This window comes from Salmo salar, chromosome ssa18, assembly GCF_905237065.1.
Source record: "Salmo salar chromosome ssa18, Ssal_v3.1, whole genome shotgun sequence".
NCBI classification, from domain to species: domain Eukaryota; kingdom Metazoa; phylum Chordata; class Actinopteri; order Salmoniformes; family Salmonidae; genus Salmo; species Salmo salar.
The window spans coordinates 58,025,712-58,128,074 of record NC_059459.1 but is presented as its reverse complement, the minus strand read 5'-3'; the positions used below and the strand labels follow the sequence as shown (position 1 = coordinate 58,128,074).

At 45.0% G+C, this 102,363-nt stretch overlaps 5 protein-coding genes and 1 non-coding gene across 7 annotated transcripts in view; 3 read left to right on the top strand and 3 right to left on the bottom strand.

Annotated features, from left to right (window-relative positions):
- Window positions 1–16,232: 16,232 nt before the first annotated feature.
- LOC106577553 (nuclear factor 7, brain) lies at window positions 16,233–27,748 on the bottom strand. Its single transcript, XM_014155681.2, has 9 exons — window positions 27,661–27,748; window positions 27,257–27,304; window positions 21,745–21,896; window positions 21,427–21,525; window positions 20,817–20,945; window positions 19,962–20,105; window positions 19,553–19,681; window positions 17,814–17,919; window positions 16,233–17,547 (listed from the first exon to the last, which is right to left on the bottom strand). The coding sequence occupies exons 2-9, from the start codon at window positions 27,294–27,296 to the stop codon at window positions 17,015–17,017; spliced, it is 1,332 nt and encodes a 443-aa protein (XP_014011156.1). The 5' UTR covers window positions 27,297–27,304; window positions 27,661–27,748; the 3' UTR covers window positions 16,233–17,014.
- A 7,131-nt stretch (window positions 27,749–34,879) lies between these two features.
- Window positions 34,880–45,385, bottom strand: LOC106577552 (macrophage-capping protein). Of its 2 annotated transcripts, none has more exons than XM_014155680.2 (9): window positions 45,232–45,385; window positions 40,332–40,525; window positions 37,915–38,069; window positions 37,239–37,400; window positions 36,859–37,008; window positions 36,463–36,549; window positions 36,107–36,239; window positions 35,790–35,881; window positions 34,880–35,448 (listed from the first exon to the last, which is right to left on the bottom strand). In XM_014155680.2, exons 2-9 carry the CDS (start codon window positions 40,522–40,524, stop codon window positions 35,383–35,385), a joined length of 1,038 nt encoding a protein of 345 aa, XP_014011155.1. In that variant the 5' UTR covers window position 40,525; window positions 45,232–45,385; the 3' UTR covers window positions 34,880–35,382. The 2 variants fall into 2 exon arrangements, with proteins under 2 accessions (XP_014011155.1, XP_014011154.1); XM_014155679.2 differs by lacking the exon at window positions 45,232–45,385 and adding an exon at window positions 43,854–43,988.
- A 5,102-nt stretch (window positions 45,386–50,487) lies between these two features.
- On the bottom strand, window positions 50,488–67,263 carry LOC106577550 (DNA-directed RNA polymerase II subunit RPB1). The gene is given in 31 exon segments (XM_014155668.2): window positions 50,488–54,081; window positions 54,083–54,411; window positions 54,414–54,501; window positions 54,503–54,867; window positions 54,965–55,114; window positions 55,226–55,339; window positions 55,615–55,801; window positions 56,145–56,348; window positions 56,807–56,989; window positions 57,193–57,398; window positions 57,518–57,725; window positions 57,980–58,243; window positions 58,508–58,713; window positions 59,030–59,135; window positions 59,641–59,812; window positions 60,300–60,483; window positions 60,915–61,137; window positions 61,403–61,606; window positions 61,797–61,891; window positions 62,066–62,234; window positions 62,534–62,743; window positions 62,834–63,044; window positions 63,356–63,480; window positions 63,593–63,725; window positions 63,811–64,031; window positions 64,347–64,508; window positions 64,627–64,908; window positions 65,056–65,223; window positions 65,677–65,813; window positions 65,909–66,041; window positions 66,913–67,263. Coding segments are annotated over 31 exon segments (5,901 nt in total). The 5' UTR covers window positions 67,000–67,263; the 3' UTR covers window positions 50,488–53,706.
- A 4,181-nt stretch (window positions 67,264–71,444) lies between these two features.
- Window positions 71,445–77,464, top strand: zbtb4 (zinc finger and BTB domain containing 4). Its single transcript, XR_001322167.2, has 3 exons — window positions 71,445–72,038; window positions 76,311–76,418; window positions 76,923–77,464. It is a non-coding gene; the product is annotated as a zinc finger and BTB domain containing 4 (transcript).
- Window positions 77,465–86,359: 8,895 nt separating this feature from the next.
- LOC123723834 (zinc finger and BTB domain-containing protein 38) lies at window positions 86,360–95,186 on the top strand. Its single transcript, XM_045700578.1, has 3 exons — window positions 86,360–86,560; window positions 86,631–87,165; window positions 87,306–95,186. Exons 1-3 carry the CDS (start codon window positions 86,360–86,362, stop codon window positions 91,886–91,888), a joined length of 5,319 nt encoding a protein of 1,772 aa, XP_045556534.1. The 3' UTR covers window positions 91,889–95,186.
- A 1,756-nt stretch (window positions 95,187–96,942) lies between these two features.
- shbg (sex hormone-binding globulin) overlaps window positions 96,943–102,363 on the top strand; it is a 5,531-nt gene continuing 110 nt past the window's right edge. The window contains exons 1-8 of the mRNA XM_014155667.2: window positions 96,943–97,385; window positions 98,250–98,350; window positions 98,786–98,975; window positions 99,297–99,458; window positions 99,712–99,871; window positions 100,483–100,628; window positions 100,784–100,976; window positions 101,356–102,363. The exon at window positions 101,356–102,363 is cut by the window's right edge and continues 110 nt beyond it. Coding sequence (XP_014011142.1) covers window positions 97,287–97,385; window positions 98,250–98,350; window positions 98,786–98,975; window positions 99,297–99,458; window positions 99,712–99,871; window positions 100,483–100,628; window positions 100,784–100,976; window positions 101,356–101,498 — 1,194 coding nt within the window. The 5' untranslated portion in view covers window positions 96,943–97,286 and the 3' untranslated portion in view covers window positions 101,499–102,363. The remainder of the gene's footprint in view (window positions 97,386–98,249; window positions 98,351–98,785; window positions 98,976–99,296; window positions 99,459–99,711; window positions 99,872–100,482; window positions 100,629–100,783; window positions 100,977–101,355) is intronic.

The window sequence follows — 102,363 nt, the reverse complement described above, 5'->3', positions numbered from 1 at the left end:
GGGAAATGTTACCCAGAATAATGAGGCATTAGTTGATTGATTGGATGTTTGATTTGTTGATGGGTTGCTTGATTGGTATGTTGGATAGTATCTTTATGAATGATGTATAATAACTGTATATTATCGTAGGAATAGCCTAATACTTTCTTGCTACCATTATTATGCACTCAATTTGTTACTGTAATGTATTTTCCCTTGTCTCACATTAATCTCTACCTCCCCCTCCCCTCTTCCCTCTCACCCCCATAGGTCCAGGTGACGTTACTGACTTAGAGTTGGTCCCTGCTGCGCACACCATCAGTGTGACCTGGACAGCTCCTGGGGGCAACTACGAGACTTTCAGCGTTCAGCTCAATCTAACCGCCTTGGAACAGGAAGTCGGGAAAAAAGGAGCAAAACGCCAGTCCTCTCTCCTTCACGGGACTGAAGGCAGGAGCCGAATATACAGTGACAGTCACCACTCTGAATGGGTATCTCAAGAGCCAACCAAGGAACAAAACAGTTTTCACTCGTGAGTTATTAGTTTAACTCCCTTTCGCTCTCTCACTTTGAATAGATGAACACAGTCAGGTCCAAAATGATTGGCACCGTTGATAAAGATGAGCAAAAAATACTGTACAAATACTGAGCTATAATGTATGCTCAACATTTTGGGGAAATTATATTATTTCATACTATTTTTTGCTTTACAAGTAATATAGATTTTTTCTTTAAAAGATGGGGGTCAAAATTATTGCCACCTGTTTTCAATACCTCATCTTGTGAGGATAATGGCACTGAGCCTTTTTCTAAAATGTTTTATGAGATTGGAGAACATATTGGGAGGGATCTTAGACCCTACCTCCATACAGAAACCTTCCATATCCTTGATATCCTTCGTATGTGCCTATGGACTGCCCTCTTCAAGTCAAACCACAGGTTTTCAATGGGGTTCAAGTCCGGAGACTGAGATGGTCATTGCAAAATGTTGATTTTGTGGTCAATTAACAATTTCTTTGTGGATTTTAATGTGTGTATGGGGTTATTGTCTTGCTGGAAGAACCACCCCTGGCAGAGGCAACCAAATTTTGGGCTAAAATATCCTAGGACTGGGTAAGGTTCATGCCAATGAACTTAACAAGGCCCTTAGGACCAGTGGAAGCAAAATAGCCCCATAACATCAAAGATCCACCACCATATTACAGTAGGAATGTTTTTTTTCTTCTGCATATGCATCTTTCTTTCATCGCGAAACCAACCACTGGTGTGCGTGGCCAAAGAGCTCTATTTTCATGTCATCCAACAAATGTAAACGCTTGGAGTTTGTTAAATGCCATTGGCACTTGGATTGGAACTGGTGCTATGGTCAGATGACATGAAAATAGAGTTCCCTCGACCATGCACACAGTGGTGGGTTTTGCGTCGAAAGAAAGATGCATGTGCAGAAAAGAACCCCATTCCTATTTTAAAATGTGGTAGTGGATCTCTGATGTTATGGAGATATTTTGCTTCCACTGGCCTTCGGGCCCTTGTTAGCAGACGCTCCTATCCAGGACCTAAGTGTATATACTGGTAGAATAAAAAAGCCAAGGGGATAGAAATTTTGACTTTTTAATGTTGACGTTTAGTCAATATTTTTCTCACCCATGTGCACATAGTTCCTGTCCCACCGGAACCAGCCAAAATCGACTCCTTCAGTGAGAGTCATGTCACCCTGTCATGGGGAGCCCCCAAGGCATCCCAAGGCGTAGAACTGACATACCTGGTCAAATACACCACTGAATTCTGGAATTTGACAAAGAATGAGACTGTGAAGAATGCCACCACCTATATATTTAATGGGTTGTATGCTGGGACCAACTACGACTTCGAAGTACGAGTGAAGGCGGGAACCCAGGAAAGCAGTCCGGTCATAGTATCACAGATGACAAGTAAATTATTTACCATGTCAGACATATTTACATTTTTCTGAAACAATATCTTGTTTACAAATGTAATAATAATAGTGACTATGTTTGTCTTTGTTTTTTGCTAATAATCACTCCCTTACATCTCTATATTGCCCTTTCTCTCCTCTCTCTGTCTCTCTTCCTGCCTGCCTGTCTGTCTCTGCCAGTTGCTAAGGAGAGGGTTCTGACTATTACCATGAAGTGTTCCTCCAGCGAACCCCTCTACTGTAAGGACATCCGCACACGGACAGAGGTCATGTCAAAGGTGAGGTCATCATCATCAAATCCTCCAATCACATGGCATTCATCACCACACCTTTTAATCGCATTACGTATGTACATTGTAGTCATTTTTTAGCAGACTCTCCTATCCAGAGCCACTTACAATGAATTGGTGGGACAACCACATACTGTATCAGGATCATTGCAAGAACAATCTTTGATTTAAAAAAAATAATAATCAGCAACAGGGATGCTAGTTAGAGTAAATAGAAAAAAAGTTACCGAAGTTCAGTGTCATATGTTTTCCCCATCACATACACAATACAAAGACTATACAGAGTAAATCAAATGGAATGTTTTCCTATAACACACTGAATACAAAACTGAGTCTGTCCATATTTCTATTACAGTTGCATGAGCATTTCCGCAAGGAGTTCTACAAGAAGAGAGATATTGTGTTCTGGGAACTGGACTGGACAGAGGCATAATATCTCACACAAGCTTGACCAAATACTACTACTTTCACTGTATCATTTCAAATCCTAAGTGCTGGATTACAGACCCAAAACAAAAAAACTACTGTCCCAATACTTTGGGACCTCACTGTATGTGTGTTGAATTCCTTGTCTTAGCCATCCTTGTCTTGCTTGTTTTCAAGATGTCATGTTTTTCTTTTGGAAATACATTTTAGTAACATATTGTCTCTTACCAATTGTCAAATGAATCAATGAAAATGTACTTCATCTGACTGTGGTGTGAATAAAACTACATTATGTAATCAAGTATTTTCTAGTAAGTCTCTGTGCATCTCAATCAAGAAGGCACCTGATGTTGAAGATGATTGGTTTTTCGATTCAAACATTTTTGCTTGTTTGAACGCTATACTGTTTCTTTTTTTTTACAACTTGGTCGGCCATGTTACGTGGGGTAGTGGATAACTATTGGACTATTTGTAGCAAATAGCAATCGATAACTACTGTATTGAACGATGCAATGTCAAACGTGTAATTAATTGGTGCTCGAACCGGAAATGTAGCAATGTAGGATTTTGCTCCATTCCAGTAGTTAAACACAAGTGAAAACTAAGTGCTTAGTGAGCGGAGACGATGCCTGTGGCTGTCCAACATTTCCATTCTCTGAAACCAACCACGAAGCACAGCAGTTGTTCAAAGTAACTAGATAGCTAGGGAGCTAAATGGCTTCTCATATCTGTGAAAACCAAGGCTATCTAATGAGTTATCTTGTTGACCTCAGAATTGAAGCAAGATATGAGTACTACTAGCTAGCTAGTTAAAGGGACATTCCACTCCAAAATCTACCGTTGTCAGATTATGTTTTAGACCTATGTCAAGATCCACATCCCATACCATCAATTCCAAATGAATGGAATTGGACATTTCCGAACAATCTCTCTTTGAAGATGTGTTGCAACTCCCCTGTTGCGAGAAGTCCTCCACTATAGCCTACAAAAGCATATCCTTTCACCAGTAATTATGACACTCTTTTGTTTGCAGGATGAGCAAAGATGAAAGACGTGTTTTATCATCACAATTTCCTAAAACTAGAAACATTATGAGCCAGTTTCCTGGATACAGCATAAGCCTTTTCCTAGTCTAAAAAACATTCTCAATGGAGAAACTCTATTTAAATAGCTTTTTTAGTCCTGGTCAGGACTAATCTGTGTCCGGGAAACCGTCCCTTAGTGTATAATCACCATGCACAGTTATTCTCTCATTTCTTCATTGCATAGAATACTTGTGCCCTATACCAAAACCAACCCCTACCCCATGGCACTTATACCTTGTCCCCTGTGTCTTCTCCATAGGTTTCCTAGGAACATAGAGCGACGGTTCCAGTGGTGTTCTGCCCCCATCTGACAAAGTCCTGACCAGCAGTGGATCCCTAGCACCAAACGTTTGCTTTGCAGCAAGCACTTCACCCACAACATGTTTGACCTCACGGGCCAGATGGTCAGATTGAGGGACCACACCGTACCCTCAGTCTTCAACTTCCGCCAGAGGAGGAAGGTAGGTATACAATCCAAAAACATCCCCATGACACTAAACACTAGACAGTACACAAACAATATAGCCTAGAGACACTTTCCTACCACAATGTAGTCCCTAGTCCATAGGGTAGAGTGGGATAAGTTGAGCCTTTTTTTAACATTCAGCATCATTCCATTAATGGAATTATACTATTCTTTCTAACAAAGATATCTACATATATTTCAGGATGTTGTGTATCCCTGGATATACTCGAAATTCATGAAAACATTGCCGTTTTGAAAATATAGCTTGCTCCCGGAAATGGGGTAAGTTGAGCCGCAGGACACACAAATGTATATACTGAATGAAATATTACAACTACCTTTTTAAAACCACGTCCATCTTTATTTCCCAAACACTATTTGGGCCAGTCATTATGTCATTTAAGCTTCTTTTAAAACAGGCTTAACACCTAACAAACACTTTCCAGTTTTTAACACATATCCCAGCGATAATGCCTTGCATTACGCCTAGGAAGAAAACACTTTAATTTGCTCATCTTGCCATTGGCTCTATTAGCCCACACAGCCTCAAGGATGCACTTTCATTCTATGTTTAGGACTTCATATTGAAGCTTATATAGACCCCAACGCACCTATAGAACAATCTTAAAGCTGCAATATGTAACTTTTTGGGTGACAAAATGTACATAGAAATGTGAGTTATAGATCTGTCGTTCTCATTAAAAGCGAGTTTAAGAAGCGATGGATCTGTTCTATGGTGTTATTTCAATGCTTCCCGTTCTTTCGGTTTGGTACACCAGCTTCAAATAGCTGAAAATACAATATTTTAGGTTATGGAAAATATATTTCACAGCGGTTTAGATGGTACAATGATTCTCTACACTATACTTGCTTGTTAGGGGAACTATTATAATTTGAGTAACTAGGAATTGGTGGAGCGATTTCAGCATAGTGCACCTTGAAATTATCTACATTGGTTTAGAATTTTAATTTTCATTGTATTTTTACCTAACTTGCTTACGACTTTTCCATGTGGTTTCTTCCTTCACGGACTTCATGAAATGATGACCTCTTCCTAAATATTTTGTAAAATTATACATTTTGTGTATGGTTTCCCAGAAACAAGGGTGGCTCAACTTACCCCACTCTCCCCTAATCAACCCCTAGTCCCTACCTCTAGAGCAGGGTTTCCCAACCTCGGTCCTGGGGCCCCCTTGGGTGTTTGTCTTGGTGTTTGCCTAAGCACTACACAGCTGATTCAAATAAACAACTCATAATCAAGCTTTGATTATTTGAATCAGCTCTGTAGTGCTAGGGCAAAAAACTAAATGTGCACCCAGGTGGGGCCCCAAGACCCAGTTTGGGAAACCCTGCTTTAGACAGTAGACACTTTTGGCTAATACATATGAAAAAGACGGCAGTGCTTTAAAAATACTTTTTCATAACCGAATTTGTTCAATAGGGTTTGTCAAATGGTAATAAAAAAACTCTGGTGCATATATTTGTGTCCGCCCTGCCTCATAGAAAAAGAGAATGGGAGAGGAGGAGAAGGGAGTGCAGGTAAAGAAGAAGAAACCAAAGAAAGTCTGGAGACCAAATAGGCAAGAGAGGGAAGGGAGGATAGCGAAGAAGAAGTGTACAGTGTAATTACAAATTATGACCGATTTGTCCATTTGGACAATATACAGTAGCAATGTACACCAGGGGTTCTTAAACTTTTTCAGCCTGGGATCCAAATTAGGAATTCGGTGTTTTCCTGGGACCCAAGCTTAGGAAAATATGTAACTATACGTAAATATCGGTACATTTCATTGACCTTATGCCCCCCAAAAAATGCAATATAGACAAAAACAAATAACAATGAAATACCCATAAATATCTATTCATGTTTATTTTTCCCCATTAAAAACACTCTTACATATCTGTCTAGGTTGGAACTGTTGCTGTTAAAATACACTGCTCAAAAAAATAAAGGGAACACTAAAATAACACATCCTAGATCTGAATGAATGAAATAATCTTATTAAATACTTTTTTCTTTACATAGTTGAATGTGCTGTCAACAAAATCACACAAAAATAATCAATGGAAATCCAATTTATCAACCCATGGAGGTCTGGATTTGGAGTCACACTCAAAATTAAAGTGGAAAACCATACTACAGGCTGATCCAACTTTGATGTAATGTCCTTAAAACAAGTCAAAATGAGGCTCAGTAGTGTGTGTGGCCTCCACGTGCCTGTATGACCTCCCTACAACGCCTGGGCATGCTCCTGATGAGGTGGCGGATGGTCTCCTGAGGGATCTCCTCCCAGACCTGGACTAAAGCATCCGCCAACTCCTGGACAGTCTGTGGTGCAACGTGGCGTTGGTGGATGGAGCGAGACATGATGTCCCAGATGTGCTCAATTGGATTCGGGTCTGGGGAACGGGCGGGCCAGTCCATAGCATCAATGCCTTCCTCTTGCAGGAACTGCTGACACACTCCAGCCACATGAGGTCTAGCATTGTCTTGCATTAGGAGGAACCCAGGGCCAACCGCACCAGCATATGGTCTCACAAGGGGTCTGAGGATCTCATCTCGGTACCCAATGGCAGTCAGGCTACCTCTGACGAGCACATGGAGGGCTGTGCGGCCCCCCAAAGAAATGCCACCCCACACCATGACTGACCCATCGCCAAACCGGTCATGCTGGAGGATGTTGCAGGCAGCAGAACGTTCTCCACGGCGTCTCCAGACTCTGTCACGTCTGTCACATGTGCTCAGTGTGAACCTGCTTTCATCTGTGAAGAGCACAGGGCGCCAGTGGCGAATTTGCCAATCTTGGTGTTCTCTGGCAAATGCCAAATGTCCTGCACGGTGTTGGGCTGTAAGCACAATCCCCACCTGTGGACGTCGGGCCCTCATACCACCCTCATGGAGTCTGTTTCTGACCGTTTGAGCAGACACATGCACATTTGTGGCCTGCTGGAGGTCATTTTGCAGGGCTCTGGCAGTGCTCCTCCTGCTCCTCCTTGCACAAAGGCGGAGGTAGCGGTCCTGCTGCTGGGTTGTTGCCCTCCTACGGCCTCCTCTACGTCTCCTGATGTACTGACCTGTCTCCTGGTAGTGCCTCCATGCTCTGGACACTACGCTGACAAACACAGCAAACCTTCTTGCCACAGCTCGCATTGATGTGCCATCCTGGATGAGATGCACTACCTGAGCCACTTGTGTGGATTGTAGACTCCGTCTCATGCTACCACTAGAGTGAAAGCACCGCCAGCATTCAAAAGTGACCAAAACATCAGCCAGGAAGCATAGGAACTGAGAAGTGGTCTGTGGTTACCACCTGCAGAACCACTCCTTTATTGGGGGTGTCTTGCTAATTGCCTATAATTTCCACTAGTTGTCTATTCCATTTGCACAACAGCATGTGAAATTTATTGTCAATCAGTGTTGCTTCCTAAGTGGGCAGTTTGATTTCACAGAAGTGTGATTGACTTGGAGTTACATTGTGTTGTTTAAGTGTTCCCTTTATTTTTTTGAGCAGTATACAATAAATAATTTCATTCTGAACTGGAATAAATTGATTGATCACATCACACAGATGAATAACAGAACACACACACACTCACAGGCTTTTTGATAGTGCAACCCTAAGTAACAGTACAGATTTAAAAAAATCAGGCCTACTGTACATCTTACTGTATAGATTATTGTTGACAGAAAGTCTAAGTTGGAACTGTTGTTGTTAAAATGCATATTTTTTTATTCTGAACTGGAATAAACTGATTGATCACATCACACAGATGTAGACCAGAAAACACACACATACACACAGTCCTAATGAGAAATGTGTGAGTGTTTGCCTCAAAAAGCATCTTGCTTCAATCAGTTTATTCCAGTTCTGAATAAAAATTATTAGTTGTATTTTAACAGCAACAGTTCCAACCTAGACTTGTTTTCAACAATAATTTATACAGTAAAATGTACAGGAGACCTGATCATTTTTCATCTTCATCTGTAGTTTCTTAGGGTCGCACTATCAGTAGCTAGTTAGCTTGCTTTGGCAAATGTTAGCTATTAGCTGTGTAACGTTAGAAGGCAATTGGATTGTTTGAAAGAGAAACTCACATCTAACGTTACTACCATGAGAGATAGTACTCCCTTATTTCTGCTCATCATCACCTGTTATAAAATGACAACAATGCCTTGCTAGTTGACTTACTCTTCCACGTTGAAGCACTGTTTCCTGAAGCATTCTGCCCAGTTCTGAAAGAACTCCCTGGGTTTACCGTCATGTTGTGCCTGGATGTTTGGTCAGGACGTGTCGTTTTATTAATTTGTTCGTTTTGAGAGACTCATTACTAAGCACTTCCCCACACAAAACACATTGTGGGGACTCCTTGTTTTTTCTGAGTTTGTATGAAAGAGACAAAAAGTCATCACTGTAATTGCGTTTCATGACGATTGAGCTCAGTCAGAACTTGTGGCTAGCATGTATCCATTTCATGATGGCGAGTAGGAATGACAATTCAGCGACTTGAACGACAGCGCTGCAGCGTGTGGGTCGCGGAGTGATCTTCAACAAAACTGCAGAAAAAAAGATCCAGTAAACCGCGACGCACACGGGCATCTACCTCTCGCGCAGCTGCCAAACAGCAGAGAGCGCTGATAAGCAGAGAGCGCACCGAACCGACAGCGCAGTTGCACTTGGCCAAATCAATTCCGGTAATTAATGAAATAACTATCCATTTACGTCGCGACCCACTTTGGATCGCGACCCTTACTTTAAGAAACGCGGAGTAGACAATGGCATGTGTAATCTCTCTCTCTCTCTCTCTCTCTCTCTCTCTCTCTCTCTCTCTCTCTCTCTCTCTCTCTCTCTCTCTCTCTCTCCACTCCCATCCCCCCTTGCCCCTGATATACTCCTACCTTCTCTCCCTTCTTCCAGCTCCTCTCCCCCTTCCCTCCCTGCCTCCACTCTCCTTTCTCCCCCATACCCATAACCCTCTACCCCAGATTCCCCAATTGGACTTGGTGATCCTGCCTTGGGTGGGAAGCTGATGGCAGGAATGCATGTTGACCACAGTCCCCGGAGATGCTTCCAACAGGACCACGGGCGCCTGGTCATCCCCAGCAGCCCGGCCCAGCTGGGTGCCCTGGTCAATGGCACGGCTAAGGACCAGCACCGGCAGGAGCAGGCCCTCCACAACCTCCGCAAGACCATGGAGGACAAGGAGCGGCAGCTGGACGAGAAGGAGGTGAGGTGGGGAAGAGGGAAGGAGAGTAAGTTGCTAGCTGGCAAAAGACCGTGACAAATCTCTCTGTGATCATTCTCTGTTCTCACGCTTCATTTCTCTAATTTTCTACCTCCTCTCTCCTTTTCTCTTCTCCCTCTCCTCTCCTCCCCCTCCCATCCCCCCACTTAAAGGCAGTGGACGTGTGAGCGCCAGGCCCTAAAAGCGGGCCATGAGGCCAGGGTGTGGGCCCAGGAGGAGAAGCTCCTGGCCCTGCGTGTGGAGATGGCTGCCCTGCGTGACTAGGTGGACAAGTACAAACGCCCCACCTCCTCTTCCAGGCCTCCCTCCACCACCTTCACTCAACCCCCACCTCAACCCCACCCACCTCAGTATCCGCTCCTTGGTCTCTGGGCCCTGCAACTGGCTGAGGTTCTATACAGTGTTTGGATCCTACGGCCACTTCAAAGCTCTACTCCGGTTATAAACTGTGGCTTTTGTTGTTTGGTTTTTCCTGATTTTAATGATGTCTGTTTTGTGTGTGTCGGTTTCTATGTGTATGTGTGTGTCTCGGTATGTCTGTTTCCTCTGACTTTGTGTGTTGTGTTGACTATGGCCTTTTGGGTTCCGACAAGGGGCAGAGAGGACAGAGCTGTTTGACTGAAGAGAGGGAGGGAGGACACAGCTGGGGACGATGGTGGAGGAGAGGACAATGGTATGAAAGAGGAAGAGAGACTGGGTGACAGCTTGGCTAAAAAAAAAAAAAACGGAGGTCATTAAATCTAACTGAATATACACTGAGTATACCAAACATTAGGAACACCTTCCTAATATTGAGTTGTATCCCCTTTTGCCCTCAGAACAGCCTCAATTTGTCGGAGCATGGAGTCTACAAGGTGTCGAAAGCGCTTCACAGGGATGCTGGCCCATGTTGACTGGATGTCCTTTGGGTGGTGGGCCATTCTTGATACACACGGGAAACTGATGAGCGTGAAAAACCCAGCAGCGTTGCAGTTCTTGACACAAACCGGTGCGCCTGGCACCTACTACCATACCCCGTTCAAAGGCACTTAAATATTGTATCTTCTCCATTCACCCTCTGAATGGCACACATACACAATCCATGTCTGAATTGTCTCAAGGCTGAACACTTCTTTAACCTGTCTCCTCTACTTCATCTACACTGATTGAAGAGGATTTAACAAGTGACATCAATAAGGGATCATAACTTTCACCTTGATTCATCTGGTCAGTCTATGTCATGGAAAGAGCAGATGTTCTTAATGTTTTGTACACTCAGTGTATATGTCCTACATAATCAATGTTATTGGCCTTTATAAGTCATATATTTATCCTTTAATGAGGCATAGAGTTGTAATGAATCACATTGCTGATAGTCAACCTGCTGTGTGCCTGCTCAAGCACAAAACTGCCACTAGGTGTCCCCCTATTTATTTACCTAGATTCACTTATAAAGGATGGTAAAAAACATTTGTTGTGGTTGAAGTCAATCCAGTTCTCCATTCAGGAATCGTAAAGTCCATATAGAAAACAATGGGGAATTTTCAATGCATGAAGTGAATTTCAGATCACCACCTGAATTGAAAACTGAATTGACCCCATCCTGATTGTTACATCAATTGAGCACTTATTTTTGATACCCCGTTTCCCTCTCTTGTTTCCCATCCAGAACCCTCCCTTCATCATCCAGGCCTTCCGCTTCAGGGTGTCAGAGTCCACCGTGTCCCACGTCTGGAGCACCTGGATGGAGCTGCTGCAGAGACGGATGAGACAGGGAGAGGGTTGAAAAGGGAGTATGCGGTGGGGAGAGTAGGGAGGGTAACCTCTTGGTGGAAGGAGGGGGGCATAGAGAGGTAGAGGTGTGGAGAGAGTGGGGCCAAAAATAAATACAAAATACAAAGAAAGTTTGAATGAAACCTAGGTAACATCAGATTACATACTGTACCTGCCCCATAGCATGACCTTGACTCTTATCAGTGAATAATAATTAGAATGTCGGTAGAATCGTGAGATAATGCTGGTTTTAGGTTGTATTTTGTAGTCCACCAAAACAAAGCCATTGTTTTGACTACTCAGGATCTCAGACTTAACGAACCACGTGATTGTTAGAGATAACTGTTATCGGTAGGAGTTTTATATTTCCTGTGCTTTTCACCTATACTGTTATTGTGACCTATAAGCCTTGAGCACCCTCATTCCCTCTCCCCACCAGATCCCCAGCCAGCGTTACATCACTCTTTCCAGCCCCACCTAGCCAACGGCTCTAGGTTCTCGAGTGTGCCGACACCCTCTCCGACGTCCACTCCAGCCTCCGCAAGCGAGGGGACACACCCAACCCCTCCTACCAGGCCCTACCACTACCTCTGCAGCGAACGTGTCTGCTGTCTGATGGACAAGGGGATGGCGTTCCATTACCTGAGGGTGGTGCACCCTGCCCGGATCGGTGTGCTGCTTCCTGGCCTGCCTCCTGCACCGTCCTCAGGGAATCAAATAGGTCCAAGACCAAGGGCCTCTGTGACAACTATCTCTGCGAGCAGGCCCAGACTAACTACCTCCACGAGGAGGCCCAAGCTAACCACCTACATGTGAGGAGGCCCAGACTTCTATCTCCACATGGAGACCTTTGTCAACAACCTCCTTGAGGAGAACCATGTTGACCTCGTCGAGGAGGCCCCTGTTTACAACTTCAGTGAGAAAGCCTGTCTACTACCTCTGCGAGGAGGCCCATGTCAACAACGTTCTACATTGGGGAGTAGTTTGGGACTCTTGATTGAGAAAGGACAACTAAAAGTTGCATGGGCCTCCTGAAAGATGTTTGAGTTATTTTTATTGTTTATCTTTTCTGAATTGTGTACAATGAATTGTTTATTACTACTGTTAAGACAAAATGGAATTGACTTAATAACAAGACACCTTGTTCCAAAGTTCATAATAAAACTTTTTGGGGGACAAAGACAATGTTGTTTTTTTCATTCCTTTTCAATTTCCTAATGCTGACATAAATTAATACAATATCATTGATGAACAATTTAATTGTCAACAGTCTTCTAACAGGTAGATTTAAACAAACCTGATTTTATACAACTAATTGTATAATTAATTCTTAAAATGAGTCCCTTAGAATCAGAGGAAGGGAAGGAGTGTACACTGAAAGCCCTTGAGAGCTCAGAAGTTTTTGAGACTATGTATGAGTAAAAACAATGAAAAGATAGCCAGAGTTCCAATGAGTGGAATGGAAACTTCACTAAGAAGCCCAGAGAATGTCAGCACAAAATCAATCTGTAGAATACAAATATATGTTATAGCAAATATACACCTCCTTATTCTACATGTCAAACAACAGATGTATGGAGTGGGTCACAAGGTTAGAATTTGTATGAAAGATATTAATTATTCACAGCAGACAGTATCTGCTGTGAAGACTGTTTTCATTGTGTGGAAACCAGGGTCTGGCCCCCAAAAACAAGGTTCCCCTCATTATCCTTACCCGAGCCATCTCTTCCTGGTACCTCATAATACACAAACACCAACTCATGCTATGGAATGCCGTTTTTAGGTTTTTATCACCAAGCCATTCAGAAATCAATTGTCAGCATTGAGCCTCAAAGACTCCTCTCAGGTCACACAGACACAGATAAGCGAGTACTAATAGAACCCTATTCCATTGCATAAAACAACCCTTTGATGCAATAACAGTATTATAACATAATCTCTTAATATTTCCACCATACATGACAATGATAATGGTTTGGCTAAGCAGAAACTGCATCTAATTAAAATTCTCAACCAAATAAATGTATTTTTTTGTAGTGTGGATATTAATGATGAATCCTGTACTGAGATAAATTGGATGATTTATGTGACTATTTGCTGGTCTTTGCAGGTAGACAGTGCTGCCAAAGAAACCGACTGGGTTTTCAAATAGCCATTATGTTGGTCACGGTTCTTCTTGTCAAAGCACTTCTATTGGCTCTAGCCTTTCTCAGTATTCAGACAATTTACCCATGTATCTTTTACATAGCCTACTACACTAAAGCCTAGACTACAACCTGTATATACACTTTTAATATGACTTCCCTATCTGTCATTTCCTTCACTTGTTGTCATGCATCAATAATTACAACCACAACAAAAACATTTAGTACAGTTGCTATCACAGTGCCTAAATCAAAAAGCATTGTTTAGATGTTAAACTCCTATAATAACACAATTTCATCTTGTAATTTGTTTGTATTTCTAATATTCCCTCATTAGTTCTAAAAGCTACGGCACTCGGAACAGAGCCAGTGGAGCAACAGCATCAGCGCCAAGCGAACATCCACAGAGTCACCACCATGCTTCACATTGTCACTCACGGTGCTTATCACTATCACTGTCCCATTTTATGACTCTTCATGAGTAGGTCTCTTCATGTATGAGAACACTCATTCTGTACTTTACAGGCCCGCTCCACCCTAAACAAACAGATTCACATGCACTCAATCTATTTCAGATAAGTCAGTTGACTATATTATGATCTATTGACTCTTAAAGTCAAAATACATTGTAAATATAGGAGTAGCCAACAGGTTTTGATGACTGCGACCTGTTGGTTCTTCTAGTGATTCCTATAAACCTTTCAATCCTAAACCAACATGCTTCTATGTGGCATCCTATGCTTTAGCTATCTTGTCCCTGCCCTGTCTGCCTTACATACCATCCTCTCCCCCTATCGTGTAGACTCCAGATGCAGGCTGTGTCCAGAACGGTGGCTGTGGTGGTGGGGGCGTTGCTACTTCTTCTCTGTGGGCCTGGAGGAGAACAGGAAGTGGAGGGAGAGCTCTGAGTTACGTCAGCAGTGCAACGCCAGCCTGCCTGCCATAGAGGAGCACACTAAGATGGTATAATGAGGAGAGGGAGGGATACAAAAAGAGAGCGTTTGTGTGAGAGAGCAAACGATGTAACGTAGATTGAGGTATGTCTTTTTGTGATAACTCAATCTGAGGAGAGGAGAGTGGGAAAGAATAAGATGAGCCAACAGGGTTGTTGGACTCGGAGCGTAGGGTCTGTGCAGACCTGAGGGGGGGTGTGAGTCTATTTGCTGTGGACTGTGAGACATATGGACCCTGGGTGTGTGTGAGAGAGGCGTTGGCCTGGATGCCAGGTAACAAATAACCCCAGTATCTGTCCACTTGTGTGAAACCCATTCAAGATCATAAACCACTACTAAGGACTTCACAGTGAATGAAAATAAACATACTGTACTTATGTCCCTTGTAGATATTGTAGGGTTGTATTACCGTATGCATAACAGTATTATGTTTTTGACCTCTCCTGTATATGTTATTATCTCTTTCAATCATTTGTCACGTCTTATGTTTAACTTTCCTCCTGTTCAGCATTTGTTTATTGGTATCCACGGTGTTGTTTTCAATGTTTGTTATTTCACATGAGCCTGGAGGGATGGGTGATCACACCATCATTGCTATGGGTGGGGTTGTACAGTGATACTGTAGGTGTCAGAGCACATCTACAACATGATAGAGCTGTTTATGTACAGTATTCTAACAACCACACTTGCGCTATGCAGCACTCTCACTTAGAGTTCACATATGCAGAGTGATACGCATAGAAAATGTCATGTGACCTTCATATGCTCCCTAGACAATTATAAACTGAGTGTTATTTTTGTAAAATGCAGAACTGTCAAGAAATGTGTGCTTCTTTCACAATCAGAGTTTTAGCACGTTAAAGAGGCTGCCTCTTATTTAGGAAGAATAATTCTTAATCATAAGGTTATGATGTCAATGTAATTCAATTAAATACATTTCCCTCTTACAAGCAGTTAAATGCTGATAATTGGATCATTTTCCAATAGATTTAAGTCAAAACGGTAACTCGACCACTCATTCACAGTCTTCTTGGTAAGCAACTCCAGTGAAGATTTGGCCTTGTTTTAGGTTATTGTCCTGCTAAAAGGTGAATTAATCTCCCTGTGTCTAGTGGAAAGCTAGACTGAACCAGATTTTCCTCTAGGATTTTGCCTGTGCTTAGCACCATTCCGTTTCTTTTTTATCCTTTTTGTCCTTAACGATTACTAGCATACCCATATTATGATGCAGCCACAACTATGCTTGAAAATATGGAGAGTGCTACTCAGTTATGTGCTGTATTGGATTTGCCCCAAAAATAACACTTTGTATTCAGTGCAAAAGTTAATTGCTTTGCCACATTCTTTGCAGTATTGCTTTAGTGCCTTGTTGCAAAGAGAATGCATGTTTTGGAATATTTTTATTCTGTACAGACTTCCTTCTTTTTACTCTGTCAATTATGTTATTATTATGAAGAAACTACAATGTTGTTGATCCATCCTCAGTTTTCACCTATCACAGCAATTCAACTCTGTAACTGTTTTAAAGTAATCATTGGCCTCATGGTGAAATCCCTGAGCGGTTTCCTTCCTCTCCGGCAACTGAGATAGGAAGGACACCTGTATCTTTGTAGTGACTGGGTGTATTGATACACCATCCAAAGTTGAATTAATAACTTCACCATGCTCAAAGGGATATTAAATGTCTGCCTGTTTTTTACCCATCTACCAATAGGTGCCCTTCTTTGCTAGACATTGGAAAACCTCCCTCGTCTTTGTGGGTAAATATGTTTGAAATTCACTGCTCGACTGAGGGACCTGACAGATAATTGTATGTGTGGGGTAGAGAGATGAGGTAGTCATTCAAAAAACATTATTATTGCACACAGAGTCCATGCAACTTATTATGTGAGTTGTTAAGCAAATTCTTACTCCTGAACTTATTTAGGCTTGCCATAACAAAGGAGTTGAATACATATTGACTCAAGCTTTTCATTTTTTATTAATTTGTAAACATTTCTAAAAGCATAATTCCATTTTGACATTGTGTTGTATTGAGTGTAGGCCAGTGACAAATCGAAATTTAATCAATTTCAAATTCAGGCTATAACACAACAAAATGTGGAAAAAGTCAAGGGGTGTAAATACTTTCTGTAGGCACTGTATACATATTATGAAAGTGCATAAATATATAAAGACATAAGGTATAGATACTGTATATAGGTAAATAGATACACTGCAATATATAGATATATTGTAGTTAGATTTCCTCAGTATACATTTCCCATCTTCCATTTAGCAAGCTGTTTCAGTATTATAATGCAATTTATATACAGTATTTAGATACATTTTTTTACGTATTAAAATGGGGGGGCTTTTCAGACATGTACTGTTTAAATCTAGCTTGTCAAATTCATTTGTTTTATTTTAGGGTATGACGTTGCCTATTTGCTTCTTCCCATACAGCTCTTAAGATCCATACAGAAGTGTCTAGGCCAACTGTTGTCGAAACAGGGCAAACCCAAGCTCAACCCAAGTCTTTGCGGGTCAAAGTGTCTTTGCGGGTCAAACTCTTCTCCAATGGTTTTCTCTTATTCTTGGTACTTCATTGATCAATGAATCTTATTGATTAACCAGAGTCCACTCCACACACCTGGTTTTCCAAGTCCAAATAAGCCAGTGATTGAAAGGCAAAGGAAAACCAGGTCTGTAGTCAGCATATGTTGGGGAGAATCTCTGAACCAAAGACCCATGATGTCTTCAAAGTGTAGAGACCTTGTGTGGCGAGATGATGGTGATGAGTGCGCGTCCGTCCAGCGGGGCAAACACCGGGTATAGCTTCTCCTTGAACGTGCCTGTGAATGTATAGATGTGCGTCTTGGTCTCTGCGTTGTAGAAGGAGATCTGTCCTTCCTCGTAATCTAGATAGATCCCCATCCGGCGGGCCACAAGACCCAGGGGCAGGGGCGTCTCAGGCTTGGTACAGGCGTAGAACTGGTGCATGCTGCGCCACAGGGTCCAGTAGCCCGTCTGGGGGCTCATGGGGAAGCGGCCGTGGCGTTTGGCACTCGCCGTGGTCAGGCCGACCCGCCAGTAGCCGTTGTTGGCTATGTCTACTTCCCAGTAGTGCCGTCCGGAGGCGTATCCCTCCCAGCCCAGCACGCCAGGCCAGGCGTCGAAGCGCTGGGGACTGAATGGCAGATTGGACTCAGACATGCCCTCCTGGACCTTGCGGTGGTCATCTGAGAGCTGGAGCCACAGGTGGTTGGTCATGGGGTCAAAGGTCACATCGGCTACAGGGAGGAGAGAATTGACAACTTTTTGAAAATGTGCGACACATGTTTTACTTTCACCATTTTAAATAACATTCTGTCATCCATTTTCCACTCTTCCTCTTTTCTATCCTAGTAGTACCAATATTTTGTTGTAGTTTAAGGTTTGGGCAAAATGTATGAAAATGCTTTAAATGTATACTTTTATTCATTCAAATTTTCTGTGATTCTTTTTTTTAAATTAATAGTTCATATTAAAGCATGTGTCCAAATAGACGGATAGATACCTGATGCACTGATCATCCAGTTCCACACTGAGTTAGGGATGTATCTTGGAGTGCCTGCCTTCCAGGTGCGCTGCTTTGCTGACAGCCACAGCTGAGAAATGCCACCCTGAAAATAGGAACACAGACAAAGTGTATGAATGTAGGTAAAGAATTGTCTTTAATAGTTTCATTTCCATCATATTACTGTGAGCTCAAATGGTATACAGCGCATTCGGAAAGTATTCAGATCCCTTCCCTTTTCCCACATTTTGTTACGTTACAGCCGTATTCTTAAATTGATTAAATACATTTTTTCCCTCGTTAATCTACACACAATAACCCATAATGACAAAGCGAAAACTGTTTTTTTGCTAATTAAAAAAGTATTCGGACCCTTTGCTATGAGACTTGAAATTGAGCTCGAAGTGCATCCTGTTTCCATTGATCAGCCTTCAGACGTTTCTACAACTTTACCTGTGGTAAATTTAATTGATTGGACATGATTTGGAAAGGCACACACTTGACAGTGCATGTCAGAGCAAAAGCCAAGCCATGAGGTCGAAGGAATTGTCCGTAGAGCTCTGAGAGAGGATTGTGTCGAGGCACAGATCTGGGGATGTGTACCAAAACATTTCTGCAACATTGAATTTCCCCAAGAACACAGTGGCCTCCATCATTCTTAAATGGAAGAAGTTTGAAACCACCAAGACTCTTCCTAGAGCCGGCCAAACTGAGCAATCAGGGGAGAAGGGCCTTGGTCAGGGAGGTGACCAAGAACCCGGTGGTCACTCTGACAGAGCTCCAGAGTTCCTCTGTAGAGATGTGAGAACCTTCCAGAAGGACAACCATCTCTGCAGCACTCCACCAATCAGGCATTTTATGGTAGAGTGGCCAGACGGAAACCACTCTTCAGTAAAATGCACGACAGCCCGATTGGAGTTTGCCAAAAGGCACCAAAAGGACATGAGAAACAAGATTCTTTGGTCTGATGAAACCAAGATTGCACTCTTTGGCCTGAATGCCAAGCGTCACTTCTGGAGGAAACCGGGCACCATCTCTATGGTGAAACATGGTGGTGGCAGCATCATGTTGTGGGGATGTTTTTCAGCTTGCAGGGACTTGAAGACTAATCAGGATCGAGGGAAAGATGAACGGAACAAAGTACAGAGAGATCCTTGATGAAAACCTGCTCCAGAGCGCTCAGGACCTCAGACTGGGGCGAAGATTCACCTTCCAACAGGACAACAACCCTAAGCACACAGCTAAGACAATGCAGGAGTGACTTCGGGACAAGTTTCTGAATGTCCTTGAGTTGCCCAGCCAGAGCCCGGACTTGAACCCGATCGAACATCTCTGGAGAGACCTGCAAATAGCTGTGTGGTGACCTGACAAAGCTTGAGAGGATCTGCAGAGAAGAATGGGAGAAACTCCCCAAATCAGGTGTACCTCGAGTCTAAAGGCACTGTATGCATATTTGATTATGTAGACTACATAACTGTATAGCTGATTCTCAATCTACATTTAAGAGGGAATATTGCTAATTACAATGGATTCAGGCAAGTGTACGACTTCAGAAAAGAAGAAGTTGTACATAACATTCTGAGTTATGTTTTATGAGAAGAGCTCTAATAAACTACTAATCTGACCGCTTTTACAGCTTTTTTCCTCCTTTTTTGGGGAGGTGTGTATGTTTTTGTGTTTGCTTGTGTGTTTTTGTGTGTTTTTTTGTTTTGTGTGTGTGTGTGTGTGTGTCGTCTCACCTTGCAGTCCTCTTTGAGCAGTGACCAAGTAATGAACTCTAGTAAGGGCAGGAGGTTGATCAGTCTCTTCTTCCTCAGACCCAGCAGACGCAGAACATTGCCTAGCTCATTGCTCTGCACCCCACAACTCTGTGTAGACAGACACATAGCCAGACAGACGTTAATACCAAGTCATCTCTATCAGTCTCCTATCACATTTTTTCAACTTTTTAGCCCTTATGCTAAATGGTATCTATTTGGTAGCAAATCTGCAGATAGCAGTTAACCCAGGCTATTTGAAAGCTAGGTTATACAAATTGCTATCAGTTTGGAACACAGTTTTTCCCCCATTTCCATCCTCGTTAGTGTCCCTTTGTTTCTCATATACATTTGTACCCTTGACCTTGACCTGTCACCCCTGACCTCTCACCTCTGAGGCTCTTTGCAGCTCCTTGGCCCACTCCATGATCCTCTGCTGCACTTCCTCATCGGGGTCTTTCTCACCATCCTTGTTTTCTTCTTCTTCCTCCTCCTTCTCACATCTCTCCTGCACCCAGGGCCTAGCCTTCGCCAGCTGAGGAGGCACAGAGGAATACAGTTGAAGGTTTTCAGTCAAATTCAACATAATTTACTTATGAATCAATTGACTTAAAATAGCTGGTTATGGTGTCCTGTGTGAATTGAAGCATGCTCCCTCTTATTTTCTCTCTCCATCCCCTTCCGGACGATCTGAGCACTAGGACCATGCCTCAGGACTACCTGGCCTGATGACTCCTGGCTGTCCCCAGTCCACCTGGTCGTGCTGCTACTCCAATTTCAACTGTTCTGCCTGCGACTATGGAACCCTAACCTGTTCACCGGACATGCTACCTTGTCCCGGGCCTACTGTTTTTGACTCTCTCTCTCTGCTGTCTCGACCTCTGAATGACCCTGCTCGTCAGCTATGAACGTTTGAACATCTTGAAGAACAATCTGACCTTAATGGCCATGTACTATCTCCCCCCGGCACAGCCAGAAGAGGACTGGCCAGCCTTCAGAGCCTGGTTCCTCTCTAGGTTTCTTCCTAGGTTCCTGCCTTTCTAGGGAGTTTGTCATAGCCACTGTGCTTCTACATCTGCGTTGCTTGCTGTTTGGGGTTTTAGGCTGGGTTTCTGTATAGCACTATGTGACATCCGCTGATGTAAAAAGGGCTTTATAAATACATTTGATTAATTGATAGTTATGATACTTCAAGCGAACATTTAAGAGTACACAAAAAAAAGTCAGTATTAGTTTTTTTCTCGACCTTGTCGACACTGTTGAGCTCATTGGCCCACAGCACAATGAGTTTCCTGCTCTCTTCCAGACTGCGTTCTGTTTTCAGTTCCACAGGGGTCTCTCCTTTACTGGTTCCCTTCCCCGCATCACTGCCACTCTGCAACAAGACAACACAGCAACCAGGTCAATACCATACTGTACATTGTCAATAGTGTGCATAGCTATCTCATCTCAATCATCTTAATGTCAAAGCAATGTTGTAGAAATTCTGTGGTCTCCATTGACAAAGTACAGCTTGGGATTTTGTGTGTAATATAGGTTTGATTCACACACAAAAAAAACTGCAAAAAGGCCAAAACAACTAGGCATCAAATAAATTCAAAATGGGAAGTTTCCTAGTGACCCGACACCAGCCCCTCTAAGCCGGGCCTACTATTTTTCCTTCACCGCACATTTTGCATTAATACAAATAAGGGACAAAATAACACTCACTAATACTATCATACTAACTTTGGAAATACATTTCTACCTCTGAACTTTCTCAGTTACTGCTTTTGTTCCCTCCTCCCTTGTTCTTTCTATAGATATATATCTTCCCCCCCCTCTCTCTCTCTCCCCCTTTCAGGGTCCTACTGTACCTTGCAGACTTGGGCCACCTGCTCCTTCCAGTGGTTGATGAAGCGGACACATTCCTGCAGACTGCGCAGGTTCTTCATGCCATTCTGATGAGGGTGTTGCTACAAGAGACACACACACACACACACACACACACACACACACACACACACACACACACATACAGTATGAACAGGTAGGCAGGTAAAGGTAGAAAAACAGTACAAAGGAACATATACAGGTAAAAGAGTAGACAATTTAACAGGAAGAGTTTGGGATGGACTGGATGCTGATGTGATGCTGTGAGTGGATGGAGGTGTGCGTGCATGTGTGTCGCCTACCGATGAGCGACGTGTGGAGGGGGTACTGCTCTTGCGGGGGCTGGTAGGGGCTGAGCTGTGGGCCTGGAGGTCCTCTTCAGGAAGGTTCCAGCGCACCGCCCCAATGGATTGACTCTGGGTAGAGCTCTCCAACTTCAGCTGGGAGTTAAGCTCTGGAGGTGGAATAGTGATAAAATTAGATTATAGTGGAAGAGGAGTCAGATTTAACTAAGCGAATACATTTAACTTTACGTCAGATTTAATTAAATCAAATGAGTTATTGCTTAAAGGCCCAGTGCAGTCAAAAATGTGATTTCCTGTGTTTTATATACACTGCTCCAAAAAATAAAGGGAACACTAAAATAACACATCCTAGATCTGAATTAATGAAATAATCTTATTAAATACTTTTTTCTTTACATAGTTGAATGTGCTGACAACAAAATCACACAAAAATAATAAATGGAAATCCAATTTATCAACCCATGGAGGTCTGGATTTGGAGTCACACTCAAAATTAAAGTGGAAAACCACACTACAGGCTGATCCAACTTTGATGTAATGTCCTTAAAACAAGTCAAAATGAGGCTCAGTAGTGTGTGTGGCCTCCGCGTGCCTGTATGACCTCCCTACAACGCCTGGGCATGCTCCTGATGAGTTGGCGGATGGTCTCCTGAGGGATCTCCTCCCAGACCTGGACTAAAGCATCCGCCAACTCCTGGACAGTCTGTGGTGCAACGTGGCGTTGGTGGATGGAGCGAGACATGATGTCCCAGATGTGCTCAATTGGATTCAGGTCTGGGGAACGGGCGGGTCAGTCCAGAGCATCAATGCCTTCCTCTTGCAGGAACTGCTGACACACTCCAGCCACATGAGGTCTAGCATTGTCTTGCATTAGGAGGAACCCAGGGCCAACCGCACCAGCATATGGTCTCACAAGGGGTCTGAGGATCTCATCTCGGTACCTAATGGCAGTCAGGCTACCTCTGGCGAGCACATGGAGGGCTGTGCGGCCCCCCCAAAGAAATGCCACCCCACACCATGACTGACCCACCGCCAAACCGGTCATGCTGGAGGATGTTGCAGGCAGCAGAACGTTCTCCACGGCGTCTCCAGACTCTGTCACGTCTGTCACATGTGCTCAGTGTGAACCTGCTTTCATCTGTGAAGAGCACAGGGCGCCAGTGGCGAATTTGCCAATCTTGGTGTTCTCTGGCAAATGCCAAACGTCCTGCACGGTGTTGGGCTGTAAGCACAACCCCCACCTGTGGACGTCGGGCCCTCATACCACCCTCATGGAGTCTGTTTCTGACCGTTTGAGCAGACACATGCACATTTGTGGCCTGCTGGATGTCATTTTGCAGGGCTCTGGCAGTGATTCTCCTGCTCCTCCTTGCTCAAAGGCGGAGGTAGCGGTCCTGCTGCTGGGTTGTTGCCCTCCTACGCCCTCCTCCACGTCTCCTGATGTACTGGCCTGTCTCCTGGTAGCGCCTCCATGCTCTGGACACTACGCTGACAGACACAGCAAACCTTCTTGCCACAGCTCGCATTGATGTGCCATCCTGGATGAGCTGCACTACCTGAGCCACTTGTGTGGGTTGTAGACTCCTTCTCATGCTACCACTAGAGTGAAAGCACCGCCAGCATTCAAAAGTGACCAAAACATCAGCCAGGAAGCATAGGAACTGAGAAGTGGTCTGTGGTCCCCACCTGCAGAACCACTCCTTTATTGGGGGTGTCTTGCTAATTGCCTATAATTTCCACCTGTTGTCTATTCCATTTGCACAACAGCATGTGAAATGTATTGTCAATCAGTGTTGCTTCCTAAGTGGACAGTTTGATTTCACAGAAGTGTGATTGACTTGGAGTTACATTGTGTTGTTTAAGTGTTCCCTTTATTTTTTTGAGCAGTATATATTTCCACACTATGAAGTTGGAATAATACTGTGAAATTGGGAAGATTGTGATAATGTCATTTTAGTGTAAGAGCTGTTTGAAAAGACCGCCTGAAATTTCAGCCTGTTGTGGTGGGATGGAGTTTTGGCCTGCTGGTGACATCACCAGGCCGTAAATTAGTTAATAGACCAATAAGAAAGAGAGCTAGTTTTAACAGCTAGTTTTCAGTTTTCCCCTTCCCACAGACCACTTCCAAACGGTCCTGTCAACATTTTTGCTTGAGAAATTGCTCTTTGTTAACCCACTGGACACAGAAGTCCATTCAATGTCTATTACATGTTGGTTCAACGTAATTCTGTGAAATGACGTGGAAAAAAACGTTGATTCAACTTGTGTGTACCCAGTGGGAAGAAGCTATTTATAAAAAAAATTGAGCATTTTAATGGAAAACAATCACAGTAATTGTTACCAGAAATGATTTGATATTGAGATAAAAACAAAAAACGTCTGCATTGGACTTAAAATAGTAACTATTCGCTCTATTGTGCATTGTTAATTATTACGAAGCGGCCAAGTCCTATGAATGGATAAGGTAGATAGATGGTAGTAGATAATGTTCAAAAAATCCATTGATCGATGCTTGTATTTGATGATTGCCTAACTTTTGGACGATTGTGATCTATCTGATTAGATAAAGATTTAATACCATTTTGGAATCCATTAATTATCCATATTAGAACAATAGATAATTATCCATGTAGTCACATTTAATATATTGGCATGCGATTCAAAATACTGTAGTTCTAAACAAAGGTTACATACACTACCGTTCAAAAGTTTGGGGTCACTTAGAAATGTCCTTGTTTTTGAAAGAAAAGCAATTTTTTGTCCATTAAAATAACATCAAATTGATCAGAAATAAAGTGTAGACATTGTTAATGTTGTAAATGACTATTGTAGCTGGAAACGGCAGATTTATTTTATGGAATATCTACATAGGCGTACAGAAGCCTATGTACAGAAGCCTATTATCAGCAACCATCACTCCTGTGTTCCAATGGCACGTTGTGTTAGCTGATCCAAGTTTATCATTTTAAAAGGCTAATTGACCATTAGAAAACCCTTTTGCAATTATGTTAGCACAGCTCAAAACTGTTGTCCTGATTAAAGAAGCAATAAAACTGGCCTTCTTTAGAATAGTTGAGTATCTGGAGCATCAGCATTTGTGTATTCGATTACAGGTTCAAAATGGCCAGAAACAAATAACTTTCTTCTGAAACTCGTCAGTCTATTCTTGTTCTGAGAAATGAAGGCTATTCCATGCGAGAGATTGCCAAAAAACTGAAGATCTCGTACAACGCTGTGTACTACTCCCTTCACAGAACAACACAAACTGGCTCTAACCAGAATAGAAAGAGGAGTGGGGGGCCACGGTGCACAACTGAGCAAGAGGACAAGTATATTAGAGTGTCTAGTTTGAGAAACAGACGCCTCACAAGTCCTCAACTGGCAGCTTCATTAAATAGTACCCGCAAAACACCAGTCTCAACGTCAACAATGAAGAGGCGACTCCGGGAGTTCCGAGAGTTCTCCTGTCCAGCGTCTGTTTGATTTTGCCCATCTTAATCTTTTATTTTTATTGGCCAGTCTGAGATATTGCTTTTTCTTTGCAAATCTGCCTAGAAGGCCAGCATCCCGATGTCGCCTCTTATGTGAAGATGTGTCGTGATGCATGAGGCAAATGGTGGTCACACAAGATACTGACTGGTTTTCTGATCCATGCCCCTACCTTTTTTTAAGGTATCTGGGACCAACAGATGCATATCTGTATTCCCAGTCATGTGAAATCCATAGATTTTGGCTTAATTTATTTATTTTAATTGACCAATTTCCTTATATGAACTGTAACTCAGTAAAATCTTTGAAACTGTTGCATGTTGCGTTTCTATTTTTGTTCAGTATAGATTCAGCTACGGGCTGATTTTTTCTTGAGTGGAAGGTCAGGGGGCTGGAACATAATTACCAATAATATGTAGATTGCAAACTGACCACAAGATGCCCAAAAATATATAATATTTGACTAAAACATAATAATTTCAAACCTTGCTTACATTTGTATATGATCACATATATTCAGTGCCTTTGGGAAAGTATTCAGACCCCTTGACTTTTTCCACATTTTGTTACGTTACAACCTTAATCTAAAATTGAATACATTTAAAAAGTCAACAACAATTTTTTTTTACCCTTTGCTATAAGACCCGAAATTGAGCTTAGGTGCATCCTGTTTCCATTGATCATCCTTGAAATGTATCTACAACTTGGAGTCCACTCATGGTAAATTCACTTGATTGGACATGATTTGGAAAGGCACACACCTGTCTATAAAAGGTCCCACAGTTGACAGTGCATGTCAGATCAAAAACTAAGCCATGAGGTCGAAGGAACTGTCCATTGAACTCCGAGACAGGATTGTGTCGAGGTACAGATCTGGGGAAGGGTACCAAAATATTTATGCAGCATTGACAGTCCCCAAGAACACAAGGGTCTGCATCATTCTTAAATGAAAGAAGTTTGTAACCACCAAGACTCTTCCTAGAGCTGGCCGCCCAGCCAAACTGAGCAATCGGGGGAGAAGGGCCTTGGTCAGGGAGGTGACCAAGTACCCGCTGGTCCTCTGTGGAGATAGGAGAACCTTCCAGAAGGACAGCCATCTCTGAAGCACTCCACCAATCAGGCCTTTATGGTAGAATTGCCAGACGGAAGCCACTCCTCAGTAAAAGGCACATGACAGTGCACTTGGAGTTTGCCAAAAGGCTCCTAAAGACTCTCAGACCATGACAAACAAGATTCTCTGATCTGATGAAACCAAGATAAACTATTTGGCCTGAATGCTAAGCGTCACATCTTTACGAAACCTGGCACCATCCCTACAGTGAAGCATGGTGGTGGGAACATCATGTTGTGGGGATGTTTTTCAGCAGCAAAGACTGGACTAGTCAGGATCGAGGCAAAGATGAACAAAGCAAAGTACAGAGAGATCCTTGATGAAAACTTCCAGAGCACTCACAACCTCAGACTGGGGCAAACGTTCACCTTCCAACAAGACAACGACCCTAAGCACACAGCCAAGACAATGCAGGAGTGGCCCAGCCAGAGCCTGGACTTAAACCTGATCGAACATGTCTGGAGAGACCTGAAAATAGCTGTGCAGCAAATGTCCAACCTGATGGAGCTTGAGAGGATCTGCAGAGAAGAATGGGAGAAACTCCCCAAATACAGGAGTGCCAAGCTTGTAGCGTTATACCCAAGAAGACTCAAGGCTGTAATCTCTGCAAAAGGTGGTTCGACAAAGTATTGAGTAAAGGGTCTGAATACTTGTGTAAACGTGATATATAATTAGCAAAAAGTCTAAAAACCTGTTTTTGCTTTGTCATTATGGGGTATTGTGTGCAGATTGATGAGGGGGAAAACATGATTTAATCAATTTTAGAATAAGGTGTAACCTAACAAAATGTGGGAAAAGTCAAGGGGTCTGAATACTTTCCGAAGGCTTTGTATATATGTATAAGACAATAATGTATAACATATATTATAATATATACATATAATACTGTTAATAGGGAAAAATACTTACTAGACACCTTCAGAATGCTCTTCATCTTGAAAGATTCCATCCTTAGTCCTGTATGGACAAATTAGACTCCTTACAAAATATTCCATTTGACAATGAGGCCACTGAGGATATTACTATGTATCCACATGTTGAATTTTACAAAATGGCACAACCTAATTAAAAACTGAAAGTCCACTAGCAAGCTTTGAATATACAGTACAATGGTATGAAATATCTACACAAAATCTAAACGCAGATCTAAGACCAATGCCAGATGCAGTTGTTGAAGCTATGAAAATTACTTCAATAGAGAAATATAATCTACATCATAATGAAAACTACAGCAATGGCTGTATCATTACGTTGGATGAAATTATAAAGAATAAAACATTTGAGATAAAAAATCCCCAAATTCAAAATTCTACCCTATGCGTGTAGGTCGGGCTGGTGCGCAGTCTTGGTGGTGGTGGTAAGACTGGACGGCAAACCCTGCTCAGCTACTGTTTTTGTTACATGCTGAGGTGGTTTGATCTTTGGACCTTTTATGGTGATTGGCAAAGCGAGGGGGGGGGGGGATCGTTCTGGAAGTATAATCAGTCTACCTTCCCAGAAATCCATATTGGCTTTACCATGAGGAGAGCGCGTGAGATTCTAGTCTAGCGATAAGGGGTCACACGTTGATTACATAAAGTGACACAGAATTACCATCTTTGGCTCCGTTTACACAGGCAGACCAATTCTGATCTTTTTTCCACTAATTGGTCTTTTGACCAATCAGATCAGCTCTGAAAACAGGAGTGAAAGTAGATGTCTTACCTTACGGGACACCCAAGCTCAAGCACACTTTTTTTTTTTATAGCCAAGGTGTCCAGTGGAGGTTGCTGAGGGGAGGACGCCTCCTAATAATGGTTGGAACGGAGCAAAAGGAATGGCATCAAACACATGTAAATCATGTGTTTGATGTATTTGATACCATTCCACTGATTCCGCTCCATCCTTTACCACGAGCCCACCCTCCCCAATTAAGGTGCCACCAACCTCCTGTGGTTTAATCATAGAATTACATAGGCCTACACAATCCATATTCAGTTCATATATGATCTCTGTGTGCCTAGTAGCCTAGGCCTAGTAAAGATTTGTCATATCACTTTAATCATGCATTACCTTTTAATGTGGCATAAACACAGCCAGTCACGATGTTAACATCTGATTGTCAAACATTCACTTCAAAAAGCTGCTCCTGTAGGCTACCCGCGCACATTCATCCTCTCACAAAATAATTCCAGCATCCAAACCACAACAGTGCACTGTGCACTTGCAATTTGATGAATGGAAAGAGACATCTGTTACAAAACACCTACGTGTATCGTAATGACATTCTGTAATTGACATTAGGCCTACACTTGTAGACTAAATTAATACGTCCACTGTTGTCTCGGCAACTAATCTCCGCCTTGGCAAATGTAAGTGTTCTCGTCGAACCACTACGCAATTTTGAGCATATACCACCATCCGGTTTCAAGTCAATTTGCTCATTTTTCATGTGGCTGACATGCGGTAATGTTAAATAATGCTGTAATAGCCTATAGTTCTCTTGGCATGTTGTGTTAATTGTGATAGGCTCACGTTTTAAGGTACTGGGCGTACCACCACTATTTATTTTGCCGGGACTTGTTTGTATCAGACCATACCTGCTTACTTTCACCTGTCTGAAAAATATCTGATGTACAAAGATCTGATGTGATTGGTCAAAAGACCAATTAGTGGAAAAACATTAGAATTGGGCCGCATGCAGGGCCGGTCCTGGCCATTCTGCCGCCGGTGTACGTGGAAATCAAGTCCAGACAGATTTACAGAATCATTTTATCGTTTGTTTTAGTACTGTCCATGTGTAGCTTGTTTTTGGTCGCAGGTTCAGGAATTGCTGAAGATGTGCAACATTTACCTGGAGCTAACTCTGCAAATAGCACTGCTGGGTGATTTGAAAAGTCATAGACAATCGATCAATAATATAATAATACTTTTAGAAAAACATTTTTATCTTTAATTGACAATCTGTAGAAACGAATAGAAAGGTTCAAACTTTTGTGAAACAGCACAATTGAAAAATACATGGCAAGTAGAAATCAAAACTGGATGGTGTTCAGAGAAAGATGGGAGGGGTTGAGTGGAGCTGAAGGGTGGCACTTAAAACAAGAAGATAACTAATGTAAAATATACTGTGTCCGTAATATGTACATAGGTTCAGAACTTTTGTGAACAGCAAAGTTGAAAATATATGGCAAATAGAAATCAAAACTGGATGGTGTTCAGAGATAGATGGGTGGGGTTGAGGGGAGCTGAAGGATGGGACTAAAAACAAACAAATGATAACTATTGTAAAATACACTGTGTCCATGAAATGTATATAGTATGTAGAAGCTGGAAGTAGAAGCCTAAGTGTTATTGCCCATTAGTGTACACCAATTTGGGGAGGCTTGATAGGGTTAGGGGAAAATAATAAAGGAAAATATAAAAAAATATATATGGGGGATTGGAAATTATGCAGACAATTACAGTGATGGAAGCCACAATCTATCTGCAATATTAAAGCTGATCGACCCCCTAAAATACATCCAAAAGGCGTAGGCGTTGGTCCGTGATTACTGAGGTATAGCCTACACTGTCGCCTGAAATGTAATTTTAGGAATGCCCATCTAAAACACCAAAACGTTTACATACACCTTAACCAAATACATTTAAACTCAGTTTTTCACAATTCCTGACATTTAATCATAGTAAAATTTCCCTGGCTTAGGTCAGTCAGGATCACCACTTTACTTTAAGAATGTGAAATGTCAGAATAATAGTTTAGATAATGATTTATTTCAGCTTTTATTTCTTTCATCACATTCCCAGTGGGTCAGAAGTTTACATACACTCAATTAGTATTTGGTAGCATTGCCTTTAAACTGCTTAACTTTGGTCAAACGTTCCGGGTAGCCTTCCACAAGCTTCCCACAATAAGTTGGGTGAATTTTGGACCATTCCTCCTGACAGAGCTGGTGTAACTGAGTTATTGTTGTCCTTAAGCCATTTTGCCACAACTTTGGAAGTATGCTTGGGGTCATTGTCCATTTGGAAGACCCATTTGCGACCAAGCTTTAACTTCCTGACGGACGTCTTGAGATGTTGCTTCAATATACCCACTTAATTTTCCTCCCCATCTATTTTGTGAAGTACACCAGTCCCTCCTGCAGCAAAGCACCCCCACAACATGATGCTGCCACCCCCGTGCTTCACGGTTGGGATGGTGTTCTTCGGCTTGTAAGCCTCCCCTTTTTCCTCCAAACATTACGATGGTCATTATGGCCAAACAGTTCCATTTTGTTTCATCAGACCAGAGGACATTTCTCCAAAAAGTACGATCCTCGTCCCCATGTGCAGTTGCAAACCGTAGTCTGGCTTTGTTATGGTGGTTTTGGAGCAGTGGCTTCTTCCTTGCTGAGCAGCCTTTCAGGTTATGTCGATTTAGGACTCATTTTACTGTGGATATAGATACTTTTGTACCTGTTTCCTCCAGCATCTTCACAAGGTCCTTTGCTGTTGTTCAAGGATTGATTTGCACTTTTCGCAACAAAGTACAGTGGGGGGAAAAAAGTATTTGAGAACGGTGAGGAATCAGCCCAGAACTACACGGGAGGATCTTGTCAATGATCTCAAGGCAGCTGGGACCATAGTCACCAAGAAAACAATTGGTAACACACTACGCCGTGAAGGACTGAAATCCTGCAGCGCCCGCAAGGTCCCCCTGCTCAAGAATACATATACATGCCCGTCTGAAGTTTGCCAATGAACATCTGAATGACTCAGAGGACAACTGGTGACAAGTGTTGTGGTCAGATGAGACCAAAATGGAGCTCTTTGACATCAACTCAACTCGCCGTGTTTGGAGGAGGAGGAGGAATGCTGCCTATGACCCCAAGAACACCATCCCCACTGTCAAACATGGAGGTGGAAACATTATGCTTTGGGGGTGTTTTTCTGCTAAGGGGACAGGACAACTTCACCGCATCAAAGGGATGATGGACGGGGCCATGTACCGTCAAATCTTGGGTGAGAACCTCCTTCCCTCAGCCAGGGCATTGAAAATGGGTCGTGGATGAGTATTCCAGCATGACAATGACCCAAAACACACGGCCAAGGCAACAAAGGAGTGGCTCAAGAAGAAGCACATTAAGGTCCTGGAGTGGCCTAGCCAGTCTCCAGACCTTAATCCCATAGAAAATGTGTGGAGGGAGCTGAAGGTTCGAGTTGCCAAACGTCAGCCTCGAAACCTTAATGACTTGGAGAAGATCTGCAAAGAGGAGTGGAACAAAATCCCTCCTGAGATGTGTGCAAACCTGGTGGCCAACTACAAGAAACGTCTGACCTCTGTGATTGCCAACAAGGGTTTTGCCACCAAGTACTAAGTCATGTTTTGCAGAGGGGTCAAATACTTATTTCCCTCATTAAAATGCAAATCATTTTATAACATTTTTGACATGCGTTTTCTGGATTTTTTTGTTGTTATTCTGTCTCTCACTGTTCAAATAAACCTACTATTAAAATTATAGATGGATAATTTCTTTGCAAGTGGGCAAACGTACAAAATCAGCAGGGGATCAAATACTTTTTTCCCCCACTGTACGTTCATCTCAACGAGACAGAACGTGTCTCCTTCCTGAGTGGCATGATGGCTGCGTGGTCCCATGGTGTTTATACTTGTGTACTAGTGTTTGTACAGATGAACGTGGTACCTTCAGGCGTTTGGAAATTGCTCCCAAGGATGAACCAGGCTTGTGGATGTCTACAATTTGTTTTCTGAGGTCTTGGCTGATTTCTTTTGATTTTGCCATGATGTCAAGCAAAGAGGCACCGAGTTTGAAGGTAGGCCTTTAAATACATCCACAGGTACACCTCCAATTGACTCAAATGATGTTAATTAGCCTATCAAAAGCTTCTAAAGCCATGACATAATTTTCTGGAATTTTCCAAGATGTTTAAAGGCACAGTAAAATTAGTGTATGTAAACTTCTAACCCAATGGAATTGTGATACAGTGAATTATAAGTGAAATAATCTGTCTGTAAACAATTGTTGGAAAAATTACTTGTGTCATGCGCAAAGTAGATGTCCTAACCGACTTGCCAAAACTATAGTTTGTTAACAAGAAATTTGTGGAGTGGTTGAAAAACAAGTTTTAATGACTCCAACCTAAGTGTATGTAAACTTCCGACTTCAACTGTATACTGTAGCTAAAAAAGTAATACTAAGGGTATGTTGTGTAGTAAGCTGTTAGTTGCCCATGTGCCTCACCCTAATAATTTGGTCCCTTTCCCCTCGTAAATGTGTCTACTTTTCAGAATTGGTGGTGCACATGTAGCCTATAGCTTGCTTTAGAGAAATGTAATCATCAAATATTGTAAGAGCTTTCATTGTCTGCATATAAGCATCCTTTGTTTATCCTACGGTTCTGACTTGCTGTACAGGGAGAATACTGTAAGAACCGTTCATCTTTTGAATTCTGTCTCTGTACATTTCAAAAGTGCTGAACAAATAGTTATATTGTCTATATCTGTCCTAGCTCGCTCATTAACGTCTTAATCGAAATTACGGATTGCCCCTTATCCGCTTGTCGTCCCCTTATGCCATAGTTTGTACATCTCAATTGTCAGTAGAAACCAAATTTGTTTAAGCAAGTCAGCCATATCAGCTATATTTTTTTTTAAAGGCAGTAATTTAGGCTGAATGAACAGTTTCGCTACCAGACAAGGCTCCGCTGATAGCCAGGTGTAGCGGTGGTAAGGATTCACTCCATGGTGCTGAAAAGAAAGCTCTGCTGTTGGGACAGCTTCATGTAGGCCCTAACAGTTTTGGTATCTCTCTTCTTCTGAATAAACAACCATAAATCTGCCTGGTTGGCAAACTCAATCTGAACTTTGTTGCTGCTTAGTATTGCCCTGCTGTTGCTAAGACAAAAGGCAATAGCGATCATAAATTTGATAGATATGAATGCAAAGGTGAGAGCTTGCATGGTTCTTTGCGTCATGCATCATCTTGACCTGTCATGATCACACCTGAATTACTTACCAATAGTTAGAACTGGGAATTAGTGTCTAATAGTTGGTTTGCCAGGTGAAATGTCGTAATGAATGGCCCAGAAAGGGGTTAAGGCCTTCCCACACTGTACGTCGGATTCAGTCTTTTACGATACAAACTGTACGTCGCATTCAGTCTTTTATGATACAAACTGTACGTCGGATTCAGTCTTTTACGATAATTACATGTCACACTGTGCGATGTTCCCAAATTAAACTCTTGAGATCAACCTGGACAGATTGTGCAATTTGCTTCAGTTTGGTCGTCACATTCTGTGGTTGGCTTGGGAACCTACGTCAGCCGATTTAGGCGGCTGCATCAACTGCAGCGGTGCATTTGATCTGCACATGTGCCAGCACCAGCAGCTCAAGCCTCCTCTATGCTTATGCACAAGTTAATTGAATTTGGAAAAACTAAAAGTATGCATTTTACTAACCTTATATGTCAGAATCAAATATGCTTACCAAAAATAACATGGTTGCTGTGGTAGAACATTAATTTGGATTAGCGATTTTGTGAATTTATCAAAGTCCCATCAGGTAACCTGATTTCAGATGTGTCATGTAAACAAGATTATTAGGAAATCGTTTTCTTGCAAAGCAAGTAAATGTTTAAATCAAACTATTTTAATAATCGGACTATTCACAACAATCGTATTATTGTGTGCATACTCAGTGCCGGAGGTGTTCCTATTTGTCACCGGGAAAGGCTCGTAACATCAGCCACACCACATGATAAAGGCTCAACATTTCAGACACTGACAGAACTTTGTTGGAGCCTACAATCACACGTAATGGTACTTAATTGTCAGACCTAGACCCTGTCACACTGAATGAGCCAAGATGTCCGACAATCGTTTACAACCTAAGAATTTGCCCACGACGTGGAAATGTTGTTTGGGGATGGCAAAATCGTACAGTCTGTGCGGGCCTTAAAGACCCGTAATAGTGTGAGTGTGTGGGTGCATGTATTGGAAGGGGGTCCTTTTACAGTTTTGAGTGTTGATCGCACACATCAAAGGAATAAAGGTCAATATTAGCTTAATAATCTCCAGGTTGCAACAGAAACCAACAGTCACCTCCACTTCAGGACAGACAATCAGTCCCCAGTCAAAGACAATAGTCATTAGCTAGATACACATTTTAAGAACATAAACATAGGCTATCTCTGTCGACCCCAACAGTAGCCCCTGGAGGTTAACGTTAATGGAAGGTTAAATCCCTCAGGTGTAGGTGGGGTTAACCCGTTAAGTGAAACAACCAAGGAACTTCTCACCATGCAGGTGAAAGGTCAAAATGGATTGATTATTCCAGTGAGGAAAACAAACAGGGGAGAATAGGCACAGTTAATAAAAACTTAGTCACTCAACGGTTGTGTCCCAAATGGCACCCTATTCCCTACATAGGGCACTACTTTTGACCTTTTGGACCCTGGTCAAAAGTAGTGCACTATATAGGGAATAGGGTGCCATTTGGAACGCAGACAATGTCATTGTGAGAGTTGACGAAGCCACGCTCTGTACGGGTTCTTTCAGTTTCCATTTATTTTCATAATCTACTACAGGTATTATTTGAATATGTCCCTGTAATTCTTAAACAAATGTAAAAAAAAAAAGCAAACAAATTCACTTTATAGGCTTTGTGGAATATCATCTTGGCTTTAAATAAGACCACTAACAGAGCCCAGTAAGACCAGTGAGCACATGTTTTCCTTCCCAGTCAGAACCAGTAGTAGTGACTTAGGGATCCATTTGGTGTGACATCATTATAAATGCTCTCATTATTTTGAGTTAATTTGACCTATGCATGACTAAACAGTTGTTGTCTGTGAGTACAGTACCTTACAAATATATACATATAAGTAAACACATATAAAAAAAAAAAAATGTTCTTGAATTTGAGATTTTTTCACTCCTTATGAGAAGACTTTTAAACATTGATTGAGACCTTTTATATTCCAGGTTGTTATTTCATTATATTTTAGGAGTGCAACAGTTAATTGAGACCCCTTTCTGAAAACCCTTGTAGTTTAGTTCCAGTTGTTGAAGAATTGCTTGAAGATGATCGTCTCCCTCCCCTGTGGTAGAATCTCCACCTGTAAGACAATGCAGAGATTTGACTACCCGGCCATAACTGTTTATCTAGTGCATCATATACACATAAACCACCCTACAATATACACACAAAGCATTTATGACACTGGGTTCATGACCTGGTGGTTACACAACACACTGCGCAGTGCAATGTTATAATGGAGGAAGACTTACATGGAATTTGACTTACTGGACTTAAATATGCAAATTCTACTGTTTTCAGGTATAATAAAATCATGACGCTATCACTTGCTGACGTTATGCTGCTGGGTAGACTTAATGGGTGGACAATAAGAAAATAATGTCTGGGTTTTTGTCATTTGTGAGATCATGCTTGACTCACCTGTGTTTTCATCCTGGGGTAGTTCATCTGTTGGATGAAGTCATCTGCCATTTTCAAGGCCTCCCTTTTCTCCTCTGCATTGGCTCCCATACCTGTCAATCATAACAAGTGGGATAACGTCTCACCTCAGTCTAACCCATAGAGGTCTCAGTAAGGTCTCACCATGATAATGTCAATTCACTTTATTCAATACAAACACTGATTAAATTTGTTTTTAATGAGACACTGGATATCTAGTTGGATATCGAAAAACTTATTCTAGGGATACATTTCATGGAGCAGAAATATGTTAGTTGAGGTTCACATGTTTTCCTCACCTTTCCAGACGAAGATCTTTCCATTGGCCCCGTTGTCTAGAATAAAGCAGTCTTCACGCATCAGAAGGTCCTTGGCAAATGGGCATTTTTCAGAGACATTGGTCAGCTTCATCTTACCTGTCGCATCGGACACCTGTGGAGGACAACAACACCAGCCATGACTTTTAGTTCATTTGTGAACTAGTTCACCTTGTTTGCTCTTGGGGAAAAAAGAGACCCAAAGTATAGCTAGCTGTGCTGTTCCAAAATACCTCAAATGGGGTGAGCTATCCATTTACAATAGTACTGTTGTAATGCAATAGAACATTTCATGAGACACACCACTGTTTAATAATAGAATTGTAATGTCCAGCCACCTTGTAGAGGGAGGCGGAGTTGGAGACGTCTGCTTGACTGTCCTCTTCTGGAGTGCTCTCTGCCAGCTCTACCATTGGTCCCAGCACCTGTCAATCACATGGCAGAGTGGAACATGGATTGTGGTGAGGTTTATTTTTTATTTTTTAAGTCAGTTAGATCCTCAACATCATGTCAGCAACCTCAGTCCACAAAACAAAAGTGTTTGTGAGTAGACTAGTTTGTGACAGAATGGAAGAAATTGTAACATGTCTGACTAACTACAGACCCATTACCTTCCTATACCTTAATATCAAAGTCTCTAAATATGCTTAGACATTAGAGGATTGACAAGTCTCTAGGTCTGTGACTTTGTTTTAATTTGCTTTGGGAGGAAAGGACTATGTCGGCCATTTTACCTTGAGCATCTCCGGCGTCTCCTCTCCCTCACTGATGTCAGTGATGCGTGCTTTACCGTGCCTCTCAGTGTCGCGGATCAGGCTAGCGATCTCACGCGACTTCTGCTTCTCAAACATGTTTGCCTGCGAGCCGATCCACGAAAATATGGTCTAAAGACATAAACAGACATGTTTTTTTATTTCATTAGGCCTACTTTATTGATCACTAAATGAGGGGAAATTGGACATTTGGATTTGGCAAGGCAACAATGTCATGTTCTCCCCACCCTTGCTCTCACCCCTCCCCCTCCCCCTCCACCTCCCTGTCACCTCTCCCCCTCTCTCCCCTGCCCCTTCTCTCCCCTTTTACCTCTCCCCCTCTCTCTCTCCCTCTAGCTCACCTCTCCCAGGTCCAGGATGAAGCAGTCTCCCTTGTTGAAGCTCTCCCAGCTCAGCACCACCTCCTTGGCACGGATGTTGCGCTTCCCTTTGATCTGGTACAGCCTGTGGACCGGCCCTGACCCACCCTGGGGCCGCCTGAAACCCGACTCCACACCACCGTCCTACACGTGTGAGTGTGCGTGCGTACGTATGTGTGTTTTTGAGAGAAAGTGAGTAAAAGTAATAGAAGAGAGGAAAAGAAAGAAGAAAAGAGAACGGTAACAATCTGAAAATGTTGTTTATGGTCGATTCTTCTTATCTGTATCTAACCAGGAAGTATTTGGGGTTTTACTGGCTAACGCTTCAAAGAGAGAGATATGGAATGATATGGTAAGAAATCAGCAGCATATGATGAAATTATGCAAAGTAGTGCTTCTACCGGAAAAACACTACATTTACTGGCAATATAGGACTCACTCCTAACACGTTAGGATAAACATGCATTACTCATAGTGGGCCCAAATCTAATGTGGGAAACACACGGATTACAAAGTTCCAGATACAGTAAATCACACATTGATGTCCATGGGAAAGTTTGCACATAAAATCCCATACACATGCATTTCTCAAGATAGGATTGGGACCTTGTGTTGTCAGTAAACATGAACTAGGAGTATCCTCCCTCCTCCTGCCCACCTTGTAGCTGACCCCCCTGGGGAAGAGGTTCATGAACTCTGGGGCCTCGTAGCCCTGGACCTGGCGATGCTGGATGGGGTCACCACCCAGGAAGTTGTCCAGCTGGGTAGCCAGCATGGCACACGCCACCTGCTCGTCACGAGATGACTTCTCACCTGGGAGGAAGAGAGAGAGAGGGGGGGGTTGTGAAGGTAGGGAAAGGGAGAAAAGGGGGAGAGTTACAAAAAAGAGAATGGTCAGGCGGTAAAGGGAGAGAGAGGTTGGGTGAAATGGGGTGCATAGACTAAACAAGTGAGCGAGTGAGTGAGTGAGTGAGTGAGTGAGTGAGTGAGTGAGTGAGTGAGTGAGTGAGTGAGTGAGTGAGTGAGTGAGTGAGTGAGTGAGTGAGTGAGTGAGTGACAGGTAAATAAAGACAAAATAGGGAGGGGTCATGTAAGAGGTGGAGGGAGGGGTCACGAGCGACAGAGAGGCCAGGGAGAGAGGGGAGGGGGTGCTTTTTGAGGGGAGCCCTCTTCCATGCAATGACAATTGGCTTAGTGTCACCTAAGCACCGGATACATGCTGGAAACAACAGCCACATTTGAGTACTATAACAGCCCTACTGCATTTTTTATGAACACACACACAGAACCCAGCCCTTTCCCCTGGGGAGCTCTTCTCCTCTTTTATTCCCCCCCATTCTCTCATCATCCTTCCATCCATCAGTCTTAGTCTCCGTCCTCACATAATCAGTCGTTGGGTCAGCGTCGTGGCGTGTGTGTCATCACTAAACGCATGCGGGTTATTAGCTTTTCAACCGCAAGGAGGTTAATTAGGCGTGTACACAATGGGTTGGCTAGTAGTTTGGATACACAGAGCAGTACTGGATACGAGCTTACGAGGCCCCATCCATGGAAGATAATAGAGGGCTCTTATGCCAAGAGACTGAGGCATCCTTTTCCATCCCACTCTTACATGTATCTACTTTCTAATGTACACAGATAGTCCTCGTCCTCCTTATGGCCTATGATGACTGCAACTCACCCATTCCATAACAGTTAGTTGAGTAGCACACTCAAATGCTCCTACACCTTTTCTATTGAAGTTCTGGCAAATATCCATATAGATCAAAGCATTGTACTTCAATTAAGGGTATGTGTTGGAGTATTTTACTACATTGTTCTGCAGGTTTTTATGCCCAGTACCTTATTAGTGGGGCCTCATGAGTTTCTCATGAACATGTGACTTGACCAGCAAAATCTCCAGACCCTCTCAGAGTAGGAGTGTTGACCTTGTATCAGTTTAGCCTTTTAGATCATAATGAATAAGACAGGGGAACCTGATCCTAGATCAGCACTCCTACTCTGACACGCTATGTGAATACAGATCCTGGTCAGTAGAAACTCTGGACACTACTTATTTGACATATACAGTGCATTCGGAAAGTATTCAGATCCCTTGACTTTTCCCACATTTTGTGACATTACAGCCTTATTCAATAATTTATTAAATAGCTGTTTTCCGTCATCAACACCCTATAATGACAAAGCAAAACCAGGTTTTAATACATTTTTGCTAATTTATTTAAAAATATAAAACTGAAATATCAGATTTACATAAGTATTCAGACCCTTTACTCAGTACTTTGTTGAAGGACCTTTGGCAGCGATTACAGCCTTGAGTCTTCTTGGGTATGACGCTACAAGCTTGGCACACCTATATTTGGGGAGTTTCTCCCATTTTTCTCTGCAGATCCTCTCAAGCTCTGTCAGGATGGATGGGGAGCGTTGCTGCACAGCTATTTTCAGATCTCTCCATAGATGTTCGATCAGGTGCATGTCCGGGCTCTGGCTGGGCCACTCAAGGACATTCAGAGACTTGTCCCGAAGCCACTCCTCCGTTATCTTGGATGTGTGCTTAGGGTCGTTGTCCTGTTGGAAGATGAACCTGATTGGTGGAGTGCTGCAGATATGGTTGTCCTTCTGGAAGGTTCTCCCATCTCCACAGAGGAACTCTGGAGTTCTGTCAGAGTGACCATCGGGTTGTGGTCACCTCCCTGAACAAGGCCCTTCTCCCCCAATTGCTCAGTTTGGCTGAGCGGACAGCTCTAGGAAGAGTCTTGGTGGTTCCAAATTTCTTCCATTTAAGAATTATGGAGGCCACTGTTCTCTTGGGGACCTTCAATGTGGGACCTTATAGACAGGTGTGTGCCTTTCCAAATCCTGACCAATCAATTGAATCTACCACAGGTGCAAAAAATTCTAAAAACCTGTTTTCACGTAGTCATTATGGGATTCTGTGTGTAGATTGCTGAGGATGTTTTTTTATTTCATCAATTTTAGAATAAGGCTGTAATGTAACAAAATGTGGAAAAAGTCAAGGGGTCTGAATACTTTCCGAAGGCACTGTTAACACGCACCCATTTTACGTAACCTCACCTATCCACATGTGCAGGTCTGCCCCCTGGTCCCCCCTGTGCTCCAGCACCAGGTAGGAGTCTCCGTTGAAGAAGGCCCCCACCTCAGCCGGCTCCAGCAGCACCGCCTTCATCTTCTCCACCCGCCACACCTTCAGCCCCGGCTCCCGTGTCTCTGGTCCAAACTGGCCCGGCGCTGCCTGGCAGGGGAACATTCTGCATTGGGAAGAAGCAGAGGAGAGAGTGGGTCAGTGGATGTGATGGTGGTGGGGGATGGATGGATGGTAGGTAGGATGTAGGATTATGGGGGAGGGTGGTTGTCTGGAAAGGGAGCATTCTGCACTGGGTCAGGGGAGGTAAGGGTGGAGGATACATGAATGGTAGAGTTGGGGAAGGGAGAGTTGGAAGAGAAAGGGTGTAAGTGGAGTCTGTTGTATTTTCCGGGCTGTGAGAAAGGGTGTATTTCTTTGCTATGAAATGAAACAAATGGAGATAGGGAGTTGTTGCCGCTGGAGGTGGCAGAAACAGTCAACTAAGGGAAATTGCTTTCACTTGGCAAGAACACCGATTTCCATATTGGAAAACAGACAGAGAATGGAGTGGATGGGTGACAACTCATTTAACCACAGCATGATAACAATCACTATTTCTGCCGGAAGACAGAAACAGGGAGAAAGAGGTGGAAATGAGTAGAAGAGAGGACGCAAAATGAGGGGTCAAGTTGCTTGATGAAGGCCATAGGGGCAGATGGGTTACATCATTGTTGTGTAATACGACAACATAGCAGGCAAACCGACCCATACAACACTTGTGGTTGTACAAAAGAGGGTGTGTCTAGAGGGCGAGTCGTATCAAGTCTCACATGCACACACTGAACTAAATATCTCTCCCTCTCTCGTAGCTCTCTCGGGCTCTCTTCTCTGTCTCTCTCTAGCCACAGTTTCCAAAGCTATAATATACACAGCTTTATCGATTCATAGTACTTCTGCCGTTGCCATTTCCCTGTAGCAATCCGATTCAGTAAGTGATAGAGTCATACTCCAGGGTAAATGAAGGTTGGATGTTGTACAGGCTACACTCAAGTCAACTGGCCTTAGACAGTTGTTCTGACTACACTAAACGTGGCCAATGTCCTTTGGCAGACCTTTGTTTGTGTATAAAATGGAAGGCAGGTGGAATATCACTGGAGACAGGTAGCATCGATGTTTATCGTTTAGAACCTATTCACCCTGAAACAGAGCTCTATGTTGATTGTTTTGTATGGTCTATCCTCATTCAACTGGATGTCCTGTTGTTTGTCTTAAAGGGGCTGCTTCACTGTCAATCCAGTAACGTTACACCTAAAACAAATCAATCAAAGGGCTCTATGGGTAATAAGCAGGTTCGATGGTGTATTATAGTTGTGGTAAGTACACTACGTTACAATAACACTACTCACCAAAGAGTTCACCCAACTCTCACAGAACATGTGTAGTTGCACTATAATTACACTGTAGGTAACTACCAGGTGAAGTGGGAGCCAGACTGGCAAAGACTTGTCATGGTTTCCACTCTATATTTTTAATATTAGCATGAAGGGAAATGGCCTGGGTTTTGAGTAACCTTGAAAGAAACCAGTCCTTAATGGCAATGACACATTTAGGAAAAATATGTCCCAAAGAAACGAAAACGCTCTCTCACAATCCAGTGCATGCACAAAACACGTCTTCATAAAAAAAAATATAAAAAAATATGTTGCTTTTACTAAAGCTGTAAAAACTCTTGGCATGGCATTGAGTTGACATTTTTCAGTTATACAGGCGCCACTGAAAAAACTCAGTACTGATAAAGTGGGATTGAATTGGGTTGGCACGACCATTGCCCATCGTAAAAGGTTACATGACGATGAGAGGTCATGGATCGAGTCAGTGGCTTCGAGCACTCACAAACGTCTTGAGTCTGCAACTTTTTTGAAGTTAAAGCCCCACCCCTGAGACAAAGAACATGGCTGTTTTGATCAGCATCTATGGACACTGCAACTATGACTCACTCTCTCCCTCCAAACAACCACACAGAGCTTACCGTGGTTAACAATCGACTGAGTGTTCTTACTGAGAGAGAGAAAGAGAGAGAGAGAGAGGGAAAAAAAAGAAAGTGGCGCAAACACGCTAAGTACTCGCCGGTCGCCATCCTTGATTCGTCTTTAGATAAAATACATATACACTGATATGGCAACAGCAGCCTTTCGCTCTTTCATAACTTGGTGTGAGCACATAGGTCAACAGGTTCATAATTGCTTCCTCAATTGAGAACGATTTCACATGTGGTTAGACAGTGTTTGAGTGTTTGTGGGCCACAAAGCAGAAGAGGTACACAACACATGCCTAAAGCCTGTTAAAGGATCAGCTAAACCCTTTCCTGATGCTACTAGAGCTGAGTCACTTAATACTGTTGAGACTGTGTCACAAACACAAAATACATGTGAAACTAAACCTGAATCAATAACTTTCTATACATCACAGGTAATGATTTAGGTATAAGGAAGTGCCGGCAAGGAAGTTCATGCACGTCCCTGCTGAAAACAGCAGCATAGACCAGCATAGGGGGGTGCCCTGTTGTGTTTTTGCTGGTGCCTTGGCTGTGTTTTTGCTGGTGACCAGCAAAACCATCAAGTGCTTCATTATTCAAGACAGTGCATTACATAGATCATAAGGCCTTACTTTAAGGGCCTAGTTTTTCCCCAATACAGTGGCCACATCAGGCCTGCAAGTCACATCATGCTGGCTTGCAAAGTGATGTATAATTCCTATTGGAATCCAGCCAGAGTGGGGATATCCAACAATTGTAACTTGTATTCACCCACAAGCTAAATGTAGAATGACTACCAGGGTTAGAAAGTGGAATGAGAGAGACTACCTAAACCATCTAAACTGGAACAACCATTTCAGTAACGGGTGCAATAAATCCAACTAACAGATTGGATTAGTTTAGAAACATGTATGTTATGTATCTTTGTGTAGCATACGACTCATTAATGAATGAATCAATGTACATGCAAAAACACAACAAACAAAACATATATTGAAATAGAGCATGCTGGGAAATATGGAAATCATGGGCATGGTTTTGCCATACCAGTTTGACCATTCTGAACCAGCATAGACCAGCATGGACCAGCTTTTTTTTCAGCAGGGATTGCAGGATCCCAGTGAGGAGGATAGAAGCTAAACTCTCATGCTATCTAGCAGCAAGGCTATTAGGCCCTTGTGAAAACAGAACTGACTGATTAAATCCAGTTAGCAAAGCAGATGAAAAACTAAACCAGAGAATCAAGTCAACAAAACAAAACAAGCTACTAAAAGTAACCTGTCAGAAAAAGAGTAATGGGTAAAAAGAGAGAGAGCGAGAGTAAATATAACACACATGCTAGCCTAGGTAGGACACATACTGCCAAATAGCCACCACCAACCCCCACACACAAGGGCTGCGGGCGGGCGACGGAAGGCGTCAGGGTTACAATGCTTAGACAGAGTCGTGAAGAGGAAAAATCCCCGGTCCACTTAACTGCATGATCCCCTCGGCTAGCTCCGGCACCGCACCTGACTCCAGCTCCATTCTGCCTGATGGCCGCTCGTGACTGTGTGTGTGAGTGGACTCAGGGGGCCTGGGTGAGGAGGAGTGTGTTGGTGCTCCTCACCTGGTTAGCTTATATGAGGAAGGTAATGTGAGCCTGGGGAGTGATCTGAGCGGCCATGGCGAGGGCGCTCTGTGGGGGAAGAGTCGGGTTCCTGACAAACGCTAAACACCACGGTGATAATCGTGACTGCTGGGCCTGCCTACTGTGGCATTCCTCCCCACTCTCTCCCTCTACTGCCTCCCCCATCTCCCCTCTCAACTGCCTAGACACTTTCCGTGGGCCAGGGGAGGAAGGAGGGAGGGAGAGACGAAGGGAGAGGGAAGAGATGTGTCCTAACGCTGACAGATAGCTAATTCTGACGCGACAGGCAATTTGTAGATTGCCCCTGACCATGAACAAATTAACACCCTCCTTTCCTCGTCTCGTCTCTCATGAGCATTGATTAGAATGAACTGGACAAGACAGGACAATTGGTCCCCATTGCATCTCCCATTCAGTCTCTTCCATCCAGATCAGTGATCAAGGAAAGGAAACTAGGGTGCAAGGAAAGGAGGCAATATAAGAGAACTGGGACGTAGCCCAAGAGACAGGGAACCTGTAAGTTGCTCTGGATAAGAGCGTCTGCTAAATGGCGTAAATGTAAATGTTAATGTAGGCCTTTGGCCCTGAGCAGCAGAGCGGCCTATGGCCTCAAGTCAGATGGAGATTGATAGGGATGGCGGGAGAGATAGAGAGAGAAATGGGCGTCAGAGATAGGATACTGGGGTCATTAAGCTAATCAGATCATTCATGCGCTTTTAATCAGAGGTAGAAATATGAGCGGGGACAAAATACAGGCAGACAGAGGGAGTGTCGGAGGGAGATATGAGAGCAATTTGCCACGTGTGTGTGTGTGCGTGATGCTCGTGCGTGCGCGTGTGGGAGAAAGAAATGAGGTGAGAGGAGAGGAGCAGGGAAGTAGAGAGGGATGAAATACAAGGGGAATAATTACATTGAGACAGGTGATAAAGGACTACGTGCAGAGCAGAGTCCATAAACAATCTCGAAACAGAAAGAGAGAAATAGGGAGGAGAATAAAGAGATAGCTAAACATGTTATGATTGATAGAGATATTGAGAGAGGATGGAGGGAAGGAGAGTTAGAGGGAGGGATGGAAAGAGTGAGGCAAGCGAAGTGTGACTAGTTTTATTGTTCCGTCTCAGATTCCTAGTACCTAGGAAAAATTGTGGAGAAAAGAAAGACAATGAAAATAAGGGAAATGGGGAAAAAGTAGTTAAAAGTTAAAGTTATTTTGTAGAGCACTTACCTTGCAACTTTAGGTGAGGAGGAAATGGATCAGGACACCGTCGGTGCAGACAGAGAGAGGAAATGCACTCATGCAAAAAACACATCCATATATATACACACACACACACACACACACACACACACACACACACTCACACATTCATACAGAAACAGACTCTCAGACACAAGCTCTTCCTGTCTCTGTCTCATGCAATCATAGCCCAGCCCTGTGGTTTACAGAACAATGAAACTGCAGAAAAAGTTTTTTTCTAAAAGTAAAGAGAGAGAAACTAGGGAAACAGATAGACCATGAGAGTAGAGATGAACAGAGTATGAATACGTTTTGTGAGAGTGCGAGGGTATGGCATGGAGACAATATTTGCAGAAAAGATTAAGAAAGAGTTGTGAATGACTTTGTGGCATGAGTATGTTTGACCTGAGTCGTTTGTTTATTTTAATGCTACACTATTCAACCATAGGAATTAAACATTGCTTTGCAAGACAGCATAATGTGACTTGCAGGCCTGATGTGGCCACTCTATTAGGGAAAAACTAGGCCCTCAAAGTAAGGCCTTATGATATATATTTTTAGTGCACTTAAATAATAAAGTACTTTGAGGTTGGTTTTGCTGTTCACCAGCAAAAACACAGCGAAGGCACCAGCAAAAACACAGCGAAGGCACCAGCAAAAACACAGTGAAGGCACCAGCAAAAACACAGTGAAGGCACCAGCAAAAACACAGTGAAGGCACCAGCAAAAACACAGCAGGTCACCAGCAAAAACACAGTGAAGGCACCAGCAAAAACACAGCAGGTCACCAGCAAAAACACAGCGAAGGCACCAGCAAAAACACAGTGAAGGCACCAGCAAAAACACGGCAGGGCACCAGCAAAAACACAGCAGGGCAACCGAATCATAGCAACATAACCAAACCAACCAGGGGATTCCCTAAGAGGGTAGGCTGGACCAATGCAAATAATTCTTGAAACTCATGTTTCTATTTTTTATTTGGGGAACTGATTTACAGGAGCAGTGTCCAGCAAACCCCATCATTTAAACCTTCTTTCCCATATTATGTTTGCTTGTAGTCAGTCTGGACAATGGTGTCTCGTCTTTAATGGCCTTATCAGAATACCCATACTTGCGTCCTAAATTGTTGGCCGTTTGAGTATGCGAAAAAATTAAGTTTAATAGTACGTGACATTTTGAAAGTCAAGTATTAAATTCCTGGATGTCATACTATTTTCGGCTTCGACAACAGCTGATGAATTAGATATGGGGATGCGCTACCGAAATCAACGAATAGCGGGAAACAACGCAATCACGCATTATGCATTATCAGTATACGAAAATATAATGTTAATAGTATGCAACGTTTCAAAAATCGAGTATGGTTTAAATGCCAGGATGTTATAGGCCTACTCATTTCGGCTCTTCATCTACTAGAATATGATGCACACTTTTCCACAATGCATTGGAAGAGGTGAGCTGCGAGTGATAGGCCCTAGCTCTTTTCAAGTAGCCAAACAACAAAACTAGGCTACTTAACTGGGAAGATATCCGAAGCTTCTGCGGCGTTCAAATGTATTCTAAGTAGTTTTTGTTATCCTTAAAATGATGACGAGTAAGCCTATTGCATCGTAGGCAACATCTATGAAAACAAAAGCCTTTATTTATATTTTACCCAAAGCGGATTGCTGTATTCTCACAGAAAAGTCTTTATTGTTCTCCTGACCTTCCCCTGAGATTTTAAACCAAATACTAAACCATCTTTTGATTTCAGAATGTGTCCGCACTGGGGTCTCCAGCCTGGTCTCATAGACTAGACATAACATAGTAAACATCAATCCGGGGCACTCAAATTAGTATATGTTACGTTTGGGGACTCGGACGTGGCTGCGTTATTTATGTCATATGACATATCAGGCCTTTTGATTTGAACATATGGATTGTTTTAGTTTTGTAGGCTAACTATTTAATTATTTAAAGATGCACTATGGTGAAATCACTCCGCCATTTCCTGGTTGCTCAAATTCTAATAGTTCGCCTAATTTCAGTTTATGTGATAAAAAAAAGCAAGTATAGTGTGCCATCTAAACCGCTGTGAAATATCTTTCCCGTAACCAAAAATATTTTATTTTCAGCTGTTTGAAGCTGGTGAATCTTAATAACGGGAAGCATAGAAATAGCACATATAGAACAGATCTACTGCTTCTTAGATTTACTTTCAATGAGAATGACAGATCTATACTGAACAAAAATATAAACGCAACATGCAACAATTTCAAAGATTTTACTGAGTTACAGTTCATATAAAGAAATCAGTCAATTTAAATAAATTCATTAGGCCCTAATCTATGGATTTCACATGACTGGGCAGGGGCACCCCATCTCAGACAATCCCGCATGTGAAGAAGCCGGATGTGGAGGTCCTGGGCTGGCGTGATTACACATGATCTGCGGTTGTGAGGCCGGTTGGACGTATTGCCAAATTCTCTAAAATGGCGTTAAATCAAATCAAATCAAATTGATTTATATAGCCCTTCTTACATCAGCTGATATCTCAAAGTGCTGTACAGAAACCCAGCCTAAAACTCCAAACAGCAAGCAATGCAGGTGTAGAAGCACGGTGGTTAGGAAAAACTCCCTAGGAAGAAACCTAGAGAGGAACCAGGCTATGAGGGGTGGCCAGTCCTCTTCTGGCTGTGCCGGGTGGAGATTATAACAGAACATGGCCAAGATGTTCAAATGTTCATTAATGACCAGCATGGTCAAATAATAATAATCACAGTAGTAGTCGAGGGTGCAACAGGTCAGCACCACAGGAGTAAATGTCAGTTGGCTTTCATAGCCGATCATTGAGAGTATCTCTACCGCTCCTGCTGTCTCTAGAGAGTTGAAAACAGCAGGTCTGGGACAGGTAGCATGTTCTGTGAACAGGTCAGGGTTCCATAGCCACAGACAGAACAGTTGAAACTGGAGCAGCAGCACGGCCAGGTGGACTGGGGACAGCAAGGAGTCATCATGCCAGGTAGTCCTGAGGCATGGTCCTAGGGCTCAGGTCCTCCGAGAGAGAGAGAAAGAAAGAAAGAAAGAAAGAAAGAAAGAAAGAAAGAAAGAAAGAAAGAAAGAGAGAGAGAATTAGAGAGAGCATACTTAAATTCAGACAGGACACTGGATAAGACAGGAGAAATACTCCAGATATAACAGACTGACCCTAGCCCCCCGTCACATAAACTACTGCAGCATAAATACTGGAGGCTGAGACAGGAGGGGTCAGGAGACACTGTGGCCCCATCCGAAGATACCCCCGGACAGGGCCAAACAGGCAGGACATAACCCCACCCACTTTGCCAAAGCACAGCCCCCACACCACTAGAGGGATATCGTTAGAGGCTTATTACAGAGAAATTAACATTACATTCTCTGACAACAGCTCTTGTGGACATTCCAGCAGTCAGCATGCCAATTGCACGCTCCCTCAAAACTTTAGACATGTGGCATTGTGTTGTGTGACAAAACTGCACATTTTAAAGTGGCCTGTTGTTGCCCCCAGCACAAGGTGCAACTGTGTAATGATCATACTGTTTAATCAGCTTCTTGATATGTCACACCTGTCAGTCAGGTGGATGGATTATCTTGGCAAAGGAGAAATGCTCACAAACAGGGATGTAAACACATTTGTGCACAAAAATGGAGAGAAATACATTTGGTGTGCATGGAACATTTTTATATTATTTTATTTCAGCTCATGAAACATGGGACCTAAACTTTGCATTTTGCATTTATATTTCTGTTCAGTGTATAACACACATTTCTATGTGAATTAGATGGGGTCGTCCAAAAAGTTACATATTGCAGCTTTTTTTTTATGGATCAAGCCTTAGCAGTCATTCTGATCTAGTTCCCAATAATCAGCGCTTTAGTTTATTATGTTGCTGTCCAGCGGTTCTGAATTCGCAATGCACCCGACTGTTCACATTTTTCTGTGCAATAGCCTTTTGATTTGAACATTTGAAAAGTTTTGGTGTGTGTTCTGGGCTATTTCATTGAATTTATACACGTTACAGCACTTTGGTTTTACTAATAAATATGTATGTTGAATTGGAACCAAATGATCTGTTTCTGTCTTCAGTCCTTATGAAATAGGATTGATGGGCTAGGCAATAGGATCTACTACGGTATAGGTCGATTGTGATCGTCTGTCTATAACCAGCCTGAGCAGGCCTATAACTCCATTCCTATTCTATTCAGAGTAGAGGAATTCATCAAATTGGAAATCATCTATTATCGGGCTGGTTAATGCGATGCATTAACGGCCCCACCTACTCAGCCATTCAGGAGCCGCTACTGTAGTACTCTAGTATGGATATTCGGAGGCGTGTGTAAATCGTTAATTTCACTCGTTTGGTCAATTTTGCTGACTGTTATAGCCTATTGATATTCATTCCTTAACACATTTTGAGGTCTGTCTGCATCCTCAAAACATCCCTGGAACATCCTCTTTTGGTTTCTATAGGGAAGCAGTGTATTTCATCAGGCCTACCAAATACACCAACCACATTGGAAAAAGAGAAGTCAAATGTCTAAATAGGCTTACTTTGTGACTAATTCAGAAGATCAAGTGACTAGCAAATAAAACAATGTTTTATGTTAAATCAGTATTCGGGCCCAATTCCATTTTGACCCCTAACCTCTTCCCTTAGCACCTACACTTTGTGTTCACAGATCTCAAATAAATTGATAGTTATTTGAACCTTCGTTTTTAGTATTGCAACTTTCCCACCAAGCCCTCTCATAGGCTTAATGGGGTGTCTACCATGTTGCTTTCACTTATCTATTATTTTCAGATCTCTTGACACCGAACTTTCTGTTGCTAATGTTTGAAATGGAACAAGGCCCTAACATCTGCAGCCATGCTGACAGCTGGCTCTGTGTAACTAAACCACAGTGGGGATGTGTAAGGAAATGAAGCCTAGTCTCCTGTCATGCAAGTTTGTTTACTAACAAATGTGATTCACATTATTGCAGCAGTCATGATAATCAGTATAGCGATAGCAACTAATTGCCCTTACAGGGATGGAAAATGTTTTATTGCATAGTAATATGGGGACTATTGATCAGTTCGTCAAGGTAAAGCCTCATATCTAGAATCTGTTTACCCTCACCCATATCCTTGTCTTACCCATTAGAATGGAATACTTCATATATCCAATTATGAAGGGATTCATTCAGTTTATTGGTAGGTGACAGCAACTCAAATTAGACACGACCTGTAGTAAAACTTTTATTTTTTTCTCAAGTCAAAAAAAACAAAAGATACAGAGAATGAGATATTGGATTGATATCTATACAGTGGAAACTTATTTTTAATTTAAACATTCCTACTCCCAAGACACCCTGCCCAGTCTTTCAACTCAAGAAATCAAGAAAACCCTCTCTTTTGACGCACACATGGGAGTCGTGGTATGTTGAATTGACTGGACCACACAGGTATATCAATGGGATATGGTGGTAGTGGACAAAGTCACCATGTCATGAGGCGATGATGGAAGAGACCAACTGCATGAATTTCAACAGTGTATTACCAACACTTGTATTCATTGCAGATGGTACAGTCCAGTAAATTCAAAATCACTTCTGTTGAAAACACATTTGGTAGACAGGGCAAGTTGTACCAAACACGTTCCCGACCACGAACCGGATAAAAACCGTGACAAATTCAGAACACATCCAAGTTCCAGTCCCATCATGGAATTCTACAGGGATAGAATTCCCCCCGCCCCGAGATTCCCAATCACAGGTACGCACACTAGTAGAAAAAGGACAAACACCGATTTCAAAAACAATCAGGATCACTTGTGGATGAACAAGGGCAGGGAGGAGACCCAGCTAGTCCAATCAAAAGTCGGGGGGGAACTTGTCGTATTGCTTGGATGGAGTATCCGTGTTCCATAGTCAAACAGGCACGAGAATCAAACACTCATCACCTTTATCAAACTAGGCCTAGTAAAGCGTAAGAGCACCTGGAAGTAAATGCAAAGTGTGTCTATGCTTGGTGAGTTTCATAATCTTCAAGGATTCACTGTCACACTAATGTAGTGGGTAGAGGGTTAGAGGCCAAAAGTGCTCTGAAATGTCTGGTCTCTGTTAAAAATCACTGAACTGAAACTTTGAGAGGTTTGTTAACCCAAACGAGGGCTTAAGTCGCCCTCCAGTGTCCAAGAGCGTAACTGACAAACACTAAACATGAACCTGTCTGTCAACCTGAACTTTGTATTTTCTGCCTGAACCGTAGTATAGCCACTTAGCAGTAACATTTACAGTAGGCTATGAAGCGTCACAAATGGACTGCATGCAACATTTTCCTTTTTACATCTTAAAGCAGCAATCAGCAGTTGAAACAAAGCGTTCTCCCCACCACCGTTGCGGTAAAAAGCTGGGGGATGGGGCTGGAGAAATGTAACCACTCAAATTCCAAGACAGAAATGGATGCAAGGACTGACCATCCATTATATCAAAATGAGTTCTAATCATGTTAAGGCTATAGAGTGTTTACAATGTTAAGTTTTATATTTTGGGTTCTGATGGGGTACGATTGTTGAACTTAGCTAACGCAGCATTTATTTATAAGTTATATTCTTATAGAATCAATGGGTATATATCAATTTATGTATCCAAAAATGGAGGTAGCAACTGCTGATTTCCCCTTTAAATGAGAATGCGGTGGGCCATCTTGGCCCAACTTCGAGCCGGAATGGCAGAAACTGAACAAAGCCATTGGGAAACAGAATGGAAAAGAGATAATGGGGAAACTTAACTTACTCCCCTCCGTCCACTGCCCCTTCATCCAAAGTACCTGAACACAGACCCTCTTTGCAAACAGCTCTTACAAAGTCACCAGAAGCAACAAAAAACAGGAAATAGAAAAACAGAACAATTGAATCTGAATTTCTCCATTCTTATTCACACAGACGAATAGTAGTATTTTTCCCTCTTAAATACATTTTATGAGCGAGTCCAAACAAAGTAAAGTAGAGAACTCATTTACATTTGCTAATTTGAATTATGAAACAAGTATTATTTTAAGGTGGGAGGGATTTCAAATAAGAGATCTTCAACTTAAAACGGGAAGATTAAAATGTATTAACAGGTTGCTACTCATGCATAAAACAATGACAAAAGCAGCGACGCCAACCAACTAGTATCCCTCGTCCACCCATAAACACTCCCTTCTCTGTTAAAACACAATGATAATTGTCAGATATTATTACTAAGTCTTCCATAAACCCAATTTGACCAGTGTTTTAAAAAAGTGGTTTGCTGAAGAAAAAAAAAATCTGCTTTTTGCTGTTGTACACAACTCATCTAACGGTGAAGGGTACAGGGATGCTGGTGGGTGTTTTGACATCTTTCAGGCATGACTTTAGGTGGGGGAGGGTTGAGGGGAGAAAGGGTTATGTGGAACGTCGTGGAGAGCTTACACAAATGGCAATAACATCTCCACGGAAAGCATATTTTGCCCTGTACACCAGTCTCTCTCTCAGCATCCATGACCTGACCCTCTCCCGTCCTAGGCGATCTTAATTTGCAGCCCTGTACTAAGTGCTGCAAGGAATACGACTACTCCTTTTCACCTGCAGTATTCAGGGAACCCATTCCAGTACTACTTGAATTCCACTGTTCTGAACTGCAGATTAGTAATAGTGTTTCAATTCTGTTCAATCCAATTCCGGTCAACTCATCTCCTTCAACTCTGGCCTGTCTTCTGATATAAAAAAAAATCTGCTCAACTTTTTTCTCCCAACCAAAATTGGCAACAACTTTACATTTAGAAAAAAAAAATCTACTAAAGATTATGTACGTTTTAGTAAAATATGCAATAAAGAATCAGCTCAAGTCCTCTAGTTTCTCTTTTTTTTGGGAAGCTTAAAAGCTTTTTTAAGGAGATAAATACAATCCACTGGTAGCTTTTTAAAGGCTTTTGGCAATACTCGCGCTCCCCCGTACAACTACACATCCAACACTGAAGAGTTCAGAGAGAGAAAGACTGGGTGCAGGTAAACAGGGGGGGTGGGGGTGAAAAGAGGGACGTTTTTGTCAATGTGGTAACCACATCGCTCTCCCTCTGCTTTCTCCTAGGTTCTTAACTCTGCTTCAACACCCACGTGAACATTAAAAACCAAAACAAAATGTGTAGTTCAAAAGGCAGCCTTTTCCCCGTGCTAAACAGTTCAAGTCTATCAAATACATAGTAGTAAATATTTTAGGGGGCCCTCCCCCGAGATGGAAGAGGCTGGGGTACAGTGGTCTGAGGGAGGGTCCCCAAAATAAAAGAAATTCACAAGTGGGACCCCCAGGGTTTTTTCTTTGTCATGACTCTCCAGGCCACACCACCGGCACTACCAGTAGAGGGGCTATCCTTCAGTATTACAGCCCCAGTCCAGGGGCTTTGAGTAGGGCAGGGAGAGGCTCCTCAGCCCCCTCTCTTCCTCAGTTGTTCTCCTCGTCACTGTCATCTGGGCTGATGGCCGGGCTGGTGAGGGTGAAGCTGGGCGAGGGGTTGCTGTAGCCTGGTGACAGGGGGCTGTAGGTGGACCCTTTGGGGCTAGTGGGCGAGTAGGTGGGGGAGGTGGGAGAGTATTTGGGTGAGGTTGGGGAATAGGTTGGGGAGGTGGGGGAGTACTTGGGGCTGGTGGGGGTGTAGGTGGGCGAGGTGGGGGAGTAGGTGGGCGACGTGGGGCTGTACTTGGGGGTCGTCGGGGAGTAAGTCGGGGAGGTGGGGGAGTATTTGGGAGAGGTCGGGGAGTACTTGGGCGAGGTGGGGGAGTATTTGGGGGAGGTGGGGGTGTACTCTGGAGAGCTGGGGGGAGTAAGAGGGGGACGTAGGTGTGTATTTGGGGGAGGTGGGCGAGTAGGAAGGAGAGCTGGGGCTGTAGGAGGGAGAGCTGGGGGTGTAGTTAGGAGACTGGGGGGTGAAGCGCGGGCTAGAGGGAGAGTAGGATGGAGAGGTGGGAGAATAAGAGGGGGAGGTGGGGGAGTAGTTGGGGCTGGTGGGGGTGTAATTGGGGGAGGTGGGGGAGTAGGAGGGGGAGGTGGGGGAGTAGGAGGGGGAGGTGGGGGAGTAACTGGGCGATGTTGGGGTGTAGTTGGGTGAAGAGGGGCTGTAGCTTGGAGAGGTGGGGGAGTAAGAGGGGAGGTAGGGGAATAGGAGGGGGAGGTAGGAGAGTAGGAGGGTGAAGTGGGTGAATATGAGGGGGAGGTGGGGGAGTAAGAGGGGGAGGTGGGGGGAGTAGCTAGGCGATGTGGGGCTGTAGCTTGGAGACGTGGGGCTGTAGCTGGGGGAGGTAGGGGAGTAGGAGGGAGATGTGGGGGAGTAAGAGGGTGAGGTGGGGGAGTAAGAGGGTGAGGTAGGGGAGTAACTGGGGGACGTAGGAGAGTATGAGGGGGAGGTCGGGGAGTAGCTGGGGGAGGTGGGTGAATAGGAGGGTGAGGTGGGGCTGTAGTTGGGGCTGGTGGGGGAGTAAGAGGGGGAGGTTGGGGAGTAGGAGGGGGACGTTGGGGAGTAGCCCGGGCTTTGTGGGGTGTATCCCCCAGGAGAGCGGGGCTCGTAGGCCGGGGAGGTGGGGGAGTAGTTGGGAGACATGGCACCTCCTGGAAAAGTAAACAAGGAATTCATTCATTAATTCCAAAAAGGTCCTGTGTCAGTTGATATTTCAAACCAAACTGGGTGTTTTGTATGGTGACTAACCTGGAGAGGGGATATAGGGGCTGGCTGGTCCAGGGGACCCAGGAGATCCAGGGGTAGGGGACCAGGCCGGGGAGTAGCCCGGAGAGAAGCCACTGGCGTCGGACGCTGCGCTAGGAGAAAAGCCTGCAGCTCCAGGGGTCATCCCACTGCCTGGAGGTCAAAGAGTCAGAGTATGAGTTAATGGAACAGTACAGTAGAAGGTGGTATGGAATACGCTGTACTACCAGGATATTGTCAAAGTCAACCCAGTTTGGGGCTTACCGATGCTGGGGGACCAGGCACCGTAGGCGGGGGTGGCTCCAGTGTTCCAGGGGGTCATGGCTGGAGACATGCCACTCATGGGGCTGGGCGCAGCGCCAAAGAACATTCCGGTGGCTAACAAGAGGAAATAGAGAAGTACCGACATCTCATTATCTAAAAGTCTGGATACTTTGTGTATATATTTTGCTTAGAATGTAGGCATTTTCCAACATAGTTACACCTAATCTTAGACAAATTGGTCTACACCAGACCATTTCTGACTTTACATTGTCTGAATTCAAACATTGGGAGTTGATATGGTGATGGGAACAGCCACATCGCGTGAACAACTACGTTTAAAGTCACACTGTGCGGAAAACAATTTCTCCATGATATTCTCGGCCACTCACGTCCAGCCACGCTAATGCCAGGGATGTTGGTTGGGATCTCCATGCCGTATTTGCACTTCTCAGCGTCCAGCAGCAGGTCGAAGCAGCCCGTCCCGCAGGGGGCCAGCTGGCCCAGCATGATGTTCTCAGACACACCCTTCATGGGGTCACTCTCCCCGTGGGACGACGCCTCCATCAGCACATCCACCTGGGACAGGGAGGATGTTGACAGTGAGTGGTGGAGTATACAGGGTGCTGACTGATCTACACTATCATTTTCATTTCATTGTTTAACCTTTGTTTATACAGATTTTTTTTTTAAAGTCGCTTTGTCATCAGAGGTGTGTTGGTCTAGTCAAGGTTGGTAACTAGAACGCTCCTATGAAGTTCTCAAAGGAAGTAGCTTTATGGATACTGTAGCTAGTGGAAGAGCCAACTGACGACTGTCGTAAAACGGTAAGTACGACCGACTAACACAATACTGGACCACAAAACCACCAAGTCCCATCGTCCCCTTCCCTCCCTCCACTTTCCCCTGTCCGAACACTCACAGTCTCCTCAAAGGAGCACTTCATGAGGGGTCCCGTGTCCTGTCTGTTGATGCCGTGACGCGTGATGGCCATCAGGTGACCGCGGCACGTCATGGTGTCGCAAAGCAACGACAAGTGGCGGTAGTTGACGTAGGAACCGTCAAAGGAGATGACGTGGTTCAACTCCCTCTCCAGAGCCTTGCGCACCGCCTCGATACCCAGCACCTAGAAAGGAGGGGACCGGAATGAGTAATGATACCCCCCCCCAAAAATACTGACATGTTTTGGCTATGCTGTTATTCATGTACTTCAGGTTTAGCAGTAAAGTAGCGATGAATAGGTTTAACAATGTCAAGTTGGAATTCCTTGTTTAACTCCCAAAAGTGCTTTAGTGAATATAAACTTGAAAGCATAGCCAAAATTAACGGACATTTAAACTGGTGCCCTTACGACAGACAATACCAATCAGAAATCATAGGGGGAAAAAAAATAATCAGTCGTAACCGTCGGTAACTACAATAGTAACCTAAACTACTGTAGCTAGCTAGTGTAACTATCACAGCCACTTGTAACGATCGTAGCTATCTGTAACCATCGGTGACCCTCGTCTAATCAGTACTATTATAATCGATCGGCTACTATCATAACTTGCGCAGCTATCCAACTACGGTATCTAACCGTACCGTGAAGATCTCCACGATGTCGTTGGAGGTGGTTCTGACGGGGTCCACGTCCTTCTCGCTGAGGACCCTCATCAGTCCTACGCCGTCTGTCTCCAGGATCCACTCCTGCAGGGCCTTGAACTCTCCCTCCTCCGTAATGATGATCTTCTTCTTGTTGTCCGTCTGGGGCAAGTGCATGTACACCTAGGGGAGAGGAGACGGGGAAGTACTGTAGATCAATAGTATTACAGTCATTCATGATCTGGGTAGGTTACTGCCATGTTGTTTAGGTCAATCAGTGTGTATGAGATATCGAAGACTATTGGGTGCGGAGATGTTAAAATGGTGCCACGGCGCAGTTTTAAAAAAAGGAACAAAAGTACGCGTTTGTGTGACCCCTCCGTTACCTTGCTGATCTGCTCGATGCCCTGCAGCGTCATGTCCGTCAGCATGTTGGATTCGATGCACCTCAGGAACACGTCGTCGTCCATCTTGTCCACCACCTCCTCATCCTCGTGGAATTTGTTCTCGTCGCTGTTCATGATGCGGATTCGCAGAACCAGCTTCTCGGCGTTGTCGTCGTTGAAGATACAGTTCAGGTCGTCTCCGAAACCTTCAGGGAGAGAGGTCGCGTTTAGCAATAAGGTGCGTGTGGGTCCTTTCTACCAGAATGCTTCATTATATATCCAAATGAAGTATTGGAAGTGTGCGTGTGTCTGTGTGCATCCCCACCTGCATTGATCTTCTCAGCGATCTGCTCCATGGTCAGCTTGCGGTCAGTCATGTGTTTGCGGTCGAGCTCAATGCGGAGCAGCCAGGGGGAGATGCGGGTCACGTCGAAGTCGGGCATCTCATAGTAGACGTTCACCCACTCCTGGTCCTCCGTCACCACTGTGCTCTGGGGGTTAGGGTCGTAGTAGATGGCCGTGTTGGCCGTCACCTGGTAGGGAGGGAGGATGGTTGGTTAATTATCGTAAAAATCAGTATGCAACCTATAAAAGCAGATATTGTAATAACTTCATTTATTAAGAACATTTAATCATTTCTTAAAGTAAAACGAGGCTTGAGAAATAAATGTCGGTCTGACAAACCACTGATGAGGAACTGCCTTCAAGAATATAACGCTATTAACTGTGGAAACCTTCACATAGCCCGTCTATGCCCCCCCCCTCCCACATATTCTCCACTGTTCACCTTTCTGAGGGTAGTGTGTTCCAGGCGACAGAGGATATCCTTGGCCCTCTCGGCGTCGCGGGCCGCCTGGCCCAGCAGGAACACGGTGAGGGACGGGGTCTTGGGCCGCTTGGAGATGTTGATCAACTCCTTGAGACGCGGCACGCCCAGGGTGACGTTCTTGGCCGACACGCCGGCGTAGTGGAAGGTGTTCAGGGTCATCTGGGTGGCGGGCTCTCCCAGCGACTGGGCAGCTAACGCCCCCACCATCTCGCCCGGATGGGCCTAGAGGATGGAGAAGAAGTGTTCAGATTAAAATTACGGAATTAGATTAGTTTAATGACGGAAAAGCCAAGCATGGATACTTTCCTAAATTATGCTGTAAAAAATATCCTACATCATGCTCTAGGCTTGGTTTTCTACATTGTCCATGTACATCTAATCCCATCTCTTTAGTTCATAGCAATCAGTTTAGGTGTTGACACTCGATCTCCCCCAGCACACTGTGTGTGTGTGTGTGTGTGTGAAAGCGAAAGAGATTCAACTCACGATGGATTGGTTGAACTTGGACTCAATCTCCCCCAGCAGCCAGTCATAGGCCTCGGTGCTCAGTCTGAACTCGTCCGTCATGCGTCGGGAGCTCAACGTGGAGCGCAGGTGGATGTTGAAGAGCAGCGTGGCGTTCTGCTGGGCCTGTCTGCTCAGGTGGTCCTCGCCGTTCACAATCACCAACTTCTTACTCAGCTCCTGGACACCTGCGGCGTGCAGACAAGAGCAGGGAGACGTTTAAGAAGGTCATACGGGTCATTGTATATGTTATTTAGCCTGGCTAGTGGTCCAGAGAAAATTGCTTCGAGAGATTTTGATTTGGTACCAAGACTGCAGAAATGTCAACGAGATTTACTTGGTTACTGAACAAAAAAGTGTTGCAAATTCTTGTCTTTCGTAGCTAGAGATGCGGTTTACGCCAAAAAGTGTAATCAACCAAGACGATATGGCACATCTTTAGGGGGTTTCTTCAAATATGAGTCAATGGTGGCTGCAAAGTGTACGAGTGTGGTAGATACCTACCCTGTACGACCCGTAGGGGGTTGAGGTCTGTGGGGGTGCGGGGGTTGATCCTGAAGATCTTCTGGGCGTTCCAGATCATCCTGGCCAGGTTGCACGGCAGCACCACCTAGTGGGGAGCAGAGACATAACGCCTTTAGTGTTAGACATCCCTGTTGCATTGGTCTGAATCAGTGGGATATGCTAGCAGTGGTGACGTGTGAAGTGTAGGAGAGTTCCCGGGAGTACATGGAAGTGAATGAGTTATGCATGTGTGCGCGTGGAGAACCTGGAGATGTACGCCATGTGTATGCGCAGATATGCCTGTGTGCGAATGAGCCAGGATGTGTACACATGTGCAAGGGTGTCCAGAACTGTGTTTATTCATTTTTCCTGTTTTATTCCCCCCACGTCTCAATATTACTATGAAACGTCAAGAAAAAAATATTAAAAATAGATGTTCTGTCCATGTCAATGCTTAAAGGCCCAGTGTAGTCAAAAATGTGACCGTTGATTGAAATCAACCATAATTATTTGATGAGAAGAATAACGGCTGCACTGTGCCTTTAAGGCTTGCAATTTACCCGTTGGAGACGCCCTGCGCTAGTGTGTGTGTGTCTCTCTCTCGTCCTCACCTTACTGTCCCCAGTGGGGAAGATGGCCCTCAGAATCTCCCTGTCCTCCTTCATCTTCTCATACTCCCTCTCCAGGGCACTCTGCACCTGGGCGTTGGTCATCACGTCCTTCACCACGTCCTCCTGCAGGGTGCGCCTCAGAGCCCGCTCGTTGGTGCAGTCATATCTGAACCTAGTGGCCGAGGGTGGATTAGGGAAGGATGAGATAAGACACAGACGGTTAAGCCAGTTGACCGTGGACAGTGAGCTGCTGCTTTTAAGACCGTCATATAGTAGTGACTGGACAGAGGGTTTAGCGTTAGGGCATGGGGTGATTAAGGTCGTGGTGAGGTCAAGTCTATGATATCCAATGTCACACTGTCAACCAATAGGAGAGGAAAGCTTGTACTAGTTAAAATAAAAATAAAAAAACGAGTACAATCAATCATCGAATGACTAAGATGAAATACGGCATTAAACCACTTTCATAGACCTCAGTGAGTGCACAAGCCTGGTGTCAGATCAGTTTTTCCTGTATAGCCAACTCGTATGGTCGTTGGCATGACAGTGACCAGCTTTGGGAATTGGCCCGACAGCTCCAACGAATCTAGTACCCTTATCCACAACCAAAGCTCTAGCCATCATTGTACTTCCCCGCCCCTTTCTCTCTCTCCACTCACTTCTTCTCGAAGGCCTTGTTGGAGGGTTTGAGCGTGGCCATGTTCTGGAACTCCACAGCCTCCCCGGCCAGGCCGTCCTCTCCGTAGCGCAGCTGCACCACCTGGTTGATGGAGTTCCTCACCGTGGCGTCGTACTTCACCATCACAGACTCCATGGACTTGATCAGACGACGTTGGATGTAACCTGAAGGACATCAGATAACGACTGAGGTTAGAAGAGTATTTAAACCTGGGACAAATCCATCTACCTAGTGAACTATCACTGCGGTCATGCGTCTCCTCTCCCTAATCGTGCAGGGGTCGTAACAGTCACCCCTTCATTAACAAGTGCTTCTAATCAGCTTGTAGCCTGACCCTAACCTCTACCCCTTCAATCACCAGTCGCTGTCCACAACATCTTCCTCCTCTTCCCCCCCTCTGACCTTCAGCATGTTTTGTCAGTACAGGATCTTATTTTAAATGTGTGTAGTCCTTCAGCTGTTCTTGTCAATTAATGTTCTGTATTATGTCATGTTTCATGTTGTGTGGACCCCAGGAAGAGTAGCTGCTGCTTTCACAACAGCTAATGGGGCTCCTTAATAAAAATAAACTCTCTTGCTTCCCCCCTTCACTCACCAGTCTCGGCGGTCTTCACAGCCGTGTCGATAAGCCCCTCCCTGCCTCCCATGGCGTGGAAGAAGAACTCTGTGGGCGTGAGGCCGGCCAGGTACGAGTTCTCCACGAAGCCTCTGCTCTCAGGGCCGTAGTCATCCTTGATGAAGTGGGGGAGCGTGCGGTGCTTGAAGCCGAAGGGGATACGCTTACCCTCCACGTTCTGCTGCCCCACCACCGCAATAACCTGAGGGCCAGAGAGAGAGACAGATGGTAGAGAAAGAAAAAGTGTGGGAGGTTAAGGGGTGTAAATCGAAGCCCCTGTCATCCCTAGAGGAACACCGTGTGCCATTTGAAAATCCATCGACGGCTGAAACAATCCTAGACCGTGTTCAGTAGGGTACACCGTAGTGTAGCATTTTAAAACACTTGTAACGGAAAAATGTGCATTTATTTTACTATATATATATATATATATATATATCTTTTTGGGGGGGGATCCTTGGTCGTACCTGAGAGATGTTAATCTTGGAGCCTTTGGAGCCGGCCACCACCATGGACTTGAAGTTGTTGTATTCAGACAGGGACTTCTGGGCGGAGGAACCCGTTTTGTCACGGGCGTCGTTTAGGATGCGATTCACCTGGTTCTCAAAGGTCTGCCTCAGCGTGTTGCCAGGGGTGGGCTCCAACTCGTTGTTGTGGGCCTTCTCAATGACCTGGAGAGGAATACGGGAAGAAAATTAAGGGAGTTCGAGACAGAGGGGCTCACATCTTTTATTCCATTCTATATCTCAAAAGGAATTTCCAGAGGATGTCCCCACCGTGAATACAAGATTATTTATTTTCAAGGAATGTTCTGGAAGTTTGAAGGTATATTTTAGAGTCACCATGAGAGAAGACACTTACCTCTATTACATCCTGTTTGGCCTTCTTGATGGTGTTCTGGATGTCCAGGTACGTCTTTGCATCAGCAATGGAGTCACCAATACCGATAGAGGCACCTACAGAGAGAAAATATGAATATTAAGAAAAACGGGCAACAGTGACTAAAATATCTGCTTTTAGAGGAATTTAACCCCTAACCCCAAAATAGAACAGATTCATTTATGACTTCAAGTGGATTTCAAAGGAGTTGCCTTTCTAGCCACTGATGCCCTCTTAGCCCAGGTCCTTACCCTCAATGAGCAGCCAGTTGTTGACCACCGTCTGGATGTTGGAGTAAAAGAGGCGGGTGACGTCGTGGCCCATCTCCAGGAAACAGATGTGGACCAGGGAGCCAGCAGAGGTACCCAGTGACTTCTTACACAGGATGCCCATGATCAGCTCCCCGTTCTCCACAATCACCTGGGGAAACAGACATGACATTAGATCATAGTATTTTACGCACATTGGGTTAGGATTCATTCATGGTTCTGTGTTAGGTGTGGCTAGCGTTCTGGCACAAAATGGCTGCCTTTTTACACATTTGTAGTAAAGTGCTAGCATTCTAAGATGGGAACTTATAACCACAATGTAACTAAAGAACGTACACAATAAAAGCCTGTATCCTGCACACACTATCACCACAACATTGGTTATACAAATCCTCCCTGTCACTTGAGAATCGCAGGGTGTTTCACCAGTTTAGTGTTCCGTGTTCCTACCTTGGTGTCCCCAGGAGAGATGTGCTTGTAGGGCCCACTGTCCTCCTCGTCTGGGTGGGTGCTGTGTGTTCGGATGGCGTTGATGTGGCCCGGGATGATAAGGCTGAAGATCTGCTTGCCAGTCCAGAGTGGCCGGGGCTTCAGGATGGCTGGCTGGGGCACCTTGCCGTCCCAAGTGGACAGGAACATCAGGAGGTTCATCACGTCGCCCTGAGGGACAGATCATATTAGCGAATAAGTGGAGGAAAGACGTGTGCGTTTGGGGCTGATCTATCCCTTTAAAAACGTTCCCCTCCTTACCCTCTCTAGGAAGACGTCCCTTTTGGTGAACTTGCGCACGGCGGTGAGGGTGTCCTGCACGATGCCCATGACGGGCCTGTTGGACTGGGGGGTGACGATCATACGAGGCACCATGGCAAGCTCCTGGATCTCAGCTCTCGTCTCCAGGGACTGAGGGAGATGCAGGTTCATCTCATCCCCGTCGAAGTCAGCATTGTACGGAGTGGTTACACTGTGGAACATGGGCAGAGTCGTTAACGTCACCATCCTGGATCCGTTTTGTGTCATACGGTCAATGTGTGCAATGTGTTCGCATTTGCTTTTAATTTTTTTTTGGGGGGGGAATTGAGCCGAGAAAAATCATCCGATACTATATGAACACTAGTCCCAATCCTGAAATGATATTTGTTCTGTATCAACTCTCTACCCAACATTCTTGTCAGTGTTAACGCCAACAAACACCTTCTCAGGTATCTGGGTGTAATCTGAAACTGGGCCAGTCTGACAGACTTGAAGGGATAATTCAAGACTTGATAGATGTACCTGAGGTTCATTCGGAAGGTGGACCAGGGAAGGATTCGGACTCTGTGCCCCATCATAGACATTTTATGTAAAGTGGGCTGTCTGTTGAAGATGATGATGTCACCGTCGCACATATGTCTTTCCACCTGATGGGGACAAAAATGAGTTCATAAAAGTGACATTGCATTACATCAAGTCCAAGTCACTCGGTAAACATTCCACAAATAAATGACGACCATCTTGTCTTTTGAGGGTCACCTTGTAGCCGATCTGGAGGTGAAGGTCACTTGGTTTGGGGTGGAACCGCAGGTCGATTCTGTCCCCGTTGTCTCGGATGATATATTTGGCTCCTGGATACTGGCTGTTGCCTCTGCGCACCAGCTCCTGTAACCTGGTGACATATAGGACCGTCAACATTAGAACCAATACACTGTCAGTTTAAACAGTAAACAATTGGTTTAGTCTCTCTGCCGTACCTGTCAATGTTAAAGGGTGTGACGATTTCTGGGAAAGTCATGTTGGCGGCGATGGAGCGCGGGACGCCCACTTGGTCGATCTGCAGGTTGGGGTCGGGGGTGATGACGGTTCGGGCAGAGAAGTCCACACGTTTCCCCATCAGGTTACCTCGGACTCGCCCCTCCTTCCCCTTCAGACGCTGTTTTAAGGATTTGAGCGGGCGGCCCGATTTTTGCATTGCCTGGGAGTTAAGAGAAAGTTCAATATCAGCACAAGCAGATTCAGAACAGAGCTGACGATCCTTCACAACTATCAGCAATCATTGAAAATGAAATAAACCCAGATATTATGGGTTGAATAAGTGGTCTTATGGGTCTAACAAAGGAGCACTTTTAATAGTATTCTTTAGTCTTACTTCTAATGTATTTTGACAGTATTCAATTCAAACAAAGACAGTAAGTACATCTCTATAGTAACAATCCACATTGGCATGGGTAAGAAGTACAGTAATGTTGTGCCAACTGGTGCCCTCAAGCGTCACTGCTACTGTGCGTACCCTGGGCAGGCCTGGCAGCTCGTTGTCCACCATGGTGGCCACGTGGAACTGCAGCAGCTTCACGTCCTCAGCGATGACGTGGGCCGCCGCGCCGCTCTGCTCGTTCCGCCGCAGCTGGTTGTTGATCTTGACTATGTCGGCCAGCTTGTGTGTCAAGTCGTCCTGGGTGACAGGAAAAAAAGACACCACGCGGTTAAACGACGACGGTAAAACAAACGAGTTTCCTTCAATTCTTGACATTTCGGTGAAAACTCTTCAACAGTTAGTAATTCTTCCTCACCTGGTTACGGGCGGAGCCCTGCATGACGACGGCGGGCCGGACAGCTAGCGGCGGCACAGGGAGTACCGTGACAATCATCCACTCGGGCCGGGAGAACTTGGGATCAAGGCCCAGGATGACGTCCTCCTCGTCCGAGATGCGTTTGAAGATCTCGTAGACACGCTCGGGGCTCAGCAGGATCTTCTTCTCCTGCGAGTCCTCATTCACGTGCTTCCACTCGGCGTACAGCTCCAGGCCCGACCGGCGGATACGCGGCTGGTAGCGCCCGCAGCCACCATGGCCCTGGGAGAGTGAAGGAGAGTGTGTGTTACAAGAGGACCATGAAGAAATAAAAGCTGTTACTACATGAGATGAGAGCACACAAAGAAAATAAAAATATGCGTTAAGTATTGATGGCCTACAAATAACAAGCATCCCTGCTGACAGTACCTTTTCCTTAGTGATGTCCTCACTGTCGTGCTCCACTCCAAACTTGTTATCCATCTCCTCTCCACCCTCGCAGATGTTCTTGCCTTTACACAAGTCATACACGTGGGTCAGACGCTTCCTGGGCTGCCCCTTGGACTTCTGCAGGATGTCTTTGATCTTTGGATTATTCTAGAAGGAAGGAGACACCAGGGCCATTCTTTAACTTTGCAGATAGAAATACCACAAATAGAGACGACATGATTCCTTATTCTACATGTCAGAGATGCATGTTCGTTCTACATAGCATATTTATATCTGAACGTTTCAAAGCGGTACGTTCTGCTGAACACACCCCATCACATCAACAAGTCAATGGAATATGTGTAATGTAATTCCATGTAAGGACTAACATGTAATCATTAGTATGCCTTGATCCATAATTCTTATACCCATCAAATAAAAATCAATTAGATATATCAGGAGTATATGCCGTACGGCGTGGAAGTAGGGGTATTGTTTTTTTGCCTGGAGTGTGCCATGTTGTGAGCATCACAAGTATTGAATACGGGAGCAGATTGGTACATGTTACATATAGGTTGTGTAGCGGTAGTGTGGGGAAGGAAGAAATGGAGGGTTACGGACCGTGTCGACCAGCAGCTTGGAACAGGAGTAGCAGACACACCGGAGGACCTTCATAATCTTGTTGACGAAACCCACGTGGAACACAGGCTTCGCCAGCTCTATGTGGCCGAAGTGGCCTGGGCATTCTGTCATGTTACCTGAACAGCAAAAAATGTTTTTTTTTACGACATTACAGCACAGTAGTGGTGACCTAACCACAAAATTACAACAACATCCTGGTAACTTCCTGTACCTGCACATGTTTGACACCTTCCGGATCGTTCGATGACCCCTTGTCTGGGGTCCATCAGCCCACCGAGTTTAGGACGCCCTCCTTCTGTGGTCTCGGGGTACTTAATTCCCCCTTCTGTGACAGACATCCGTTTCTAGAGGGAGAACAATGGTCAACATTAAATCCAGTACCAAAAAAATGAATAGCCTAAGTAAATACACATAGAACAGTAAAGCAGTCACAAGTTTACAATGGAAAATGGCTTACGTATTTCTCAAACCAATTTTTAAGGTCACGTGAAACTATTTCAAAACAAATAACCCCTGCGAAATCAGTGTTTGAATCAAGATATGACAGCCGTACAGACGCCTCAATAAGAACAGTGGTACACTTTGATCAAAGTTGCATTTCTAAACCAGTATGGATACTCTGACAAATCAATTGAGGTCCAACTAATTGGATAAAATCAATTGAGGTGAACAAATTGACTACAGGATTATGTAAACAATGTATTCTATTGCCAAGACACCATTATTCTAAACTAATAATAAAACATAACGTAATGAAAACATGCATAGCTTTGACTTTAATGACGTTACCTTTTATTATGATATACCACATATAGATTACAACAAGAGGGAACATCTAGTGTTTGTGAATGTAACTTTCTGGGAACAGAACAAAATATCCAAGTTCAGTAAAAGTAGCTAAATGTATTTGTTTACATGTATTTTCAAAATAAAAAGGGAGTTTGATTCATGACATATATGGTTTAGCTCAGATGGAAAATACTGTGTGTGCTGAAAGTTTGTCGAACTTCCTACAACATGCTGTTGCTAGCTAGCTAGCTCAAGCTCCAACATGGCTTAGCTAGCTAACGTTAGCTAGGCTAGCTGTAAGCTACTTCCTTTGTAGCACATCCATTGTCATCAATGATACATTCTAGGTATAGTCATGTAAAAGTAAGATCAATGTGAGAACGTTCAGAAAGTAAACGAATCCCCCCACCCCAAAGCAAAACCTACAAGCTCATCTGGGCTGATGATGCCGAATTGCACTCTCTTGATGAGGCGCAATGGGCATGCGCTGTCGCCGGAGGGCGGTCCGTGCATCCTGTCTATTCAAAGAGACGCGTCCTCCCTCGGCACGCCGCTTTTGTAAGAAGGAATAGCTTTAAATTGTCACCAGGACTCTGGCCAGACCGCCAACGGTGACCGGAATGTCTCCGAAAGCGATATCCTGAGAACCCACGTTGTTTACTGCCTTAGGAGTCTATTTATTTACACTTTACTCCTATCCGCTATGACTACCAGCTGTCCCCCTTTCTTTTCCTGATCTACACTCCAGCGCGCTCTAAGCGCATCTGAGCTTGAAAACGGCCAACGCGTGTTTATATAGACTGGAGACTTTGGTACAGGTTGACACACTCAACGAAGCAGGGGCTGAACAGTCAGGAGGCGGGTTATGGATCTGTGTAGTAAAACGTTAATTGGCTACACAGGATCACAACATGAATAATGCATTTCATAAGACGCATGACCAATGGCAGCTTACGTTTTCTCCTTTAACCAATTGAAACATAAGGCGGGCACTAAATTGGCTGACATGTTCACCATTGGTCAGAGCAGAGCAGAGGAGGGGCTACAATGTATATTTGGTTGTAGTTCTATTCATATTCAATAAGATGTCGTGTGGTTGGTCAATTATAACTTTAATGCACATTAGTACATAAAGATTGACCAATGGCTCTAGAGATATGATGGCGTTGGGATAACTTTCGTTAAACCCGCCTTGTTCCCGATCTTTGCCGAACTTTACCGATTCGTAATTTTTCCCTCTAAGCAAAACTAAAAAAAATCTGTCTTGTCTCGTTCGTCTCGCTCTGGATCAGCTACGACTCTGGAAAAAGAAGCTTGCGCATGAGGCCTACCTCGACCTTTCGTAAATCAAAGGCATATTTAACTAGTTTGTTCTTTGTTTTGTATTTAAAACCAGTTTATTGTAGTTCGTTTTCGACCTTTTTTAAGAATATGTCGAAATTACTGTTATTTTATGACAACATTTTGGTTTTTACGGGACTATGCAAGGATCCTCGGTCTCAAGTATCAAGCGATCAGTGTTCTTTTCAGTACTTCAACTGGGAAAGTCTGGGAAAAGCCTGCGGTGTTAAATTACAATATCCGTGAAATACTTTACCATAATTCTAACGGAAAAGCTTGAAATACACGTTTTTAGAACAAACGTCACTATAATTTGTAATGTAAATGGGTGATTTTTCTGAATTAGGGGCGAGATTGGAAGGCCACGTTTAACGCAGTGACACAGCCTGGCTTTGGCGGTAAGAAGTGTCTTGTTAGCTAACAAAAGTCAATGTAAAATTCTAATTTTATAGTTATGAATTAGTTACATCAACTAGTAAACTAACATTTGGTTGGTGTTAAGTCAATGGTTCATGTTTTATTATCATCAAGAGTTAGATAATAGCCCAAGAAGACTTAGTAGGTAACGTTGGCTTGTTAGAGATGCGGCCAGCTAGCAGCGTTACCCCTTTGTGGGAGCAAGCGAGCTAAACAGTGAAACCCGCCTGTTGGATACGGTAACTAGTTAACGGTGGTAAATTAGCAACTTGTTTTAGATAACATTATTAGCTCTGATTGATTTGTTACAATGTCACCGAGGCCAATATAGATGTATCTGATGGCTTTAATATGTTGTTTAGTTGGCAAACAAAAATGGCCACCGGGACTCCTGAGAGACCGGGTCGCTAACTAGCAAGCCAACCTCAAACACTATGTGCCATGTTGTTCAAAGGCATAACTTGGCTTGTAAATTCATAAGAAATACAGGGTGGCATTTAATTTTCGTTTTGAAAATTTAGTTAACTACCTGACTCAGTTATTTATCCACATGTTGCGTGGTCTGTTAGCTGGCTAGCTAACCGAGTTGTAGACATGGTCAAACCACTATGGCCATGGTTTTGTCTGTCACTGTCAGAGCAGATAACAACTCATGACATTTCCTGTTAATATCTTCAATATATGTACAAATATTTAATAGGATACTTGACTATTTACACGAATATTTGTTTCCCTGTCAGTATTGCTTGCTAGTAACAATAGTTACCAAATTGCTAACTTTGTACATTCGTTGGAACCTCGTCTCAACATGGCGGTGTTGTGACTGGTGCTTCTTGTTGGCAAGAAAAATGGAGTCTTGTTAAGTACCAGCTAACTTGAAAGTTTGCCTTCACCAGAATGTAATGAGCATGCCTTGAAAAGAGTTGAAGATCGATTGTGTAACGTTCGATTGCTTCATGTTGGCTAGTCAGGTAATGTATACATTGAGTTTAATCAAGTAAAGTGCTTGATTTTCTCAGTTTCACAAATTGCCTGTTTCCACAGTGCATATAGTTAGCTTCTTGTTATCCTGTCTTGTCAACAAGCTTGCATGCCAATTTTGTTTGTTCTACATGTTGCAAAAGTTAGGCTATATTTCAACTATAAGTTCCAGACTAATCAACAAGTAGCCTACTTCACTAGGCACCAGAGGTGTTTTCACTATAGCCTGTTACACAATATAATAATCTTGTTAGATCTGGAGTTGGACCAAGGACAGCTACAGTAGACATTGTTCACACAACTCGAGCTACAGCACATTTCCCCAATGCCAAGAGGGCTTTATCAAAAAATACAGTTTATACCCTACAGCGCCTAAATATATTTTAGAATGTTCTCCCTTTGCTTTAACCAGTTTTTGGTGTGTTCTTGCTTAAATATGTAGCCTTACATGGATGCAGGAGGGTTTTTAGAGAAGAGAAAGTATGTTTAAAAGGGCAGTACTACAGATACGATAACATTGCGCTATACTTGTTTATTTTTATTAAACTTGGCAAGTCAGTTAAGAACAAATGGTTATTTACAATGACGGCCTAACCCGGACGAAGCTGGGCCAATTGTGCACCGACCTATGGGACTCCCGATCACGGCCAGTTGTGATACAGCCCGGGATCGAACCCAGGGTCTGTAGTGATGCCTCTTGCACTGCAACGCAGTGCTTTAGACCGCTGCGCCACTTTGGAGGCCCGGAAACTTTAAACTGCATGTCAATTGGCAAATACATTTCTAAGGGACTTAGAAACTACAGCTCCTTAAGTGTTAATGGTGGTTGCTAATGTACCCCTCATAGTTATTGTTTAGATGACATTAACTGATTGTAGCTATTTTCTTGTTTAAAGTAATAAAGAAATTGAAGTTACTTCTTGACTCTGTTTATGTATTTGGGAAACTGAATGGTTTTCGCCATTATGAACATGCCTCTTTGCCCTCATCTTTTCTTTGGCAGACTAGCCACGACAGAGGAACACAGTTCTCAAGTTCCCACTGGGAAGCTGTTGTAGATCAGCTGTATCCTTATTACTCCCAAGCACTTGGGTTAGGATGTTGCTTTTGATTTCTTCTATGTTATCCACATATTAGAGATTCCTGTTGGCCATATCATTGTGATCTGTTTATTTACAAGTCAATGTTTGTTAATGGTGCTGTCATACAAAAGCACTTATCAGCTTTTTGGCTCCCGCTTGTGGTCTACAATGCAAATGGCATGCTTTTTTTGCTCAACAGTTCAAGTGCACAAATGTCCCCTACCTGCTCTCAGCCCCCTCTACTGGCAACAAGACAAGTGACATGGTGGGAAATGGCAGCAATAACAGCTGTACGTCAGCAGCTTAGGATAATATGTATCATTCGATGCCTAGTTTGCCTACATTCAAAACCGTTTACCTGGTCATTATACTGTACATTAATGTTGATTCATCAGCACCATCCCTCTTGAATGGAGGTTATAAAGCATTTCTCTGTCAATGGATTTTAATGTCTTTGGTTGTCATTGGATATAAGCCCATCTTAGTTCAAATTTGATGTTTAGCCATATAGAAGGGCCCACACCAATCTACCATGTGAAGACTGATCTGTGAGTATGGGTGACAACATGTTTAATACCTCTCCCATCACATGTTATTTGTGTGTCTAACACTACATTTGAGTGGGGCATAGTGTTCTCAGTGGGATGTACATGGGTCTACCTGTTTTTGTCTTTGTGAGTTTGGTTTATGTGGAGATAGATGCCCTTATTCAGAGGGAGCTCTCGTTTGGTGATGTCAGTGTATGCCTGGCAATGCATGTTTTGTGTGAGCAAGTGATTTTTTTTTTTTTAACAAGGTGGTTCTGCGGAGTATGGCCGAGGGAGCCCAGGAGGACTATTTTAGATTTTTTTTAAACTCCTTTAACTTCCATTTCTTGCAATCTAGAGCAAACAAATATTGCCTTCTATGATGACAAAGTAAAAAAAAACTATGGCATAGCCAGTCCACAAGATGGCGTAACGCCTCTTACGTTGTTTACATTTTAGTGGGGGCATTTTTTTTTTTTACATTTGGTGCGTCCTAGTGGCGCAGCGGTCTAAGGCACTGCATCGATTCCGGGCTGTATCACAACCGACCGTGATCTGGAGTCCCCATTGGGCGGCGCACAATTGGCCAAGCGTCGTCTGGGTTAGGGGAGGGTTTGGCCGGGGTAGGTCGCCAGTGTAAATAATATATTATCATTAACTTACTTGCCTATTTAAATAAAGGTTAAATTAAAAAAAAAATGTGCGAGGGAGAACCCTGGAGCTGAGCGTGTCCTCCATAGCACAGTAAGAGCCTATTTATGCTTTATCCAAAACGTGTTCGGAGGCACGGTATGGATGGTGTGACGCAATTGCGAAGTCTCTGGAGGCAGGCAGAGGCCAAATTGAGCTCTGTAATGTTCGCCGTGCGCTTCTCAAATGTTGTAACGATGCGGAGGGCTCTGTACAGCAACGCATTGACATGATTGGTTAACGGTAAGTGGGGGCGGGAGGTCCTGTATAAACACAAACTCACTTCCTTGACAACTTCCTTCACAACAGCTCAACAGAAAAACAGCTCTGCGAAGCGCAATAATTATAAATGCCCAGACTTCTGCAGTGGCCATATCACGGTAAATGCTGCACGACCAATTGCAGACGTCAGAATGACCACGCAGCCCCTTTAATGGGGGAGGGAGCCGTTACTCCACTTTGACACAGAGATTCTGGACCCTTATTTAAACATCCTTCCTGTCTGCGACGGAAGGTAAGAGACATTGGAGATGTGCTAGATTATGTGGCTTTTCTCACCGCCTTGGCCACTGATGTCCCAGCTACAAATGCACCTGTAATGCAGGCCTATAATTCGTGGACTTGGTTTGCTGTGTTTATCCTTGTCTGTAACACTTTAAAGGTACGCATAAAGCATCCCGCCTAAAAACAAAATTACATGCTTTGTGTATACCATGCTAAGGTTGTTCCATCAGACCACTGAGTAAAATATGGATAAACAAATAAAATATCAGTCCTGTTGCGTGTGTCTGATTTCTCAGCCAGGTTTCTAAATCAAGCGCGAATTCACGACAAAGCAGTAAAATCAAATGTATTTATATAGCCCTTCATACATCGGCTGATATCTCAAAGTGCTGTACAGAAACCCAGCCTAAAACCCCAAACAGCAAGCAATGCATGTGAAAGAAGCACGGTGGCTAGGAAAAACTCCCTAGGAAAAACTCCCTAGAAAGGCCAAAAACCTAGAGAGGAACCAGGCTATGAGGGGTGGCCAGTCCTCTTCTGGCTGTGCCGGGTGGATATTATAACAGAACATGGTCAAGATGTTAAAATGTTCATAAATGACCAGCATGGTCAAATAATAATAATCATAGTAGTTGTCGAGGGTGCAACAAGCACATCCGGTGAACAGGTCAGGGTTCCATAGCCGCAGGCAGAACAGTTGAAACTGGAGCAGCAGCACGGCCAGGTGGACTGGGGACAGCAAGGAGTCATCATGCCAGGTAGTCCTGAGGCATGGTCCTAGGGCTCAGGTCCTCCGAGAGAAAGACAGAAAGAGAGAATTAGAGAGAGCATATTTAAATACACACAGGACACCGGATAAGACAAGAGAAATACTCCAGATGTAACAGACTGACCCTAGCCCCCCGACACATAAACTATTGCAGCATAAATACTGGAGGCTGAGACAGGAGGGATCAGGAGACACTGTGGCCCCATCCGATGAAACCCCCGGACAGGGCCAAACAGGCAGGATATAACCCCACCCACTTTGCCAAAGCACAGCCCCCACACCACTAGAGGGATGTCTCCAACCACCAACTTACCGTCCTAAGACAAGGCCGAGTATAGCCCACAAAGATCTCCGCCACGGCACAACCCAAGGGGGGGGCGCCAACCCAGACAGGAAGACCCCGTCAGTGACTTAGCCCACTCAAGTGACGCACCCCTCCCATGGACGGCATGGAAGAACACCAGTACGCCAGTGACTCAGCCCCTGTAATAGGGTTAGAGGCAGAGAATCCCAGTGGAGAGAGGGGAACCGGCAAGGCAGAGACAGCAAGGGCGGTTCGTTGCTCCAGCCTTTCCGTTCACCTTCACACTCCTGGGCCAGACTATACTTAATCATAGGACTTACTGAAGAGATAAGTCTTCAGTAAAGACTTAAAGGTTGAGACTGAGTCTGCGTCTCTCACATGGGTAGGCAGACCATTCCATAAAAATGGAGCTCTATAGGAGAAAGCCCTACCTCCAGCCGTTTGCTTAGAAATTCTAGGGACAATTAGGAGGCCTGCGTCTTGTGACCGTAGCGTACGTGTAGGTATGTACGGCAGGACCAAATCGGAAAGATAGGTAGGAGCAAGCCCATGTAATGCTTTGTAGGTTAGCAGTAAAACCTTGAAATCAGCCCTTGCCTTAACAGGAAGCCAGTGTAGGGAGGCTAGCACTGGAGTAATATGATCAAATTTTTTGGTTCTAGTCAGGATTCTAGCAGCCGTATTTAGCACTAACTGAAGTTTATTTAGTGCTTTATCCGGGTAGCCGGAAAGTAGAGCATTGCAGTAGTCCAGCCTAGCAGTAACAAAAGCATGGATAAATTTTTCTGCGTCATTTTTGGACAGAAAGTTTCATTATTTTTTTTTTTTTTACCTGCAAGGATTCAATTGCGATTACATGATCCCCAAAAATTCAGCCCGCTCTGATAATATCAGTACCTAACAGAGCAAGTGGTCAAGCATAAATGTTTAGCTTCCAACTCAATTAAAAAAGACCCTGCGGTCTTAAGTGTATATACACTGGCCCTGCTGTTTCGTAATAAAATGCATCATGACGTTGGCTAAGAGGCACGCTCTCGCTTGTTAAAAAAATATCAGCGGAACAAGTGAGCACTTTTCTTGAAAGGCATTCCAGTGGGAGAGCAGGGAATGTCCTGTTCCCTTTACTGTTTGTTTTGATGATGTTGCCAAGTGGCTCCATCTTTTATGCGTCCCTTTTTATCATCCATCTATCCCTCCAGCTCAAACCTCTGTCTCATGTGGGCATATTTTTCTAGGGATGTTGGCGTCCTTTGGCAAACTAATCTAATAATCTAAGACGCTTCGATATTTAACGGTCCAAGTCTGACATACTTTTTAGAGGACGCACAGATAGCTTTTGGAGGAGATTCACACACATGATCGAACTTTGTGTGAAGGCTTTAGGAGCCTCTTCCTCTCCCAGAACTATCTGAGGTGCTAAATTAATTACACTGGATCCCACCTCCCGTCGCAATCGGTTTAGTTTTAATCTGGGTTCCGCTCGGCGCCAGCCAAATCTGGCCCCAGCAGCACCACCGAGTCCTACTATCCTCCCCCAGAGGACTGGCTCTGGCCATCTCTCCCTCTCTCGGGTCTGTCTATCCTTCACGCCCTGCCCTTTCCCTAATTCTCTTGACCTCCCTTTTTTTGTTTTGCTTCCTCACTCCCTTACCTCCTCCCCTCTCCCTAATTCTCCCTCCCTCATTGCCTCTTTCTCATGTCCTCTGCCCTCTCACTCGCCCCCTTACCACCTCCATTCACCCCTATTCTCCCCCTCTCTTCTCTGCCCCCCTCTCTCATACTGATCTGTAGAGACTACCACATGCTGGCTGCAGGCTCTCCCCTTGCCCCACCACTGTTCCAATTTTTTTTTTTTGAATCTTTCTCTTTTAGTTTCTTTGCTCTGCCTCTGTAGTGTTTTCCCTGGCACGGTGCCGAAGCCTCTGACCATCTGCCTCTCTTTCTTTCTCACTTTTCCTTTCTCGTTCCCTTTCTTTTCCCTCTCTCCCGAGTCAACGGTATTATCATAGTGCTTTTTGTCCTTTATTACTGGGGAATGATTTGATTTTGTCTCACCCTCCGTGTTCCTCCCTCACACGCTCCCTCTTTTTTTATCGCTGTCCCTTACGGCCATTCTCGCTCTCTCTGCCATAGCTCTCTTAAAGAGACATGGTGGAAGAGAAGGGATGTTGACACCACTCTGAAAAACAATGCCATCTTAGGAACAGGAAGTATCATACGCCCGGAGTGCAGCGCTACCGGCACGCCTGCTACACAGTCAACATACAGCCACTTCCTCCGCACCACTGAACACCAGTAAAACAACCCTCTCTGAAAAATATGACCTCCTCCCTCACCACTAACCCTCCTCCCAGCTATCCTGAACCTACACAACAGGCTAGTCATCCCTTCACCAAATTCTCTCTTGTGTACACTCTTTCTCCCTACTTCCCCCTCCCTCCAACTCTCTTTGCCATTACGGCATGCCTGGGTAGCTGCCTAGAGATGAAGAAGCTAATTAATTTGATTTAGCAGTTCTTTCCCTGGCAGTGGAAAAACCAACCCCCTCCCCAACACCAACACCACCACCACCCCAAACCGTATCAGGCACCCCTCCCAGATGATTTTCCACCCATCTTATCCAGTCTCTTTTGGCAGCATTTCCTTTCCTTTTTCCCTCGAAGCAAGCAAGCGTGCATGCATTTTAGGTTTGCTCTTGGTTGCATATTCAACTAAAGCTAGTCACTATCCTCTAGTAACCTCCATTCAGTGTTGTTCAGCTCTAATTTTCCAGATTTCACTGGCGCAGGTTGTGTTACTTAACGCTAGCTGTGTTGGCGCAGACACAAGGCCTGCTCAGCGCTCACACAAGCGTGCTGGCTCTGGCCCTATTCATTCACCGTGGGGATATGAATCACTTAGTAGCCATTTAGTGCTAAAACTCCATTTCCGTCATCTGATATTCTAATGTATCCACCCGCCACAGTCACCCGCTGTGACACACTGCTGCTTCTGGGGCATCTGCCGAGCATACGCAGTTAATCATGTGACAGACATCATGTGCGCAGTTAATCATGTGCATTTGTACAAGACTATGTATTTGTGTGTTTAATAGTTCCAGAATGTGTCTGCATGTGGTGCACAGGAGTGTGTCTGCAAGTTTGCTTGTATGCAGTTGTGGATGTGCAAGTATAGCAATTGATTTTCTTATAACGTTTTCCTGTCTGCAGGCCAGAGCGAATGGCCGGCCACCTGACCCCTTCGTGGAGCGACTCCACTTCCTGTTCCCCTGACCTTTAAACCTGAGGTCAACACCTCTGGACTTACCACTTAAGCAGGTCAGTCTCTCTAGGTTTTTTTTGATTATATTCCTTCTCTAGGCTTCAGTAAACTTGGAATTCAAGGCTGCAAGTTAAATTATTGTATATGCAGCAGCACCCGCTTAGGTATCAGTATCTGGACCAGTATCGGTTATGGCGGTTTCAAGCAGGACTCTGATGAGACCAAGTTCTATTTAATACATTGTCAAGCGCTGGTGAATGAATGAGGCCCGCTCACTGTTGAAATCAATTACACTGTTGAAAGTATTCAATAGTTTTCAGGTCCCTATTTTTCAGTCTTACCGTCAAACTCAATAACCATTTAACAATTAAGAGAAAATATATTTTTGTTGTTGTTTTATAGATTGTAAACCGAAACACCCAACATTTCTTTGTTCTCGCGCTGTTATCAATACATTTACTTTCAAGACTTGTTTGTCAAGTGTTTCTAAAACAATGCTTTTCCCTATTAACGGTAAATGGTTTTGAATGTAGCACTCCGTAATGCCTCTGATTTCCCAGCAAGATGGCTTCCTTGGCGCTTCCATCGTTGCGCATTCAGATGTGTGTGTCGCTTGGTAGCACAGCATGAAAAGCTATGATCACGTTTGGGCAAACGCCCATGAATAGGGACGGCTGGACGACGGGACTCCCTCTGAATACAGAGTTGGGGGGGCTGGCCGCCACTGCCACGGGACACTGCACACATGTGTGGGACTGGTTGGCCACACTCCAGTTACGTGAGTGTGTGTGCGCGCACACACCCCTCACTGTTATGACGGCCAATATTACCCACCCCTCCCAACTCTCATACACACATGCACTTTATGTGCCACATACACATGTTCCCTGTCACAAGCACACTCACACTCTGTCCCCCACACACTCGCTCTCTTTCTCTCTCTCCGTTGGTGAAAAAGTGCATTGGAGGGGAGGAAAAAAAGCAACAAAGTTCCTGCAGAGCCGGAGAGGTCACAGCAACAACACCCAATCCCAGCTCTGTTCCCATGGAGACAAGTGTGCTAGTATACAATGGGGGAGGAGCAGGAGGGAGTGGAGGGGAGGGGAGGGAGTGGTGGCAAGGGGGGGGGGGTTGCTGCTGTGTATGTGTCAGCAGTGTAAGAGGATGGGGAAGTAGGTTATGTGTGATGGCTGTAAAGTTCTGAACATTCTTCTCTCCCCCCACCCCCACTCTCCTGCCCCTCTCTCTTTCTACTGAACCCCCCCCCCCCTCCCCCTGTTGAGAAGCAGAGCAGTCTGGGGTAGTTAGTTAGAGATGTGGGGTATGTGGAATGCCATTGATTTTTGTCTCATGTGGAATTGTAAGAAGTTAGTCAGGGCCAAGATGGCGGTGGTATCCCGTCTAACAAGTAACGTTTCCAGAACATAAGATTCGTGCTGTTTTTGACTGGTTCCCATTTGGTTGTGAGATAACATTTGTCAAGTCAGGGGTGTATTCAATATGTCTTGCAACGGAAACCATTTACCGTTTTAAGAACCAAATGGATGCAATCATAATGAAACTGGGAGGGACCTCTCTGAATTTGTCAAATAGGAACTCGTTTTTGTTGCAGAACGTTTTCCGATTGGAGTAAACGGTTTCTGTTGCAAAACGTTTTCCAGCAGACAAAACGTTTTGCAGCAGAATCAGCGTAATAAATACACCCCTGCGTTGTATTCACTAATGCACACTAGCAAAACATTTGCAGTGGAAATGATAGGTTCTTGTTGTAGAATTTAGCTTTTGAAAGTATCCCAAAGTGGGATTCAAATTAATTTAATTGTCATTTTTTTGTCAACGATCTTTGTCCACTACTGCCAAAGTGGAAGATAAATTCTAACATTTTGTAAAAAAGTATGAAAAATAAAATACATCTTGATAAATATTCACACCGCTGAGTCAATACATGTTAGAATCACCTTTGGCAGCGATTACAGCTGTGAGTCTTTCTGGGTAAGTTTCTAAGAGCTTTCCACACCTGGCTGTGTAGCATTTGCCCATTTATTCTTAAATTCTGCAGGCTCTGTCAAATTGGTTGCTGATCATTGCTAGACAAACATTTTCAGGTCTTGCCATAGATTTTCAAGCAGATTTAAGTCAAAACTGTTACTCGGCCACTCAGGAACATTCACTGTCTTCTTGGTAAGCAACTACAGTGTAGATTTGGCCTTGTGCTTTAGGTTATTGTCTGGTGGAAAGCAGACAACCAAGTTTTCCTTTAGGATTTTGCCTGTGCTTAGCTCCAATCCGTTTCTTTTTTATCCTGAAAAACTTCCCAGTCCTTTACGATTACAAGCATACCCATAACATTATGCAGCCACCACTATGCTTGAAAATATGGAGAGTGGTACTCAGTAATGTATTGTGTATTTGCCCCAAATATAACACTGTTTTCAGGACAAACTTAATTGCTTTGCCATATTTTTTTGCGGTATTACTTTAGTGCCTTGTTATAAACAGGATGCATGTTTTGGAATATTTTTTTATTCTGTACAGGCTTCCTTTTCACTCCATCAATTAGGTTAGTATTGTGGAGTAACTACAATGTTGTTGATCCATCCTCAGTTTTCTCCTATCAGAGCCATTCAACTCAAACTATTTTTTAAAGTCACCATTGGCCTCATGATTTCCTTCCTCTCCGGCAACTGAGTTAGGAAGGACGCCTGTATCTTTGTAGTGACTGGGTGTATTGACACAACATCCAAAGTGCAATTAATAACTTCACCATGCTCAAAGGGATATTACATTTTTGCTTATTTTTTTTTACTCATCTACCAATAGGTGCCGCCCTTTGCTAGCCATTGGAAACATCCCTGGTCTTTGTGGTTGAATCTGTGTTAGAAATTCACTGCTCGACTGAGGGACCTTACAGATAATTGTATGTGTGGGGTACAGCGATCAAATCACATTTTATTTTTCACTTGCGCCGAATACAACAGGCTTACAACACCTTACAGTGAAATGCTGACTTACAAGCTTTTAACCAACAATGTTTTAAGAAAAATAAGTATTAAGTAGAAAATAAAAGTAACAAATAATTAAACAGCAGTAGTAAAATAACAAGCAAGGCTATATACAGGGGGTACCGGTACAGAGTCAATGTGCGGGGGCACCGGTTAGTTGAGGTAATATGTAGAGTTAAAGTGACTATGCATAGATAATAAACAGAGAGTAGCAGCAGAGTAAAAAAGGGGTCTGGGTAGCCCTTTGATTAGCTGTTCAGGGGTCTTATGGCTTGAGGGTAGAAGCTGTTAAGAAGACTTTTGGATCTAGGCTTGGCGCTCCGGTACCGCTTGCCGTGCGGTAGCAGAGAGAACAGTCTGACTAGGTTGCGGTAGTCATTCAAAAATCATGTTAAACTGTTATTGCACACAGTGAGTCCATGCAACTTATTATGTGACTTGTTAAGCAAATATTTATTCCTGAACTTATTTAGCCTTTCCATAACAAAGGGGTTGAATACTTATTGACTCAAGACATTTCAGCTTTGCGTTTTTAATTCATTTGTAAAAAAAATAAAATAAATAAATACAATGACATAGTTCTCTGGGCCTCTGTAGCTTAGTTGGTAGAGCACGATGCTTGCAAGGCCAAGATAGGGGGGCGGCAGGTAGCCTAGTGGTTAGAGCATTGGACTAGAAACCGAAAGGTCAGCTCGGGGAGTCGATCTTGCAACAAGGTAAAAATCTGTCATTCTGCCCCAGAACAAGGCAGTTAACCCACTGTTCCTAGTTCGTCATTGAAAATAAGAATTTGTTCTTAACTGACTTGCCTAGTTAAATAAAGGTAAAAAATATATATATCAATTGTGGGTTCAATTCCCGGGACTACCCTTACTTAAAAAAATGTACGCAAGCATGACTAAGTCGCTTTGGATAAAAGCATCTGTTATATATTATCATTCCACTTTGGAATTATGAGGTATTGTGTGTTGGCCAGTCCCCAAAAAATCTAAATTAAACAATTTTAAAATTCAGGATGGAAAAACAGCAAACTGTGGAAGAAGTCAAGGGGTGTAAATACTTTCTGAAGGCCCTGCATACCCTCCCCGCTTCGGTCTCTTTTCTTCCATTTGGTTCCTAGTAAATTATTTATTTATTTATTTTACCAGGTAAGTTGACTGATCTTTTTGACATAAACAAACACGGCAAGGCCAAGCCGGTTTCTGTTGGCTGTCAATCAATCAATCAATCAATCAATCAATCAATCAATCAATCAATCAGTCGTACAGCAGGGTCGAGTTGGCCTTAGGGTCATACACACACACTAGCAGTGAACCCGAAACACACACCTGATTTTTGTCGCCATCGCTCGCTCCCCATAAACTTGAAACCTTTTAAAAGAGGCAATAAAAATAGAAGGCAGTGCGTCCCTGCCCTAATCTCTCTCTTTCTCTCTCTTTGATCTTTGCTTCTTCCTTTTCTTCAGTTAAGAGTACTTCCATCAGACTATTGTCTGTACCCCCCCTCCCCCCAATTCTCTATCTATCCTAGTTCCCAGGTTTGTTCTTTAGTTGGCATTGGTCCTGTTTGTTTTCAGCCATTTTGGGGACTGGCAGTGCTCGTAACTAACTGCTTAAATGGCGTCCTCTGCCTTGCTCTCCCTCTCTCCCTATCTCGCCAGGCTTTGTGTATATAAAGTAGTGTGCGTGTTTGTGTGTCTGTGTGTGCGCACGTGTGTGTGTGTGTGTGTGTGTGTGTGTGTGTGTGTGGCTGGAGAACAACACTTCCAAATAAAAAGAGGATTGGATTCAGAGGGGGTGGGGGAGGAGGTGGAGAGAGAATAGAAGAGATGGGGGGGTGAAAAAATTCACTTGCTGAAAAAAAAAAAGACAAAAACACTGAGAATCATGTGTCAGAGGCAAAACTGAAGTGAGCGAGCGAGAGAGAGAGAGAGAGAGAGAGAGAGAGAGAGAGAGAGGGAGAAGGCGAGGGAGAGCGAGAGCCAGAGTGCGAGAGTCGCTCCTGCCCTCTTGTCTTTACACACTGCTGCCTGTGTGTGCCCCGTCTCTCACAGACGCGCACACACACACACACACACACACACACACACACACAGCGGCGCGCTCACACAGACCGAGGGAGAGAGAGAGCCCGAGAGAGCGAGCGAGAGAGAGAGGGGAGAGGGAGAACACATCACAGCAGAGGTGCAGCAGGAGGTTTCCCGAGGTACGTTGTCTCGTTGTGTGCTTGCCTAGCAGTGAGAGGCTGACATGTTGCTCTCTTTTCTTTTTTTTCTTCCCTGCCTGTTTTTCTCAGTCTCCATCGCCGGGGTTGTTGTTGTTTTTGTATGTCAGGAGAAATGGAAGATTTTATTAAGTGTGTGTGTGTGTGCCTGTGCACTGTGTGTGTACTGTGTGGCGCCAATAAGAGGCCTCGTCTCCCTCATCCTCCCCTGTCTCGCTGGCGCACCACGCACTTCTTCTTCAGGAGCGATGACTCGTTCAGGGATTGTGATGAAACTTCACATTTCTCGGCGTCTTTTGCATCCGCGTGAATCAGTCCAGATCAAAGGGTCTGAGCTAGCGCTCGTCTGATCCAGGCGATAGACATTGACATGACATGGTCTTTTTGTATTTTAGGGAAACCTTTTCTCGCTGTGACCGGTCGGACGATCTTCCTCCATGAACTTAACTCCCAAAAGGACACAGAGAGTTGGGGAATAACTTGAACATGCATGTCCCTGATATATAATCTAGTGCAGAGATTATGCTGTTCTCGTCTCTCCTGTTCCCTGGTTCTTTGGTGTGTCATAATATCCTCCTTATGCCAGGTTATTTTGGAAGCGGAAGGCGGTTCTTGCTAAACCTTGGAGGGCATTTTGACATCACAGCCCTATTGTTTCCTTAACTAACTAAACCCTCCTTTTATTTAAACAAACAAAAAAGGGTCTGTCTCAAATATTTCCTCATGGGTCACCATGTCTGCCATGCCAAGCCTTTGGCTTCACTGTATGGGATATATGACCCACAAAACCACGAGGCTTTAGGGGTCATGAGTTATAGGGGCCTTGTTGCTTTGTGGCAGTTGTTCGTTTTCAGGTAGAGATTTTCTTTTTGACTTGTTTGTATATTGGCTAGACTCTCTGCCACTGGTATCCACTGGAAGACTTGACTAACCAATGCTGTTTTTACGTGCAATTTCCCTTTAAGCCATTCCAATTGTCCAATTTTTGAAGTTGAGATTGCGACGTTTGGCATAAATCTCTCGTTGATAGGAGTGAATTTTAAGCAGAAGCGAGTGTCTATGAAGTCATGATTTGGCCCTTTTGCTGGGTGATGCACTCTGGTTGAACGGTGTTGTACTGTGTTGTAGCAACGGTGCTACGGCCACAGCAGCAGCCCTCTGGGGACGTTGGAGCAGCGTTCCATGTTATCAGAGTCGTCCCCTCGTTTACGTGGCCTCGTGCTATCAATGCCGATTTTAGTGTCTGGTAGCTGCTTATCTCCAACAATCCTGAGCCTTTTTACGCTGTACATGACTGACAGGCCTGCGTGTGTGTGTGTGTACGCGGTGTATTAAGAGGGACTGTGTGCAAAATTGAAAAATGATTAGGGGGAAATTACCTCAAAGGTCAGTGGTGTAGTGTTTCCACTCTTACGACTCAAGGTACCTTTTTTGGGGGGGGCCATCCCCTTTTCCTCCTTAATGGTTCCCGTGATTCAATTACAGGGGTCAGAATTCCAGGAATTACGTGCTGGGTTCGGAGCTAACAGGCCATGGAGAGGGTGGTGTTTTAACCTGGGGCAGGTTAGCTGGTGTGTGGAGTGGCATGCAATATCGTAGAGATACTACAGTTTACACTGAGTGATGGGGGGGCGCATGTTGACACGTCCGCCCTCCACTCCTTTTCACCGCCTCGTTCTACTCCCTCTGCCCCATCTGGCTGGCTCCACCATGTTTTCTGGGCTGGGGGGGGGTTTGTGGCGAGTTCAGTCTCTGTCTCCAGCGACAGCCCCCTTTTCACAGCCCAACTGGTGCCCCCCTGGCTGGCCGTTCCACACTAGGGAGAGCCCAACCGACACCTTCCTATTTCCACAACCCCACTCCACTCGCTCACGGTGCGGAACAGGCATACTAACTCCCACTCCAGCGTGAACCACACACACACACACACACACACACACACACACACACACACACACACACACACACACACACACACCATTTCTCCGTTGCATGCTAGCTGAAACCCACCCACCAGTCTCTTGCAGTAACTAATCTATGGATTGGCTCTACACGTGAAGGAGATGGGGTCGGAGCCATTGCGTACTAACTGATTAGGACTCAAGTTACTTTAATAGTAACGTGGTCATTGTGACCCTGGAGTGTAGCATTGAAGGTTTTCTTTGACCAACTTCCTGTCGCTGATGTGATTCTGGCTAATGTTCTTCTACCTATCACAGTGAGTCATTTGTCCCACAAGTGTACCTGCACGTTCATATATATATATTTTTTGTGGTTCAGTTTTTTCGCAGCACGGTGAGCGCAGATGGACACATTCCTTCAGCGAACGTGTCTGTTTGAGCAGAACACCATACTTCAGAAAGGACACGTTATTTTTAGGGGGCGAGGCTGGGTCCTTGGCACTCTGGGGGTCAGACGCTTGCTTGTGTGTGGGGGGAGGGTGTGTACTCCTGTGTGTGGGGGGAGGGTGTGTACTCCTGTGTGTGGGGGGAGGGTGTGTACTCCTGTGTGTGCGAAGCCCCCCCCCCCATGTCACGCATGGCCGGTTTGTTGTTCAAGGCCCTGGTTGTGGCGATGCAGTTGTGTGCGTCACAGCGAGGTGAAGAAAGAGAGAGCGAGGGGGCGGCAGATTAATTTCCCCTTCGCGGCGCACCAGATGAAATCGTGACGTCTTTAGTCCTCATGTCGTTTCACGCTGTGTTGGCCTGTGAGTAGCTGGTGTTTAATAACAGGGGTTTCCCGCATGACAATACTTTATCACAGCACACTGCACAGTAAACATCCAGGTATCTACGTTTAGCTATGTGCACACTTCCTGCTAATCCGCGTAGTCACCGTGTTCGTCTGTGTATCTGGGTAAATAAAGAGCAGTGGTGCGTAGCTGTGCGACTTTATCTGTTTTGTTGCGTATCATGTGGACTGATTTTAGTGTGTGTCCCTTTCCTGCTTTTCTTTCTTTTAATCCACTTAATTCAAAGCTCTGCTTATTCTGTCCTGTAATTCAGTTCATTCCACCTATACAGACTCTCTGTTGCGGGGTACTCCTCTGCCTCACCCCATTGTTTTGCATGTGTTTTTACAAGCAAGGCCATCCGCGACATCAGTAGTTTGTTTTTGTGGCCGTGTGTGTGCTTGCTGGTGCCTGTATGTATGGTTGCGTGCATTTGTGCCCATGGGGGTGTGTCTGTGTTTGTCTGCCTGTCTGTACTGCTGTGTGTGTGTGTGTGTGTGTGTGTGTGTGTGTGTGTGTGTGTGTACTGTGCGTTTCTGTGTTTCTGTTTCCAGCCTGGCCATTTTTCTCTCTCCCCTTCTCTCTCTCCCTCCTCTTCCCTCTGCAATAACAGTGCTGACCTAGTTCCTGCCTGTTCAGGGCTGCCTGTGGAATTTTACAGAGGCCTGCCTGCCTTGCTGCTTGAAAACACGGGCAGAAAAGCATGACTGAGGGTTTTTCTTCTTGCCTCACCATTAGGCCTCAACAGCCATCTTCCACAATCTGTAGAGTCCATAGAACGGCCTGTACTAAATATGTAATAACAAAATAATTGCCTATTGCGAATCTGCGAGCTGAATATGAATAGATGGCAGGCGAGTGGATCCGCCGCAATCGGCATTTCAAATTAGAATTGAAATGGGAAGCGCACCGTTGCTCGTCTTCTCGAGCTTAACTGCGACAGAACCGGATGCAGTGGGCGGAAGGAAAAAAACCTCCCGCTCCCACTTTCCCTCCCCTCCCTCTGCCTTCACAGATAATGGTTGGAGTCATGGCCAGCAAATTCTGACCACTGCCAGGAATGGGCCAGCAGGCTGGGATGGGAATCACCCCCCCCCCCACCAAATGGGAACCTATTTTAAGTTAGCAGGGCTATGGGATGTAAGTCAACACTCTATTTCGGGGATTCTTGATTAAATCTGAATGCCTTCCAATTAGGCGACGAGAATGTTGTGGTACAGCCGAGATGGATCCTTGGAATGCCTTTCCCGTCTCTGCGTGCTGAAATCTAAACCAGCATTGCCACACAGTCCTCCCTCTAGCTCTCTTTCCCTCCTCTCGCCATTCCCTTTTTTAAATTTGTATTTGTATTTATTATGGATCCCCATTAGCTGCTGCCAAGGCAGCATCTACTCTTCCTGGGGTCCAGCTAAATTAAGGCAGCTTATACAATTTTTTTAAATGAGTAAATTTACATGCATTCACAGATTTCACAACACACTGTGTGCCCTCAGGCCCCTACTCCACAACTACCACATATCTACAGTACAAAATGCATGTGTACGTGTGTGTGTGCATGTGTCTGTGCCTATGTGTGTGTCGCTTCACAGTCCCCGCTGTTCCATAAAATGTGTTTATCTGTTTTTTTAAATGTAATTTTACTGCTTGCATCAGTTACTTGATGTGGAATAGAGTTCCATGTACTCATGGCTCTATGTAGTACTATACACCTCCCATAGTCTGTTCTGGACTGGGGACTGTGACGAGACCTCTTGTGGCATGTTTTGTGGGGTATGCATGGATGTCCGAGCTGTTTGCTAAGTAGTTCAAACAGACAGCTCGACGCATTCAACATTGTGTTTTGATGTTTTATTGCGTTTCTTATGCTACTTCTAGTATTTTCTTAGCGTGGCGGAATATTTGAAGTAGAATCTAGTTTTTCTGGTATTATACATTCAACTGTAGCGGTTATCTACAGCATTTTACCAAAAAAATGCCTGCAGGGATCCATTCTAGCTGTAACACTCATCTCTTGTCATTTCTCAGGTTTTGAGGGCTGGTCATGGTGCCTCAGCCGGAGGTGTGCGACCTTCTCCACGAGAGCCTCTTCCTGCTGCACCTGAACAAGCAGCACCTGCCCGCCGGGCCCACCCTCTTCTGTGACGTCGACCTCGTCGCCGCCAGCGACGCCGAGTTCACCGCCTGCAGCCAGTACTTCCGCCAGCTGCTGCTGTCGACGTCTTCCCCACCGCCTTCGGATCCGGTATTGGACACCCGTCATCAACCCCCTCTTCTGGGGGGCTGAGCGAGTCCTGAAGCTGTCTCACCTCCAGTCCAGAGTGCTGTCCAACCTGCTCGACTTCATCTACACCTCCCGCGTCCCCCGCCGGGACTACAAGGGGAAAAGGCCTCTCTCAGAGGCGGGCCTCAGCCTCGGGGTGCCCTTCTTGACCCACCTGGTTAAAGAAGAGGAGGAGGAACCAGGGGAGATGAAGGGTAAAAGCAGGCAGGGCCGAGGAGGGGTGGCCATGATGGAGGACGGGGCAGACGGCCCAGAGAACGCTAAGATCACCCTCAGCTTCCCCCTCAGTGCCGCCCTGCCCGCCGCCCTCACCGTTCACAACCACTGCCCCTCCTCGGCCATGTCCTCCCCCCGCTGCCGACACTCCTCCTCGGGCTCCAAGGGGTCCAATGAGGGGTCGTCATGGAAACTGGCCGCCACCACAGACAGACGGCGGCCGTTTAAACAGCCCCGACATGACAGCGCTCCGTCCTCTTCCTCCTCCTCCCATTCCTCTTCTTCCTCTCCCATGGATCTTACCGCACTGGTCAAAAAAGGACACAAAATCCACCCCGCCTCTTTTCAAAGCCGGTCTGGATTCCCAGTTCCACAGGTTCACCCCCAGGTCCTCCAATGGGCCTATAGGGGTTTACCCAGGGGAGGGTCACAGACTGACCAATGGCACAGCCTCCCCCTCAGACACTGCACAGATCCTGTTCAACCTGAGCGCCGTGGCCTATCAGAGCCAGGGGAGGCAGGGCACAGAGAGAAAGGAGAAAACAGGAAAACAAGGAGGGAGGGTGGGCAGCCCACAAGTTGGACCAAACCTCCACCCGCCCACCCTCCACCTTCCTCCTCTTCCTCACCCCTCTGACTCTTTCATCCCACCCCCTCTTCCTCCTCACTCCTCCTCCACCCCCCCCAGATGGCCCCAAGGCGGAGCTGATATGTGGGGTGTGCCACCGCCTCTTCAGCTCCGCCTCGTCTCTCACGGCCCACATGCGGCTGCACCGTGGCGGCCGGGCCCTCAGCTGCCAGCACTGTGGCAAAGCCTTCATCCACAACAAGAGACTGCAGTCCCACGAGGCCTCCTGCAGGCACGCTCTGACCCCAGCCATCCCCTCTAGCCTCCCCCTTCTCCCAATCCAGCCAAAAGAGGAGCCCCTGGAGGAAGGGGAGGTTAGGGTGGAGGGTGGACAGATTCTGGGGGCAGGCGAGGAAGATATGAAGCCTGGCAAAGGGAAGAAAGGGCGAGGTCTCCTGGTTCGACACGAAGGCGACGTGTCCGAGCTGGTGGGGGACGAGGACCACTTCGTCAAGGTGGTGGACGGCCACGTCATCTACTTCTGCTCGGTGTGCGAGCGCTCCTACATGACCCTGTCCAGCCTCAAGCGCCACTCCAACGTGCACTCGTGGCGCCGCAAGTACCCCTGCCACTTCTGCGACAAGGTGTTCGCCCTGGCCGAGTACCGCACCAAGCACGAGGTGTGGCACACGGGCGAGCGACGCTACCAGTGCATCTTCTGCTGGGAGGCCTTCGCCACATACTACAACCTGAAGACCCACCAGAAGGCTTTCCACGGCATCAGCCCGGGCCTCATCTCCAGCGAGAAGACGGCTAACGGCGGCTACAAGCAGAAGGTCAACGCGCTCAAGTTCTACCGCCTGCTCCCCATGCGTTCCCAGAAGAGACCCTACAAGACCTACAGTGACTCCCTGGGCAATGGCCTGCAGCTGCCCCCTTCTGACCCCTCTTCCGTCCCTCTGCCCCTGGACTGCAGCCTGCCTGACTCCCTGGACCCTGGTGACCTGCGCAGCCTCATCAGTGGCTCTCTACCCAAGGGTGTGAAGCCTGACCCTGAAGAGTTCCCTGCCGGCTTACCCCTCACAGTAGCTCTAGAGCAGGGAGAGATCCGGCTCCCTTCCCTAACAGGTATGGCCCTAGGGAGAGTAGCTGACCGAGAGGCAGCGTCCAAGAAGGTAGGTAGTCGTGGCAGCAGCTCCAAGGTATCCGTTGGCAACCGAGTTAAAACTCCCAAGGTCAGCGGTAGCCCAGAGTTGGGTTTGTCATCCGTGATCACGTACGGCCACCCCAAGCCCTCAGTCATAGTGCACGGCACAGCAGTGTCATCCGTCATTGTCCATAGCAACCAGGTCACCTCCGGGGGTGGGAAAAGCCCCCTGAGCAGTCCCTCCCCTGAACCTAGCAACAGCCAGACACTCCCCAAGAGCAGTGCAAAGCCTGTTAAAAAGCATAGGGAAAGTACGGAGAGCCATAGGAAGAGAGCTAAATTAGTGGACAATTCAGACGCCACAGAGGAGTCAGAGAGGAGATCAGAGACGGGTAGATCCCATCATAAGTCCAGCAAGAGTGACGGCTCCTCAGCCAAACAGTCGTCCACGGGGTCAGAGGGCAAAGGAGCCGGGCCGCTGTGTCAGATCACGGTGCGGATAGGCGAGGAGGCCATGGTCAAGCGCAGTATCTCCGAGACGGACCTCAAGAGGGACAGGAGCCCTCCTCCTTCCAAAAGGACAAACCCCTCCCCACAGGAGACCAAGGAACCTCGCCACTCTCACCACCACCACCATCACCACAAACACCGCTCCCATCGCAGCTCGAGCATCGGAGCCGAGGGGGAGAGAGGAGGAGATGGGGAGAGCAGGAAGAAAAGTCCCATAGCCCCGGGCAAGGTCAGAGAGTACTACTTCCGCCAGGAGGTGCGCAAGCAGGGGGAGAGTGAGGACGATGAGGACAACCTCTGGAGGCCCTACTACTCCTACAAACCCAAGAGGAAGGCCCCGCACGTCCACAAAGCAAAGAACTGGCAGGCCAAACTGCACTACAAACGCTCCCTCCGGCAAATGAAGAGGGCGGAGGGAATCGTGGACCATGTAAATAAGGAGGCAGAGGAGCAAGACGAGGAGGATGAAACGATGGATGAGGTGGAGGGGGAGGTGAAAGGTCACATAGAGCAAGAGAAGGGTGAGGTACCTGAATCCCTCAGTATTTCCCCGATACCTTCAAAAGATAAAGAGGGGGAGGAAGAAATCCAGGAGGCCCACCTTCAGCCCACTGATCCTCCCCTGGCTTCTCCCCAACCCCCTCTGGCTACCTCAGTCTCCCCTATGGACACAAAACGCCGGCCCTGGTCCGATGGGAGCGCGTCGCAGTGCGATACGTGTGGCCGCTGGTTCTCCAGCTCCAGGAAGCGGGATAAACACGAGCTCAGCCACCTGCTGGAGTTTGTGTGCCTCCTTTGTAGGGCCCCTTTCCCTTCCAGGGACCAGCTGGAGGATCACCAGAGAACTCGGCACCCCAAAGCCCCCGACCCCCTGTCCGTGCCACCCCGAGCGGGACCTCAGTCCAGAGATGAGGGCGTGGAGTGGGAGACTAAGCTGGCAGAAGTAGACAGGGAGAGGGTTATACTAGGGAAGGGAAGTCCAAGTCGCCTAAGCAGGAGGTCGTTGGCGAGACACACCTGTCCGCAGTGCCATAAGGTATGCAAGACATCCTCGGCGCTAAACCGCCACGTGAGGCGCCACGAGTTAAGCAGCTCCCCGGAGAGAGAAAGGGAGGAGACCCAGCCAGAGCCAAAAGCAGCAGCAGAGACTACAGTTAGCACTGCTAGCAAAGACCTAGACACCATGAGTGGCCATGTTCCCGTTGTTCAGTCTGTCCCAGAACCACAGCATAGTAGCGAGGCCATAGAGGCACAGCAGTGCGCGAGCCAGCCTAGCAAAGTGAAAGCAGAGCACCATATTCCAACACTGTGCAGCAGCCCTGAACTCAATGAACTCACAACTCCTGTTCCTGACAGAGAGCCCAGTCCACTGATTATTCAGCCCCCTTCAGAGATCCCCATGGCCGATATCCCCAGTTCCAACAGGCCCACACCCTCTCCCTCCTCCTGCACCTCGGCCCTCCAGGGTGTGCTGGTCATGAGCAGTGGAGCTGAATGTCTGGACTACCGGACCCCCAGGAAGAGGAGTCTGGAGGGGCAGAGCCACAGGAGGACCAGCGCCGCACCTGTCACGGGACCACCCACCACTTCTCCGAACATTCCCCTGACCTCGCAGATGAGAATCAACCACACTGCTGCTCTTCCGTCCGTTGCTATGACAACAGTGCCCCTCCGAGGGGTCTGTGGCGTGAAGCGGGAGGAAGATAGTGTGGAGAAAGGACTGAGGCAGGGATGTGGGATGGGCCTCCTCCATCATGCTGGTTTTAAGGACTCACCAGTGGCCCAAGATGTCAGGGTCCCGCCCTTGTCCAGGAGCCCCAGTCCCAACCAAGCACAAGACCTGACCATGTCCTCAATCCTAGCCAGGGAGGTGGAGAGGGAAAGGCAGAGAGAATGGGAGAGGGATATGGAGAGAGAGCTGGAAAGGAGGAAACAGAGGGAGAGGAATATGGACAGAGTGCTGGAAAGGGAGAGGCAGAGAGAAAGGGAGATGGAGCGGGCTCAGCAGACTAGGGGGGCATCTCACCCCCCACAGGAGCAACTCCGAGACAAGGAGGTGATCCTCCTGGTACCCAAAGAGGAGCCAATTAGTCCCGCACCGTCCCCTATACACACACCCATTCAAACCACTATTAACAACCCTCCCTTGCAGAGGCGGCCCACCATGTCCCCATGCCTCTCCCCCACTGCCATGGACCTGCTGATGCAGGCCAACCGCCAAGTTTCCCAGTCCATGTGTGGCACACGGGGCCCCGAGAGGCTTCAGTTGCCCACTGGGTCGGTCGGTGGCATCGACCGCCCCTCGGCCCACGCCCTACTGCTCCCACGGGACCCCCCACCGTCCGAGGCAGAGCCCCAGGACCACTCCCCAGTGCCATCCAGAGACCCTCACAGAGGGGAGGTTACTGCCAGGGGATACCCCATGCAGGACTACCCTCTGCCCCTCATCGTCCAGAGCGGCTACTGCTCTGGCAAGAAGCAGGAGGACAACCTGCTCATGTCTTACCCAACCGGGCCTCTTGCCTTCGGGCCGTTGGGGAAGATGATGCCTACCGGGGACCTAGGCAAACTGCCCTTCTACCCCGACCCGTACCATCTGCTCTACAGGCCACAGCTGCTGGCCTACCCCTACAACCTGGCTTCCCTGCCCATGGCTCTGAACATGATGGCCCCTGGGGACGACAAGGTGGCGCCGCTGCCCTTCCTCCCTGCCCTCTTCAACTACGCTGCTGCAGCTGGTCCCTACACTGGCATGGTGCCACACCACCTAGTGGCAAACCCCAGCCTCTACAACAGCGGTGGCGGCAGCAGCAAAAAACAGCGGGACAGCAGCAACGGCAAGCCGTAGAAGTTGTAAAGAGAAGTGACACTTTTATTTTATTTTATAAGTGGATGACCAGGCCTGTGGTTGAAGAAGGGGTGGAATCATCTCCTTCGGTTACTGAGTACACTTGCACAGTCCCCGGCCTCTCTTTTGTAAAGTAGCAATCAGAGCCTAAGCGTTGAATCGGCAGAGAGGATGATGGGAGGAGGATGAGTGAGGAAAGAAAGGACACATTCATCATTACAGACGGATATCCCCCCCTCTCCTTTCCTCTGGCTTCTGTTCTCATGACTTTCTGTCGTACTAGTTCTACACTAGCGCTTGGTTAATTGTCTTCTCCGACTCGTTATGATAATATCTATAATAATAATAATAACAGCTAACAGGGTGTGAAAATGTTTGACTCTGCTTCCCTTTTATAGTGACTGCATAATACTGATCATGAACACACCGCTCTAGGTGGACGCTTTTTAGGGAAGGAAAGGGATCAGCTTGAAATGACATCAAATGAGTGTGTGGCGCGTGATTTGCTTTTGTGAACGTGTGCTCCAGGTGTTTGTGGGAGCTGCACGTGACCTGTATGTAGGAGTTATTCAGTTGTGCACGCTGGGGTTGGCTTCTGTTCGTTTGGTGTGTCTGAATGCGAGTGGCTGTACGGCTGCAGTCTGCCATCTGAGTGCTGATCATTCCATGGGGGTTCGGAGGTGTTAGCAGCATTCCAACACTAGACTAGCCCTTTTATATGTCAGTGCATAGTTCAGTAGAAGGAGTTCTTCTATTACTAGTTTCCAAAGTAGCAACGCTAGCTAACCGTATGGATGGAGTAGAGTCTGTACTTGAGACAATGGCAGATCTTGTGGGCTTATGTTACTTTAGTGGCCAGATGAGTCTGCTTAGGGGTTCATGTTAGCTTTTACCTTGTGCAAAACAGCTGCAAAAAGTTCCTATAAAAAAGGGGGGGGGGGACTTGACAAGTCTTGTAGCTGATTTGTAAATGTACTTTAGCTGTAGCTGACCACTGGGGGAGAAACACAGGTTCGTGTAGACCACGCACTTCCTGTTCTCCTTGTACTCATCTCATTTCTTCCAAGGATTGAAAAAAAATAATAAGAATAGGTCGATCTTTTAATCTTCGGTGGCCTTTTCCCTCCCCCTGATGCCTCCTGGTGTCCAACAAAGACACAGTCCGTCTACTAGGCCGGGTTGAAGTGAGGGGGAGTGTGGAAGGGAAAACACAGAGGGATGGAATCAGGGCAGGGCAATTCCTGTGATATCTGGAAAGAGCGAGCGAGCGAGGGAGATTTAAATGAGAACCACAGAGGCCAGGCGCACCTAGGTCAGGGTACCCTCGACGAAGCTTCCGGGTCAAATCAAAATGACCCCTCCCCTCTTACTGAAAGGGCATAGAAAAGGACAACGGAAATCGAGTCAGATGGCGCCACAGTGGGGCCCGTTTGTGTAAAACAGCTTTTCGTCTCCCAATAGCTCCTCTCTTCTTCTGGGGCAGAGAAGAGAAGGGTGACGGCTCGGAGTTTCCCAGATGTCGTGTGGGACTTTTTCTGTAATGTCTTTCTCTGTACGTTACATTTACATTTTGTTTTGTTTGACTTTTATATCACCTTTTGCTAGCGAGACAGAAGTAGCTTCAGCAAATTAAAGGGGTTTTGAGTACACTTATGAATATGAATGTCATTTTAGTCAAGAGGTAAAGTGCATAAAGTTCGATGGATTTCAGTTTTTCCGACTTGAAAAATAACACGTGGAGAGCCGTTATTGAGTCTGGTATGCATATTTACAGTAGTCCTAGGAACATGTCAAGAAACTTAGGTTCTGTATCCACAAAAGCATGAGCAACACTCGCTTCCTAACAGTTTGTATTATTCTCGATATCCAAAATCTCTCACGTTTTCCTTCCCGTGGCTCCTCATCCTCTGTCGTTTTTTCCCCCCACTATCTCAGCTCACCATCTCTGTTTTGTCTTGGTTTGTATTTGTTCTGCAGCATAACTCCCTGAAAAAAGAGCAGCTGCCACGTTTATTTCTCACAATCCGTATGGGAGCTGTCCAATTATCCCCTTTCCTCCCCAAACGCACACACTTTACACAGCCTCTTTTTGGAGTGTGTATAGTGTGTGTGTGTGTGTGTGTGTGCTGAAACTGCTGCACTGTTCGTTTCGGGCAGGAGGACGAAAACACTGAGTGACCAACTGCAGGGGCTCACGGCCTCGACTTGGTTGTGGTTACAAGCCTTTTGTGTGTATTTCTGTGTGTGTGTCTCTATGCGTGTGTCTGTATGTAGCACAGGAGGTTGGTGGCACCTTAATTGGGGAGGACAGGCTCGTGTTAACGGCTGGCGCGGAATAAGTGGAATGGTATCAAATACATCGAGCACATGGGTTCCATGTGTTTAAAGCCATGCCAACAGCTCCTTTCCAGCCATTGTTATGAGCCGTCCTCCCCTCAGCAGCCTCCACTGGTATGTGTGTGTGTGTGTGTGTGTGTGTGTGTGTGTGTGGGGGGAAAAAGGAAAACCAGAACGCATCTGCCTCTTAGCAGCATATCCCTCGAGGTACTGTATATGGACAGCCTGGGTTTTTTGTTTGTTGTTTTTTTCAGTGGTTTCCTTCCAGAGCCCGCCCCCGTCCCTACCCAGCTGTAAAGACTCACCATACTGTACCCATCGAGGCCATTTCACTAGATAGACATGTTTTTGTGTTTCGTAAAAAAAAAAAAATCTTCTAACATATTTTTGCCGTCATGGTGATCAGTCACTGACCAAACGCCTGCAAATAGACATAGTGAATTCTGCTGACTATATACATATTTCCATTATGTCGAGTAAGTTCAAATGAATTGTGCCTCCGCTTCAGTATATTTAAACGTAGCTGTATTCAAATGGTTTGGATCTTCCAGAATTCAGACAAGGTGCCTTTTTTATGGCTTAAGAAATGGAAATGATACATGGGTGAATTTATCAAAATGTCAAATAACCGGGAGAAAGGTTGTGGCTTTAATGTGCTATGAAGCTGGTCATAGTTCTAGGGGTGTGGCTAAACGGTTTGGTAATGTGTCTGTTTAGGTAAATACTGTGTCATAGTTTTTAGAGTCCACCAATACGTTATTGTTTTGTTTCTTCTTCTTCAAATATATGAAATGTTTTAATGTTGCCTGATAACTTTGTCTGGATTTGATACAAAGGCTTGTAGCCACAGCTCTCCCAAAGTCCCTTGTTTGTTTCTTTAACACTTTCCTCTTGTTCACCTCTTTCCCGCTCTTTCTCCTCGCTACAATCAAACAAATAAAGTATTAACCTGATGACCCAACAGGAAGTCTCATGTCTGATTTGAATATCTCCTTTTATTTATTTATTGATAGCCAGGGGCACACTCCAACATGCAGACATCATTTACAAATGAAGCATTTGTGTTTAGTGAGTTCTCCAGATCAGAGGCAGTAGGGTTGACCAGGGATGTTGTCAAAAATATTGAATTAGTAAAGTAAAGATACCCCCCCCAAAAAAACGACTTAAGTACTTTACACCACTGCATATGCATGACTTCTCCCCCTACAACAGGGGAGCCCAACCCTCTTCCTGGAGATCTACTGTCCTGTAGGTTTACAGTCCAACCCTCTTCCTGGAGATCTACTGTCCTGTAGGTTTACAGTCCAACCCTATTCCTGGAGATCTACTGTCCTGTAGGTTTACAGTCCAACCCTCTTCCTGGAGATCTACTGTCCTGTAGGTTTACAGTCCAACCCTCTTCCTGGAGATCCACTGTCCTGTAGGTTTTCAGTCCAACCCTCTTCCTGGAGATCTACTGTCCTGTAGGTTTACAGTCCAACCCTCTTCCTGGAGATCTACTGTCCTGTAGGTTTACAGTCCAACCCTCTTCCTGGAGATCTACTGTCCTGTAGGTTTACAGTCCAACCCTCTTCCTGGAGATCTACTGTCCTGTAGGTTTTCAGTCCAACCCTAATTTAACACACCTGATTCTGCTAATTAGCTGCTCAACAAGACCAAAAGCTGAATCAGATATGTTAAATTAGGGTTGGACTGAAAACCTACAGGACAGTGGATCTCCAGGAAGAGGGTTGGACTGAAAACCTACAGGACAGTAGATCTCCAGGAAGAGGGTTGGACTGAAAACCTACAGGACAGTAGATCTCCAGGAAGAGGGTTGGACTGTAAACCTACAGGACAGTAGATCTCCAGGAAGAGGGTTGGACTGAAAACCTACAGGACAGTGGATCTCCAGGAAGAGTGTTGGACTGAAAACCTACAGGACAGTGGATCTCCAGGAAGAGGGTTGGACAGCCCTGCCCTACAAGCTCATCATAATTATGCATAGTTTTCCACTAGAGGGAGATATTGGGTTAAATCCAAGAAAGGAAAGGGTTTCTAGCTGGTTAGTGAAAGGTTTTGCTTGAGGTCAGAAGTGAATTTCCAGAACATTTTCTTGTTTGAATCCGCTCTGACGAGTGACACTCGGTGGCACAAGAAGGAACTGCTACATATTCTATCCCTGTAGTGTTAAACCCTTGGACATAAGGTGACTGGCGCAAAATGTTAATCAGAGCATTTGATTTGCACTGCAGGAATAGAACAGTGCTGATCTGGAAGTGGTCTCAACTGCTAATCACTAAAGAAACTTCAATCAATCAAATGTATTTTATAAAGCCCTTTTTACATCAGCAGTTGTCATAAAGTGCTATACAGAGAGAGAGTTAAAACAGCAGGTCTGGGAGAGAGAGAGAGTTGAAACAGCAGGTCCGGGACAGAGAGAGTTAAAACAACAGGTCTGGGAGAGCGAGAGAGTTGAAACAGCAGGTCCGGGACAGAGAGAGTTAAAACAACAGGTCTGGGAGAGCGAGAGAGTTGAAACAGCAGGTCCAGGACAGAGAGAGTTAAAACAGCAGGTCTGGGAGAGAGAGAGAGTTGAAACAGCAGGTCCGGGACAGAGAGAGTTAAAACAGCAGGTCTGGGAGAGAGAGAGAGTTGAAACAGCAGGTCCGGGACAGAGAGAGTTAAAACAGCAGGTCTGGGAGAGAGAGAGAGTTGAAACAGCAGGTCCGGGACAGAGAGAGTTGAAACAGGTCTCTCGCTTTCTTTTGCCTCCGCACCTCTATTTCTCCATTTCTGCATTGCACTTTCCTCCCTCTCTTTCTCCCAAACACCCAAACAGTTTGACACAAACAAGCAACAACTTTCCAGGAAATCAATCACTGCTGACGATGTCGACATGTTTGCCCTCTGGTCTCTGGCGGGCTCACGTAGCTCAGGCTCACTCCAAAACAGGCGTCAGAGTGTCAAAGTAGACCATTAGCCCCACCACTAGTACCTCAGGGCTAGTTCAGAGTGAGTGGACCAACCGCTGTGAGGTTCTGGACACTGGTAAGCCTACTGAGGGTCAGGGGTCTGAAGAATGGGCTCGTTAAAGACCATGTCAGGTGGACTGCTGCTGGGTTTTTGTCTCACCTTGCTGGGATGGGGAGCTGAGGGACAATGGAACGGACGCCCCAAGGTACGTCAAAATTCTTTCACTCTGAAAATGTACAGGTTTATTATGTAACCAAGGTGTTTTTCTCATGAAATTGATTTTCGTGGTTCATTTAGGGGCGGCAGGTAGCCTAGTGGTTATAGCGTTGGGCCAGTAACCGAAAGGTTGCTAGATCAAATCCCCGAGCTGACGAAGTAAAGATCTGTCGTTCTGCTCCTGAACAAGGCAGTTGTTCCCCGGTAGGCCGTCATTGTAAATAAGAATTTGTTCTTAACTGACTTGCCTAGTTAAATAAAGGTTAAATAAAACATAAAAATGATCATTAGATTGGCCCAAGGGAAAATATACAATATTGGTCGTAGTATTGCCTTAATCTCTCAAGGACAGACTATGTAAACATCTGACCTGGATTACCTTGACAGTAACACAGAAAACTTGAATTGCGCAGTGAAAGAGAGGGGACTTTGCTCAGTAGTCTGTGGGCGGAAAACAGTGTGCCAGGTCACCCTAAGTCTACTCCACTGATTTGAGCTCACCCACATTTTGCTGTATCACTTTACTAACATATTTATGACTCATTGTACAAAGGAAAATACCATATGTTCAAATTTCAATTTTTTCCATACATTTGGCATCATGTTCATAGATGCACAAGCATAAGAGTGTCGGTGTGCTGTGCGTATTCCCTGCCTATAAGAAGACAACATTGAAACTTAGGGGTGTGTATGTGAATGAATGAGCAGTATATTGAGCATACTGTAACATGTATTGTACTGTACATACTGTAACATGTGTTGTACTGTTCATACTGTAACGTGTTGTACTGTTCATACTGTAACATGTGTTGCACTGTACATACTGTAACATGTGTCATGTTTTGACACACAGAAGGAGATATCGGGCAGTAGCCCTATCAACCTTGGCCAACAACAACGAGGCACCTGGTGGCCCCTGATGCAGACCAGAGAAAACCTGACAGAGGTCAAAAGGTCAGTCTGCTTTACATGACCATGATAGGGGGGAAAAAAAAGCACTAGGCCCCATTCCAATACTTTTAACATGCACCCTTCCTTCCTTTATTAAAGTTGAAAGACGATTGGATAGGTGTAAGCATGGGTTACATGCATACATAACATCTGAATGTTATACTTACTCAAAGAGAGCCCAACTTTCCTTTCCTTAAATTATACTTCCTACATCTCTGTGCTCTATCATACAAACTATCCATTTTGCTAACCATCCATTTTACTAACCATCCATTTTGCTAACCATCCATTTTTACTAAGCATCTATTTTGCTAACCATCCATTTTGATAAGGAGAAACAACCAAAACATTCACTCTAAGCAACGATCAGGCAAAGTAGCAATTAGGAAGACACATGAATGACTACTGATCGTTTTTTCCCATGTCTTTGGTCTACAGCATCAAGTCCATGTTCCAGTTCCGGACGTTTGACCCCGAGGGGGTGGTGTTCTATGGGGACACCAAGGAGGGAGAGGACTGGTTTGTCCTGATCCTCAGGAACGGCATCCCTGAGATGCAGATCGGGAAAGCAGACATCCTCGTCAGTGTTCAAGGGGGACCCAAACTCAACGACGGCAAGTGGCATCTGGTAAGCCAGGTGACATTCACTCTGCATTATGGGTAACCTATAGAAGCCTGGCACGCAAGTCTAGGTGTCAAATCAGGTGTGTACCAGTCACCTCTAATAGACCTGTGTGTAATGCATTATGAATTCATTTATAGAGGCTGTTATGAGGAGCAATGAGCTGTTATAAAGGCCTATAGCAATGTGAAGGAAAGCACTTTCAATTCGTTATACACAAGTGCATCAAATGTATTTGAGGCTTATTCACAGCTGACATGATACATTTCTATTCTGTGATATACATGCTATAATGTACTGTTTCTGGTTCTTCATGCATAACTATAGGTGGAGATCAGTAGCCAGGGGGATTTTGTGGTGCTGGAGGTGGACGGCCAGAAGGGGTTGGTGGTGGGACTGAAGTCCAAAGAGACCATGGAGGTTCTGACAGGCCAGATCCGCCTCGCCCTCGGGGGAATCCTGGTCAGCCTGGACAAGCTGCTCCTCCCGGTATGCTGGAGCTATCTGTCTGTCGTTTGGTGTAGATGGGATTGATTAACTGAACTTGGAAATGGACTGGTCTCGTTTATAAATGGGTGTGTGTGAGAGCATGTGTGCTTGTGAATGAGTCTAATTGCAGCTTTAAAGTTTGTGTGTGCTAAGTGTGCTAAGTGTGTGTGTGGTGGGGGGGTCTCTGTGTGTGTGTAAGCGTGTGTGTATAAACGGTCCTAATACTGTACTTGTGTGTCTGGGTGGTCTCCAGTTCCAGCCAGAGATGGATGGATGTATCCGGAAGGGGAACTGGCTAAACCTGAGCACCCCCTGGGAGACAGAGTTGATTGGGGAGCCCTGGCCCTGCTACCAGAACATCCAGCCAGGGAGCTATTTCCCCGGAGCTGGGCTGGCTGCATTCAACACCACAGGTACATATATATTGAAACTAATGTGGGGCACACACAATAAAGACTGGTGACTGTCTAAGAACAAATTAGCAAACAAAATCAGTAGCCAACAACAAAACGCTACTCACCTTGGATCCAATCAGCATCCTTTTATAATTTTAACTGAAGCGAAACAGCTGATCCCTATTCTATCTTCTGTAAAGACAGGCACTATATACCAAAGGAGATCTGATAGTGTAGTGAACAGGTTGTGAAGCCACACATAGCCTGAACAGTACTGGGTCTACCCAATTTACCTGTATATGTCCATATACAGATGCAGGATCTTAATTGGATCACCCTGTTGCAGGAGAACTTTCCCGCAATGCAGGAAATGTTAAACGTGTAGTGTATTTGAGGTTTAAAAAGGCTTCTGAAGTTTGTCATTTTCGCTTTTAAATTTCACTTGATTTTCCCTTGCAAAAAATATATTAACCCCTACAAAATGCCTATTAATTATAATCCACATAATAATTAATATTTCCTGTTGCTGCAGGATTATTTTCCTGCTGTAGCAAACTGGCTCAAATTAAGATCCTACATCTGTATATTCAAATATTGGGATTGATTTATTCATATCTGTCCCCCTGTAGACCTCCCTGGCCACCAGACAGAGGAGGGTGGGGTTACTATTGACATCCATGGAGACTCCACTAAGATGGAAGGAACAGTTCTGAGCTTGAAGACCCCTGGGCAGGAATTGCCCACCGTAACAGTGAAAATCAACAATAACCCAAAGGTACCAATCCCACCATTCTAATTTCAGGACAATATGAATGTTGGATTTCAGCATGTAAACAGTCACAATCGTAGTTCATAATCATGGTTCTTTGACCAGTGCAATACAAATTTGATACAAATGTACAACCATGCTTTCCAACTTTTGTGTGGCAGAAAGTCATACTGACCATCCTCAAGCGTGACACCATCACCGAACAGAGTTTCGGCAAACTGTCCCTAACCCTGTTGAAGAATCAAGTGAACATGGACATCGATGACACGCACCTAACATTTGAGATCGACAGTATACCTGACTTTCCTAGACACTGGAAAGAGGGGATGATCCTTGCATTTGGGGGGCTTCCAGGTGAATTTGTGAGGAGATACTTGAAGTGTTTTGAGGATACACATGTACCAGAGGAGGCTGGTGGGAGGATCTATAGGAGGACAGGTTCATTGTAATGGCTGGAATGGAATAAATGGAATAGTATCAAAGACATCAAACACATGGAAACCACATGCTTGACTCCGTCCAATTGATTCCATTCCAGCCATTACAATGAGCCCATCCTCCTATCGCTCCTCCCACCAGCCTCCTCTGACAGGTGCCAGATTTATCCTAAGTTACATCTAACAGCTACCAGGCGTCTATACTCTTATTGATGCTGTAGAATCTTGAAATGTTGTTTATTTTTCCCCTCTCTCCATCCCCCCGTCCCCCTTTCTGTGGTTCCTCCCGCTCTCAGGTGATGGAGTGTCCTACAGTAGCATCGAGTACCTGAAGGGCTGTCTGGAGAAGATCCAGGTCCAGGGACAGGATGTGGATCTGGACCGGGCGCTGTACAAGGACCTCTCCGTTTCCTCCCATAGTTGCCCCTCAGAAGTCTGAACCAAGGCTATCCTGACAGATCAGATCTGTGATGACTGTATAGATAATGTCATTTATCTCCATCAATCGCCCTTCCCTGGTCGCATAAGCCTAATTACAAATCCCCCCTCCCCCGTCTGCATTTTAACTGGCTCAGTCAGTATTCCTTTACACACAGTCCTAATTTTAACAATGGCTAAGAGAGGTTTGACCATAGAATTAGGAATTAGAATACTAGAATGGAAAATAACCTTCTTATGATGGTCCAAAGGTCAGCCATGTTGGTGAGGGAGTTGGTCAACCATGGTTTACCAGTGCTGTGGTAAGATATTGTGTATAATAATGAATGTGATGAATTTATCTGCACAGTATGTGTGTTAGCTAGCTAGCCAGCCAGTTTTAGAGGAATGATTCCATGAAGTGTTCTAATTAACTGCCAGTATGGCCACATTCCATTCAAACAATACAGTCAATCCACAGTCATACACTGGCTTAAATCAGTTGATGATAGGACTTAGACAAGTTGTAAATGCAACAAGTACTGTTATTGCATCATATAACGGCACTCACAGCTTTCTGTTTACATATATTTTAGAAGCTATTTATACAGAAAATTGGTATAAAATCCATATAAACTTTATTTATAATTATATGACAATATTGTAGGTTGACTATAATTTCATTTCACAATTTATGACACATCACATGGCTTACTTTTATTTTCCTACATAAGTAAAAGCAGGAAATGCATCACCATTCATTCCAATTAGACTGGTTTTGGATTTATTCCTGACCAAGATAGCTGCCATTTTGCCCCATTATGGAACTTTGAGGGTTTATGACATAGTCCCTCTAGTAATTGAATAGGATCTCTATGGGTTTGACA

What these genes read in the sequence shown, in the direction of transcription:
- LOC106577553 (XM_014155681.2), bottom strand. Translation starts at nt 27,296, where the DNA reads ATGGAATCTTTCAAGATGAAGAGCATTCTGAAGGTGTCTA. An exon ending in CCTCCACACGTCGCTCATCG is followed by an intron (nt 21,526 to 21,744) that starts GTAGGCGACACA and finishes TGTCTCTTGTAG; the next exon opens with CAACACCCTCATCAGAATGG. An exon ending in CTGGATGATCAGTGCATCAG is followed by an intron (nt 17,548 to 17,813) that starts GTATCTATCCGT and finishes TCCTCCCTGTAG; the next exon opens with CCGATGTGACCTTTGACCCC.
- LOC123723834 (XM_045700578.1), top strand. Translation starts at nt 86,360, where the DNA reads ATGGTGCCTCAGCCGGAGGTGTGCGACCTTCTCCACGAGAGCCTCTTC. An exon ending in CCCCACCGCCTTCGGATCCG is followed by an intron (nt 86,561 to 86,630) that starts GTATTGGACACC and finishes TCTCACCTCCAG; the next exon opens with TCCAGAGTGCTGTCCAACCT. An exon ending in CCACCCCGCCTCTTTTCAAA is followed by an intron (nt 87,166 to 87,305) that starts GCCGGTCTGGAT and finishes GTTCAACCTGAG; the next exon opens with CGCCGTGGCCTATCAGAGCC.
- LOC106577552 (XM_014155679.2), bottom strand. Translation starts at nt 43,903, where the DNA reads ATGGAGCTGGAGTCAGGTGCGGTGCCGGAGCTAGCCGAGGGGATCATG. An exon ending in AGACGCCGGAGATGCTCAAG is followed by an intron (nt 36,550 to 36,858) that starts GTAAAATGGCCG and finishes TGTGATTGACAG; the next exon opens with GTGCTGGGACCAATGGTAGA. An exon ending in ACCCCAGGATGAAAACACAG is followed by an intron (nt 35,449 to 35,789) that starts GTGAGTCAAGCA and finishes ATTGTCTTACAG; the next exon opens with GTGGAGATTCTACCACAGGG.